This window comes from Tachyglossus aculeatus, unplaced genomic scaffold (genome assembly GCF_015852505.1).
Source record: "Tachyglossus aculeatus isolate mTacAcu1 unplaced genomic scaffold, mTacAcu1.pri scaffold_12_arrow_ctg1, whole genome shotgun sequence".
Lineage (NCBI taxonomy): Eukaryota > Metazoa > Chordata > Mammalia > Monotremata > Tachyglossidae > Tachyglossus > Tachyglossus aculeatus.
In genome coordinates, this window is record NW_024044858.1 from 452,424 (window position 1) to 591,381 (window position 138,958).

Below are 138,958 nucleotides of genomic sequence, written 5' to 3' on the forward strand. Positions count from 1 at the left end.
TGTGCAGAGCGCTGTACTAAGTGCTTGGAAAGTACTGTTCTCCCTCCTAGTTGGACTGTTAGCCCCTTGTGGGGCCTGATGATCTTTTATATACCCCAGTGCTTAGTACGGTCCTTGGCACATTAGCACTTAAGAAAAACTATTATTATTATTATTATTACAAATGAATTGTGTTGTACAACTCCTGGTGAATCAGTTTTCCCTGGAGATTTTGGCCTTCTAGCTTTCTAAGGAGACACGTTGGGAGGATGCTTTGAAGAGTTGTTCATCTCGCCTGTCCTTTGGGTTGGAGAACTGTTCAAAGTCGTAACAGTTATTTTTATTCCAAGCAATAGCTTTTCATGTTTTATTCTAGGTTGATAAGTTACCAGCACACCTAGCTAAAAGAACAGAGTGAGGAGCAGCTTGGTCTACTGTCTCTAAACCTCTACATTTCATTCCAAGAGGCCTTTCTCAGTAACTTTGTGTAGACTTACATCTTCTATCTACTTTCCTTGTTGTGTGGAGTAGGGCTTGTCTCACCACCAGAGACCACTATCTGGCAAGTTGCACCGATTGAAACATCTCCCGAATCTGAAGTGAACATACCCTCTGGATGAAAATTCCAATTTCAAGAACTTCTAAATGAATTCTAAATAATTCAAAATAAGTAAATTCTAAATAATTTATATAAATAAATAAATTCTAAAAAATAAATTAGGGAAGCAGCGTGGCTCAGTGGAAAGAGCATGGATTTTGGAGTCAGAGGCCATAGGTTCAAATCCAGGCTCTGCCACTTGTCAGCTGTGTGACTTTGGGCAAGTCAAGTCACTTCACTTCTCTGTGCCTCAGTTACCTCATCTGTAAAATGGGGATGAAGAGTGTGAGCCCCCCCGTGGGACAACCTGATCACCTTGTAACCTCCCCAGCGCTTAGAACAGTGCTTTGCACCTAGTAAGTGCATAATAAATGCCATTTAAAAAAAAAATAAGAAACACAATGGATAGAGCAAGGGCCCGGGAGTCAGAAGGACCTGGGTTCTAGTCCCAGCTCCACCACATGTCTGCTGTGTGACCTTGGGCAAGTCATTTAACTTCACTGTGCCTCAGTTCCCTCATCTGTAAAAAATGGGGATTAAGACTGTGATCCCCTTGTGGGATATGGACCGTGTCCAACCTGATTACCTTGTAACTACTCCAGAGCTTAGAACAGTGTCTGGCACATAGTATGCGCTTAACAAATACCATAAAAAAGGTACACTGATCAATTACTTATATTGTATACCTCCTACAGTTCATGGAGCTGCATACACTAACCCTCTACCTGCATGAGAACCCTGCTAAGATGAACATTTTCACTGGATGCCTAGTGGAAACTAGGCAATTAGAACCTAGTTTAATTTGGCAGTGAGATCAAGAAACAAGTTTGAAGAGACTTTCTTATTCTCCCTGCATGTACTTCCATCAGTTGGAGAACTGTTAAGATTTTTCCAAGTTGTTGCAATGTGAAGTCTATGGCTTCTGTGAGGATTAAGTCTAGATTTCTTCTTGTCCAGGATCTCCATAGAAGCAGCTTTGTCCTGGGCTCCTGACTTTCTACACTTAATTCAAAGGGAGTGTGCTCAATAACTGTGAGAGTTAATTCCAAGTTCCTTCTTGGCCAGGATCTCCATAAAAGCAGCTTTGATGATAATGATGGTATTTGTTAAGCGCTTACTATGTGCCAAGCACTGTTCTAAGTGCTGGGGAAGATACAAGGTAATTAGGTTGTCCCACGTGGGGCTCACAGTCTTCAAATCCCGGCTCCGCCACTTGTCAGCTGCGTGACTTTAGGCAAGTCACTTCACTTCTCTGGCCCTCAGTTACCTCATCTGTAAAATGGAGATGAACTGGACCATGTTGGCACGCAAGAAGCAGATGCACTGTTTTTAGCAGGCCAGAAAGGCAAACCAGTAGGATCCAAAAGGAAGTGCTCTGTCAATCTGAAAGGAAGTCCAAGGAGCAAGCAGTCCTCCAGACCAAGAGGAACATGCGCCCTGATCATGGAACTCCCAGGCTGGGGATCTGCAGTCCATACCTGCTGACCCCACTGGATCCTGGTCCAGAGATGCCCTGCAAGCCCGGGAGCACATTGCCCCCTCCCCACCTCCATTTGGCACAGGGGCTGGGCACAGGAGGGGACGGCATGGGCCAGGCTGCAATGCACCAACAATGTCAGTGGTCCTGCAACCGAGTCTGCATGGCTCCAGAGGGCCACCCTGGGGTGGGAAAAGCAGAAAACTGCCCCCTGCTACTCTAGTCCTTTAGCTCGGGGCCTGCAAACTGATGCCCACTGCCAGAACCCCTCCTGTCACTGATGCTGGGAGCGAGAGTATGTTGTGCAGAAAGTGGCAAGGTGGGAAGGGAGACAGGGTGCATGGGGATGTCTCTGCCCCTATGAAAGGGGCTGGATGAACCCCACTACCCACTGCTCACTGTTAGACGGTGGCAGTGGCAAATGTTTGACATGCCTGGGCTACTCTAACCCCTGACAATCGCTCCACATCACCACTCTGGTAAACCCTTCCTGGTAGATGGCTGCAAAGGCCTCCTTACTGGGCTCCCTGCCCCCAGTCTGTCCCAGCTTCAATCAGTCAATCAATCGTATTTATTGAGCGCTTACTGTGTGCAGAGCACTGTACTAAGCGCTTGGGAAGTACAAGTTGGCAACATGTAGAGACGGTCCCTACCCAACAGTGGGCTCGCAGTCTAGAAGGGGGAGACAGAGAACAAAACAAAACATATTAACAAAATAAAATAAATAGAATAGATATGTACAAGTAAAATAAATAAATAGGGTAATAAATACGTACAAACATATATACATATATACAGGTGCTGTGGGGAAGGGAAGGAGGTTAAGGCGGGGGGGTGGAGAAAGGGGAGGGGGGAGAGGAAGGAGGGGGCTCAGTCTGGGAAGGCCTCCTGGAGGAGGTGAGCTCTCAGTAGGGCCTTGAAGGGAGGGAGAGAGCTAGCTTGGTGGATGTGGGGAGGATGTGGGGATGTGGGGCGGATGTGGGGAGGGAGGGCATTCCAGGCCAGGGGGATGATGTGGGCCGGGGGTCGATGGCGGGCCAGGCGAGAACGAGGCACGGTGAGGAGGTTAGCGGCAGAGGAGCGGAGGGTGCGGGCCGGGCTGTAGAAGGAGAGAAGGGAGGGGAGGTAGGAGGGGGCGAGGTGATGGACAGCCTTGAAGCCGAGGGTGAGGACCACAGACATACAACAGACAACAGACCACAGACATACAAACATACATACACTGACGTACCTAAAGAGAGCACCCCTGACCCAGGCATCTCTCCTTTTACCTGCTCATTAAACTCCCTTTGGCGTTCATTACTCCCTTCCTCAAACCCCTTTAATGGCCTCCATTGCTCAGACCATCGTCTCTTCAGCCGTCTCCTTCTTACCCATCTGCCCACCAGTCCCATGTCCCAGCTCCCACTCACCCTCCCCGAGTGAATCTTCCAATTATCCCTCTCTCGACTCTCCCGTCCCTGCCCCCTCCCACTGATCCCAGACAAAACCAGTCTCTTGCTCCATTCCTAGCCTACCTCGGGCTTTAAGCCCGCTTTAACCTGAACTTTAGCTCAGTCGACCCCGAAACTGAAACTGAAACAGAGGCAGCTGGGGCTCTGGGATGGGCGGGATCTCGAGACAGGGGGCAGACTCCCTAGCAAGTAGGGGCAGGAGAGGGTGCAAAAGCGTAGGGAAGAGCAGGCTCAGGCAAGGACCAGAGGGGAGCAGGCTCTGACGGCGGTGGGCTTGGGAAAGCAGCGGCTCGGTCCAGGGATCAGGCTCGGATGAGGCCCAGGCTCGGACGGGGCCCAGGCTCGGACAAGGACCAGGCTGGGACAGGGACCAGTCTCAGACAAGGACCAGGCTCAGACGGGGCCCAGGCTCAGGGAGGGACGAGGCTCTGATGAGAACCAGGCTCCTACGAGGACCAGACTCGGACAGGGACCAGGCTCGGACAAGGACCAGGCTCGGACAAGGACCAGGCTCGGACAGGGCCCAGACTCGGACAGAGACCAAGCTCAGACAGGGACCAGTCTCAGACAAGGACCAGGCTCGGACAGGGACCAGACTCGGACGGGGACCAAGCTCGGACAGGCACCAGTCTCACACAAGGACCAGGCTCGGACGGGGACCAGACTTGGACAGGGACCAGACTCGGACAGGGACCAGTCTCAGAGAAGGACCAGGCTCGGGTGAGGCCCAGGCTTGGACGGGGCCCAGGCTCAGACAAGGTCCAGGCTGGGACAAGGACCAGTCTCAGACAAGGACCAGACTCGGACAGGGACCAGGCTCGGACGAAGACCAGGCTCGGACAAGGACTGGGCTCGTACAGGGCCCAGACTCGGACAGGGACCAAGCTCTGACAGGGACCAGTCTCAGACAAGGACCAGGCACGGACGAGGACCAGGCTGGGACAAGGACCAGTCTCAGACAAGGACCAGGCTCGGACAGGGACCAGACTCGGACAGGGATCAGGCTTGGACAGGGACCAGGCTGGGACAGGGACCAGGCTCAGACGGAGACCAGGCTCGGATGGGGACCAGACTCGGACGGGGACCAGACTCGGACAGGGACCAGACTCGGACAGCGACCAGGCTGGGACAGGGACCAGGCTCAGACGGAGACCAGGCTCTGACGGGGACCAGACTCGGACAAGGACCAGGCTCGGACGAAGACCAGGCTCGGGTCTCCTCCCCATCCCGCGCTCCCTACCTGCATTTATGTTTGTACAGATTTATTACTCTATTTATTTCACTTATACATATTTTCTATTCTATTTATTTTGTTAAAGACGTGCATTGAGCTTCATTTCTATTTATTCTGCTGACACCTGTCCACGTTTTATTGTCTGTCTCCCCCTTCTAGACTGTGAGCCCGTTTTTGGGTGGGGACCGTCTGTATATGTTGCCGACTTGTACTTCCCAAGCGTGCTCAGCACACAGTAAGCGCTCAATAAATACGATTGAATGGATGAGTGACGAGGACCAGGCTGGGACAGGGGCCGGGAGCCGGGGTCAGGGCGGAGGCCCGGCGTGGAGGAGCGCGGATAAAGTGTCAGGGGCGGAACCGGGAGCCAGGACTAGGGCGGGGCAGGCTCTCCGGGGCTCTCGGGGCGTCATGAACTCAAAGGTGGAAGGCCCCTCCGGGGTCCCGCGGGCCTTGCGGTACCAGCAACTGCTGCTGGCCGAGTCCGGGTCGGAGGGTGAGGAGGACACGGCGGCCCCCCTCTGCTCCGTCCCGCCCCGCCGGCGGAGGCCCCCCAGGTGAGTCCCATCGGAGGAGGGCAAGGAGCCGGCAAGAGTTAACCGCAACCGGGCCCTCGCTCCCTCCCGGGGGTCTCTGCCCCGCCCCGCGACTCCGTGGCACGCCCCCTGAACTCGGTGGTTCTGTCCTCCCCGGAAAATAATAATAACAATAATGGTATTTGTTAAGCGCTTACTATGTGCCAAGCGCTGGGGGAGATACAGGTTGTCCCCACGCGGGGCTCCCAGTCTTCATCCCCATTTTCCAGATGAGGCCCAGAGAAGGCTTGCCCAAAGTCCCACAGTGGCGGAGCCGGGTTTAGAACCCACAACCCTCTGACCCCCCCAAGCCCAGGCTCTTGCGACTGAACCACGGTAAAAAATAAGCAATCAATCAATCAATCAATCGTATTTATTGAGCGCTTACTGAGTGCAGAGCACTGGACTAAGCGCTTGGGAAGTACAAGTTGGCAACATGTAGAGACAGTCCCTACCCAACAGTGAGCTCACAGTCTAGAAGGGGGAGACAGAGAACAAAACAAAACATATTAACAAAATAAAATAAATAGAATAGATATGTACAAGTAAAATAAATAAATAGAGTAATAAATATGTACAAACATATATACATATATACAGGTGCTGTAGGGAAGGAGGTAAGACAGGGGGATGGAGAGGGGGAGAGGAAGGAGGGGGCTTAGTCTGGGAAGGTCTCCTGGAGGAGGTGAGCTCTCAGTAGGGCCTTGAAGGGAGGAAGAGAGCTAGTTTGGCGGATGGGCAGAGGGAGGGCATTCCAGGCCAGGGGGATGATGTGGGCCGGGGGTCGACGGCGGGACAGGCGAGAACGAGGCACGGTGAGGAGATTAGCGGCGGAGGAGCGGAGGGTGCGGGCTGGGCTGGAGAAGGAGAGAAGGGAGGTGAGGTAGGAGGGGGCGAGGTGATGGACAGCCTTGAAGCTGAGGGTGAGGATTTTCTGCCTGATGCGCAGATTGACTGGCAGCCACTGGAGATTTTTGAGGAGGGGAATAACAGGGGAGTAATAAGGCCACCTGGGGCCTCCCCAACCTGAGCCGGAGTCCAGCCGGGCCTGCGGAACAGGCCCCCCCCAACCCCTGAGCCGCCCGTCTCCGCAGGGTCCTGGCCTGGGCCTCGGAGAGGGGCCGGGGGCATTCGTTGGCCCGGCTGCTGGCCGCCCTCGTGCTCCTGGCGCTCGCTGTCTCCCTGGCACTGCGGCAGCTCCGGGCACAGGCCTCGGGAAAGCAGGATCAGAGGGGCCGGACCAGGCCCTGGCACCATCACGAAGCCGGGGTGTATCCCCGCGGCGCCGTCATCAGTCAGGCAGGTCAGTCTGCCCCGCGGAAGGGGCGGGGGGCCGGGCCCCAGGCGTCCCCGTCCCCCTAACGCCACCTCTCCCACACGCAGACACGTGCTCCCGCCTGGGCCGAGGCCTGCTGGTGGCCGGCGGAAACGTGGTGGACGCGGGGATCGGGACGGCGCTGTGCCTGGGCCTTGTGCACCCCCACGTCACGGGGCTCGGTCAGTTCCACCCCCACCCTCTCAGCACTCCACCATCCCCCTCCGACCCTCCCGGACCGGCTGGGACTCCTTCCCCTCTCCCGCGCAACCCACACCGACCACGGGGCCCCAGCGGGGCGGGATGGGGACCATCCACCCAGCGGCATGGCTCGGTGGAAAGAGCCCGGGCTTGGGAGTCAGAGGTCATGGTTCTAATCCCGGCTGGGTGACTCTGGGCAAGTCACTTCACTTCTCTGGGCCTCAGTTCCCTCATCTGTAAAATGGGGATGAAGGCTGTGTGCTCCACGTGGGACAACCTGATCACCTTGTATCCCCCTAGCGCTTAGAACAGTGCTTGGCACATAGTAAGCACTTAACAAATGCCATCATCATCATTATTATTATTATTATTATTATTAATGCCCTGGCCCCAGAGATGCCCCTTTGTTCCTCTGGGCCCGATGTGGTTCCCCCAATCTCCCCCCGACTAGTTGGGATCCTTTCTTCTGCCCAGCCCAGCCGTCACCCCTCTTAATTCCTCTTGCCCAGCTACGGTCCATCCCCCCTCGGGTTTTAGACCACCTCCCACTGGTGACCGGGCCCCTTTGCCTCCAGGTGCTGCTTTCTGGGGTCTCTTCCACAACGGCAGCTCCGGCCTCACCGTCGCTCTCACTCCGCCCCTGGCCTTGGCCCTGGCCCCCGGACTTGGCCGGCCCACCGCGCTGCCCGCTCTGCGCCTGCTGCATCGGAGGCTGGGCCACCTGCCTTGGGCCCGTGTGCTTGCAGATCCCATTGCCATGGCACAAAACGGGGTCTCCGTGGATGCCGCACTGGCGGGGGCACTAGAGCAGTACGTGGCTAGTGGTCGGGGTGAGGGACTCTGCCCTCTGCTCTGCCACCCAGATGGGACTCCGCTGGGCCCTGGCACCCGCCTGGTCAACCCGCAGCTTGGGGCCGTGTTGCAGAGGGCTGCTGGAGCCCCCGAGGAAGACGACCAGTTCCAGGACGCGCTGCTCCGTCCCTTGGCGAGAGACCTACCTCTGGCTGGCAGGTCTCCGTTCGCGACCTCGCCCGACGCCCTGCCCAGCCTACAGCCTGCTCTGAGCTTGCCACTGCGCCAGGGTTGGCTGTTCACCACCCCGGTGCCAGTCACTGGGGCGCCTCTACTGAACCTGCTGAGTGGGCTGAGGGAGGCAGGGCCCGATGCCGACCCTTGCCCTCAAGCCTTGGAGGCCGCCCAGCTCGCCTACGCCTCCGCCCCCTCCGCAGCCCCCGCGGGGAGCTCCCTGGCCGCCATGGACAGCAGCGGCTCTGTGCTGCTCCTCTCCTCCTCCCTCAACAGCTCCTTCGGCTCCGGGCTCCTGTCTCCGGCCACCGGGCTCGTGCTCAGTGATTTTGAGGGGGAGGCAGCTACACATTCATGGACCTCTCCCGCGCTGCTCTGCTGTGGGCCCGAGGAGGACGTGCTGGGGGTCGTGGCTACGGCGGGACCCGCTGCTCCCTTGGCCGTGGCCCAGACCCTGCTCAGTCACCTGGTGTTGCAGCAGCCCGCCCAGGATGCTGTTGCCAGCCCCCTGCTCCGACTCCAGCTGGGCTCCGGAGGGTTTCCCAGCACCTGTACCGTCGGCGCTCCTCTCTCCGGTGACGTCGTCCCCCCGGCCGGGCAAGCTCTGCTCCTGGTGACCTCCCGAGCGGAGCACGTCCGAACCACGGCTGTACCCGCCCACTGCTGCCCTTCAGAAGGGTATTAAAATTCTGGGGTTTGGGGTACGGCCCAGCGGCAGCTTGGAGACTGTCCAGAGCAGAGAAGGGCTAGAAGGAGACAGGACAGGGGGCTCAGTTGGCTCTCCCGAGGAACTCCCGCTCCTGGGGCTTGGCGGACCGTCTGCGCTCCTCTGCCAGCCCGTCACAGGATGAGGCTAGAGGAGCCAAGAGGGCGAAGCCGAGGGCCCTTGGGGAGGGTGGTCCATCTCAGGCCTAAGGTCGAGCCGCCATATTCAGGATCTCTGGCTCCAAGTCGGGGAGAGGGGTGCTGGAGCAGGGATGGGAGATCTTCTGCCATGCGCCCCGCCAGGGACAGCAGCTCTCTGTGGGTCTCGGGCCTTCTGGAAAATAAGGCATCTGAGGGGAAAGAAGGGAGGCCTCGGGCGATCGGCCAGCCTCCTCTCCAAATCCTCGGTGTTGCGGTCTCAATACCAACCTCTTCAGGAGGCTTGGTCTGTGTCTGTCTGACGGTCTCCACGAGCTGAATTAAACTGAGTGTGTGGATGTATGTGGGGTGGCTGCCGGTTTAAGGGTGATCATGTGTTCCACCACGGGTCAGTGGCTGGGGAGCGAATAGAAGGGAAAGGATATTTGGGTGCTAGCAGGAATGAGCTCTGCATGGTGGACAGCTGCCTGCTATCAGAACACACAGGAGGGAGAGAGGCAGAAAGACGTGAACAGGTGGGTGGGTAGTGTAGCCGCCGAATGGGATCAGCAGCTGTGACATCTTGAGTCCACATCCAGCCCTCCTTCAACAACACTTGATTTATGCCAGGCCCGAGCTTAGGGACCTACCGACCAAGTCTGTGGTGAACCAGGAGTGGGGCAAGCCAAGCCGGAGTCTTCAAGCCAGTTAGAAACTGTGTGAGAGCAAAGCTAGTCTGCTCCTCGAGTTTCCTGGCCCACCCTCAAGTTTCTCGAGGGGTGAATTCTCCATCATCGGGGGAGGGCCGTTTTGGGTGCCGGGATCCCTGCTCCGCGACAGATGCTCCCCAGAAAACGAGGGTAGCTAGATTTCCCCTGATTCCGACTTTGTCTTCCCCAACTCCCAGCCCAAGAGGCCAAGAAGAGGCCGGCGCCCGAGAGTGCCCCAGAGGTGCACCTGGAAAGAAGCTGACCATGGCACACAGTACATTCTGAAAAGTTTTTCCTTTTTTTTTTTTAATAATATTTGTTAAGCGCTTACTCCGTGACAGGCACTGTACTAAGCGCTGGGATAGATGCAAGCCGATCGGGGTGGACGCAGTCCGTGTCCCAAATGGGGTTCACGGTCTTCATCCCCGCTTTTGCAGATGAGGTCACTGAGGCACAGAGAAGTTAAGTGACCTGCCCAAGGTCACACAGCGGACAAGTAGGGGAGCTGGTATTAGAACCCAGGTCCTTCTGGCTTCCGGGCCCGTGCTGTGTCCACTAGGGCCATGCTGCTTCTCTGGTTGACAGCAGCACCCAAATACACACTCAGAGAGATTGATAGTGGCACACAGACGCAGAGAGGCACACAATACGCACCCAGCCTCTCTAGGAGTACGTAATGGGCAAACACACACACACTCATTAGTGGCAAATACCATTCATCGGGGCTGGCGCCCAGGGACGTTCCCCTTTTTGTCACTGACCCTGACTCCGGAGACCTGTCTACCCCAAACCGGGTCTCTCCCACCTCTGCCCTTGCGGTCCGTGACCCACCAGCCCCTCTCCCTTAACGGTGGAGGAAGGGGACGGGAAAGGGAGCCACTCCCCCGGACACAACCGCCTGAAGCGCAGACCTATACTCCAGGCGGTGTGGGGTGGGGGCGTCCTCCGAGACCCAATGAGATCCAAGATCCCAGGCTTCTGACATCCAGTCCTCTGGGAAATCCGAGAATTCCGTATCCCTGGGCTTCTGAAATTTATGGCGGTGAGCATTTGAGGCCCGTGCCCTTGGGTGGCTGTGACGCCGGTGTCCCCAAGAGTCCAGTGCGTTTTCCCGACTGCCTGAAGTCCCCACCCGGTGGCTGTCAGCTAGCACAAATACTATTGATGGAAACAGTGCTCGGGTCCACCAGGCCAAGTTCCTCCTGCTCATTGATGCAGACCTGGTACCCACAGCCCCGGGTTCGGGTCAGAGGGGGTACTTTGCCCTCTGGCTTAGCCCGGGGTGGCAGCAGAAAGCCCACGCTGCCTGCGATCAACATGTGCCAGATGCTGTGAATGTAAAAATAGTTCTCCTCCGTCTCCACAAAGGCATAGAGTAGCACGGCGGCCCCGGCGATGAGGCTGCCTGGGCACAAGTAGAAGACCCAGCGCTGCCACGTGGGTGGGTAGCAGTGCCGGCGATGGACGCTGCGCACCGTCTGGGAAGAAGAGAAGACATGCTGTTGAGTTCTCGCGGAGCAGGAGGCAACGTGGAGTCCGGAGGGGAAAATGGGACCACGGGGAAGACGGGGGAAACTGGAGCTGGGGAGGGGAGAGGAAACAGCGTGGCCTCGTGGAAAGGGCACGGGCCTGGGAATCAGAGGACCTGGGTCCTGATCCCAGATTCACCACTTGCCTGCTGTGTGACCTCGGGAGAGTCACGTCACTTCCCTGGGCCTCAGTTGTCTCATCTCTAAAATGGGGGTGAAGACTGTGAGCCCCAAGTGGAACACGAACCGTGACCAACCTGATTAGCTTCAGCAGTGCCCGTACGGCTCTTGTACCGCACTTAGTACAGTGTCTGGCACATACACAGTAAGCGCTTAGCAGATACCATTTAAGAAAGCAAACAAACAAAACAAGAAACCAGGCCGGAAGACCAGGCAGAAGCCGTACGGGGACGAGGCCACGGGGCAGAGCTTTGGAGCTCCAAGTCAGGGGAATGGATCCCAGCTGGAAGCTAGCAGAGAGACTGGGATTTGGCAGAGCGGAGAAGGGGTGAAACAAGATCAAGTCTCTACCCATTCAAGTTCCCTACAGCTCTGAGGGGAGAATTTAGAATAAGCCCTCTAGAGAAGTAGAACAGCCTAGGAGGCCGAGGAGGGACTTGATAGGTGGCTCATCCTCACCTGCTCCACTCGGCCCAGTCCCGTCCCTATGTCAAAACCACCCTTGTCTGATGTCATAAGATGGCTGCTTGGCTCAGAACCGCGAAATATGGCTTCTCAGCTCTGCCCTGGCCGGTTCCCGACAAGCCGGTAGAGTCACCTTAGGTCTTCCTGGCCCAGAGGCCGGCTACCAGAGGGACTCACACTCGGTGGCTTCAATTCTCACTTGGAACCAAACCAAGAAGCGAAGAGATCAGAACAGGATAATGCATCCAAGAGTAGGCCACCACCAGACCTCCCCTACGGAGTCCAGATCGGGGAGAGAGACATGGGGGCAGGGCTGGGGGGAGGAAATAGAACCCGACAGGGGGTAGGTAAGATGAGGGGCTGGTGGCGCCCGCAGCAGTAGCACCCGTCTTCCCCAGGCCTTACCCAAGCTGAGGCAAGGATCCCCAAGGCAAAGAGGCTCGGGCCCAGCAGGTTCCAGAGTCCATGGCGGTCCAGCTGCAGTGCCATAGAAAGCAGCATCGCACCCAGGAGGTACAGCATCTGGAAAAAGAGGGACTGAGCAACCGGGGCGCGAGGGGAGGCAGGAGGGTACAGAATGATGCCTCAACACAGACCACCAATTCAATCCCTAGGCCTCACCCACCCCCACCCTCAAACTCCAGCAGAGCCCCCACACTCCACCACTTTGGAGAGGTCTCGGTCCTCGTCGGGAAAAGAAGGGATACACAGTCGGTCCTGGGAGAGTGAGCATGGGGAACAGGTAGCAAAAGGGGCCCTTCCAGGAAATCTGGAGGAACTCAGGAAAAGGGTGGATAGGGGCTGGGGACTGAGGAGCCCGCTGACCACTAGCAAGACACTGGGGCGCACAAGTCAGCCCAGCTCACGACTCACCTGCTTGACCACAGGTTGCAGCCGAGCCATGGCGATAACTGTGACCCAAACGGACATGAGGGAGCCAAGGAAGTCACAGAACTGCAGCACGTCATACTCCATGATGCAGAACACTACAATGCCCGGCTGGTCACAAGCGTGGTAGAACTGGGGGCGAGAGATCAAAAGTCTACCAAGTGCATCGCGTCCAGCGGCAGCTTGATAAATGCCATTGTTACTAAGGATGGGGGATCACAGGGATGGGAGGACTGATGGTTTAGCAAATCTACAGTTCCAAATCTTACCCCATAGTGCCCCAGATTTCAAGGTGAAAGCGAGAGAGATAGCAAAGTCAGGCAGATATATACACAAAACAGGTGTCTGTTTTGGTACATTGCAGTGGGTTCCCGTGTACCAATGCGTGTGTCCCTCTTTGTGAGCATATATCCTTGCCTGAGCGTCTAGGTGTGTCTCAAAGCCTGTTTGTAAGTTCCAAGGGCCCAGATTTCCCCTGCCTTTTCCAAAGTAGGCTCAGTAGGGCATATCAACTGTCAGGCTCTAACCTTGCAAAGCAAGGCAACAGAAAACTCCCAACCGCAGGAAAATGCCCAATTCAGTACAAGCCATTCAGACATGGAAAGCAGCAGCATCCAGAAAGGAGCATGGTAGAGCTAACTCTGTGAGCTAGTCGGACATGGGGTAGCCCTCCTGGCCCTGAGGATGAGCTTTCCCTCTTCCCAGCATTGGCTCACAGGTGTTAGCTCCACAACCAAGCAGTCGCCAGGTTTCCCCGTAGGTAACAGTGAAGTACCCATCACAGTACCAAAAACTTTCCCCCTACCATCAGCACACAGGCCCCACCTGATACAAATGAGGAGGAAGAAAGTTGCCCTGAAACCCAGACAGACGCATAGTAATAGCACACCATCTGACAAACTGATCATCATGGAATTTTAGGCACAAAGAGGCAGTGATGCCAAAACATTACAGCAGCCTTGAGGGCGGGGAAAGATCAGACACGCCAACCTCCTTCTTAGTGGTGTGCCAGAATGCTTGGTTTTCCCCAGTGCTAGAGAAGAGACAATACTAAACAGTGCCTCATCATTCCAGGATCAGGGGCGACCACAGCATTGGAAACAGGAGTAGGGTTCCCAGCTTCCCAGTTTATGCTTTTTCGGGTGGTTAGTACTAGTCTAACTAGTCTACGCATCAGGCAAAAACTCCTCACTCTCGGCTTCAAGGCTCTCCATCACCTCACCTCCCTTCTTTCCTTCTCCAGCCCAGCCTGCACCCTCCACTCCTCTGCGCTAATCTCCTCACTGTGCCTCGTTCACACCTGTCCTGCTGTCGACCCCCGGCCCACGTCCTCCCCCTGGCCTGGAATGCCCTCCCTCTGCCCATCCGCCAAGCTAGCTCTCTTCCTCCCTTCAAAGCCCTACTGAGAGCTCACCTTCTTCAGGAGGCCTTCCCAGACTGAGCCCCCTCCTTCCTCTCCCCCTCCTCCCCCTTCTCATCCCCCCCGCCTTACCTCCTTCCCCTACCCACAGCACCTGTATATATGTATATATGTTTGTACATATTTATTACTCTATTTATTTATTTTACTTGTACATATTTATTCTATTTATTTTGTTTTGTTAATATGTTTTGTTTTGTTGTCTGTCTTCCCCCTTCTAGACTGTGAGCCCGCTGTTGGGTAGGGACCATCTCTATACGTTGCCAACTTGTACTTCCCAAGTGCTTAGTACAGTGCTCTCCACACAGTAAGCGCTCAATAAATACGATTGAATGAATGAATAGTCTAGCAGCAGCCCCAAAAGCTTGCCCCAGTTACCTCATCTGTAAAATGGGAATTAAGATTGCAAAGCCCCACATGGGAACTTGATTAGCTTGTATCTACCCCAGCACTTAGAATAGTGCCTGGAGCATAGTAAGCACTTAACAAATACCATTAAAACAAAAAAATCAAAACCCGGGGCTCCCTCACACCTTCCCAAACACAGGAAAATTCGGGAACCCATTCCAATTGCCAGGGCTGCATTAACCATCATAACAGTCAGTACTTCTCTCTCAGCACCAGACCAACCCAGATCAAAGGAAAAGGCAGCATGGGTGAACCCATGGATGGATGAGTGATTCCCGAGCCCTGAACCAACCTTGGCTTGTTCCACTCGTCTCTAGCTAGCTGTGCACTCAGAGTTTCAGAAAGGAGAATCCGACCCCTTAGATATCTGAACGCAGGCCTCTGCCATGATCCAATTCTGTCAGCCCACTCCCTTGAGGAATTCCATGGGTCCAAGTATCCAGCAGGGTATCCAGCAGGCTCTCCCCAAGACTGGGGGCCCAGTTAGCAGCATCACTCAACTGGTTCAGTGAAAATACCTCAGATCCCAGAACTCCTTTCCATAAAGGGGACACTAAGACGTCATCCCCTTGCAGTTCCCTAAGGTCCTACGGAAAGCTGCCTACAAATCAACAAATGAGAAGTCAAGGCTACGGAGATCCAGATCTATGCTGATCACTGCCAAACCAAGGACTTCTATACATCCCTGAAGAATCTCTGTACTTCCATACACTATTAGAGCACCACTGACTGACTGACTGAAGAGGGTAGTTAGCTCCACCCTGAACCCAGACAAGGAAACACATTTTTTCAGGAAGAGCAATAATATTTCAATAGTCCTTCTACCATTGAAAATAAGGCTCCCTGGTGCCTAGTGAACCTGCCAAGATGTGAGGACATGGTCTTCACTCCAACTGTGGAGGAGATCACCCCTGCAATAAGAGCATGAAGAATGGCAAAACCCCCCAAGCTGATGGTATACTTGCCAGGCTTTATAAGCAGGGAGGGGATGTCCTGCTCAGAGGTCTGCACAGGTTTTTCCTCAATATATGGAGGTGACAGATGAGCAAATGTTTCTTTAAAACCTATGGCACAGATAAGTGCTTTCTTTAAAACCTATGCTGAAGAGAATGATCTTTCTTAAAAGTAACATTGGGTCTAGGTTTTTTTTAGTGACCTAGGAGTAGGTTGTCTGGGGGGGGCGGGGGGGGGGAGGAAGACTGGGAGGGGCATGGGGCTAACAAGGCGTGGATGGGGCTCTGAGAAATCCCAGAAAAAAATGCCAACCAAAGGAGGGGCTTGGGCAACTGGCCACCCACTGGGCCGATATTTTGTCTGTAAGATGCCCACCCAGATGACCCCAGGGATTTGAGACCAAGTCACTGAGAGCAGACACTAGGACTAGGGGAAAGTGTGAAGCAGTGGTCCATGCGAGATGCCTTGGTTGCGCCGGCAAATGCTGAGGAAAGCAACTGCTCACGGTAGCCCCCAGGTAGGCCAGCCGAGGGCTCAGACTGAAAACTGCAGGATGCCCCGCACTGGCTGAATGACATGTGCACTGATCCTAAAATCTGTTGAAATTTTAGTTTAGGAGAAGTTTAAAGGAAGGAAAACTTGGCATTTTTACTTTGGACTTTGTTTTTTATGCTCATTGGACCTGATGCCAAATTTTGTAGAACTGCGCCAGCTGCGTAGTTAGCACCAATTTCTTTTGTTGTGGAGCTCTGGGGTTGAACTATCACTCTGAACTTAGATTGGTACCCTGCACCGCTAGTGAAGGCAGGAAGTAGAGTGGTCCAGTTCATGAGCACATTCTGTCTGGGGGGCTGCAGGAGGTCAAACCTTGAAAGAGAAGGCCAGGTGAGAAAATCAAAAGTGGGAAGTTTGTTACAAGGCTAACACTGAGAGTATAAGGTAGAGGCTGGAAAACACAGAGAACCCAGCTGCCCCAGTGGTCAGGTGCAGGGTGTAGGGCTGCGCAAGACAGCTCTAGAGTGAGGCTTTATTAACCGGTAACCGGATTTAGGACGATTTATGAGGAGGGTGCATTCCAGTTCTTCATGTACACTAAGGCCAGACAAGAGAAAATGAATTTAAACTAATGAAGCAGGAGAAATTTCAGTTGGACATATGAAGGGACTATTAGGAGAGAAACCACTGGTCAAGGGGCTGAGGAAAGGTGTGGAAAGCCTCTAAGGAAAGACTTAGAAGCCTGCCTCCAAGGGCCTGGACCAGCTGTGCAGGGGTCTCTTAGTTCTGGGAGTCCAGGATTCTCTCCCAAGGGTATACAGAGTTTTGGGAACCTTGACTAATAAAGCATTCAGTAAAACATTTAAAATAAATAACTCCCCCACCAACTGCCCTCCCAAAAACAAATCCAAGCAAGCCCAGGAATGTCCCTTGTTGAACAGTTTGGAAATGTCCAGAACTCAGCTTGACTGTGACATCCCTAATACACCTTTTATTCTTGGTCAAGTACTTTTAAAACCTTTTAAAAGTAAGGCCTGCGTACCTATTGCATTTCTACTGATCTTGTGGTTTAATATGTTCCTTGCTACCGAATATTAAAAAAACATAAGACCACACACAAATTCATTACTGGGTCAGACCCAAGGTCTGCTCAAACCAGGTTTTGATCTCTGACAGTGGCATCAAGCTGCTTGGAGGACGAATAGAGGAACAAAGTGTTGGCTGTTGGCTGATGGCTAGATAAGAATATCTAGCCATCTAATTCGTAATGTAGTAATAATAATGATGATAGTTGTGGAATTTATTAAGTGCTTACTATATGCCAGGCACTGTACTAAACCCTGGGGTAGATACAAGTTAACGAGATTGGACACAGTCCCTGTCCCACCTAGGGCTCACAGTCTTAATCCCCATTTCACAGATGGGGTAACTGAGGAACAGAGAAGTTAAGTGACTTGCCCAAGAGCACACAGCAGACAAGTGGCAGAGCCGGGATTAGAACCCGGGTCCTTCTGATTCCCAGGCCTGTGCTCTATCCACTAGGCCACACTGGCTGCTTCTCACCAGGCGGCACTGCTTCTCGTCTGGTTCTCATGCGCGCTTACTGTGTGCAGAGCACTGTACTAAGCACTTGGGAAGTACAAGTTGGCAACATATAGAGACGGTCCCTACCCAACAGTGGGCTCACAGTCTAGAAAGTCTCAGACACAGTCTGAGTCCTTGTCAGGGAGGGGGATGTCCATCACTCACCAGACGACATCAGCAGCCAAATACAGGGAAGGGTTTGGGCAAGAAGATGGTGAACCCTTTTAACCTACTGGTTATCTGGTTAACCAAAGAAAGTGCCTGAGTGAACTTGAAATATTCCAATTCCAACTGTAAGATTCTTATCACACGTGGCAAAGGGACTGTGTCTCACTTGATTGTCTCGTATCACCCACAATTATTATTATTATAATTGTCTATTACTATCACAGGAGGGAGTGGGACATTTGGCATTACTCCAAATCTCAGTAGCCAGCCCTTAAGGTTCTGGACTGCCAACTGAACCCTGAATTCTTCCAGCTGAACACTGAATGCTTCATGGAATGGTGGCAGTAAACAAACTGGGCAATCCTGGGGTGCACTAGTGTGAAGTCCCCAAAGAAACCCTACCCCAAATTGCAGTGGGCACTTTGATCTAGGTGCTGCAACTGGACATCCAGCCTCAAAAGTGTTGGTACGTCAAAGGCCAGTGAAAGTGGACTGTGGAAATCTGTGGCAAATCCCTGCTGCCCATTTCTCACAAGATCCTGGTCAAAGTCCTTCTGCCACAGTCACTAAAAAAAACCTGGAAACACGTGTTCCCGGAGTTACAGTGTGACTTGAGATGGCAACAAGCTACAGCATCTGCACATCAGATAGAGGAGAAGCATAGGAGAAGCAAGGTGACTTCAATACTTCATTTATAGAGATTCAAAAGCTCTTAAATCTCATCAGCTGACCTAGGCTCTGCCAGCTACAAAACAAGTTTGGCTGCCCTGAGGAATTCAGGTTACTCCATGGTGGTGTGACTGCCAGCCAAATCAGAATTGAAGATGCTTATTTGATCTTTCCCAATACCAACGGAGAAAATCAGGACTAGCCGGTTTTATCCTATTCCAAACAGGTATGGAACAAGAGACCTGCACTGTGCTGTTCAGAAAATAATTCCAGTCATCCGAGGAAAATCTTCCAACTCAACAGGCCAAGAGAAGCCTGGAAAATCCTGACATCCTGGGCCTCCTTGGGGGCTGAAGTACCCACAAGACATGCCAATGTCTAATGAAGACCTAATGAAAAAGAAGAAAACCCTGACCCTGACAACAGCCAAATATTTTCTATGCCCCACTGTCCAATACTGTACTACTAGATAAAGAAATAGAAAACTAAATCTAGAGGACTAGTGTGTCCTTTGAGAAACTGACAGAGGTAGTGATGATGTGGCATCAAGTTTCAGCCTAAACTGAATGCTTCAGTGGTGACGATCTTTACGGTTGCCAGACCAGGACCTACCAGTCACTACATCAAGTTCATCGACATCATCCATGAACTGCACTCATTATTATATAGATCATCAGCAAAATGGTCTTGGAAAGCAAGTCAGCTCCACACTGCAACCTCGCTTGAAACACTGGGAGCAGTTCTGGTCTATATATATTATGAAGGACAGTCTAGAGCTGGTAAAGGTCCAGAAAGGAGCAACCAAGGTGATTGGGGGTGGAGAAGATTCTGGAATGAGGGCAAACTGGAAAGGCCAAGAGTCTTAACTCTGGACAAACGAGGAGAGGAGATAAGATTGAAAGTGACAAGATCGTGAATGGTGTGGCCAGGGTGAACCTGGAGTTGTTGCCCACCAAATCCCATACCCAGGATAAGGGACCCCTGTGAAGCTTGGTGGTACGTCCTAAATAAACTAATGGAAGCATTTCTTCCCACTAGAAGTTGTGAAGAGCAAAAACAGCAGCAGGTTCTGGAGGAATTTGGATATATTTGTGGACAAGAGGTCCTTAATGGGTTATATTAATACAACTCTTATATTGTACTCTCCCAAGTGCTTAGGCTAGAGCTCTGCACACAGTAAGCACACGGTTGTACCACTGACTGCCAGAGGGTAAATTAGAAATGGTGAGGGAAAGGTTAGGGGCTTTAAATGACCTATCCCTAACCATGAGCAGGATCGTCCAGGTGGGCAACTGAAAAATGATCCCTCCGAGGATCCAACTGTGATGGTCAGGGACAGAATACTAGGCTGGATGGCCTATTGACCTGATCCAGTAATCTGATGCAATAGATCACTCACGATTGATCATGATTTTCTGACCTATGAGGAGAATGAAAGCCTGTGGGAAAACAAATTACCTGCTGTGAAGTCTGGTAGTGAGACATTTATTTTGAAAATACAATGAAGCATGACTTCAAATGATTTGGGCCTAGTAATCGATTGCCGAGAGCCCACAGAGACAGACAGACCAGCCTGGCATGAGCCTCTCTTACTACAGATAGGGGCTTCAGGAAGATTGGGATACTAGGAGAGAGAATCAAAATTAGTGCCGATGCTGAACATGCAAATGCAACAGCACGACAGAGGATGATCTTCAGACACGAAGCGGAGAAAGAAACTGTCAACCTGTATTGACCTCCTCGGCCAGACAGACCTGAACCCACGGGTAAAATTCACTCTCACTGGAATCACCTTCTCACATGAAGGGCAAATGCAGACAGAATTACGGTCATAAGGGTATGACAGCACTGGAGGAGGAACACCTGGCACAGGAAGAAGGGGCAGCTGGGCATGGAGGGAGAGTGAAGGAAAGGAAGAAAAGGGAAGTGAGGGAAGCCTGCAATGAAACATCCCCATTTTATAGCCAGGACAAGCTCTTCCTGGGTCCATAGTCCTTCAATTCTACAGCCTGCCCCCAACCCCAGGCCAGCCTCTCCCACCCCCACCCCAATCAATACTCAGCTCTCATTACCGTGGAAAAGAACATGGTAAAGATGTACACAGCAGCTTCAAGGAGATAGCGGCTCCGTAGAGCCACAGCCACAGGGGGCACAAACATAAGGTTGCTTAGGCAGAGCAGCAGTGTGGAGAGCAACTGGAAGCCATAGCTGAAGGCCTCAGCGTTGTCTGTGCAGCCCCATCCACTCCAACCTGTGGAGAGAGGGACAATTTGGGGGAGGGAAAGAATACAGGTAAGGAATAGGGCACAAGATGGCAGGCAACCGGGCATAGAGAAAAGGTCTTGGGGACAACCCTGCCGTAAGGGTAGAGCTGCTAGGACCACACCCACCTGGGACACAGCCTGTCGCAGGGTACCATCAGGGTACAGACTCTGGAGAACTCATAATAATAACGATGGTGTTTATTAAGCGCTTACTAGGTGCAAAGCACTGTTCTAAGCACTGGGGAGGTTGCCCAACGGGGGGCTCACAGTCTTAATCCCCATTTCACAGATGAGGGAACTGAGGCACAGAGAAGTGAAGTGACTTGCCCAAAGTCACACAGCTGACAAGTGGTGGAGCAGGGATTCGAACCCATTAGCTCTGACTCCAGAGCCCGTGCTCTTTCCACTGAGCCATGCTGCTTAGAGTCATATATTCCGATGTCCATCCCTGAGTTTTCCTGTCTTTTTCCCCTCTCCACTCTAGTCCTCCATCTCATCCTTTAACCTAGGACCCCAGCTCGGCAAGTCTCCTGTCCCAATCACTCAATCAATGGAATTTATTGGGCGCTTACGGAATGCACCGCACTGTACTAAGCACTTGGGAGACTACGATACAACAGAGTTGGTAGACATAGTCCCTGCCCACAACGGGCTTACAGCATTCTACAACTCCCAGACCCCATCTCTACGCTTCTTCACCCTCTTGATCCAATACATCCCCACCTCTCTGCCCTATGAATTCCACCACCCCTCATGGCCCTCCCCTACTCACCAGCCTTGCACTCGCAGGCTGCATAAAGGTAGTTGTTTGTCCGCAGAAGCTTGCACTGGCCATAGGAGCCACAGTCATTGATGCAGGGGGATAGGAAGGACCGGAGATGGACCTCAGCAGTGACATTCTGACAGCGTTCAAACCTGTTGGGTGGCCTGATCATTAACCATATGTTCCGAAGGACTCCCCGGGGCCCCCAGCAGACCTTACTCTTTCCATCTGCTCTCTTCTTGCACCCAGCTCCCTCTCTTCCCTTCAGGTCTCTGCTACCAAACTCCCCAGTCCCCATCCTCCCCATCAATCCATCATCTATTCTCCCCTACCACTTCGCCCAGCCACCACCCCACATCTGCTCTTCCCTCCCGCTTTTCAGTCTCCAAATCCCTGCTCCCCTCCCCGACCATCTCGTGCTCCTTCCCACCCTCCTTCCCCCACACTGCCCCTTCAGCTCTCTCACCTGGGTCCAGAAGCACAGAGGGAGCGTAGACTCAGGTACCAGCTGCCTGTCTGGGGGAATGGGAGCCGCAGCTGGGCCACGTTGGAGGAGGCATTGACTGACAGCAGGAAGCCAGACAGCAAGTCTAGGAGCAGAAAAGTTCAGGGCCTGGACACCAGACAGCTAAGTGTCCCCCAGCCTAGATTCCCCAGATGTGTTCCCCCCCGCTGACTCTCACCTGTCGAACAGGTGACTGAGGTGTTGTCTCCTGAGGTCAGAGGCACCTCGTGGTGCAGACAGCCAAACACAGTGATGTTCTCTCCCTGAAGTGAGCTCTGGGGACACAGCAAAGAAGAAAGGGTGGAGAAGGGCAGAGAAAAGGGAAAAGGGGAAAGGAAGATAGAAGGGAGGGAGATTAAGGCGATGGGGCAGAAAGAAAAAGAGGGAAGTTGGGGGAGAGATGGGGATAGGAATGAGAAGGAGAGAAAGAGAAGGGGAGAGATGGATAGGGAGGAGGGGGAGTACAGAATATTGGAGAGGAGGAGAAAGGAGTCAAATCTAGGATAGAAGACGCTCCATGGCCCTAAGACTCTCACTCCTCATCAAGCTGAGAAGCCATAGCCTCGCTGCTGTTCAGATTCCCCTCTCCCCACTGTGTGCAGACCCCTAATCCGGGTGTTTATGGTGATGGAGAAAAGGCCTTCCAGAGAAGGAGGAAAGATGCAGCCCTTGCCCTTGGACAAATACAGAATCAGGTTTTACAGGAACCCACATTCTCAATATTTTCATCTGAAACCCAAATAGGTTTAATTAGGCGGTTGGGCCACGTTGGAGGAGGCATTGAACTGGCAACAGGAAGCCAGACAGCGAGTCTAGGAGCAGAGAAGGTCAGAGCCTGGACACCAGACAGCTAATTGCCCCCCAGCCATAGATTCCCCAGATGTGTTCCCCCACTGACTCTCACCTGTTTGACCTGTTAGTCCTGCAGGGACAACAATTTGAAATACAAGAGCATCATGTGGGCAGGGAACATATCTACCAACTCTTTTACAGTGTACTCTCCCAAGCACTCAGTACAGTGCTCTGCACACAGTAAGCTCTCAATAAATATGATTGATTGATGAGACAATGAACCTTACTATCCTGAATTAGATTTGCATTTCATGCAGCTCAAGACTTTGTCTTGGACTGCGGAATCAGGTTACTGGGAAGAACCATGCAACAGCATTCCCACAGTTAGGGATGGCCCATGCAGCACCCCACCTAACTTTCCTCACTCTGTCCCTAACTGTTGTTTCAGTAACCCATCATGGATTTCCCCTTACCTTTCTTGAAACTGTTGAGGATTTGATTGTACAACTTCCTGAGGAAAAGAATTCCAAGGAACATTTCCCTTCTAGTTATTCTGACTGCACCACCAAATTTGCCCCAGAGGACCACTTGGCTAGGAAAAAAAATTGACTTGCTGTCCTTCCTATTGGAGGGTCATGCCACACTGCCATTGGTCATTGTGGAGGGTCTCTGGGTGTAGCCGAGGCTCTGCCTCTCATGCCTGGCCTGGCCTGAGCCCCCAAATTTCCAATTGTTACACACCAAGCTGGACGGGCCTGCCTGCCACTGTGATCTCTGACAGTCCCTGGGGTTGTTCCTCATAGATCCTTAAAACAACCCTTGTTCTTTGCCTTTTGGTGGTCCCTCCACACAGCAGCTGTTTGGGCTCCTCCTGTCTCCCATCCTCCTCACATTTACCCACCCAGTAAAGTTGGCTGGGATTAGCAGTGCCCCTTTGGCTGGTGAACTCATCGAGTTTCAGGCCTCATGATTGGTATTAGTAACAGCAATTATCGTGCACCTATTATGTGTAGAATACTGTATCGATTGTCTGCTGTGTGCAACGCACTACTGTACCACAGGCTGACTGGATATGGAGTGCTGTACGGACACTTGGAAACATACAACAAAATATGCAGTCCTTGACCTTCAGGAGTTTATAATCTAGTGATGGGCCCATATTGCCAAATACTTTCAAAAGACTAAGTGCACAGGCACAAATGATAAAAACAAAAGGCAATTCGATAAATCATATGTGACAAAACAGGGGGGAAAGATGGAGAGGTGAGAAGAGAAGGGATAAGGAAAATAGGAGGAGGAAAGAGGAATAGGGGAGAGAGAGGGAAGAGAGGGCTCATCCTCTGTAGCCGTACCACCAGCCAACCAGCAGCGGCTTCAGCATTAGTTCAGGACAGCTGCAACGTATTGGTGAGGGGGTGGTGGGGCACAGGAGTGGTATGGCAGCCATGCACATCAACCCCTCATAGCTTAGATAGTCACCACAGCAACCCATACCGAGCCTCAGAGTACCCAGGAGGCGTTCTGGGCAGGTCAGGGCAAAAACGAACATATGACTTCTCCCCCATCCCCAGCCCCGCAACCAACTTGGCTCTGGGACTGGGGATGAGAGGAGCCTCCAGTCTGGCCCCAGAGCTCTATGGGTGCAAGAGAAGCTCTGGAGGTTCTACAGCTGGACCGGGGATCATGGTTTCCTCGTACGAGGCAAAAAGTAGGGCCGCTAAAGGCTCCCCAGGCCTCCCCAGGGCCAATTCCATGGGAGAGATGGTCTCCATAACACCTATGGAGCTGGCACAACTAAAGGTAGCTGAAACCATGTGAGTGGATGAGCTTCTTGAGAGAACAAGTGTAGTGCAAGATGAGTAAATGATTCAGAACTGAACCTTTCTGGACACTCATAGCTAAAGTAGAAGAGGGAAACACAGAGCCTGAAAAGAAGCCTTAGAGGGGGCATGTCCTAGTGGTTGGAGCCCTTCTGACCTGGGGGTCAGAAGGGCAGAAGGGAATCTGCTGTGTGACTTTGGTCAAGTCACTTAATCGCTCTGTACCTCAATTACCTTATCTGTAAAATGGGGATTAAGACTGTGAGCCCTATGAGGGACAGGGATTAGTTTATGTTTACCCCTGCTCTTAGTACACTGCCTGTCACAGAGTAAGCTCTTAACAAACTTAAAGAAGGGAGCAGTCAGAGAGGTAGAAAGAGAACTTAGGTCAGTGAAATGAAAGCCACAGAGAGTTTCCAGGAGGAAGGAGATGACAACACCATTAAAACCAATTTAGATTGAGGAAGATTAGGACGGATTAAAGTCCATTAGATTGAACCCAGAAGAGGTTACTGAAGATATTGATGAATATCATTTTGATGGAATGAGGAGAGCAAAATCCAGGTTGTAGGAGGTCAAGGAAAGAGTTAGTGAGAGCAGCAGGTGAATAATGTCCATTTAAAGAGTTTGAACAGGAATAGGAACTAAGAGAAGCTGGAGGGTGTGATGGGGTTGAGCACTGGATTTTTCTGTATACAGGAGACTTGGTCTTGTCTAAAGGCAGAAGGGACAGAGCCAGAGGAAAGTAAGATGCTGAAGACAGTAAAAAGAGAGAGGTGGGCAGGAATGAGATTTTAAAGAAGTTGGGAAGGTTTCAAGGCAGAGGTGAAAGGTGAAAAACTCCTCTTGGGAAGCACCTGGAAAGGAGGAGAGTGTGGGAGAATATTAAGAAAGTAAAGGGGACCCTTGAAGAAATTTGTATCTGATGGTCTCAAACAACAAAGCTACCAAGGGCATTGGAAGTAGAGAGGAAGGGGATTGGGTCCCTGGGCATTTCAGGGAGGAGTTAAAGGCTTAGTAGTCAATGGGAGCTGGGTGCTGGGTTCAATGGGGCAGAATGTTTGATGTGCAGTCTGGCTTGCAGGTGGTGCCAACAGGGTATCTGAAGAAGCAGGGCAGAACATCTTGCAGCTGGCCCAGATTTCAGCATCGGAGAGAAGATTGGTCAGAAACACAAATTTGGATGAGTCTTAGCTGAAACCTGAGGCTGCAATGCTGATGATTTGCTTTGCCCGTCTTGCCCAAGCCCTGTTGAAGGCTCCTGGCCAACCCGCCCAGCCCTGATCCCTTGGGTTTTAGCTCTGGGAATGGTCCCTGAGTCCTGGGCTGGTGTCGACCCTCAATAGGAAGTAGCCGAAGCACGTGCTGTCTCGAGAGTTGAGCTTTGTTTCCAATGGGCCAGCTTCTGGGAAAGGTTATTATTAAAGAACCTAAATCTAGTTCTCTAAACACGGATAACAACTTGTCCTTGTGAAATCAGAACCATCATCTAAACCAAAGAACTCAATCGAAGACTGATAATCAAAGACTGAAAACCTCTTCCTTCCAGCTAGAGACAGTGCTTCTACTCCTCTGACCCCTTCACCTGGATCGATCAATCAAGGGAATTTATTAAGCGCTTACTGGGTGCAAAGCACCGTACTAACTAAGGGCTTGGGAGAGTACAATGCAACAGAGTTAGTTGGCATGTTCCCTGCCCACAGAGAGCTTACAATCTAGAGGGCTCCCCATACCCACACTCCTCTCCCTGCTGGAGTCTTCCCCTGGCCCTGGATTACACCTTGGGTGGTAACAACTGCTTTAAGCCTAAAGGAGCCAAAAGGAAGCCGAAAGCCACACTCCAGTCTGAGCTGGCAACTCCACCCCAGGTCTTCCCTCCCCAGCTCCACACTTTCTCCAGCCCCAACCACCTCCAACTCTACTGCCTGTGAAATGAGCTTCCAGCAGATCCAACCCTCCAACCTGTGGTCCTCCAACCTCCACGCTGCCCTTCTCGGTCCTCCTGCTCCTCCCTCTCCCTCCTTCCCTCCAGCCCCCGGGCCCCAGCCTCCCCCACCCCCCTTCCGGTCCTCTCACCACATTGAGTCGTAGCTCTAGACTGAGAACGGCCCCACTGTCCAGCACGGGGAGCAGGCGCAGAGCAAACACAGCTGGGCGCTCTGGGGGCAAGGAGACACTGGGGCCGAAGAAGATGTAGAAGTGGACGGAGAAGGTATCCAATTCGTTGCGTAGCGTTGGCCTCACTGGCCAGCAGAGATCCGGTGGCCTCGTTAAGCTCCCTGTCTCGGGGCCCCCTGACGGCAGTGGCTCAGATGGGGGCAGGCGAGCCGCCGCTGACTGTGGCATGTTCATGGCAGCGCCAGCGGGCAGAGCCCGGGCCAGACCTTGCTGGGAACACTCTGCAGGGAGTGAGAAGGAAGCTCAACTGGAGGCCCTGACACCCCCATCTCTCTACCCCACTCCCAGTCCCCGCCACGCAAGTCCCCGTCCCCTCCACCTCAGCCTCAGACCCCTCCACCTTTCCTGGGCCCCCAGACCCTGCCACACCCAACCCCCTCTGAACCCCAGTATTAGGGAGATGAGAGGTGCACGGTGAGAGAGAAGGGTCGGGAATGAGGCTTGGGGGCGGGGGGATCCACAATGAGAGGGGCCAAATCAAAGCTCACCTTCCAGTCGGACGGTCACCTGGAAGCGGACGGGGCCGGACAGAGGCAGCTGGGTCTCCACCATCACGTAATGCCAGTGATCCCAGAGTGGTAGGGTGAACTCCAGGTGGCATGGTGTCCGCGATTGGCAGTCCAAGGAGCTAGAGTTGTGGAGTGGGGGGGCCTTGGGGCGCAGGCGCAGGGACAGGGGACAGCGCCCCCGCAGACCCCCCCAGCAGTTCACCAACCACACTGATACCTTGGAGGTGAAATTGGGAATGAAGATCCTGCAGGGAGGGAGGGAGAGAGGGAGGGGGGCACAGAGGTGTAAGAGTCTGGAGGTGGAGTGGGGGGGCATAGAGGAGTGAGAGACGGGCACGGCACCGGGAAGGGGCAGAGGAGTGAGTCAGGGGGATGGTTTTGGGGTCAAGACCAGCAACGGGATTAACAATGGGGTCAGGCCTGGCCTAAGGGGTCAGGGTCAGGCTGGGCTCAAAGTTAAGCACTCACTTGTAAAGAGCAGAGCGGTTGTGAGGGGAGATACTTTGCTCCACCAGGAGCCCGGGCACCAACACTGCCACACCCAGAAGGCGCTGGACAATCAGTTGGGGCTGGAACAGGTACTGGCACTCATCGTGGAGACCCTGACAATGGCACAGGGGAGACACTGGGATCCAAAGTCCCCAACCAATCGGAAATCTGAACCAACCCAGGAAACCTGACTTGAACCCGAACCCCAAATTCTAACCCTGAACCCTAAACTGCACCTCCTGTCCCTCACGCTAAAGGAACCCCTGGAAGCTTCGTCCTTTCACGGAGGGATTTTGAGGATTTGATCCATTTAAAGCCCATCTGTGCCTGGCAACCTCCGCCTGGATGTTGAAAACAAGTAGTTTCATAACTCTGAGGTGAAGCCACATTCACATGCCCTGTGGAACAGACCTGAGGCACTGTGAAAGCAAGCCCTGACTAGCCTCCAGTGAGATCATTAAAACTCTACTCCTTCAGACTACTATTATCAAGGTACAGGCAGGAATTTTTTTTTTAGCTTCTGTCAGGCCCAGAGGCCCCAGCCCCTTCCTTCCTTCCTTCTGCCTGCACTGACCTAGGCTGGGCACTGAGGCAGGCCAATCCTTGCCCAGCTAGCAGGGATTTCAACTCTGGAGTCAGAAGAACAGGCTAGCTAGGAGCTCATGCTAGGAAGAGATGGCTATTAGGCGGCATGGTGTCCGTGACTGGCAGTCCAAGGAGCTAGAATTGTGGAGTGGGGGGGCCTTGGGGCACAGGCACAGGGACAGGGGACAGCTTGAACGAGTCCCTTGAACGAGTCCCTTGTAGACGACTCCTTGAACGAGTCGTCTACACCCGCTGCCTCGAATTCCTCAATGCCAACTCTCTCCTCAGCCCCCTCCAATCCGGCTACCATCCCCTACGTTCCACCGAAACTGCCCTCTCAAAGGTCACCAATGACCTCCTGCTTGCCAAATCCAACGGCTCCTACTCTATCCTAATCCTCCTCGACCTCTCAGCTGTCTTCGACACTGTGGACCACCCCCTTCTCCTCAACATGCTAACCAACCTTGGCTTCACAGACTCTGTCCTCTCCTGGTTCTCCTCTTATCTCTCCGGCCGTTCATTCTCAGTCTCTTTTGCAGGTTACTCCTTCCCCTCCCATCCCCTTACTGTAGGGGTTCCCCAAAGGTCAGTTCTTGGTCCCCTTCTGTTCTCTATCTACACTCACTCCCTTGGTGACCTCATTCGCTCCCACGGCTTCAACTATCATCTCTACACTGATGACACCCAAATCTACATCTCTGCCCCTGCTCTCTCTCCCCACCTTCAGGCTCGGGTCTCCTCCTGCCTTCAAGACATCTCCATCTGGATGTCTGCCCACCATCTAAAACTCAATATGTCCAAGACTGAACTCCTTACCTTGCCTTCCAAACCCTGCCCTTTCCCTGACATTCCCATCACTGTTGACGGCACTACCATCCTTCCCGTCTCACAAGCCCGCAACCTTGGTGTCATCCTCGACTCCGCCCTCCCGTTCACCCCTCACATCCAATCCGTCACCAAAAACTGCCGGTCTCACCTCCACAACATCGCCAAGATCCGTCATCCAAACCGCTACTCTGCTGGTTCAATCTCTTATCCTATCCCGACTGGATTACTGCATCAGCCTTCTCTCTGACCTCCCATCCTCCTGTCTCTCTCCACTGCAATCTATACTTCACGCTGCTGCCTGGATCATCTTTGTGCGGAAACACTCTGGGCATGTTACTTCCCTCCTCAAAAATCTCCAGTGGCTTCTCACTCTTGGCTTCAAGGCTGTCCATCACCTCGCCCCCTCCTACCTCACCTCCCTTCTTTCCTTCTCCAGCCCACCCGCACCCTCCGCTCCTCTGCCGCTCACCTCCTCACCGTGCCTCGTTCTCGCCCGTCCCGCCGTCGACCCCCGGCCCACGTCCTCCCCCTGGCCTGGAATGCCCTCCCTCTGCCCATCCGCCAAACTAGCTCTCTTCCTCCCTTCAAAGCCCTACTGAGAGCTCACCTCCTCCAAGAGGCCTTCCCAGACTGAGCCCCCTCCTTCCTCTCCCCCTCCCCCCAACCCTACCTCCTTCCCCTCCCCACAGCGCCTGTATATATATTTGTACGGATTTATTACTCTATTTATTTTACTTGTACATATTTACTATTCTATTTATTTTATTTTGTTAATATGTTTTGTTTGGTTGTCTGTCTCCCCCTTCTAGACCGTGAGCCCGCTGTTGGGTAGGGACCGTCTCTATATCTTGCCAACTTGTACTTCCCAAGCACTTAGTACAGTGCTCTGCACACAGTAAGCGCTCAATAAATACTATTGAATGAATGAATATTAGAATTCTGGGTTTTGAGAGGAAGTGAGTCTCTCCAGGAGAGACTCCCATCCTCATGTGGGGTTAGACCCTTTTGCCTCCCTCTCTATACTGGAAGCTAATTGTGGGCAGGCAACATGTCATGTCTACCAACTCTGTTTACTCTCCCAAGCATTTAGTATAGTGGTCTGCATACAGTTAAGCGTTCAGTAAATATGACTGATTGATTGATTCCCTTTCTGCTTTTTTATGGATCTGGGGCTAGTGGGGAGGAAATATGTGGTGAGAGATGTGGCGTGTGCACGGGTCTGGGTTTGCAAAGGATAGGGGAAATGGGGTGAGAGAGAAGATGTCTTGGGTTGGGGGGGAGTATGTGTGGGAAAGTAAGAAAAAAGATGCGTGTGTGTGTGGATATGAAGGGTGAGATAGAGAAGATTGGGAAAAGTGATCTCATCTTTTTCCTGGAGTAAAGTCTCTGTCGCTAATCACCCAGCTGTCCAGCATCATCCCTACTGGGGCTGGATGAAGTCAGAGCCCTGGTACCATCAGAGGTATATGTATCATCCCCAGTCCCATCAGGCCATGGAAAGGAGGGGAAGGGAGGGAAAGGAGAGAAAAGGAAGTGAGGGAAACTAGAGTGGGAAGGGAGAGAATGGAAAGGGCAGGAGGAAAAGGAGGGAGTCATCTGGCTCACCTTAACTGAAATCCGACCCTGGTCCTTGGGTAAGTGGGCGGCCAAAAACCAGTCTCCGGGCAGCGGACTGCTAATGTTGAAGACTCCAGTGGTCCGGTTGGGAAATGTCCAAGACAGAGTCAATGCGAAGGTCCCAGGCACAGCCGTGTCCCGAGGAAAATGGGTCTGGAGAGGGTTGATGACAGGGGGTGCCCCCGAGCGGAAGTATCTGCCAAAGAGCAGGGGATAAAGGTGGGAGTTGTGTGTAGGGGGAGGAGGAGCCTAAGGGCTCAGCAACGCAGAGAAGTATGGGGGTGGGAACTGGGGAGCATGGGAATGAATACAGGAGCACAAGAGGGAGGAAAATGGGAGGTGGCAGAAGGCCAAAAGGGTTGAGGGAAACCAATAACCCTGCAAGAACCCACAAGGACTGAAAATTGGTAACCCAGCTCACCATAATTTCCACCCAAGATTGAGTGGGGCCTAGCAAGGCCAGGAGAAGCACTGGGCTTCCCTTCCTAAGGCTATTAGACCTTGTTGGATAGGGGATTTCCCCCAGGAGCGGCCAGGTCCCACGACTGCTGGGTTTTTTAATCCCTGGAATTCACGGGGCTCGGCATACCTGTGCAGAGCGCCTTGACCACCAGCTAACACCCTTTTCCCCACCTCCCCGTTCTCCCCACATGAGCCCAAAGCAACCTAAACCAGGAAAGACGTGGGAAGGCAGCACTGTGAGGATGGGTGTGAGAAAGGTCCCATTCCGGCTGGGGTCCGGCTTTGCTTTAGCTTGGTTCAACCTGAATGGCCCCAAGCCTCTGGCCTGGGACCCGCAAGTCTGACCAAAGCCTGGTCAGGATTTATGGGAACGCAGGGGGGGGGGAGCAAAGCGAGATCAGAGCCCCTCTCCCCCCCCCCCCCCCCCACCAGATGGGGTCTGGCAGGGGTCACTCACACGGTGACACTGCGGTCTGGGCAGTGATCTCCGAAGGTGCCCCCCTGCTCTTTGAAGGTGATGAGGTTCCAGACGGCCAAGACGGTGTCCTCCGGGACGTGAAAGTGGAAGAGCTCGGTGCTGGCGAAGGAGCGGAAGGGACTGAGCTTGCGGGGGGTGCGAGTGGAGTAGTCCGTCACCAAGAGCCCCCCTGGGAGGGGGGGGAAGAGACAGAGTGGTCGGAGGGGGAACGGGTGGGAGTGGAGTCGAGGCCTTCGGGCCCCAACACCCCCATGCCCCTGGTAGCTCCTGGATCCCCCAGCCCGTACTCACCTGCCCCCCGCCCCAGAAGGATGAGCAGCAGCAGCAGGACGGGGGGCATCCGCGGCTGTCCCCGGTGCTGCAGTCGGGGAAGGCTGCTGCCAGGCCCCATGACCGAGGCCCGGGCCGGGGCGGGAGGCCCCACGCAACCGGTCCCGCCGGCGGGGTCCGCCTGACGTCACACCCCGGCCCCCCATTTGTCCCCACGAAGCGCGGCCTGACCGGGGGGCCCGATGCCATTGGCCATCACCTTCATGCTATTGGTCGGACGCAAGCAAGCCCCGCCCCCGGCCCCACCCCATTGGCTGCGAGAAGGGCCGGTCCATTGCCATGGAGACGGCGCGGCCCTTGCTGCTGCCATAGCAACGGAGCCGCCTGGGTCAGACCGAGGCCGCCGCCTGCCCTCCTCCCGCCCCCCGCCCCGAGCCGGCCCGGCGGGATGCGTCCCTCCTTCCTCCCGAAAGCCTTCCCTCCGTCTCGTTTCTGCGGGCCCTCTCTTCCCCATCATTAGTGGATCCCACTCGGAACCCAGTGAATTCTCATTCATTCGGCCCCGCCAACCATAAGTCGAAGGTAGGTAGGGAGCCTCACCCCACCCCCCACCCCCAGGCTTCACCCCGACCCATCCGGCTCTCCATCCTTCTACCTTTCCTCCCCAAGCCTGCTGCCTTGAACCCAATGCCCTCCCACTCATACCCACGGCTCTAGAGGTTGGAAATCAGGCCCAGGGGGAAGGGGGGAATCCTTGCTCCAGCGGACAAGGAGGTAGAAGGGGGAAATGAGGCAGAGATCATCATCGTGAACGTCACCAAAAATGGCTTGCTGAGCTCCTGCAGTACACAGACCACTGTCCCGGGCACTTTGGGAGATGCTGCCATTACAGTCAATGACAGTCTTGGTTAGCAAAGGCCGTCTAAGAAACAAGGAACAGATCAACGACATTCGGTCAAATTGCCACCATTAGAAAAACACGGCCGTCCGGATCTCTCAGAGCAATGCAGGGAATATACATTTATATTAATAACCGTCTCCCCTTCTGGACTGTTAAGCCCGTGGGCCGGGAAGGTGTCTACTGACTCTGTTGTATTGTATTCTCCCAAGCGATTACAGGAAGAGCTCAAAAATGCGATTGATAGATTAATTGATTGATTAAGTTGGTAGCAGGCTTCATCACCCAGTCAATAGTATTTATTAAGCAACTTCTGTAGACAGAGCACTACCCTGGGGATGGCCCCCCAGGGATCCCAGAGATTGGGTTGGCCCCCGGGGATTTTTTGGCAAAAATCACCACCCCAAAGAGTTCACCTTGCACTATGCCAATGCTTGTGACTGCCTGCAACAGCTAGGGATTTTCTCCAGCCTGAACTGTTAGAGTTTATTGTCATCTTGAGGTCTTCAGCCTTCCATATTGCCACCGGAATGCTTCCCGGCTAGAGACCCCCAAGATAACTAAGGCAAAGTCCCAATACCATTCTATGACATAGTAACGTCCATCTGGGGTTCTGCTACCCAATCCTGCTGTAACATAGGGCCAGTAGCTGTGATTTTTATTTCAGGTACGTAACAGTGACAAGCACCGTACTGAGATAACTTAGTACTAATTGTGTGCTAAAAGTAATTTTAATACAAGTTAATCAGGTTGGGCACAGTCCCAGTCCCACATGGGGCTCACATCGAAATAGGAGGGAGGATTTAATCTCTGCTTTACAGATGATATAACTGAGGCACGGAAAAGTTAAATTACTTTCCCTAAGGTCACACGGCTGTCAAGTGGCAGAACTAGGATTAGAACCCAGGTCCTCTAACTTCCAGGCCCCCCTGGCTCTTTCCGCTAGGCCTCACTGTTCCTTGTAAGCACTTTGAAGGCAGGGATCATATGTACCAACTCTACTATATCGTACTCTCCCTAGTACAGTGCTCAGCACCCAGTAAGTGCCCAATAAATACCACTGATTAATTCATTGGAGGGAGGTTCTCTATCCTAAACCCTCCCTAGTGTTACTGTGTGGTCTCGGTACGGGTTTCACGAATACACACTTTTTATTAGAAATAAAAAGTATTTTACTAAAGCTAATGATAACCCCACCCCTCCACTCTACATCAAACAGAAGGTGCTTACCATTGGCTTTAAAGCATTCAATCGCCTTGTTCCTCCTACTTCACCTCGCTGTTCTCCTACTACAACCCAGCTCGCACATTTCACTCCTCTAATGCCAACCTTCTCACTGTACCTCAATCTCCTCCATCTCGCTGCTGACCTCTTGCCCATGTCCTGCCTCTGGCCTGGGACACCCTCCCTCTTCATGTGCAAAAGACAATTACCATCCCCTCCTTCAAAGCCTCAGTGAAGACACATCTCCTCCAAAAGGGCTTCCCTAAGTCCTCTTTTCCTTTTCTTCAACTCCTTTCTATGTCACCCTGACTTGCTCCCTTTGTTCAAACCCCCTTCCGTTCCCACAGTACTTATGTACATAGCCATAATTTATTTATATTAATGTCTGTCTCCGTTTCTAGAATGTAAGCTTGTTGTGGACAGGGAATGTGACTGTTATGGTATTATATTGTACTCTCCCAAGCGTTTAGTAAAGTGTTCTGCACACGGTAAGCACTTAACTCGGTTGATTGATTGATTGAAAGGTAGTACCAGTATTAAAGTACAATCATAAACAACCATTACAGTTGTACAATGTTTAACTGTAGATTACAAGATTGTATCAGTACAAGCAAGATCAAAGGAACATAAAAACAAATCCTGTTACAAAACACAAACCTCTCTTTGGTTCTCTTTCCCTGAGCCAGGATTCCCCAAAACTTTCAGAAATGATTTATCTCCCCCCAGATTCCTTCAGCACTTCCAAAGCTGATATCCTTGTTCATATTTGTGGTCAAAAGCCTTTCATTTCCTTGGCTCAGGGGCCAGGGTCCAAATTATCCAGAAGATTATACATTCTATTCCTGTGTCAATATCACCCAGTTTCATATTTCATAATCTCTGCACCCACCATCTCAGAGAAAAAAATCCAGATTATTCCAATTCCGTGAGTTTCGACTTTACCCCAGATGAATCAATGCCCAAATATCTAAGGGTGTCAAAGAATGTGATATAGTTTCTACTTATCTGCCCCAAATTACGAGACTGCTAATATCATTGCTCCTTCAGGTCTTATCAAATTTGTCATATCTTATTTGGAAGATTTCACAATCCTCACTAAACTTCTGGCCTCCCATATTGTTTACAACATGCTATATCCCCACATTATGTCATTATTCCAAAATCATCATTATGGACAATGTAGAAAGTCACGAAAACATCTCCCTTCCCATAGAAAATAGTGACAAGACCTTATAAAAAAAGAAACACATTCAACTTACAAAGTCACAACAATGGGAAGGACACCAGGTTTGTGAAAACACATCATAAAGATAAAGCAGACACCCATACTTTTCCCATTTGATCAATCACTTCTTTTCACCCCAAATAAATCAGAAATTCCTCCATCGCTTTGGTCAGTTTAGCACTTAGGAACATCAGTTTTACTTTGGCTTGCAGTAAAAATGATTTGCTCCAAATTTAATTTATTCTCTACCAAACCTAACTGGTTTTAATACAAGCTAACCAAATTTGCATTAGTTAATCAAATGGATTTGAAATTCTGCATTCACCATTCTAATAACTGATTAGAGTTCTTGATGTCAGAATATTCCTATCACTGATTCCCAGGATTTCTGGCTTCACAAAATTCCAAATCTATCATTTCTTTTCTCTGGTAAACTCTTAATAAACTAACATGAAATCATATACATCTTGAAACACTACACTTAATGGTAAAGGACTGCTTGAACTAAAGATTATGTTGATTTCCTAAACAACAAAATGTCACTTATGATAGAGGGGCTGGTAACCCCCAAATAATACTCTGAAAGGAAACCCATCTGCTTCTGTATTTTCAGCATAATAATGTGATAATTTGCCAAACAACCAGCTCCCTGAAATTTGGTCACCCAGAAACCTGCTTCTATACTGAGGGATGATCCTAAATTCTGAAAGAGAAATGTGCCCATCCTCCCTTCCACCAGCATGGCTTAATGGAAAGAAAGCAGGCTTGGGAGTCAGAGGTCATGGGTTCAAATCTCGACTCCACCACTTATCAGCTGTATGACTTTGGGCAAGTCACTTAATTTCTCTGTGCCTCAGTTACCTCATCTGCAAAATGGGGATTAAGATTGTGAGCCCCACGTGGGACAACCTAATTACACTGTATCTACCCCAGCGCTTAGAACAGTGCTTGGCACATAGTAAGTGCTTAAAAATACCATTTTTATAATTATTATTATTAAGACTACATTCCTTATCTTGCAGAATTTGGAAGGTAATGTGCAAATTATGGGACCAATGCAGGATCCCCAGATGCCCCCGATGGGCCCTGAAAGCTAGGTGGGATCACTAGAGCCTACCTGGAAGACCATGATTTTTCTTTTGGATCGCATCTACTGGGAAGTCCCAGGTCCTGGGATGATCGATGTCCTCACACCTCCAGCCCAGGGAAGATAAGATGGGTTTATCCCACTGTCTCAATACGTCAAAAACTAAACTCCTTATCTTCCTTCCCAAATCTTTCTCATCACAGTTGACAACAACTCTAGTGCCAGTCCCTCTTTTTATGGTAACTGAGGCACAGAGAAGTTAAGTGACTTGCCCAGGGTCACCCAACAGGCAAGTGGTGGGGTCAGGATTAGAACCCAGGTCCTTCTGAATTCCAGGCCCATGCTCTACTCACTAGCTCTTACTGCTTCTCTTGAAGTCCACAGCCTTGGTGTTAATAATAATAATAATGTTGGTATTTTTTTAAGTGCTTACTTAAGTGCCAGGCACTGTTCTAAGCTCTGGGATAGATACAAGGTAATCAGGTTGTCCCACATGGGTCTCACAGTCTTCATCCCCATTTTACAGATGAGCTGAGGCCCAGAGAGGTGAAGTAACTTGCCCAAAGTCACACAGCTGACAAGTGGCAGAGCTGGGATTAGAGCCCATGACCTCTGACTCCCAAGCCCGGGCTCCTTCCACTGAGCCACGCTGCTTCACACGCTGCTTATCCTTGACTCTTCTCTGTTTTTGGCAACACTCACATTCTGTTGTTAAATACTGTTCTGGTCTTTCTCCATAACATTTCCTTGAGTCATCCTTTCCTCTCCATCCAAAGATGGAGGAATCTTTGGCCTGGCTCCAGGCTAGATTTACTAATTCCAGACTGCTAATACTAATTCTAGACTACTAATACTAGATTTACTAATTCAGCCTGTCTCCTCTCCAGTCCATTCTCCACTCTCCTACAAAGATCATCTTTCAAAATCTTCTTTCTGCTTGCATTTCTCCACTTGCCCAAGCAAGTCACACAGCAGGCACCTGAGAAAACTGGAATTTGAACCTAGGACCCAGGTTCAAACAGGAGGTAAGTGGCAGAGCTGGGATGAGGTCCCTCTGACTTTAAGGCCCATGCTTTTTCCGCTAGGCCACACTGCTTCTACCAGTAAATTATTTTGTTTCTGTCTCCCCTGTTAGAAGCCTAGTGGACACGGGCCTGGAAGAAAAAGGTTCTAATCCCAGCTCTGCCACATACCTAATATGCCACATACCGACAGAGAAGCAGTATGGCTCAGTGGAAAGAGCACGGGCTTGGGAGTCAGAGGTCATGGGTGCAAATCCCAGCGCTGCCAATTGTCAGCTGTGTGGGGCAAGTCACTTCACTTCTCTGGGCCTCAGTTCCCTCATCTGTAAAATGGGGATGAAGACGGCGAGCCCCCCGAGGGACAACCCGATCACCTTGTAACCTCCCCAGCACTTAGAACAGTGCTTTGCACATAGTAAGCGCTTAATAAATGCCACCATTATTATTATTATTACTATGTGACCTTGGGCAAATCACTTACCTTCTCTGTGCCTCAGTTCCCCCATCTGAAAAATGGGGTTTCAAAACCTGTTCTCCTCTCCTACCTAGACTGGGCGCCAAATGTGGGATGTGATGATCTTGTATCTACCCAGGTTCTTACAATGCTAGGCACATAGGAAGTGCTTAACAAATATCACAATTATTATTATTATTGAAACCCCTAAATGAAGCTTCTCTATCAGATGTTGTCCTTCTGACAGCGTTGCTCAGTGGAAAGAGCCCGGGCTTTGGAGTCAGAGGTCATGGGTTCAAATCCCGGCTCCACCAATTGTCAGCTGTGTGACTTTGGGCAAGTCACTTAACTTCTCCGGGCCTCAGTTACCTCATCTGTAAAATGGGGATGAAGACTGTGAGCCCCCGTGGGACAACCTGATCACCTTGTATCCTCCCCAGTGCTTAGAACAGTGCTTTGCACATAGTAAGCGCTTAATAAATGCCATTATTATTATTATTATTATTATTATTATTATTATTATCATGTTACCAGCAGCTCTGCACCCTGACCACCAAAGCCTTCAATAGGGGCTCTTTTTTCCCCACCTCAGCCTAACCCCACATTTCCAGTCAAGACCCCATAAGATCCTGATATGGTCCATCCCACTTCCAAAGGGCCAGACCTCCAGAAAGTTCCCCAGGCTCACCCCCTCTGGAGTCTGAAGTGATCAGTCTCAAGTTCGGCAAATGCCACAGCCTCTGATTTGGCCTCTGGATCTGATTGCTTCATGTGTCAGGTGTTGAATGATGCAAATAATGTGAAGGGGACACAGTGAGGCCAGTTGGAATTCCTTTATTCCCACTTCATCCACTTCACAGTACTGATCTTGAACCAAACGAGAGATACATAAGACAGGAGAGTCAAAATGCTCTGGGCATGACCCCCCCCTCCCCACCTCAAAAATCTCCAGTGGTTGCCTATCAACCTTCTTTTCAAGCAAAAACTCCTCACTATTGACTTCAAAGCTCTCCATCACCTTGCCTCCTCCTACCTCACCTCCCTTCTCTCCTCCTACAGCCCAGCCCACATCCTCTGCTCCTCTGGTGCTAACCTCCTCACTGTGCCTTGTTCTCGTCTGTCCCGCCATCGACCCCTGGCCCACGTCCTACCTCTGGCCTGGAAAGCCCTCTCTCCTCACATCTGCCAAACTAGCACACTTCCCCCCTTCAAAGCCCTACTGAAAGCTCACCTCCTCCAGGAGGCCTTCCCAGACTGAGAGCCCCTTTTCCTCTAACCCTCCCCCCCATCACCCCTACTCCCTCCCTCTGCTCTACCCTTCTCCCCACTCCATAGCACTTGTGTAGATATGTATATATTTATTATTCCATTTATTTTATTAATGAGATATATATATATATATATATATATATATATATATATACTACAGTTCTATTTATTTTGATGTTATTGATGCCTGTCTACTTGTTTTTTTGTTTTGTTGTCTGTCCCCCCACCTTCTAGACTGTCCCATTGTTGGGTAGGGACTGTCTCTATTTGCTGCCAAATTGTACTTTCCAAGTGCTTGATACAGTAAGCGCTCAATAAATATGACTGAATAAATGAGTGAAGGTTAGGTTAACTTGGGAGGAATGAAGAGGGAGAGCTGGGGCGTTGCAGGAGAGGGGGACAGAAAGTACACAAAAGACGGTAGGGAGCCTTGAAGCCAATATTTAGGCACTTCTGTTTGATGAGAAGAGAAATGAAGAGCCATTTTGAGGTTCTTGAGAGAAGTGATGCTTTCTGAACAGTGTTTTGGGAAAAATCAGTCACTCAATAATGTTGCTACTGTATGATGAGCACTGTACTAAAGCATTCGAGTGAGTACAATAGAGATAAAAGGCCTGGCTCCTGCCTTGAATTACCTTACAGATGCTTAGTTTAGGGAGCACAATATATATATGAGTGTGTTTGGATTTGCACCCTTTATTCACCCCTTCCTCAGCCCCAGAGCACTTATGTACATATCCATAATTTATTTATATTAATGTCTGTCTCCCCCTCTAGACTGTAAGCTCAAGGGCAGGGAGTGTGTCTATCAACTCCATTACATTGTACTCTCCCACACGCTTAGTACAGTGCTTTGCACACAGTATGAGCTCAATAAATACACTGAATGAATGAATGAACGAACTATTGGGACAGACCTCACCTCACCTTTCTACTGATTCCTCCCACTATATCCGTTTATTCCCTTTAAACTATTTAATGATATTTGATAAGCACTTACTCTGTGCCAGTCACCACAGAAGCAAGATAATCAGGTTGGACACAGTCCCTGTCCCACATGGGGCTCACAGTCTTAATCCCCCTTTTACAGATGAGGTAACTGAGGCATAGAGAAGTTAAGCGACTTGCCCAAGTTCATACAGCAGATAAGTGGCAGAGCCGCAATTAGAAACCAGGTCCATGCACTTTCCACTAGTTACCCTGGTTCTCTAACTTCCGAATTGCCTCCCTCTCAGCTCCCCTTCCCCCTGCTAGGAACTCTTGAAACCTGTCTTTCCACCTCCCTTTCAAATCCTCTCTGAAAAAAACACCTCCTCGAAGGACCTGGTCATGCATATTCCTGTGTATATCTGTACATCCACTCCATTTCTTTATTCAGCTTTGTTTTTAATTAGAGGGATCTTTGCACTCTTAGTCATACTTCATATATATATATATAATTTGTGTCTGCCTGACTCCCTCATTCAATTTCCAGCTCCCTATAAGATGTTTCCTTGGAGGATGGGTGGGAATGCAGGTGGGGAAACAAGTACTGCCCATGGTCTGGCCAGAATAGGGGCGGATAGACTGAGGATGGACCCCATCAATGTGTTGAACACTCATAAAAGCCCCAGTTAACACCTGCAGAAGCCCTCACCTTTCAGGCTTGAGTGCTGGGAGGAATTAATCTCTTCTGAGAAGCAGAGCCCCCTCACCCAAACTCTGGTTATTTCCACAAGTGGAAATAAAGGGAGCCCAACTCAGGTGTACAGAGTCCTTCAGCAGTAGGCTGGGGGCAATGAGGAGTGAAGCGTGAAGCCCACCAAGAATTTTGTCTGCTGGGAGATCATGGGCGAGTCACTTCTCTGTGCCTCAGTTACCTCATCTGTAAAATGGGGATTAAGACTTGAAACTCCATGTGGGACAGGGACGGTGTCCAAACCCAATTTGCTTGTATTCACCCTAGCGCTTAGTAAAGTGCCTGGTACATAGTAAGTGCTTAACAAATGCCATTATTATTATTATTAGCTTCTCTGCCTCAGTTACCTCATCTGTAAAATGAGGATTAGGACTGAGCCCTATGTGGGACAGGGACTGCTCAACCTGATTATCCTGAGTCTACCACAGCATTTAGTACAGTGCCTGGCACGTAGTAAGCACTCAATGTTAAAAAAAAAATCTGCCTGGTCTGTGACAACATGTGAATGTCTGTCACCTGTCTACGTTTTGTTTTGTTGTCTGTCTCCCCCTTCTAGACTGTGATCCCATTGTTGGGTGGGAACCGTCTCTGTATCTTGCTGACCTGTACTTCCCAAGCGCTTAGTCCAGTGCTCTGCACACAGTAAGTGCTCAATAAATACAATTGGATGAATGAATAAATGAATGTGAAGCACGCGTGCAAGACAGAGGTGCGGGGGGGAGGCATATGAGAAGGAGGCCAAGACTGTTTCACTCTCTGTTGCACTTTCTCTTCTGTGGCTGCCTGATATCCATCCGAGAGGGCAGTCCTCATGGTAAAAGCATTGGGGGGTAGAGCATGGGGTTGGGAGTCAGAGGTCATGGGTTCTAATCACGGCTTGGCCACTTGTCTGCTGTGTGACCTTGGGCAAGTCACTTCACTTCTCTGCGCCTGTTACCTCATCTGTAAAACGGGGATTGAGACTGTGAGCCCCACTTGGGACAAGGACTGTGTCCAACCCGATTTGCTTGTATCCACCCCAGTGCTTAGTACAGTGCCTGGCACGTAGTTAAGCGCTTAACAAATACCACTGTTATTATCAATAAAACCATTTCTCTCCTAAGCGCAAGGTCCACAGCTGGCAAATAAACTCTTCTGAATCCAACTGTGACAAACTGCGTACCAAATTCGAGTGTTGAGGATTGCCACTGTAGAACCGGGATCCTTATGTTCCTTAAAGGCAGGTCTTTTATTGTATGTTCCCACATTCAGCTCACAAGAAAGTGCTCAGTGAATGAGTGAATGGATTCCACCTTGAATTCCTGAAGACTAGCCCCGCTGGGCTCTTATGTTTGCTCTTTGCAACCTCTGACTGTTATTGTTCTTGCCTCTGATTCAAGATCCTCATCAAACTTCCGCTCAAAACAAACAACAAAATAAGCTGCTCCTTTTTTGAGTTGACGATACCACCTTCCTTCTTTTCTCTGATGCCCACAACCTTGTTATTGTCTTTGAAACCTCCTTTTCAACCCCTATATTCAACCCAACAAATCCCATAAGCTCCGTGGGGAGTCCCACCTCAACTCTCTGTCCATCAAAGTGGCCAGCAAGCTGGCCTAAGCACTTGCCATCTCCCAGCTTGACTATTGCACTGACCTCCTCTTTGATCTCGTCTCACTCCCCTCTGCTGCCTGGATCGTTTTTCACAAGTGTTTTTCTACACACAGCTCCCCATTTCTCAAAAACATCCAATTTTTGTCCATTCTTTTTCACATCAAGCAGAAACTTCTGACCACTAGCTTTAAAGCATCTCAATGAGTCACCCTCCAATTTATCCACTCTTCCCCCACTACACCCCAGCTCACACTCTTTGTTCTTTTTACGGTTACCTACTCATCATGGCTCATTCTCATCTGTCCCACTACTGACCTCTTTTCCATGCCTTCCCCACCTGCCTGCATTCATTCATTTATTGAGTGCTTACTGTGTGCAGAGCACTGTACTAAACGCTTGTGTTCAACACAATAGCTTTACTCATCTTCAGTGCCCTTCTGAAATCATCTCTTTTCCAAGAGATGATTAAATGGTCATCCCAGTTTATTTCCAACTGTCACTTTAGCTCTTCCACACCACTGAAGAATTTAAATACAATATTTCAAACTCTTAAACTCTTAACTGACATACATATCCCCTTTTCCTTCTTCCTCCTGTCTGTAAATTATCTTAGTCTCTGTCTCCCTCACTAGTAGGAATAGTATTAAGTGCCTTCTGTGTGTAGAGCACTGAATTAAACACTGGGGAAATGCATCCAGGTTGGGATTAGACATGGACCCTGGGCTTTGAGGGATTCACAACCTAGATTATGAACTCCTCGAGGCCAGAGACCACATCCACTAATTTTATAATACTCTTCCCAAGCTTGTGGTGCAGTGCTCTGTATACAGGAGGTGCTCAAAAATATTATTAATTGGACTGGGGTGCACTCCAGGCTGGTCTGTCTTCAGCAGTTATCTCTTCTGCATTTGGATATCACGCCTCATTACCTGAGGCTGGCAACTCTTCTAGCCCCAGACTGCCCCCCCCCCGCTCTCCCGACCTCATCCTGGATCGCCTCCTAACCGCCTAATCCCTCCCACCATAGTTCCTGCTGCCTCTTCCCCAAGCCCCAAACCCACTGCATCGCCCCTTGTCTCCTAACCAGATGGAAACCCACGAGCCCACATCATCCAAGGTACCAGAAGACAGCATCGATGAGGAAAAGGCCGACAGGACTCTTGGAGAAGAAGGAGCCAGTGGAGTCTCTGCAGCTTTACTGGAAGAGGCAGAAGATGAAGGGGAGGGGACAAGCATTAATGACTGCAATGCCCAGATGGAATGCCAGAAACCCCAATGTGGCAAAAGGCCGGGAAAGAGACTCACCCCCCGTACTACCACTTCTCCCTCTTCCCCCAACCCAGATTTTACCCCCTTCCTCCCTCTTGGTCCCAGGACCCCTTCCCAATCCCACAAAGCCACCCCTCGCATCCTGGTTGGGGGAGGGGTGACCTGGGGCTCTCCCACCGTGTGGCACAAGACTCCGATCCCTTACCAGCTCCCCCCAAGTCCCGAGGGGGGTGGGCGGGATTCAGGCCCCAGCTCCTCTTTCTCAATATGAACAGACACTTCTTCTTAGGTTACACAGCCCAGCCTGTGGTGCCCGCAGAGCGGGCAGAGCTGGTGTCAGTAGCCCAGGCCATGCATCGGGAGCAGTTTGGGGCCCGAGTTAACGAACTTTTCCGGTGGGAGAAAGATGCAGCCCTCAAGGCCATCCAGACAGGTGAGCTCCCTCCCCAGGGAATGGAAGGGGTCAGCTGTGGGGGTTCTGGGTGACCCTTGCCTTTAACCCCCGCCCCCTTCTTCTAGGGCTCTACATAGGCTGGCGTTGTCCTCACTACCTGTGGGATTGCTTCCGAATCGGGGATGAGTCCAAGTGCTTTTGTGGACACCTGCTCAGGGAGCACCAGATCCACTCAGGTCCGTGGACGTGTGGGGAGCGCACGCTAGCTCTGGTTTCTTTACCTAGCCCTATCCTGATGGCATCCCTCTGGCCCGCACTGACCTGGATGGGTGTCCCCTTGCCAGCTCTTCGAAGGAGGCAGCCTTGCTGCTGCCAGCCCAGCACCTGACCCTGTTCTTGCAGACATCTCGGTGCCGTGCACAGCGTCTCCCTGCCGCTGCCTCATGTTCTGCTTCATCCCATCCCGCCCTGAGGAAGTGGGCGAGTTCTGGCTGCGGAAACGTGCTGGCTTTGACCCGGCAGCCTGGCGGGCTATGTGCCGCTGCAAACACAGCCACGAGGAGCACAGTGCCACGAGGGCCCACCGTTGTCAACACCGAGGTGGGCGCCAACGGAAGGTAGAGAAGGGAGGAAAGATGGAAGACATTATGGGGAAACAAGGCAGTTGGGGCCACAAACTTCCCCACCCCCAGCCTTCTGAAACGCACTGGATGAGAGCCCCAAGGAGGAATATTTAGCAATCAGAGCTCCAGAGTCTTATCTGCTCCCTCCCCAAGGCTGCCGCTGCAACTTCTTCGAGTCCAGTTTTCTATGTGCAGCTTGTGACCGGCGCTGGGAAGAGCATGATACCTTCTTTGAAACAGAGGAGAACCGGCGTCATGGCGGCCGGCCCTATGGTGAGAGGGGCAGGGGCGGATGGGACACGGGCCCCTTTTGGGTCCTGGGGCCTTCAAGGAAGGAGAAACCCCATTCCTGCCCCCATGCTTGCATTTGTTTTGTCATCAGGAGCTGACTACCTGCCTTTTGTGGAGATGCCCAATCTGAGGAATGCTGTTCTCACTGGCCATGAGGGAGACAGCAGGGCCTATATGGCCCTACTGGGGCAGCTGCCCAACCACCACTCTGCTCCTCACAGCACCCCTTAGCCCTTACCCCTCATCTCTCTCCACTCTCTTCAGCAGCTCTGCCTCTTTCCTTGCCAGGGACCCACAACACCACCACCACGCAAAGAAGGGTGGGAGGAAGAGGGAATAAAGGAGTCACCGACTTGGCCCCAGCTAGACTGATGGCGATTCTACACTGATTGAGCAAAGGGGCCCCAGGGACGGACGGGCTGAGGCCAACAGGTGCAAAATCTCCGCTGAATGACAACCATTTCCCTTCCCCCTGGCTTATTTGGCTTGCAATAAGACTGATATGAAACCAGTAATGGCCTCTCCAACACCTCTTCTTACTTCTGCCACTCTTTTCTCTGACTCCCTCTGTTTGACTGGGAGGTTTCAAGAAGCTAGACTCCTACATTACTCCCCTGTTGGCCGGGGTGTGGGCGAGGGGGCGAGTGATCGCTTCCACATCTTCCAACTTCTTAAAACTTAAGCCTAAAGATGTGGGCAAATGCTCCGGCTCCCACAGTTCCCTGCCTCCCTAAGTACAGGCAGTCCTCAGACTAATAGCACAATTGGTTCCTGAGAGCCACATTTTAAGACTAAAGGCGGAATCGGTTTTCTCAGTGGAACAATGTTATAGATGGAGGGTCAGTTGATGAACCAAAGCCAGATACCCTGTTTGCTTCTCATACCCAGGATCCTATATTTATCAGTAATATACCTATATTCATGTATTTCTAATGAATTGAAGAGGTACCAGCATAGGGGAGCTGATTTCCTTCAATTGAAGTGGACATGTTGACCCTTTTAGGGACCAAACCTGGAGGCCATGTAGCGCTCTCACCACCCCACCTCCCAGCCTCTCTCCTTAAAAATTTCCCTCCTAGTCCCCCCTTCAATCAACCCCAAGTTTTAAAATGGTTTTGTTGCCCCAAGACCTCTGTTGGGTCCCCATCCCCATGATGTTCCACTTTCCTTCCAACCTGGCAGTCCTTTTTTAATTTTTTTTTTAAAACTTGCTTCCCAGTCATTCTGACCTCTCCCCCTCCTCAGGGCTATCACAACCTGGGCTGGGCTGAGGCAGGATGCCTGCGTGGGGACAGGCTGCTGCTTTTCCCTGGCCCCACCCTATTCCCATTCAATCTCAAGTCATGGGACATGCAAGCAGTGAAGTAGCAGGGGCGGTGGTAGTCTCCTCTCAGGCTTCATTCCTTATCCCAGCCAGCCTGGCCCCAAACCCCCAGCCGTGGCTGTTCGGGAGACTGATTACCTGATTACCAAGACGAGCAGCCATGTCCATCTTGCCTTCAGTGAAGCACTAGACTGTAAGCAGTAAAACTGCTAGTGCCATAAAGAAAGCCAGTGTTAAAGTCAAAACTGGTATGTGGTAAAGCTGAAACATTATCAGTCCAGAAAGGTCCAAAGTGCGGATCACAGGAACTCAAAGACTGCCCGTACTTGGTGCTGGCACGAATAGGAACAAGGAGGGAAATCACAGTCCCTTTCCTTGGAGGACTCAACCCCTTTACCCTTTGGGCTCCCAGAAGGAGTGGAGAACTCTAAAACTCTAGGGTTTAGCACCTCCTGCATCTAGGGATCGCATGCCTCTCCCCGCCACCCCCGCCCCAGACCAGGACCCGATTTCTCTGCTACCTGCTTACCCTTCTTATTCCAGTCAGCCACCTTAGTCCCCAAGTCACCTTCCATTTATTGGTCCACATTCTCTTATTTGCACACCTCTTACCAGCTACCTGGGAGAGGCAGAGGATCAGACGCCCCGCAACTCAGAAGCCCATACGGGATCTCTTCTTCTGGGGCTGTGAGGAGAGGGAGGAAGGAGCCTGGGTTCTGATGCTCGGGTCCTGGGAAAGGACTGAGCTGGGCTCCAGGCTGGGGTTGGGAGAAGGAGAGACGGAAAGCGGGGCCTGGGACTCTGGTAGGGCAGCCAGATATTTCCGGAGCACTCGTAAGCGCTCCCGGGGGAGGCCCGGGACTTGGCGCACTGAGAAGGGCAGAGAAGAGGAGGGTTTAGAGGCCTTGGGGAGGTCACTGGAGGCCTGCAGAGGGGCACTGCCAGCGGGGCTGCTGAGGCCAGTATGGGTAGGGCTGCTGTGGGCCACGCGGGCGGGGCTGTGGGGGGGACTGGGGCAGTCTGAGAGGTCAGAGCGGGCACTGAAGGAGCAGACAGAGAAAGAGGAGAAAGAGGAGAAAGAGCTGGAGAGCTGGGGCCGGGGTTGCCTGCGCTTTGCTTGCTGGCGCCTCTCCCGCAGCCGCTGAGCCCTCTCCTTGCGGGCCCCAACCTGCCGAGCTTCCCACCATGCTCGGCCCTGGCCCCCCCAGGCTGCTCCCAGACGTTCGTTCAGGTCATTGCTGCAACTGCCGGGCAGGGGGCCGGGGGCCGGGGAGGGCTGAGTGGGAGCCAGGCCCAGGTCCTTTGGGTGCAGCAGCTGCCCCTCAGCCATGGCCACGAGGAGCCCGCTGCGGGCCGCCGCCGCCACTGAGCTCGAGGCTCCCTGCTGCCCCAGGGAAAGAAGCTTTCGTCGAGCAAAAGTTGGGGGGGCCCAGGGGGACTGAGGAGGGTGAGAGGCGCCTTGAAGGAGGGTGCTCAGCCAACCCTGCCAGCAGTCGGCGGCCTGCGAGTCCCCACCAGCAGAGAAGGGGGCCTGCCTGGAACCTGCAGAGGGGTTGGAAGCAGCAGTCGTCTCGGTGTCAGGGTCAGTCCCCGGGCTTGGGTCATGATCAACGGCACGGGTTCCAGAGGAGTCATCATTTGGCCCAGGGCCCACAGCCTCCCCGGTGTCCTTGCTGGGGTCGGCCTCTGACCGGTGTAGCAGACGGTGATAGAAGACATCGCCGGCAGCGGACAGCTGGAAGATCAGCAAAGAGCACGGAGGCCCAGGGAGGCCAGAGGCAGCAGCGAGGCCTGGGAAATGGGGGATAGAGACTGTAAGCCATCAAATTCCAAGATGTCCCCCAAACCTCACTCCCTTAAGCTCCAAATCTTACCCCCTCAATCCTCCCAGGAGCCCTGAACCCCACTCCACTCTAGCAGGAGGGGGACAACCTCTGCGGCTCCAAACCCCACGTCCCCAACTCCTCAGTCTCCACCCATCTCTTCAGCGGCACAGGGCAGAGAACACCTAATCTCCCCCTCACCACAGTCCCCTCTCCATGCCCTCCCTCAACTCAACCTGGTCCTCCTCCCTGCCCACCTCTACCTGTAGCTGGAGCACGCAATCTCTCCTTCAGCAAATGGTGACTGCGAGGTTCGGCTGGTGGGAAGTCAGGGAGGGCATCAGCCAGTGATGGGAGGGCCAGTGGGGGCCCGGTGAACTGAGGGGGAGAACCACTTTTGCCTAGGACAGAGAGGAAGTGAGTGAGGGAAGACAGACACCTGTTCCCCAGTTCCTTCCGGCCACGCTTTCAACCTAGTCTTCCTGCACTGCCCCCCGTCCCTCCCCCGATACCTTGCCAAGCTCACCTGAGATCTGCAGCAGCCGCAGTTCCCCTCCAGACCCTCCAAGAAGGAGAGGATGTTGGCACTTGGAGTTCTGAGGAGGCAGTAGCTGGGCCAGGCGGGGCAGAGAAGGGAGCCCGTGGTCCCATTTAACCATCGGCACTAAGGGCAGACGTTCATCGAGCAGGTACAGTGAGAACTGGGGAAGACAGGGAGGGGTCAGCTGCTTGCCCAGAAAGATAGGAGGAAGTGGAGTGAGACAGACAGGGTGACCTCGTCCAGGTGAGGACTAAGTAGGGGGGTGGAGGGAGTGGCAAGGGTCACTGGGGGAGGGATGGTGGTGGTGGGGTGGTGGTGGGGGATTTGTTCCCCATCTGCTGAGGCTGAAAGGCAGCCAGGAGCCCAGCTCAGATCTTGGCATCAGAACCCAGCCTCCCAAGGTGGCAAAGATCCACATTTTTACATTTTTATTATCAACCACCGCCTGCTTCACACAACTCAGCCCCAGTTTTCCCCTACCTTCACACCGACCCAGCCCTAGTTTTCTCTTAAACATTGGACTCTTCACTCTCAAGGACCTGCATACAATCCAATCATCTTCTCAGGGTATCACCAGACTAAGTATTTACTGCAATCAATAACCCCACTACAAGGCTTAAACTTCAATGACTCCCACCATGACCACTCAATCCCGCCCCCCTCCACCCCGTCGGCCCATCCCAGTCCTCCCCATCCACCACACCTCCCCCTCCACCCTTGCGCTGTCCCCTCCCCACTCCCCCGCCCCATCCGTCATCCCGTCCCAGTGCCACCCCTCATCCCCCTCCACCAGCACCAGTCCCCCACCCCTCGTGCCGTCTCCGTCCCCAGAACACTCCCGCCACAGCCTCAACCAAGTGCGTCTTGTGGAACCCCTGCTTCATCGTGGGGAAGCTTCCCTTCATCCTTGACCTGTTCCTGCCCAGTTACACCTCCTCCTTGCCATCACTGAAACCTGGCTCTCTCCAGACGACAACAGTCTCCCCTGCTGCTCTCTCCGGAGGGGGCCTCATCTTCTCCCCTCTCCCAGACTTCCTTCAAAGTCCACATCATCCACCTCTACCACCCATTCCAGATCCTAGTAACTGTCATCCAATTCCCCCACCAGGTCCCACCTCCAACTTCTCTAACCATTTTGATCCTTTTCTCACATTCCTACATTGATCCTTGGGGACTTCAATATCCACATAGATGTTCCTGATTTCTGCTGCCTGTTTCTATCACTTCTCAACTCCACAGACCTCCTGCTCCATCCCAACTCACCCACTCATCAGCTTGGACATACATTTGATCTCATCATCTCCAGCCCCTACACAATCTCTACCCTCACCAACTCTGAAATCCCTCTATCGGACCGCACCTCCTCACCTGCCTTCTCTCCCACACATCTCCTCCCCGCAAATCTGTGCTGTTCCCCTACAGAGACCTCCAAACTTTTGACCCCATCTAATCTTCTCAAGTCATCATGCCCCATTTAGCCTCCACGCCCAAACTACCTTCCTTTTGATGACCAAATTGATGTGCTCAACACCATCCTCTCTACGGAACTCAACTCACGTGATCCCCTGCTCCTTTGCTGATCTCAGTAGCACTACCCCACAGCTCTGGATCACCTCCACAGTCTGCCTCTTTCGCTCTTGGGCCCAAGCTGTGGAGCGCTCTGGCGGAAATCTAAAGATCAGGCCGACTTTGTCCACTTCACGTTTATCCATGCGTGCTTTAACTCTGCCCTCTCCTCTGCTCGGCAAAATTATTTCTCCATCCTTACTGACACACATGCCCACTGCCTTCACAAATTGTTCCAGACGTTTAACTACCCCTTAAACCCCTGTTCCCCGGTCTTACCCATCTCGTCTCTTATGACCTGGCCACCAACTTTATGGAGAAAATTTACAATATTAGGTGTGATCTCTCTAAAATCTCCCCTGCCCCTCCCCCGTCCTCCCTCTTCTTCAACACCCCTATCTTTCCCAGAAGTATCTCTAGAGATCTTCCTTTTCTAAAATCCACCCCCTCCACCTGTGCATCCGACCCCATTGCTCGCAACTTAACATAACACTTGCCCCCTCCCTAACTGGCCATCTTCAACTGTTCAGTCTCCACTGGCTTCTTCCCCACTCCTTTAAAACATGCCCTTGTCTTCTCCCCTGTCCTAAAAAACCCTCCCCGATCCCACAGCTCCCTCCAGTTCCTGCCCCATCTCCTCTCCAAACTCCTTGAGTGAGTTATCTACATCCACTGTCTCAAGTTCCATTCCTCCAATACTCTCCTTCACCTCCAACCTGGCTTCCGTTCCCTTCACTCCACAGAAACCACCCTCTCAAAGCTCACCAATGATCTCCTTCTTGCCAAATCCAACAGCCTCTACTCCATCCTAATCCTCCTCGGCCCCTCTGCTGGCTTCAACACTGCTGACCACCCCCTTCTCCTGGAAGCATTATCCAACCTCAGATTCACTGACACTGTCCTCTCCTGGTTCTCCTCCTATCTCTCTGGCTGTTCAGTCTCACTCTCTTTCACAGATTCCTCCTCTACCTCCCACCTCCTAACTGTGGGTGTCTGTCAGGGGGCAGTTCTGGGTCCTCTTCTACTCTTTACCTACACCCTCACCCTTGGGAGAACTCGCTTGCTCCCATGGCTTCAACTATCACCTCTAGGCAGACAATTCCCAAATCTACATCTCCAGTCCTGATCTCTCTCCTTCCGCAGTCTCGCATCTCCTTCTGTCTTCAAGACATCTCAAACCTCAACATGTCTAAAACAGAACTCCTTATCTTCCCACCCAAACCCCGTCCTCCCCTATTTTCCCATCGCTGTAAATGGCACCACCATCCTTCCTGTCTCAATCCCACAACCTTGGAGTTAATCCTCGACTCCTCTCATTCAACCCACAAATTCAATCCATCACTAAGTCCTGTCAGTTCCACCTTCAAAACATCACTAAAGTCCACCCTTTCCTCCCTATCCAAAATCCTACCACATTAATAAAATCACTTATACTTGATTATTGTATCAGCCCCGTCTCTCCCGACTCCAGTCCATACTTCACTCTGCCGACCGGATCACTTATCTACAAAAACGTACAGGCCGCGTTTTCCCACCCAAGAGACTCCAGTGACTGCCCATCTACCTCAACATAAAACAAAAACTCCTCACCATTGGCTTTAAAAACCTTAATCACCTTGACGCCTCCTACCTCACCTTGCTACTCTCCTACAACAACCCAGTCTGCACGCTTCACTCCTCTAATGCTAAACTTCTCCCTGTACCTCGATGTTGTCTATTTCGCCACCACCCTCTCACCCACATCCTGCCTCTGGCCTGGAACATCCAGCGTGGCTCAGTGGAAAGAGCACGGGCTCTGGAGTCAGAGGTCATGGGTTCAAATCCCGACTCCGCGAACTGTCAGCTGTGTGACTTTGGGCAAGTCACTTAATTTCTCTGTGCCTTAGTTCCCTCATCTGTAAAATGGGGATTAAGACTGTGAGCCCCACGTGGGACAAGCTGATCACCTTGTATTCCCCCCAGCGCTTAGAACAGTGCTTTGTACATAGTAAGCGCTTAACAAGTACCATCATTATTATTATTATCTGACAATTACTCTCCTCACCTTCAAAAGCTTATTGAAGGCACATCTCCTCCAAGAGGCCTCCCTGCTGCGTCGCCGTCACCTGCTGCCTTTATTCATGCCCCATAGCACTTATCTACAGATCTGTAACTTATTTATATTAACATCTGTCTCCCTCTCTGTACCGTAAGCTCGCTGTGAACAGGAAATGCGTCTGTTATAGCGTACTCTCCCAAGAGCTTAGTACAGTGGTCTCCACATAGTAAGCGCTTAATAATACGACTTGCTGACTTGGGACCATTTAGTGCCACCGAGGGGAGGGGGAACTCACCTGCGTGAGGACAAGGTGCAGCGTGGGGAGGTGGGGAGCAAGGTGCCGCAGCAGCAATACCCTCTCTCCTTGCTGGCATGCAGCCTCTGCGCCCACACGGAACAGGTGTTGGCCACAACTCAGGGAGACCTGGGGTCAGAAAGCACAGATATAGACACTCAACCTGGTGCGGTCAAGCCGGCCTGATCCCACGGTCACCCCGACGGCTCCACAGGGGCTTGGATGGTTGCATCCAAGGGGAACCGGGATAGGCCTGGACCTCATTATGGCAAGGACAAGGGGATTGCTGCTACACATATGCACTTGCTCCCTCGGGACGAGTCACATATGCACAACGGCCACAACCGTTCAGCAAGCCCCTCTGCAACTGAGGTCCGGGGTCTTCTGCTTTGGGCCAGCACTCCCAGCTACTCTGCCAAAGTCTTCCGAGCTGGCCCACGGTCAGCCAAGTTAGCACCGGGCCTCGCTGGCCTGAGACCCACAGCTCAAGAGGCAACACCAAACCCAGGAAGAACGCTACCGGCTGACCGGTCACGCCACCCCCTTCCAGCAGTCCGAGGGGGGTTCACCCTACCCTGGTGTCCGCAGTGTCCACTCCGGTGCGGTCAGCAATGGTCAACACCCGGGGGTGGGCAGTGAAGTCTGCCCAGCGCCAGGGTGATGGATCGTGAAAAGCCAAGGTCTCAGTGTTTCTGCGGACCCGCTGGAGCCTGAGGAGCGGGGAGAAGGGAGGAAGTTAGAGGAATCTACATGGGGAGTAATCTAGATCGTAAGTTTGTTGTGGGCGGGGACTATGTCTACTGTTATCCTGTACTCTCCCAAGCGCTTAGTACAGTGTTCTGCCCACAGCTAGCGCTCAATAAATATGACCGATCAGTGGGGAAGGACCAGTGACCAGACTGTCTGGAAAATCTGGAGATTACCCATTCTGCAGGCTCCACAGGTAGACGGCTCCCGCACCGGTGCAGACGGTCAGTTCGCCAGGAAGGTGAGGGCTGTAGGGACCCAGAGCGAACAAATGTCAAAGACACGAGGAGTGACCGGCCTGGGACTCGTAGCTGCTGGCTGCACTACCTACTCAGCCCCAGCCCAGCTCACCCTCAGGTTTGCTCCCTCTGACCTTCTCCTATAGCTCGAGGCTCTGTTGCTCTCCCGTCCGTCCCACTCCCCCTCATCAGCCTCTCACCTGAGGGCCAGAGACGTGGCTCCCGTCTCTGTAGCCAGCACCTGCAGAGGCGTTGGCTTCCCCGTCCTGCGAAGCCTCCATACAGCACAGTGGTGATCGGACCGCACGGCTGCCAGGGCTAAGGGGGCAATCAATCAATCAATCAATCAATCGTATTTATTGAGCGCTTACTATGTGCAGAGCACTGTACTAAGCACTTGGGAAGTACAAATTGGCAACACATAGAGACAGTCCCTACCCAACAGTGGGCTCACAGTCTAAAAGGGGGAGACAGAGAACAGAACCAAACATACCAACAAAATAAAATAAATAGGATAGAAATGTACAAGTAAAATAAATAAATAAATAAATAAACAGAGTAATAAATATGTACAACCATATATACATATATACAGGTTCTGTGGGGAAGGGAAGGAGGTAAGATGGGGGGATGGAGAGGGGGACGAGGGGGAGAGGAGGGAAGGGGCTCAGTCTGGGAAGGCCTCCTGGAGGAGGTGAGCTCTCAGCAGGGCCTTGAAGGGAGGAAGAGAGCTAGCTTGGCGGATGGGCAGAGGGAGGGCATTCCAGGCCCGGGGGATGACATGGGCCGGGGGTCGACGGCGGGACAGGCGAGAACGAGGTACAGTGAGGAGATTAGCGGTGGAGGAGCGGAGGGTGCGGGCTGGGCAGTAGAAGGAGAGAAGGGAGGTGAGGTAGGAGGGGGCGAGGTGATGGGGAGCCTTGAAGCCCAGGGTGAGGAGTTTCTGCCTGATGCGCAGATTGATTGGTAGCCACTGGAGATTTTTGAGGAGGGGAGTAATATGCCCAGAGCGTTTCTGGACAAAGATAATCCAGGCAGCAGCATGAAGTATGGATTGAAGTGGAGAGAGACATGAGGATGGGAGATCAGAGAGAAGGCTGGTGCAGTAGCCCAGACGCGAGAGCTTGAATGAGCAGGGTAGCGGTTTGGATGGAGAGGAAAGGGCGGATCTTGGCAATGTGGCGGAGCTGAGACCGGCAGGTTTTGGTGACGGCTTGGATGTGAGGGGTGAATGAGAGAGCGGAGTCGAGGATGACACCCAGGTTGCGGGCTTGTGAGACGGGAAGGATGGTAGTGCCGTCAACAGAGATGGGAAAGTCAGGGAGAGGACAAGGTTTGGGAGGGAAGACAAGGAGCTCAGTCTTCGACATGTTGAGCTTTAGGTGGCGGGCGGACATCCAGATGGAGATGTCCTGAAGGCAGGAGGAGATGCGAGCCTGGAGGGAGGGGGAGAGAGCAGGGGCAGAGATGTAGATCTGGGTGTCATCAGCGTAGAGATGATAGTTGAAGCCGTGGGAGCGAATGAGTTCACCAAGGGAGTGAGTGTAGATTGAGAACAGAAGGGGACCAAGCACTGAACCTTGGGGAACCCCCACAGTAAGAGGATGGGAGGGGGAGGAGGAGCCTGCAAAAGAGACTGAGAAAGAACGACCGGAGAGATAAGAGGAGAACCAGGAGAGGACGGAGTCTGTGAAGCCAAGGTCAGATAGCGTGTTGAGGAGAAGGGGGTGGTCCACAGTGTCAAAGGCAGCTGAGAGGTCGAGGAGGATTAGGACAGAATATGAGCCGTTGGATTTGGCAAGCAGGAGGTCATTGGTGACCTTTGAGAGGGCAGTTTCCGTGGAATGAAGGGGACGGAAGCCAGACTGGAGGGGGTCGAGGAGAGAGTTGTTGTTGAGGAATTCTAGGCAGCGCGTGTAGACAACTCGTTCAAGGAGTTTGGAAAGGAATGGTAGGAGGGATATGGGACGATAACTAGAAGGTGAGGTGGGGTCAAGAGAGGGTTTTTTTAGGATGGGAGAGACGTGGGCATGTTTGAAGGCAGAGGGGAAGGAACCAGTGGAGAGTGAGCGGTTGAAGATGGTAGTTAAGGAGGGGAGAAGGGATGGAGCGAGAGATTTCATAAGATGAGAGGGAATGGGGTCAGAAGCACAGGTGGCCGGAGTAGCACTTGAGAGGAGGGAGGAGAGTTCCTCTGAGGATACCGCTGGGAAGGATGGGAGAGTAGCAGAGAGTGTTGAGAGCCGGGGGGATGGAGAAAGGGGGGAAGAGACTTTGGGGAGGTCGGACCTGATGGATTTAATTTTGTTAATGAAGTAGGAGGCCAGATCGTTGCGGGTGAGGGAAGGAGGAGGGGGAGGAACCGGGGGCCTGAGAAGGGAGTTGAATGTACGGAAGAGCTGGCGGGGGTGATGGGCATGAGTGTCAATAAGGGAGGAGAAATAGTTTTGTCTGGCAGAAGAGAGGGCTATCGAAATCGAAAACGAGTCGGGCAATATGGGGAAAGAGGGCAACCAGAAAGCTGCTGGGGGCACGGGGATTAACGGGAGATCCGAGGGGACCCCAGGGAAGGAGGAAGAGAGCCAGGTCTCACCTTCCCCCTGGACGGTCCCCGTCACCACCTGCCGGACGGGCCCACGGAGTCGAACGCGGGTCGGCGCTCCGTGAGCCTGGGGGGCTCCGGCCGAAGACAGCGCGATGTCCTGGAAATCTAAGAACCCGGTTAAGGTGAGAGGTCACTTCTAACCTGTGACCGCACAGCCACTGCCCCGGTGCTCAGTATCACCCCGTTGTCTCCTCCGGACCCACCACACCCTTCCAGGTTACTTCTCAAAGAGTCCCAGAGCTAGTTGACGGTTGAAAAAGGCACCCCGTCTGGTCAGGTGCAACAGCCAGCTCCGCCCCAGCCCCAGTTCCCAACTCGAAGGAAGGATACACAGTTCCTCGGCAGCGCTGCCTGCAGGGTAGACCAGCTGGCCCCCACAAGGTCCCGGAAACCAGCCAAGTGACCCCCCAGTGGGAGCTTCATCAAAGAGCAATCGCCGCCAGCATCCCCCTAGCTCCTCCTGCAGCAGATTTCCCACCAGGTCCCCAGCCAGGTCGGCCTCCAGCACCGGCCTCAGCATGCGGGAGAATCGACGTTGCCGGTGGGTCACGTGGGCCCAGGGACACCTAGGCGTGGAGGCGGAGGGGGTGGATTAGCGTACCGCTCCTTCCGGGCACCTACATCACCGACACTAGCCCCTGAACCTCCCCCCTCCTAGTCCCTTTCCCTCATTGCCCCCAGACTTGTAGCCACTTACCCCCAAGGCTGGTGATCACTCAGATCTTGGAGCAGTGGCCACACTCTGGCTGTTGTCTTTTCCCTCGATCGTCCTCTCCTCTGCAGAGAGCACGCCGGTCAGTCAATCAACGGCATTTACTGAGCACTCACTGTCCGTAGAGTACCGTACTAAATGCTTGGGAGGGTACAATAGGAGTACGAAATACAACGCTCAGTCTCATCACACCAGTACTGCCCCCGTGACTCCAATCTGGTCACTCACCAGTTGTACCAGCTTGAAGTCATCCCGCATCAGCTTCCCATAGGGCCCGAAGACCACATCACCATGATCCCAGAAAAATTTGTCCAGCTGCGGAAGAGTGAAAGTGAACCGGACGTGGACTGCACGTGTCCACACCTCCCTCCTCACATCCCTAAACGTTCACCCGCTTCCTGAACTTATCCCCACCCACTCACCTGCTCTGTAAAGTCCACCGCAACCGTGGACCCAGCTCCGATCCCTGCCTGGCGCTTCAGAGGCCGCCGGAAAAGGAGATCTTGGGGTGCCAGACCGGGATCCCAGCCTGAAGGGGAGGGGAACTGGAGTTTCAGGGTATCGCGGGTGAGACGGAAGGGGGCTGGGGCTGGGAGACTAATCGGGGAGTTACGGACGCGGGCGAAGAGCACGGGATGTGTCAGAGAGGAGACTCGGCCCTCCCGCCGACGTTGACAGGTCCTCACAAATGTCTACACCCATCTCTGCCCAAAATGGTTTCTCATCCTCCCTCAACCTGGGACACGGCGAGTGGGTCCAGAGCTGTAGTCCTCACAAGAACGCTACACAATCAAGCTACGTGGCAAGAGGTTGAAGGGGACGGAAGAAATGGAGAGGGACTCTACGCCGGCCTCCCTGCCGCCTGTCTCTACCCACTCCAGGGGTTACTTTTTCACATACCCCGTCGGCGTATGTTTCCTCACTCCTCAGAACCACCCACATCAAATGGTAACTGTTACCATTGGCTTTAAAGCACTCCATCACCTCGCCTCCTCCTCTCTTGCCTTACTTCCTTCCCCCTACCACAACCCAGAGTGTTCACTTTGCTCCTTTTACACCAGCCTACTCGCTGTACCTCCATCTCATCTAGCTTGCGGCTGATCCCTTGCCCGTGTCCCGCTTCTGACCTGGAACTGCCTTCCCTGTCATATCCGACAGATCATCACATTCCCTACCTTCCAAACCTTATTAAAATCACATCTCTAAGAGGAGTTCCCCGACTAAGCCCTCATTTCTACTCCCTCTCCCTTCTGCATCGCCCTTGTACTTGGATCTGTCTCTTTCATTCACCCCACCTTCAGTCCCCTAGTACTCACGTTTCATAACCATAATATAGTTTAACATCCGATTCCTCCTCTAGACGGTAAGCTCGTTGTGGGCAGGAACGTATCCACTAACTCTGTTGCATGGTACTCTACGAAGCTCTGCACACAGTGAGCGCTCATTCATTAATTCAATTGTATTTGTTGAGCACTCACTGTGTGCAGAGAGCACTGTACTAAGCGCTTGGGGAGTACAAATCGGCAACCTACAGAGACGGTCCCTACCCAACAATGGGCTCACGGTCTAGAAGAGGGAGACAGACAACAAAACTAGTGGACAAGTGTCAATACAATAACGCTCAATAATGTAGCTCAGCGGAAAGAGCAAGGGCTTGGGAGTCAGAGGTCGTGGGATCTAATCCCAGCTCAGCCACTTGTCAGCTGTGTGACTTTGGGCGAGTCGCTTCACTTCTCTGGGCCTCAGTCCCCTCAGCTGTAAAACGGGGATGAAGACTGCAAGCCCCACATGGGACAACCTGATCACCTTGTATCTCCCCCAGTGCTTAGCACATAGTAAACGCTTAACAAATAACATCATCATCAATACGTGGCTCAGTGGAAAGAGCCTGGGCTTGGGAGTCAGAGGTCACGGGTTCTAATCCCGGCTCCACCACCTGTCAGCTGTGTGGCTTTGGGCGAGTCACTTCACTTCTCTGGGCCTCAGTCCCCCCAGTTGTAAAATGGGGATGAAGACTGTGAGCCCTACATGGGACAACCTGATTACCCTGTATCTCTCCCAGGGCTTAGAACAGTGATTTGCACACAATAAGCGCTTAACAACTACCATCATCATCATCAACACGTGGCTCAGTGGAAAGAGCCCGGGCTTGGGAGTCGGAGGTCGTGGGTTCTAATCCCGACTCCGCCACTTGTCAGCTGTGTGGCTTTGGGCAAGTCACTTGGCTTCTCTGTGCCTCAGTTCCCTCATCTGTAAAACGGGGATGAGGACTGTGAGCCCCACGTGAGACAACCGGATCACCTTGTATCCCGCCCAGCGATTAGAACGGTGCTCGGCACGTGGGAAGCGCTTAACAGATTCCATCATCATTATTATTATCCAGACTGTGGGCACGTTGTTGGATAGGGACCATCTCTATATGTTGCCGACTTGTACTTCCCACGCTGTTAGTACGGTGCTCTGCACTCAGTAGGAGCTCAATAAATACGATTGAATGAATTATTATTATCAATACAATCGACCCTACCTGAGCCAGGCAGCAGAAGGGGAAGAGGGTTAGGGGTCTCTGCCTCCCACGTGTCCCCCGCCGTTGTGTGCGATGCCACGAACTGGGGGTCGGCCTGGGGGAGGAGGGCCTGTTATTAACACAAGAACAGTTCTTCCCCTACGCCCCCGCTGCGACACTGTACGCGACACACTCACCCCCGGGCCCGGCCTCCCCGCGGGCTGCAGTCGGATGCAGTCCGCACGGCTGGGGATGGGGGGCGGGACGGGGGGCTCGGCCGGGATGGGCGGCCCGGGGGTCACGAACGTCGGGAAGAGGCTGGGCGGGAAATCCATGGCAAGGCCGCGTGGCTCAGTGGAAAGGGCCCGGGCTTGGGAGTCGGAGGTCGTGGGTTCGAATCCCAGCTCTGCCTCTCGTCTGCTGTGTGACTTTGGGCGAGTCGCTTCACTTCACTTGCTGTAGAGAAGCAGCGTGGCTCAGTGGAAACAGCACGGGCTTTGGAGTCAGAGGTCATGGGTTCAAATCCCGGCTCCGCCAACTGTCAGCTGGGTGTCGTTGGGCAAGTCTGTGTGCCTCAGTTCCCTCATCTGTAAAATGGGGATTAAAACCGTGAGCCCCCCGGGGGACAACCCGATCACCTTGTCACCTCCCCAGCGCTTAGAACAGTGCTTTGCACATAGTAAGCGCTTAATACCATTATTATTATTATTCTCTGGGCCTCGGTTACCTCATCTGGAAAATGGGGATGAAGACTGTGAGCCCCCCGTGGGACCACCTGATCACCTTGGAACCTCCCCGGCGCTTAGAACAGTGCTTTGCACATAGTAAGCGCTTAATAAACGCCAGTATTATTATTATTATGGCGAAGGGGCGGCGGGACCACTTGTACTTCCCAAGCGCTTAGTCCAGTGCTCTGCACACAGTAAGCGCTCAATAAATACGATTGATTGATTGATTGGGTTCCGCAGGTCAGAGGTCAGCGAGACGGAGCCCACGTGGAGCATGCGCGCGCTTCGCCCACCCCTCGTCGTCCGGGCAACCAATCCCGCGGGCCCCGGAACCGGAAGTAAATCCGGTGACGTCACGGCTCTTCTCCCTTCCTCCACCTACCCCCTCCGCCCGCTAGGGAAATCAGCGCGCGGGGCGCGGTGACGTCGCGGCTCTTCTCCCTTCCTTTCCCTACTCCCTCCGCCCCGCGCCTCCTCCCCCTCCCCGCAGCACTTGTGTATTCATTCAGTCGTATTTATTGAGCGCTTACGGTGTGCAGAGCACTGTACTAAGCGCTTGGGAAGCACAAGTTGTGTATATTTGTACGTATTTATTACTCTATTAATAGCAATAATATTTGTTATGTGGTTACTATGAAGCAGCGTGGCACAGTGGAAAAAGCCCGGGCTTTGGAGTCAGAGGTCGTGGGTTCAAATCCCAGCTCCGCCACTTGTCAGCTGTGTGACTTTGGGCAAGTCACTTAACTTCTCTGCGCCTCAGTTCCCTCATCTGTAAAATGGGGATGAAGACTGTGAGCCCCAAGTGGGACAACCTGATTACTTTGTATCTACCCCAGCGCTTAGAACAGTGCTTTGCACATAGTAAATGCTTAAATACCAACATTATTATTATTATTATTATTCATCCAATCGTATTTATTGAGCGCTTACTGTGTGCAGAGCACTGGACTAGGCGCTTGGTTAGTACAAGCTGGCAACATATAGAAGCGTGGCTTAGTGGAAAGGGCATGGGCTTGGGAGTCAGAGGTCATGGGTTCTAATCCCGGCTCTGCCACTTGTCAGCTGTGTGACTTTGGGCAAGTCACTTCACTTCTCTGTGCCTCAGGTCCCTCATCGGTAAATTCGGGATTTAGACTGTGAGCCCCACATGGGACAACCTTAATTACCTTGTATCCCCCCCCCCCACTACTTAGAACAGTGCTTGGCACATAGTAAGCGCTTAACAAATATCATCATCATATAGAGACGGTCCCTACCCAACAGTGGGCTCACAGTCTAGAGGATGTACAAAGCACTGTTCTAAGCGCTGGGGAGGATAAAAGGTGATCAGGTTGTCCCCCGTGGGGCTCACGGTCTTAATCCCCATTTTACAGATGAGGTAACTGAGGCACAGAGCAGTGAAGTGCTTGCCCAAAGTCACACAGCTGACAATTGGCGGAGCCGGTATTAGAACCCACAACCTCTGACTCCCAAGCCCGGGCTCTTTCCACTGAGCTACGTTGCTTCCCATTCTTTTAGACTGTGAGCCCACTGTTGGGTAGGGACTGTCAACTTGTACTTCCCAAGCGCTTAGTACAGTGCTCTGCACACAGTAAGCGCTCAATAAATACGATTGATTGATTAACGATGTGTGTATCTCTATAACTCTATTTACCTGATGGCATTGACACTTGCCTGTTTTGTTGTCTGTCTCCTCCTTCTAGACTGTGAGCCCGTTACTGGGTAGGGACCATCTCTATATGTTGCTGACTTGTAATAATAATAATAATAATGATGGCATTTATTAAGCGCTTTCTATGTGCAAAGCACTGTTCTAAGCACTGGGGAGGTTACAAGGTGACCAGGTTGTCCCACGTGGGGCTCACAGTCTTAATCCCCATTTTACAGATGAGGTAACTGAGGCCTGGAGAATAATAATAATGATGGCATTTGTTAAGCGCTTACTATGTGCAAAGCACTGTTCTAAGCGCTGGGGGGGATACAATGTGATCAAGTTGTCCCACGGGGGGCTCACGGTCTTAATCCCCATTTTACAGATGAGGTAACTGAGGCCTGGAGAAGTGAAGTGACTTGCCCAAAGTCACACAGCTGACAAGTGGCGGAGGCGGGATTTGAACCCGCGACCTCTGACTCCAAAACCCGGGCTCTTTTCCACTGAGCCAGCTGCTTCCCGCTGCTTGTACTTCCCAAGCGCTTAGTACAGTGCTCTGCACACAGTAAGCGCTCAGTAAATACGATTGAATGAATGAATGTTCCCTAATTGTACTTTCCAGGCGCTTAGTATGGTGCTCTCTACCCAGCGGTCAGTAACTATGAATGAATGAATGCAGCTCTTCTCCCTTTCTTCCCCTACTCCCTCCACTCCTCACCTCCGCCCGTTCAGGTAAGTCAGCGCGAGAACGTTACGGCTCTTCTCCCTTCCTTCTCCTACTCCCTCCGCCCTCTAGGGAAATCAGCGCGCGGGGCGCGGTGACGTCACGGCTCTTCCCCCTTCCTTCTCCTACTCCCTCCGCCCGCTAGGGAAATCAGCGCGCGGGGCGCGGTGACGTCACGGCTCTTCCCCCTTCCTTCCCCTACTCCCTCCGTCCGGACGGCGAAGGAGTGTAGCGCCCGGAAGTGGCTCTGCCCCGGCTCGGGAGCCCCGGCGGATTGACAGTTCTCTGAGCCAATTAGGAGCTGCGCCCCGCCCCTCCCCGCCCCGGTGCGGAGCCAATGGCGGGGCGAGACACGGTGGGCGGGGCAATGGCGGCCGCGCGGGCGCTGTGGCGCGCGGGGCCGGCGGCCCTCAGGGGGCAGGTGAGGGGGGCGGTGATGGCGGTCTTGGAGAGATGAGGAGCAGTGTGGCTCCGTGGAAAAAGCCCGGGCTTTGGAGTCAGAGGTCATGGGTTCGAATCCCCGCCCCGCCACTTGGCAGCTGTGCGACTTTGGGCAAGTCACTTCTCTGGGCCTCAGTTCCCTCATCTGGAAAATGGGGATGAAGACCTGTGACCCCCCCCGTGGGACCACCTGATCGCCTTGTAACCTCCCCAGCGCTTAGAACAGTGCTTCGCACCTAGTAAGCGCTTAATAAATGCCGTCATTATTATTATCTTTTAGACTGTGGGCCCCTTTATAATAATAATAATAATAATAATGGCATTTATTAAGTGCTTATTAGGTGCAAAGCCTAATAAGGTGATCAGGTTGTCCCACATGGGGCTCACAGTCTTCATCCCCATTTTACAGATGAGGTAACTGAGGCCCAGAGAAGTGAAGTGACTTGCCCAAAGTCAATTGGAGCCGGGATTCGAACCCATGACCTCTGACTCCAAAGCCCGGGCCCTTTCCACTGAGGTAGGGACTGTCTCTATACGTTGCCAACTTGTATTTCCCAAGCGCTTAGTACAGTGCTCTGCACACAGTAAGCGCTCAATAAATATGAGCCCGGGCTTTGAAATCAGAGGTCATGGGTTCAAATCCCGGCTCTGCCACCGGTCAGCTGTGTGACTTTGGGCAAGTCACTTCACTTCTCTGGGCCTCAGTTACCTCCTCTGTAAAATGGGGATTAAGATTGTGAGCCCCACGTGGGACAACCTGATCACCTTGTAAATTCCCCAGCGCTTAGAACAGTGCTTTGCACATAGTAAGCGCTTAATAAATGCCATTATTATTATTATTATTATTATTATGTGCCCCGGCGGGAGCACGGTGCCAACCCAGTCACGGACCGGCTTCCTTAGCGGGACCAGAGTCAGCGCGGGGGCCTGATAATGATGGCATTTATTAAGCGCCTACAAGGTGCCAAGCACTGTTCCAAGCGCTGGGGAGGTTACAAGGGGTTCAGGTTGTCCCACGGGGGGCTCACAGTCTTCACCCCCATTTTCCTGATGAGGTCACTGAGTCCCAGGAAAGTCTTTTAGACTGTGAGCCCACTGTTGGGTAGGGACTGTCTCTATATGTTGCCAACTTGTACTTCCCAAGCGCTTAGTACAGTGCTCTGCACACAGTAAGCGCTCAATAAATACGATTGATTGATTGAAGGGACTTGCCCAAAGGTACCCAGCTGACAATTGGCAGAGCGGGGATTTGAACCCATGACCTCTGAGTCCCTCGCTGCTTCTCTGTGGCATTTGTTAAACGCTTAAGAGGTGCGAAGTACTGTACTAAGCGCTGGGGAGGAGACGAGGTAATTAGGTTGTCCCACGTGGGGCGCACAGTGTTCATCCCCATTTTCCAGATGAGGTCACTGAGGGCCAGGGAAGTGACTTGCCCAAAGTCATCCAGCTGACAATTGGCGGAACCGGAATTTGAACCCATGACTTCTGACTCCAAAGCCCAGGCTCTTTCCACTGAGCCACACTGCTTCTCTATGGCATTTGTTAAGCGCTCACTAGGTGCGAAGCACTGTTCTAAGAGCTGGGGAGGAGACAAGATAATCAGGTTGTCCCACGTGGGGCTCACGGTCTTCATCCCCATTTTACAGATGAGGTCACTGAGGCCCAGAGAAGGGAAGTGACTTGCCCAAAGTCACACAGCTGACAGTTGGCGGAGCAGGGATTTGAACCCATGATCTCTGACTCCAAAGCCCGGGCTCTGTCCACTGAGCCACACTGCATCTCCATGGGAAAGAGCCATGTACAGTGGAGAAGCAGTGTGGCTCAGTGGACAGAACCCGGGCTTGGGAGTCAGAGGGTGTGGGTTCTATTCACGGCTCTGCCGCTTGTCTGCCGTGTGACCTCCCTTCTCTGGGCCTCAGTCCCCTCAGCTGTAAAATGGGGATGAAGGCTGTGAGCCCCACCTGATTACCTTGTATCTGCCCCAGCGCTTAGAACACTGCTCGGCACATAGTAAGCACTTAAGTACCATCGTTATTAATTTTTATTGTTATATCCCCTCCCCGACCCCCCCAGATCCGCGACCTCACAGGGGGGCCCAGCGAGGATGAGGTATCCAGGGCTCAGCGTGCGGCCCCGGGGCGAACGACGACCACCACCATCTTTTCCCGAATCATCGACCGCAGCGTCCCAGCCCAGATCCTCTATGAAGATGAGCAGGTCAGGAGACCCTTTCCATTCTCCCCTCCCTCTTCCCCCACCTTTGGACCCAGCATCCCCCCATCCATCGCCTCAGCACCCTTCCTGCCGTAGTTGCCCCTGTGTGGTTTAGTGGCAAGAGCCCGGGCTTGGGAGTCCGAGGTCGTGGGTTCTAATTCCGGCCCCGCCGCTTGTCAGCTGGTGACTTTGGGCAAGTCGCTTCACTTCTCTGGGCCTCAGGTACTTCATCTGTAAAATGGGGATTAAGTCTGTGAGTCCCAGGTGGGACAACCTGAGTACCTTGTTATCTACCCCGGCGTTCAGAACAGTGCTTAGCACATAGTAAGCACTTAACAAGTATCATCATCATTATTATTGTTTGTGGAAGGAACTTGACTCAGAGGCATAAGAGGTCTTCCCCGATTAAGCTTTCATTTCCCCCAGTCAATCAATCGTACTTATTGAGCGCTTACTCTGTGCAGAGCACTCTACTCTTCCTTAGTCTTGGGAGAGTACAACAGAGGAGGTAGCCATGTTCCCTGCTCACAAATTTGCCCCTGGCTTATATTTGCTCTTCCACCTGTACACTTTAAGCACTTGATATTCATTCCACCACCACAGAACTGAGACCATTTCCCCAATCTATAATTATTTTCATGTCTGTCTCCCCCTTTGACTCCAAGTTCCTTGTGGGCAAAGGTTATGTCTGCCAACGCTATTGTATTGTACTCTCCCAAATGCTTGTTACAGTGCTCCGTCCACAGTAAGTGCTCAATAAAAACCATTGGAGGAGACTAGTTCAAGGAAGTGCTCACGAGTGGTCCAGGGGCCCAGAAGGAAGCTGGGCTCCCACCTATCAGTCAATCAGTGGCATTTATTGAGCACTTACTGTGTGCAGAGTGTACTGTGTGCTTTCTTTCACCTGCGATGGCTTATGACCATTTTGTAGCCATCTGTAGCCCACTGCTTTACATCATTGTATCTTGGAGAGTTTATGTCCGGCTCCTGGCTGGGATATATTTAGTCTCCACCATCAACTCTCTGGTACTGCATCAGCCTCCTCTCCGATCTCCCATCCTCCTGTCTCTCCCCACTTCAATCCATGCTTCACGCCGCTGCCCGGATCGTCTTTGTGCAGAAACGCTCTGGGCATGTTACTCCCCTCCTCAAAAATCTCCAGTGGCTACCAATCAACCTACGCATCAGGCAAAAACTCCTCACCCTCAGCTTCAAGGCTGTCCATCACCTCGCCCCCTCCTACCTCAGCTCCCTTCTCTCCTTCTCCAGCCCAGCCCGCACCCTCCCCTCCTCTGCCGCTAATCTCCTCACCGTGCCTCGTTCTCGCCTGTCCCGCCGTCGACCCCCAGCCCACGTCCTCCCCCGGGCCTGGACTGCCCTCCCTCCACACATCTGCCAAGCTAGCTCTCTTCCTCCCTTCAAAGCCCTACTAAGAGCTCACCTCCTCCAGGAGGCCTTCCCAGACTGAGTCCCCTCCTTCCTCTCCCCCTGCTCTCCCTCCCCATCCCCCCGCCTTACCTCCTTCCCCTCCCCACAGCAGCCGTATATATGTTTGTACGTATTTATTACTCTATTTTATTTGTGCATATTTATTCTATTTATTTTATTTTGTTAATATGTTTTGTTTTGTTGTCTGTCTCCCCCTTCTAGACTGTGAGCCTGCTGTTGGGTAGGGACCATCTCTATATGTTGCCAACTTGTACTTTCCAAGAGCTTAGTACAGTGCTCTGCACATAGTAAGTGCTCAATAAATACGATTGAATGAGCACTCTACTAAGCGACTAGAATACAGTAGGGTTGGTAGACTTACCCTGCCCACAACTAGCTTATTACAGGGAGAGAGACATTGATATAAATAGTTTACAGATATGTACATAAAGGTGGGAATGAGTACCGAGTCCCGAAAGAGTATGGATCTAAGATCATAGCCGACCAAGCAGGGAGAGTGAGTCGGGGGAAAGATGGCTCATTCAGGGAAGGCCTCCTGGAGGAGATATGACCTTAATAATGCTTTGAAGGAGGGTAGAGTGGTGTTCTGGCATATTTGGATGGGGAAGGAGTTCCGGGCCAGCGGGAGGACATGGCAAAGGGTTCGGCGACAAGATAGATTAGGGCACAGTGATCGTGGTGACATTAGAGGAGGAAGCGTGTGGACTGGCCTGTAGTAGATCAGTGAGGTAAGGTAGGAGGGGGCAAGGTGATTGAGTGCTTTAAAGCCCATCCTAAGGAGTTTCTGTTTTTGCCCCATTTGCATTTTTCCCAGGGTCACAACTCAGCCTTCCTCCAGAACGATTTTAGAAAAACTTTAGGAACTCCTCACCCCACTCAATCTCTGTCCCAGAGACCACAACCACTAGTCAGGCCCAGATTTAGGCCTCAGCCTGCCAAAAGACCCAGGGGAGTGGGAATCAATCCTATGTATGGAGCACCTACTGTGTGCAAAGCACTGTTCTTAGGAGAGTACCGTAGAGTTAGAAGACACAATCTCTGCCCTCCAGGAAGCTTACAATGCAGTGGGGAGACAGACACAAAGGAAGAGATTGGAAAGCTGGAGACTTGATAAAGTGCCTAATAGTAGACTAAGTTGTTTAGAGGTGCTGTGGATGATTGAGTGCTTTGTGGAGGTGGCAAACAGAAATGCTGAGGAATTGTTAGGAGGAGAAGAAAAATTCATCAGGAGAGACTTAGAGGAGGTGGAATTTCAGAAGTTCTCCGAAAATGGAGAGAGCTGTGGTTTGGTGGATTTTAAGAGGAAGGGGAGTTCCGGGTAGGAGAGAAGGGTTGGAGGTAGGGAAGATTAGAACAAGGCACAGTGAGTAGGTAAGATTGAGAGGAAAGAAGAATGTGAGTTGAGTTGTAGTGGGAGAAGAGAGTGGATAAGTGGGAGAGAACTGATGGGAATGTTTTAAAGCCAACAGTCGAAGCACTGGAGACTTCTGAGGAGTGGGATTGGGTGGACATCTAAGAGAAATGGAAATGTCTAGAGACTAGAAGGGAGGGTTGGTCAGAAGTGAGAAAGCCAATCAGGCAGGCTGACCTATCTGTCTGAAGTTGCATTTTTCCATAGTAATTATCATAGTTATTGTAGTACTTTTTTTACTTTTTTGTTTTTTCACCACTTGCTAGTAATAATTATGGTATTAAGTGCTTACTATGCCAAGCACAGTTCTAAGCACTGGGGTAGATACGAAGGTAATCAGGTTGGACACCGTCCCTGTCCCACGTTCATTCATTCAGTCGTATTTATTGAGCGCTTACTGTGAGCAGAGCACTGTATTAAGCACTTGGGAAGAACAAGTTGGCAACACATAGAGACGGTCCCCACCCAACAACGGGCTCACAGTCTAGAAGGGTGAGACAGAAAACAAAACAAAACATATTAACAAAATAAAATAACTAGAATAGTAAACATGTACAAGTAAAATAAATAGAGTAATAAATCAGTACAAACATATATGAAGGTGCTGTGGGGAGGGGAAGGAGGTAGGGTGGGGGGATGGGGAGGGGGAGAGGAAGGAGTGGGCTCAGTCTGGAAAGGCCTCCTGGAGGAGGTGAGTTCTCAATAGGGCTTTGAAGGGAGGAAGAGAGCTAGCTTGGCAGATATGCAGAGGTAGGGCATTCCAGGCCAGGGGGAGGACGTGGGCCGGGGGTCGATGGGGGGACAGGCAAGACCGAGGCACTGTGAGGCGGTTAGCGGCAGAGGAGCGGAGGGTGCGGGCTGGGCTGGAGAAGGAAAGAAGGGAGGTGAGGTAGGAGGGGGGCAAGGTGATGGAGAGCCTTGAAGCCAAGAGTGAGGAGTTTTTGCCTGATGCATAGGTTAACTGGTAGCCACTGGAGATTTTTGAGGAGGGGAGTAACATGCCCAGAACGTTTCTGCACACAGATGATCTGGGCAGCAGCGTGAAGTATAGATTGCAGTGGGGAGAGACAGGAGGATGGGAGATCAGAGAGAAGGCTGATGCAGTAATCCAGTCGGGATAAGATGAGAGATTGAACCGGCAGGGTAGTGGTCTGGATGGAGAGGAAAGGGCGGATCTTGGCGATGTTGCGGAGGTGAGACCGGTAGTTTTTGGTGACGGATTGGATGTGAGGGGTGAACGAGAGAGCAGAGTCGAGGATGACACCAAGGTTGCGGGCTTGTGAGGCGGGAAGGATGGTAGTGCCATTAACAGTGATGGGAAAGTCAAGGAGAGGGCAGGGTTTGGGAGGGAAGATAAGGAGTTCAGTCTTTGACATATTGAGTTTTAGATGGTGGGCAGACATCCAGATGGAGATGTCTTGAAGGCAGGAGGAGACCTGAGCCTGAAGGGAGGGAGAAAGAGCAGGGGCAGAGATGTAGATTTGGGTGTCATCAGCGTAGAGATGATAGTTGAAGCCGTGGGAGCGAATGAGTTCACCAAGGGAGTGAGTGTAGATCGAGAACAGAAGGGGACCAAGAACTGACCCTTGGGGAACCCCTACAGTAAGGGGATGGGAGGGGGAGGAGGAGCCCACAAAAGAGACTGAGAATGAACGGCTGGAGAGATAAGAGGAGAACCAGAGGACAGAGTCTGTAAAGCCGAGGTTGTATAGCGTGTTGAGGAGAAGGGGGTGGTCCACAGTGTCAAAGGCAGCTGAGAGGTCGAGGAGGATTAGGATAGAGTAGGAGCCATTGGATTTGGCAAGCAGGAGGTCATTGGTGACCTTTGTGAGGGCAGTTTCGGTGGAATGTAGGGGACGGAAGCCAGATTGGAGGGGATCGAGGAGAGAGCCCCAAGTGGGGCTCACGGTCATAATCCCCATTTTACGGATGAGGTAACTGAGGCACAGAGAAGTGAATTGACTTCTTCAAGGCCACAAAGCAGACAAATGGCGGAGATAGTATTAGAACCCAGATCCTCTGACTTCTAGGCCAGTGTTCTTTCCACTAGGCCATGCTGCTTCCCAAGGCTGTTCACCCTTCCTCTTTGACCGTGAGCCCTGTAAGGAACAAACTGGTTATCTTTTATCTACTCCTTTGCATAGCATAGAGCTTGGCATATAGTAAATGTTTAATAAGTACTGTTAATTGTTAATAATGTATCTGTTTTGTTGTCTGTCTCCCCCTTCTAGACTGTGAGCCCGTTGTTGGGTAGGGACCGTCTCTATGTGTTGCCGGCTTGTACTTCCCAAGCGCTTAGTACAGTGCTGTGCGCACAGTAAGTGCTCAATAAATACGATTGAATGAATGAATGAATGAGTAATGGTACTTATTCAGCAATCACTGAGCGTGATGCACTTTACTAAATTCTCTCAGATTATGAGCCCCTCAAGGGCCAGGGACCGTGTCTAACTCCCAACTGTGTATTCTCTCCCAGAGTTTAGTACCCTGCTCTTCACACAGTAAGTGCTTAAATACTCCTACTATTACTACTACTACTACTTCATGGTAAAGTACAAGTGAGTCATTGCCTCCAAGGAACTTGCACATAAACAAGAGAGGCAGACATAGAAATACTTACAAATTGAGTAATCAAAATAAATAGTAGACAGTACAATTGATTATGCTTATAAACCCAAGTCTGCCGAAGAAGGGTATAATTATGTGCTTAGGCTTCTGGGCTGTTGGCATTCAAGGTATCAGGAAAGACTCGGAGGAGGTAGGATTTGGGGAGAGCTACTATCTGTTCAACATGGAGAAGGCGCTCCAGACTGTGGAAATAGAGTGAGCGAGGGGTCAGCGACGGGATTTGAGAGCAATGTACAATTTGCTCACTTTGGGAGGAGCGAAGAGAGTGAGCTGGAGGGTAGTGAGAGAAGGTAGCTGATATGTGGATGGGGAGAGTTGATGGAGAACCTTGAAACTGATCATGGGGAATCTTTTGGTGAGGCAAAGGGCAATGAGAAGTCAATGGAGATTTCAGAAGAGAAAGGGAGACATGAAGGTGGGAGTAAATAGGAGGGAAGAACAAGGAAAAAACTCCCTCGACTCTTACTAAGTCACTCCAAGATGACTTTTGCGCATAGTGGTCTCTGCTGTCATTGAGATCTCAGAGAGATCCTATTCCTCTGTCCTATGTGCCTCTGTCCTGCTAGTGTCCTGCTAGTTACAGGGGGACCAGCTAAGATTGTGGATGGCTCAGGACAAACCATCCACCCTGGAGAGGCAGCAGGGCCTCGTGGAAAGAGCACAGGCCTGGGAGAGAGTACCTGAGTTCCGACTGACCTGAGATCTGCCACATGTCTGCTGTGTGACCTTGGGCGAGTCACTTCACTTCTCCGTGCCTCAGTTACTTATCTGTAAAACGGGGATTAAAGCTGTGAGCCCCATGTGGGACATAGACTGTGTCCAACCTGATGATCTTGTATCTACCCCGACCCTTGGTACAGTGCCTGGCACATCGTAAGCGCTTAACAAATACTATATGAAGAAAAAACCCCAAAACAAACCCTTCACCACTACTATACTGCAAAAACAACTGTCTTGTTGGGGGAAGGACATGCCACTTCCTCTCTTAACCAGTGGTATCTGAGCAGTTGTCTCCACAGAAGGCTCCCGGCTCCGCCACTTGTCAGCCATGTGGCCTTGGACAAGTCACTTAACTTCTCTGGACCACAGTTACCTCATCTGTAAAATGGGGATTAAGACTGTGAGCCCCGTATGGGACAGGGGTTGTGTCCAACTTGATTACCTCGGATCTACCCCGGTGTTTAGAACAGTGCCTGGCACGTAATAAGTGCTTCACAGAAAAAAAAGCTCCCTGGCTGGGAATATTGGAGGGAAGGACTGCTCTACCCAAGGCAAGGTGATGGGCAGAATGATCTGTGCTTGTCCCCTTTCACACCTCCCTTAGCTTTCTGTGAAGTGCCCCCTTCTCATCTCTCCTCTAGTGTCTGGCCTTCCGGGATGTGGCTCCTCAAGCTCCAGTTCACTTTCTGGTGATTCCCAAGAAGAACATTCCCAGGATCAGCGAGGCCCAGGTCGAAGACAAACAGGTGAGAGGAGCACGTTGGGAAAGTCTGGGTGTGAACGGCTAGAGGGTCCGAGAGTGATGGCCAAGGGGAAGGGTCAGCATGGCTGATAGTGGTTCTGAATCTCCTCTTCCTTCCTCTAAGCTCTTGGGTCACCTGCTCCTTGTAGCTACGCAGACAGCAAAAGCCGAGGGCCTGGGGGACGGATACCGCCTGGGTGAGTGACTTCTCCGCCTTCTCCCAACCGCCCTTCCGTTCCCTGGGGATTCCACTTGTGGGGGGGAAGGGGAAAAGGGTATGCATAGTTTGGGATTCTCTGGGCAACCCCAATCCATCACCCAGGCCTTAACCTAACCATGCCTACACCCACATCCTGCCTCAGGCCTGGAACTCCCTTCCGCTTCAGGTCTGACAGACCATCGCTTTCCCTATCTTCAAAATCCCATCTCCTCCAAGCGGCCTTCCCCGACTAAGCCCTTATTTCCCCTTCTGTGAAGCCCTTGCATTTGGATTTGACCTTTTTATTCACCCTACCCTCAGCCCCACAGCACTTATGTACATGCCTCTAATTTACTTTATTGTCTGTCTCTCTATCTAGACTGTAAGCCCCTCATGGGCAAGAAACATGTCTACCAACTCTGGTGTACTGGTATATTGCTCCCTGCCTCCCCTCCCTCTCTGACCAGTTTCCCCATCCTTCCTTTCTTCCAGTGATCAATGATGGGAAGCTCGGTGCCCAGTCCGTATACCACCTTCATCTCCATGTACTTGGTGGCCGACAACTTGGGTGGCCCCCGGGGTGAGACCGTACCAGAAGACCCAAGCCACCTTGGTTGAATCCAGCCGCGGAGATTGGGCAGAGAAACCTGAAGAAACTTACAGCCACAAATAAACCCCCAACCCCCACTATAATAATAACGATAATGATAATAATGATGGCATTTGCTAAGTGCTTACTATGTGCAACGCACTGTTCTAAGCGCTGGAAGTCGCGATTTACCAGATCGGGACCCTTCTATTTCCGTGGCCCATTACTGACCTCTTCCCCTCAAACCTGGGGGAGGGGGTGGGTCGGAGCCAGGGAGCAGGATTACAGGGAACGACGGAGGATGGGAAGGTTGCTGTAGAGTTGTTGGGATGATCATCAGCTATAGGAGGTTAGATTACCGGAGCTAGATGGTGGGGGCAGAAGGGAGAGGGGCGGCAGGATGAGGGTTGATCTGTCAGGATCTCTCTCCCCAAGAAAGGGCTGCGTGGTTACCAACTGGTTTTGCAGGTGAGATTGGAGGGGAGAAAGGATTGGAAGGACCCAGCCAAATCCAGAGTGAGAAGAGGGGTATCCAGAGCACATGAAATAAACCACACCATCCATCCCAGCCTAGGATTCTGCCTCCATCTAGCAGGAGCATCAGAACACTCGAAGGGACTGTGTGCTGGTTGCCCTCCTGAACATCCATTCTCATCTAGCGCCCTGCTTTGCCCTCTGTGCCATCAGAACAACGTCATGTCTGTAGTCCCCTTTGAAAACCAAGGGCAGCTTAGCTGCAGGTCTGAGGCCCAGTTGCCACCTGGGTGAGCTGACCATTTTTTGAAGCTGACCCTAGAGATCCTAATCGGGCCTGTTGGCCATTCCTTTCTGCACTCTGCACACTCATGTGTTGGTCCCACAGAGAGCCTAGCTCCCATTTTCAGGCCTTTCTCAGGGATAGCAGAATCTCACCTGACTGCTGCACCTCAGGCCAATCTGTTTACTGCAGTGGTCTGCTCCTAGGGTCCATCACTTGAGACTGTGCTTCTCGATGTCTTTAAACTGCTTATTTTGCACCCCCTTCCCCTGAGTTTTCAGGTACCCCTTTAAGTTTACCAGGTTGAGTAATTGATTGGCCATGCTTGAGTTTCCTGCTGTCCTCCGTAGTCTTCGCTTGCCGTACGCCACGGACCTGTGTGGCCGTGAGCTTTGCTTCAGGGCTGGTGAGTTGACTGAGTTCCTGGATCTTGCTAGTAATCCTGTCCTGAGATTTGATTTTGAATATGGTTGGTAGGTGTTGCTAATTAAAGGGCTCAAGGAGCTGTATGTGTCTTCTGTAGCAGGTTCAGTTGCTATTAACCTGGAAAAAATTCACTAGACCCTGTGGAAGCAGAAAGCTAAGCAGGCAAAATTTGGCCCTGCTCTGGATATGTATCAAACATCAGTTTGCCGTCCTAGTGAAATCTTTCACCTCCCCAGAAAGAGAAAGACTTTCCCAAGAAAGTTGTACCCCAGTTCTAAACTGATAGATTATGCCATCAGCCATTAAAACCATTCAAAACATCCAGATCACGGCAGCACTGAGAGGGGCTGACTGCTGAACTGACCATCAGCTCTTCTGCTCCAAACTTGAGCTCTCAATATTATTATTAATATTATTATTATGGTATTTGTTGAGCACTTACTATGTGCCAGGCACTCTACTAAGCGCTGGGGTGGGTACAAGCAAATTGGATTGGACACAGTCCCTGTCCCACATGGGTCTCATAGTCTCAATCCCCATTTTACAGATGAGGTACTGAGGCACAGAGAATTGAAGTCACTTGCCCAAGGCCACACAGCAGACAAGTGGCGGAGCCGGAATTAGAAACCATGACCTTGTGATTCCCAGGCCCATGCTCTATCCACTACGCCATCCTGCCTCCCAACTGATGCATCAGAAAACCACTGCCTCCAAACCATCAAGAAGGCTAAATGTCCTCTAGGAGACGGCTTTAAGGCTCCCTGTGAAAACATCACAGCAGTCCTATTGGAGGTAGATCCAAGCAATTTTACCCATCACTAAATGGTTTTATGGGACCTGTGCTAACTCCTATGACATTTACATAGAGTACATAAAGACGGACCCACCCTCATAAGTGGTATTTATTGAGCACTTACTAGGTGTTAGGCTCTGGGATAGATGTAAGATAATCACCGCAGACAAAAAAGGGATTCTTAGGTGACAAAACACTCCAATAAACTAACCGTATCTTCCACTGAAGGAGTCCTTTAAGGCCTAAAAACTGACCAAAACGTGAAGGCATGAACACAGTTCCCACTTATTTGAGAAAGTCATCTCTGTAAGCAACCATGAGAAGATGGAAAAGCACTGTCATCTGTTGGCAATCAATGGTTTTTATTGAGCGCTTACTGTGTGTGGAGCACTGTACTAAGCGTTTGGGAAAGTACAGTATAATAGAGTTGGTAGAGGTGATCTCTGCCCTCAAGGAGCTTACAATCTACAGGGGAGACAGTCATTAAAAGAAACCTCAGATTGGGGAAATAGTAAATAAAAGGATGTGTACAAAGGTACTGTGGGGTCGGGGGTGAGTATCAAAGTGCTTAAGGGTAAACAAGTTTATAGTCAGTGCAGAGGGAGGGCGAATAGGGGAAATGAGGGCTTAGGGAAGGTCTCTTGGAGAATGTAATTTTAGGAGGGTTTTGAAGATGGGGGCCCGTCAGGTATGGAGGAGGAGGGAATTCTGGGCCCAAGAGAGGATGCAGACAAAGAATCAGTGATGAGAGATGAGAATGAGGTACAGTGAGTAAGTTGTCATTAGAGAAGTAGAGTGTGCAGGTTAGGTTATAGTAGTAAAGTAGGAGGGGGAGAGCTGATTGCCTCAAAACCAGTGGTAAGGAGTCTCTGGTGTGGAATTGTATGGGCAACCATTGGAAGTTTCTGAAGTGTGGCGAGACATGGATGGAACTTTTTCTTTTCCCAGGAAAATGATTTGGGTAGCAGGATGAAGTATGGACTGGATTATGGAGAGACAGGATGCGGGGAGGCCAACAAGGAGGCTGATTCAGGGAACTGGCATGACCTAGTGGAAAGAGCAAGAGGGTGGGAATCAAAGGACCTAGGTTTTAATCCCAGTTCTGCCACTTGTCTGCTGTGTGACCCTAAGTCATTTAACTTCTCTGTGCCTCAGTTACTTTATCTGTTAAATGGGGATTAAGACCATGAGCCCCATGTATGGGACATGGACCGTGTCCATCCTGATTATGTTGTATCTACCCCAGCATTCAAAACAGTGCCTGCTACATAGTAAGTGCTTAAATACCATTGAGGAAAAAAAAAACCAATGACTGGATATGAGAAGTGCTTGGATTAGCATGGTGGCAGTTTGGGCCGAGAGGAAAGGGTAGACTCTAGAGCTATTGTGAAGGTAGAACCCATGGAATCGCATGTCAGATTGAATGTGCTGGGTGAATGAGAGGTGAGTCGAGAATAATGCCAAGGTTATGGCCTAGTGAGACGGAGGTGGTGCTGTTGTCTACGGTGATAGGAAAGTCAGGAGGAGGGCAGGGTTTGGGTGGGAAGATGAGAAGTTCCGCTTTGGACAAATTAAGTTTGAGTCATTGGCCAGACATCCAAGCAGAGATATCCTGAAGGCAGGGTGAAATGCAGTGCAGAGGAGGAGGGAGGTCAAGGGCTGGAGATTTAGATTTGGCTGTCATCCACATAGAGGTGGTAGTTGAAGCCATGGGAGTGAGCCCGCTGTTGAGTAGGGACCGCCTCTATATGTTGCCAACTTGTATTTCCCGAGCGCTTAGTACGGTGCTCTGCACACAGTAAGCGCTCAATAAATACGATTGAATGAATGAATGAAAGAGTTCTCCAAAGGAGTGGGAGTAGCTGGACTTCTCTGTGACTCCTACCTAGACTATGAGCCCCATGATAAACGGCTGTTAGGTCTGACCTGATGATCTTCTGTCTGTCTCAGAGCTCAGTACAGTGCCTGGCACAGATAAACACTTAACAGATACCACAATTTATTTTCCTTTTCTGGTTCTTGCTGGAGCTTGGTGCAGGCAGGGTGGCTCCGTGGAAGCAGTAAAGTGACTTATTCTATCCCCTCTTCCCAATCCCAGCGGCTTGGGGATCCAGAGCTGTGGAGACTGATCCACAGGACGCTTCTACAGCAGCCATAACTGAACTTGTGTTGCTCCATGGGGAATGGACACTGGGACAGCTCCCCCCAGGCCTCCAGTGGATATAGAGCCCCTCTTAGTTGGGAATTTGGAATAAGAGCTCAAAAATAGGTTGCTTTTAGCTGGGTGCTTCCCATGTCTCCGGCAAAAACCCAAAAGCAGCAGTGATGTAGATGTAGGACAAAAATTATCACTCAGAACCTTTCAACACCAACAGATCGCTTTCAACACCACCTTGATCACTGTGTTGGCCTCCATTCTGAACTCCCAGCCATCAGTCTTTCCCTGCTCCAGCCTATACTTCACTCATTCATTCATTCATTCAATCGTATTTATTGAGCGCTTACTGTGTGCAGACCACTGTACTAAGGGCTTGGGAAGTACAACATATAAAGATGGTCCCTACCAAACAGTGCGCTCACAGTCTAGAAGTGGGCTCACAGTCCTCCCCAGAACTTAGAACAGTGCTTTGAACATAGCAAGTGCTCAACAAATACCATCATTATTATTATTATTCTGAAGTCGGTTGGAGGTCAGAGGTCATTGTCGGGGGGGTCAGCCGGTGATCCTGATGGGGTGGTGGGTGGGGTTGGCGGTCAGAGGTTGTTGGAGGGGGTCAGCCGGTGATCCTGACGTTGGTTGGAGGTCAGAAGTCGTGAAGGGGTCAGCAGGTGATCCTGACGTCAGGGTTGGAGGTCGGAGGTAATTGTGGGGGAGGTCAGCCAGTGATCCTGACATCGGGGTGGTGGGCAGGGTTGGAGGTTGGAGGTCAGAGGTCGCTGTGTGGGGGTGTAAGCCGGTGATTCTGATGTAGGGCAGTGGGGTCGGAGGCCAGAGGTCATGGGGGGGTCAGCTGGTGATCCTGATGTTGGTGTGGCGGGCGGGGTAGGAAGTTAGAGGTCACCGTGGGGGGGGTCAGCCAGTGATCCTGATGTCGGGTGGCGGGGTCGGGGGTCAAAAGTCATGGGGAGGGGGTGTCAGCCGGTGACCCTGACGCCGGGGTCGGAGGTCATTGTGGGGGGGGTGGTCAGCCGGTGATCCTGGCATCGGTTGGAGATCAGAGCTCATTGCGGGGGAGGTCAGCCGGTGATCCTGATGTCGGGCGGAGGAGTCGAGGGTCGGAGGTCAGAAGTCGTTGTGGGGGGTGTCAGACGGTCTCCCGCCTGGATCATTTTTCTACAAAAATGCTCAGGACGTGTTTCCCTGCTCCACAAGAAACTCCAACGGTTGCCCATCCACCTCCACATCAAACAAAAACTCATCACCATCGGAGTCACCTTACCCCCTCCTACCTCACCTCGCTACTCTCCTGCTACAACCCAGCCCGCACACTTTGCTCTTCTACTGCCAACCCTCTCACTGTACCTCGAGCTCGTCTATCTTGCCAGTGACCCCTTGCCAATGTCCTGCCACTGGCCTGGAACGCCCTCCCTCCTCAAATCCGACAGACAATTACTCTCCCCGCCTTTCAAAGCTTATTGAAGAGGACTTCCCTGACTAAGCTCTCCTTTTCTCCCACTCCCTGCTGCATCTCCCTGGCTTGCTCTTATTCATCCTCCCTCCCAGCCCCACAGCCCTTATATGCGTTCCTGTAATGTATTTATTTATATTAATGTCTCCACCCTAGACTGCAAGCACTTTGTGGGCAGAGAATGTGTTGGTTTATTGTCATATTGTACTCGCTCAAGTGCTTAATACAGTGCTCTGCAAACAGTAAGCACTCAAGTGGCAGAGCTGAGATTAGACCCCAGGTCCTCTGGCTCCCGGATCTGTGCTCTTTCCACCAGGGTACACGGCCTCCTCTGTCACTGCTGCTCCTTAGTTCATCCAGGCCAAACTGGAGCCCTGTCCCCTCACCAGAGTGCTGCCCACCCATGGGGGCTCCAGGTTAGCTGACTTGCTGTCGACACTTGCTTGTCGCTGGCAACCTGTTCCCACGGGAGCAGCAAAGTGGATGGCTCACCCCCACAGAGTGCTGGGCTGGAGACTCATCTTCCTGGAAAAAGGCAAGGAGTTGAGCCTCAAGGTTGCCTCATCTCTGGCTTTTTTCCGCTTTTAAGAAGTGAGGACAAGCTGACTTTAAAAAAGCAGTGGGGGGGCAAATACAGGAGCTTTGTCCCCCACGGCTCTGAATCCCCAAGGCCAAGGCCCCAGTTCCTCCCTCAGAGTGGACACCTAAGCACAGTGTTGTGGACTGATAATAAATCTGAAGAAAACCCAAGTTATGTTCTATTTGACACCTGGAGAACTACACAACCTCTGTGGTTCATTCATTCATTCCATTGTATTTATTGAGCTCTTACTGTGTGCAGAGCACTGTACTAAGCGCGTAGTTACCTCATCTGTAAAAGGGGGATAAAGATAGGAAGTCCCATATGGGACATGATCTAATAATAATAGTACATGTCAAGCACTGTTCTAAGCTCAGGGGGAGCTACAAGATAATAAGGTTGGACACAGTCCAAGAAGCTTGTATCTATCCTTGTGTTTAGTGGAGAGCCTGACACACAGGAAATCTTGAACAGGTACTGTAAAAAAACAACAACCCAGAACTCAAAATGGTGGTGGATGCCCCTACCATGGCTGCGGTATTGGGCTCTCCTCCCTTCAAAGCCCTACTGAGAGCTCACCTCCTCCAGGAGGCCTTCCCACACTGAACCTCCTCCTTCCTCTCCCACTCCTCCCCCTCCCCATCCCCCCGCCTTACCTCCTTCCCCTCCCCACAGCACCTGTATATATTATTCTATTTACAGAGTAAATGAATAGTAAATACGTAAAACTCTACGTATTTATTACTCTATTTATACATATTTATTCCATTTATTTTATTTTGTTAATATGTCTTGTTTTGTTGTCTGTCTAGACTGTGATCCCGCTGTTGGGTAGGGACCGTCTCTTTATGTTGCCAACTTGTACTTCCCAAGAGCTTAGTACAGTGCTCTGCACACAGTAAGTGCTCAATAAATGCAATTGAATGAATGAATGAGCCCCCTCCTTCCTCTCTGCCTTACCTCCCTCCCCTCCCCACAGCACCTGTATATATGTATAGATGTTTGTATGGATTTATTACTCTATTTCTTATACATATTTGTTCTATTGATTTTATTTTGTTAATATGTCTTGTTTTGTTGTCTGTCTACCCCTTCTAGACTGTGAGCCCGCTGTTGGGTAGGGACCGTCTCTATATGTTGCCAACTTGTACTTCCCCAGCGCTTAGTACAGAGCTCTGCACACAGTAAGTGCTCAATAAATGCGAATGAATGAATGACTGAGCCCCCTCCTTCCTCTCCCTCCCCACCACACCTGTATATATGCTTGTACGTATTTATTATTCTATTTATTTTATTTGTACATATTTATTCTATTTTATTTTGTTAATATGTCTTTTTGTCTGTCTCCCCCTTCTAGACTGTGATCCCGCTGTTGGGTAGGGACTGTCTCTATATGTTGCCAACCTGTACTTCCCAAGCGCTTAGTACAGTGCTCTGCACACAGTAAGGGCTCAATAAATACGATTGAATGAATGAATCTCCCCTCCTCCTTTCTTTGTCCCCAAGGGTCTATCATTCAGTGGCCAATCAGCAGTATTTATTGTTTCCTGAGTACTAAGCACTTAAGAGAGTGTTATTCAACAGAGTGGTACACACTGTCCCTGCCCATGATTACCTTCTGTTGGTCAGCCAGGTACCTTGATTTTTATTGTCCTCCCTGGTATTAGTTACTGACTGGAATCTCCAGCACTTAGGACAATGCTTCGCACATAGTAAGCGCTTAACAAATACCATCATTATTATTATTATTCAGTGGGGTGGGGAGGGGGTGGGAGTTGGGGGCAGAGGGAGAGGGCTTCCTACCTCTAGGGATTTGTGAATGAGTGAGGTGGCGAGGGGGAGTACAGAGCGTTGCTGGGGGGGAGAAGAGGCCTGAAAACTGAAAGGGAGGATTTCTAGTTTACGAGTACCATGGGGAAGCAACGTGACACACTAGCCTGGGAGTCTGAAGGTCTTGGGTTCTAATCCTGGCTCCACCACTTGTCTGCCGTGAGGCCTTGTGCAAGTCACTTTACTTCTCTATGCCTCAGTTAACTCATCTGTAAAACGGATTGAGGCTGTGAGCCCCACACTGAGTCCAACTCGATTTGCCTTTAACCGCCCCAGCTCTCAGTACAGTGACTGGCACATAGTAAGTGATTAACAAACGCTACAGTTATTATCATTATTATTATAACTCCTTCATTTAGCCTCCTTCTCCTCCTCCCCGGCCCCCGTGCAGCTGCAGGAAGGCAATCCCAGAGCCGGGATCTTTCCGTTTGGCTAGCAGAGGTGGTGATCTGGGTCTGCCCGACTTTCCCCCTCCTCAACCTTCTTCTTCATCCCTGAAGGAACCAAGTGCTTGTGCCAGGGAGCAGGGGTGGTGGTGTCCGTGGCACAGTGGCACTAACTCGGTGACAGCTACCGAGGCGTGATTCTCCGGAGAGTCGGGGGCCCTGAGCTGAGCTGCAACCGTGACCCCCGACGAAGGTGGCCATGGAGGTCGCGTTAGTCCTCCTCCATTCCCTCCTGCTACCTTCCCACCCACTTCGTCCACCCGGGCGCCCTGAGGCTTTTTTCATGGCCCCACTGGGCAGCCCGACCCACCCATCGGCTCCCCACCACGCTCTTCCCCTAATAATGATGGTATTTGTTAATAATAATAATAATGATGGCATTTGTTAAGCGCTTACTATGTGCCAAGCACTGTTCTAAACGCTGGGGTAATCAATCGTATTTATTGAGCGCTTGCTTTATGCAGAGCACTGTACTAAGCGCTTGGGAAGTAAAGGTTGGCAACATATAGAGACAGTCCCTACCCAACAGTGGGCTCACAGTCTAAAAGATAATAATAATAATAATGACGGCATTTATTAAGCGCTTACTAGGTGCGAAGCACTGTGGTAGATACAAGGGCATCAGGTTGTCCCACAAGGGGCTCACAGTCTTCATCTCCATTTTACAGATGGGGTAACTGAGGCCCAGAGAAGTAAAGTGACTTGCCCCAAATCACACAGCTGAAAAGTGGCGGAGCTGGGATTAGGACCCACGATCTCTGACTCCCAAGCCCATGCTCTTTCCACTGAGCCACGCTTTTAAGTGCTTACTATCTGCTTACTATGTGCTAAGTGCTTACTGTGGTTGTGGGTTCGAATCCTGCTCAACACTTGTCAGCTGTGTGACTTTTGGCAAGCCACTTAATTTCTCTGGGCCTCAGTTACCTCATCTGTAAAATGGGGATGAAGACTATGAGCCCCATGTGGGACAACCTTATCACCTTGTCTTCCCCCCCCCCCCCCAGTGCTTAGAACGGTGCTTCGCACATAGTAAGTGCTTAACAAATACCATCATTATTATTATGTGCCAAGCATCGTTCTAAGCGCTGGGGGGGGAGACAAGGTCATCATCCCCCCCCCAGCCTTACCTCCTTCCCCTCCCCACAGCACCTGTATATATATATATATGTTTGTACATATTTATTACTCTATTTTGCTTGTACATATTTATTCTATTTATTTTATTTTGTTAATATGTTTTGTTTTGTTGTCTGTCTCCCCCTTCTAGACTGAGCCCGCTGTTGGGTAGGGACCGTCTCTATATGTTGCCAACTTGTACTTTCCAAGCGCTTAGTACAGTGCTCTGCACACAGTAAGCGCTCAATAAATACGATTGAATGAATGAATTGAGTGAATTTGCTCCCACGGCTTCAACTATCATCTCTACGCTGATGATACCCAAATCTACATCTCTGCCCCTGCTCTCTCTCCCTCCCTTCAGGCTCAGGTCTCCTCCTGCCTTCAAGACATCACCATCTGGATGTCTGCCCGCCATCTAAAACTCAATATGTCGAAGACTGAACTCCTTATCTTCCCTCCCAAACCCTGCCCCCTCCCTGACTTTCCCATCACTGTAGACAGCACTACCATCCTTCCTGTCTCACAAGCCCACAACCTTGGTGTCATCCTCGACTCCGCTCTCTCGTTCACCCCTCACATCTGGTCCGTCACCAAAACCTGCCAGTCTCAGCTCTGCAACATCACCAAGATCCGCCCTTTCCTCTCCATCCAAACCGCTACCCTGCTGGTTCAATCTCTCATCCTATCCCGACTGGATTACTGCATCAGCCTCCTCTCTGATCTCCCATCCTCCTGTCTCTCCCCACTTCAATCTATACGTCACACTGCTGCCCGGATCATCTCTGTGCAGAAACGCTCTGGGCATGTTACTCCCCTCCTCAAAAATCTCTAGTGGCTACTAATCAACCTACGCATCAGGCAAAAACTCCTCACTCTCGGCTTCAAGACTGTCCATCACCTCGCCCCCTCCTACCTCACCTCCCTTCTCTCCTTCTACAGCCCAGCCCACACCCTCCGCTCCTCTGCCGCTAATCTCCTCACTGGGCCTCGTTCTCGCCCATCCCGCCGTCGACCACCGGTTGACATCCTCCCCCTGGCCTGGAATGCCCTCCCTCCGCACATCCGCCAAGCTAGCTCTCTTCCTCCCTTCAAAGCCCTATTGAGAGCTCACCTCCTCCAGGAGGCCTTCCCAGACTGAGCCCCCTTCTTCCTCTCCCCCTCCTCCCCCTCCCCATCCCCCCCCACCCTACCTCCTTCCCCTCCCCACAGCACCTGTATATATGTTTGTACATATTTATTACTCTATTTTACTTGTACATATTTACTATTCTATTTATTTTGTTTTGTTTTGTTGCCTGTCTCCCCCTTCTAGACTGTGAGCCCGCTGTTGGGTCGGGACTGTCCCTATATGTTGCCAACTTGTACTTCCCAAGCGCTTAGTACAGTGCTCTGCACACAGTAAGAGCTCAATAAATACGATTGAATGAATGAATCAATCAGGTTGTCCCATGTGGGGCTCACAGTCTTCATCCCCATCTTACAGGCCCAGAGGAGCCCGTCATTGGGTCAGGACTGTCTATGTTTCTGACTTGTACTTCTCAAGTGCTTAGTCCGGTGCTCTGCACACAGTCAGCGCTCAGTAAGTTCATTCATTCATTCAATCGTATTTATTGAGCGCTGACTGTGTGCAGAGCACCGGACTAAGCGCTTGGGAAGTACAAATCGGCAACATAGAGAGACGGTCCCTACCCAACAATGGGCTCACAGTCACGGTCTTTTTCCCCTAGGCCACGCTGCTTTACTAGACACTGCTTCTCTAGACTGTCAGCTTGTTGTGGGCAGGGAGCGTTTCTGCTAATTCATTCATTCACTCAATCGTATTTATTGAGCGTTGCCTGTGTGCAGACCACTGTACTAAGCACTTGTGAAGTACAAGTTGGCAACAGATAGAGACGGTCCCTACCCACCAATGGGTTCCCAGTCTAGAAGTGGGGGGGACAGACAACAAAACAAAACATGGAGACAGGGATCAAAATCGTCAGAACAGATAGAATTATAATAATGATGGCATTTATTAAGTGCTTACTATGTGCCAAGCATTCATTCATTCATTCATTCAATCGTATTTAATAATAATAATAATAATGGCATTTATTAAGCGCTTACTATGTGCAAAGCACTGTTCTAAGCGCTGGGGAGGTTATAAGGTGATCAGGTTGCCCCACGGGGGGCTCGCAGTCTTCATCCCCATTTTACAGATGAGGGAACTGAGGCACAGAGAAGTAAAGTGACTTTCCCAAGATCACACAGCTGACAAGTGGTGAAGCCAGGATTTGAACCCATGACCTCTGACTCCAAAGCCCGGGCTCTCTTCCACTGAGCCCCACTGCTTCTCTAATTTATTTAGTGCTTACTGTGTGCAGAGCACTTTACTAACCGCTTGGAAAGTACAAGTTGGCAACATATAGAGACAGTCCCTACCCAACAGCAGGCTCACAGTCTAGAAGGGGGAGACAGACAACAAAACAAAACATATTAACAAAATAAAATAAATAGAATAAATATGTACAAGTAAAATAAATAGAGTAATAAATATGTACAAACATATATATATATATATATATATATATGGCCCCCCGTGGGACCACCTGATCACCTTGTAACCTCCCCAGTGCTTAGATGATGACCTTGTCTCACTGTTCTAAGCACTGGTTATGCATATCCTCACCCCCCCCAGCCTTACCTCCATCCCCTCCCCACAGCACCTGTATATATGTATATATATGTGTATATATATATATATATATATATATATATATATGTTTGTACATATTTATAACTCTATTTATTTTACTTGTGCATATTCTATTTATTTTGTTAATATGTTTTGTTTTCTTGTCTGTCTCCCCCTTCTAGAGAAGCAGCATGGCTCAGTGGAAAGAGCACGGCCTCTGGAGTCAGTGGTCGTGGGTTCAAATCCTGCCTCAGCCAATTGTCAGCTGTGTGACCTTGGGCAAGTCACTTCACTTCTCTGGGCCTCAGTTACCTCATCTGTAAAATGGGGGTTGACTGTGAGCCTCCCCCGTGGGACAACCTGATCACCTTGTGTCCCCCCCAGCACTTAGAACAGTGCTTTGCACATAGTAAGCGCTTAATAAATGCCATTATTATTATTATTATTATTCTAGACTGAGCCTGCTGTTGGGTAGGGACCGTCTCTATATGTTGCCAACTTGTACTTTCCAAGCGCTTAGTACAGTGCTCTGCACACAGTAAGCGCTCAATAAATACGATTGAATGAATCATTAACAAAATAAATAGAATGCAATTGCTTGGCCAGTCCATTCATTCATTCATTCAATCGTATTTATTGAGCGCTGATGGTGTGCAGAACACTGTACTGAGCACTTGGGAAGGGCAAGTCGGCAACCTATAGAGATGGTCCCTACCCAACAGCGGGCTCCCAGTCTAGAAGTGGGAGACGGACAACAAAACATGGAGACGGGGGTCAAAACTGTCAGAACCAGCAGAACTATGGCTGTATGCACATCATTAACGCTTAGCACATAGTAAGCGCTTAACAAATACCATGATCAATCAATCGATCAATCAATCGTATTTATTGAGCGCTTACTGTGTGCAGAACACTGGACTAAGCGCTTGGGAAGTACAAGTCGGCAACATATAGAGACAGTCATCATCATCATCAATCGTATTTATTGAGCGCTTACTGTGTGCAGAGCACTGCACTAAGCGCTTGGGAAGTCCAAGTTGGCAACATATAGAGACAGTCCCTACCCAATAGTGGGCTCACAGTCTAAAAGGGGGAGACAGAGAACAAAACCAAACATACTAACAAAATAAAATAGAATAGATATGTACAAGTAAAATAAATAGAGTAATAAATATGTACAAACATATATACATATAATACATGAAGCAGCGTGGCTCGGTGGAAAGAGCCCGGGCTTTGGAGTCAGAGGTCATGGGTTCGAATCCCACCTCCGCCACTTGTCAGCTGTGTGACTTTGGGCAAGTCACTTCCCTTCTCTGGGCCTCAGTTCCCTCAACTGTAAAATGGGGATAAAGACTGTGAGCCCCCCGTGGGACCACCTGATCACCTTGTAACCTCCCCAGCGCTTAGAACAGTGCTTTGCACATAGTAAGCGCTTAATAAATGTCATTATTATTATTATTATTATATTATTAACAAAATAGAATGCGACTGACTGAATTGAAGGCCACCCAGCCAGCAAGTGGCAGAGGCGGGATTCGAACCCACGCCCTCGGGCCCCCCAAGCCCGGCTCCCCGGAGCTCGGGGCGGGCCTCCAACGGTCACCGCGCGTCCGGGGCAACGGGGGAGGGGGGCGCGGAGCATGGAGGCCGGCTGGGAGGAGGAGGGCAGCCGGGGCCCCGGGGAGCGGCTCCGCCTGCGGCCCGGCCCGGACACCACGCTTCCCGAGCTCCAGCGGCGGGGACGATGCCTGATCTCTAACTGGCAGGAGGAGGTGACTGCCCCAACCCTCCCTCTTCTTCCCCCTCCTCCTCCTCATTCATTCAATCGTATTTATTGAGCGCTTACTAAGCGCCGCTGCTCCTCCACCCTCCTCCCCTTCCTCGGTCATTCAATCGTATTTTCCTTTAATGGCACTGATTAAGCGCTTACTATGTGCAAAGCACTGTTCTAAGCGCCGGGGAGGTTACAAGGTGATCAGGTTGTCCCACTGGGGGCTCACAGTCTTCATCCCCATTTTACAGATGAGGGAACTGAGGCGCAGGGAAGTGAGCCCACTGTTGGGTAGGGACTGTCTCTATGTGTTGCCAATTTGTACTTCCCAAGCGCTTAGTACAGTGCTCTGCACATAGTAAGCGCTCAATAAATACGATTGATGATGATGATGATGATGAAGTGACTTACCCAAAGTCACACAGCTGACAAGTGGAGGAGCCGGGATTCGAACCCATTACTTCTGACTCCAAAGCCCGGGCTCTTTCCACTGAGCCCCGCCTCTTCTCTAATTTATTTATTGAATGCTTACTAAAGCACTGTACTAAGCCCCTTCCTTCCTCTCCCCCTCGTCCCCCTCTCCATCCCCCCATCTTACCTCCTTCCCTTCTCCACGGCACCTGTATATATGTATATATGTTTGTGCATATTTATTACTCTATATTCAATCGTATATTCACATATACGTATATTCGTATACGTATATTCAATCGTATATTCATTCAATCGTATTTATTGAATGCTTACTAAAGCACTGTACTAAGCCCCTTCCTTCCTCTCCCCCTCGTCCCACTCTCCATCCCCCTCATCTTACCTCCTTCCTTTCCCCACGGCACCTGTATATATGTTTGTGCATATTTATTACTCTATTTATTTTACTTGTACATATCTATACTATTTATTTTATTTTGTTAGTATGTTTGGTTTTAGTTCTCTGTCTCCCCCTTTTAGACTGTGAGCCCACTGTTGGGTAGGGACTGTCTCTATATGTTGCCAACTTGGACTTCCCAAGCGCTTAGTACAGTGCTCTGCACACAGTAAGCGCTCAATAAATGCGATTGATTGATTGAGCGCTTACTGTGTGCAGAGTACTGTACTAAGCGCCGCTGCTCCTCCTTCTCGTCCACCCTCCTCCCCCTCCTTTCCTTCCTCGGTCATTCAATCGTATTTATTGAATGCTTACTAAAGCACTGTACTAAGCCCCTTCCTTCCTCTCCCCCTCGTCCCCCTCTCCATCCCCCCCATCTTACCTCCTTCCCTTCCCCACGGCACCTGTATATATGTATATATGTTTGTACATATTTATTACTCTATTTATTTATTTATTTTACTTGTACATATCTATTCTATTTATTTTGTTAGTATGTTTGGTTTTGTTCTCTGTCTCCCCCTTCTAGACTGTGAGCCCACTGTTGGGTAGGGACTGTCTCTATATGTTGCCAACTTGTACTTCCCAAGTGCTTAGTACAGTGCTCTGCACACAGTAAGCGCTCAATAAATACGGTTGACTGATTGATTGAGCGCTTACTGTGTGCAGAGTACTGTACCAAGCGCCGCTGCTCCTTCTTCTCGTCCACCCTCCTCCCCCTCCTTCCTCGTTTATTCAATCGTATTTATTGAACTAAGCCCCTTCCTTCCTCTCCCCCTCGTCCCCCCTCCATCCCCCTCCTCTTACCTCCTTCCCTTCTCCACGGCACCTGTATATATGTATATATGTTTGTGCATATTTATTACTCTATTTTATTTGTACATATCTATTCTATTTATTTTATTTTGTTAGTATGTTTGGTTTTGTTCTCTGTCTCCCCCTTCTAGACTGTGAGCCCACTGTTGGGTAGGGACTGTCTCTATATGTTGCCAACTTGTACTTCCCAAGTGCTTAGTACAGTGCTCTGCACACAGTAAGTGCTCAATAAATACGATTGATTGAGCGCTTACTGTGTGCAGAGTACTGTACTAAGCGCCGCTGCTCCTCCTTCTCGTCCACCCCCTTCTTTCCCTCCTCCCTCTCCTTTCCTTCCTCCTTCATTCAATCGTATTTATTGAATGCTTACTAAAGCACTGTACTAAGCGCTGCTCCTCCTCCTCCTTCTCATCCACCCTCTCCTTTCCCTCCTTCTCTCCTTCCCCCTCCTTTTCTTCATCCTCCCCCTGCTCCTCCTTCTCATCCAGGAGAAGCTGCTTCTTGAGAGAAACAGCGTGGCTCAGTGGAAAGAGCGCGGGCTTGGGAGTCACAGGCCATGGGTTTGAGTCCCGCCTCCCCCACATGTCTGCTGTGTGACCTTGGGCAAGGCACTTCACTTCTCTGTGCCTCAATTCCCTCATCTGTAAAACGGGGATTGGGACAACCTCATCTCCTTGTATTCCCCCCAGCGCTTAGAACAGTGCTTTGCACATAGTAAGCACTTAACAAATACCAACATTATTATTATTATTATCCATCCCCTTTTCCCTCTTCCCCCTCCTCGCCCTGTTCCTCCTCCTCCTTCTAGTCCAACCCCTGCTTTTCCCTCTCCTCTCCCTCTTCCCCCTCCTTTCTTTCCTCTTCCTCCTGATCCTCCTCCCCGTTTCTCCTTCTCATCTGCTCCTTCCTTTCCCTCCCTCCTCGTCCCCCTCCATTCCTCTCTCCGCCCCCCCATAAACACTCCCCCCCCCCCCCCAATGTGCAGGAGAGGTGGAGGATCTCACCTCAGGTGATGGGGGTGGGTGGTGGGGGCGAATGGGGTCCCTGACAGAGAGCGACCAGTGAACTAGACGGCGTTCCGAGCCCCCAAAATGGGAGCGAAGGCTTCTACTTCCGACACGGCCACCCTGGGCTCCTGACCCTGCAACTTCCTTGCCCCATGTCCTCCAGTACCACTCACCGTGACTCCTTTCAGCCCCCGCGGCAGGACTGCAGGCCCATGCGTGGTGAGCAACACCCCTTCTCTCCCCCTCTCCAGGGCCACAAGGGTTGGGGTGGATGCTTAGAACCGGGGCCACCCGGCAAGAGAAGCAGACGAAGGGGACATTTCACGTTCCTTCCTTCGTGGGACAAGAAGGGGACATTTCACGTTCCTTCCTTCGTGGTACAAACCCCAGTGACCTGAAGGCCTGGCAAGCTCCGGCCCTGACCCTTCCTTTTTCCATTTCCACCAGGCCAGCGAGAAGCGATGCTGGGACTCCTCTTCTATCACCAGTTCCAGTGAGGATGGGTCAAACTGGGCTGGAATAGAGGGGGTAGCCTTAGGAATGGGGAGGGCGTGGAGGGAGACCGAGGCTGAGGGGGGTTCTCTTGGGATTACGCAGAAAGAAAGCTGAGGATGAACTGTACCAAGCACCAGAGCCCCCGGAATACAGGTCGGTTACTCACCGGGACTATCGGCAGGCTGGCACCCTGCTAGGGTCCCCCACTCCCTCACAGGTGAGATTTTTTTCCACCCCTCCAACAGGGATACACACCTCTGGGAGAGTAATGGGGAGGCTTGGGGCTAATGGGGTTCACTTGGCTTTGGATTTTTCTCCAGCCCCACGATTATCGGCTGGAGGAGCCAGAGACCTACTGGTTTCAACGAGCCAAGGACGTCAGGGTGGGTATAGGGCTGCAGAGGGGCGCAGCCATCACAGGGCCTCTCTCCTGCCCTGGGGGAGGTCAGGGGGAGTGGAGAATAATAATAATATTGGCATTTATTAAGCGCTTACTAGTGCAACGCACTGTTCTAAGCGCTGGGGAGGTTACAAGGTGATCAGGTTGTCCCATGGGGGCTCACAGTCAATCCCCATTTTACAGATGAGGGAACTGAGGCCCAGAGAAGTTAAGTGACTTGCTCAATTGTCACACAGCTGACAATTAGCGGGGCTGGAATTTGAACCCACGACCAAGCCCGTGCTCTTTCCACTGAGCCTTGTGCAAATTCCTTTGTCCTAATCTCCGTGGGGTGAAGGTGGTGGGAGAGCACACTCTGCTTCAGGGACCGCTATCCTGAACCTGTTGGGGTTTCCTTTAGGGAGTCGGGGCCGTCCAGGGGTTGAAACCCTCATTCCGGAGGAACAGCAGCTTCACCACTCCTGTGCCCCTGGCTCTGAGTCACCACTTACCCTAGATCCCCAAGAATTTATCTCCCTGTGACAGACACACACACACACAACCCCCCCCCCCCGTCCCTCCCCCCCCCCCCCCAGGACTTGGGGGAGCAGAGCAAATTGAGAAAAAGGGAAAGAGTTGGATCAAAATAAACATTTTCCCCCGCAGCAGATTGAGACTCTCTTGGTGTGACTCGAGTCCAACAAAAACGCCGAGATCCGTTGGGTGTGCGGGGTGACCTCAGTAGGTCAGGACTGCGGGAGGGGGCCATACTGGCTGACAAACTAGACAGCCAGCTATTTTCCTAGCCTCCAGGAAGCCACCAGCAGATGAGGAAGAGACTCTTCCCTTCCCTTTCCCAGAGAAAAACACCTGTCACCCCCTCCTTTTGTCCAACTCCAGCCCCATTCCAGGGGCTCTAGCTGTACATGAGCTAGGTCATGGAGTCTGACCTTCCACCCACCTCGAATTTAGCATCTTCCCTGATTCCTTATTCCACCACTTGCTCTCTCCCACCCCTGCCCTGTCTGGGCCCCAGCTCCTCGCCCTGCTTGCAGCACCTCTGACCCCCACCTCTCTTAGCATCGGATTGCTAGGTGCTGCTCTCGTGGAAGGACAGACGAGGGAGAGAGCTCTGCCGCCAGCTGCCCTTCAACTGCCCCCCTTGGCCCCCACCCATTCTGCAATCCTCCTGAGCCAGAGACACCACACCCACTACCCAACAGAGCTGCTTTTATCGTTTTATATTTGAACAAAATATTCTGGGTTTAGATACAGATATTTACAGCCATCAAGCATTGGGGCTGGTGGGAGAGCAAAGGGAGCGGGCTGGTAAGTGTCAGCCCAATGGGGACACAGCCCAAAACAGGGAGGTAGGTCCCCACCCAGGAGAGAAAGCGTTGGGTCTGCCCCTGTATATCTGTGGTATTGGCCAGGGGTCTGTGTCCCTGGATTGGCAGGTTGGTCTGTCCACGCCCCCGGGTTCCGCAGAGGGGAATGGATGGCAGAGGCAGTAGCTGCTCTATGCCCAGGGTGCTGGCAGGTTCGGGAAGGGGGTGGGGTGGGGGGAACCTGGAGGGAGAATCACAGAAGGCCAGGGAGACCTTTCCGCTCTCCAAGGAGCCAATACGTCCGCATCTTCCCCTTTCCCTGAAACAGAAAAGGAGGGGCAGGTTAGCTCAACATCACCAGTCTCCGGGATCTCTCTGACCGGTGACGAAGCTGGGTGATCCTTTCCAGCCGTCAAACAGAGAGAGAGAGAGAGAGACGGACTCTCAGTCCTCCCACTCCCCCAACTCGGGCCACACCTTCATTTCCACATCGCCACGCAGTGCTAACTGGAAGCAGCCAAAATCATCCAAGGCATCTTTGGTGGTGGAGGAGACATGGATCTTCAGGGCTGGTGGAGAAGGGCACGGGTAAGATTAGAAGAGAAAGAGCAGCATCCAAGTTCCCATGGGCTGGAGGGGGCGGGGAGGGGAAGCGTAAGGGTCCCCTCTGAGAAGCTGGAGATCATCAACCTCCTTGGTTGGAAAGAGCCCAAGATCCCTGGAGAATGATAATAATAATAATAATACTATAGTGAAGTGCTGACTAGATAGTGCTGGGATAGATCCAAGATAATCAGGTCCTATATGGGGCTTCAAGTTGAAGTAGGAGGGCGAACGGGTATTGAATCCCCATTTGGCAGATGAGGGAACCGAGGCACCAAGAAGTTAAGCGACTCGTTCAAGGTCACACAGCAGGTAAGTGGAGGAGCTGGGATTAGAACCCATGTCCCCTGACTCCCAGTCCTGGGCTCTTTCCACTGGGCTTCACTACTTCCCTAAGCTGCCATTTTGCCACCCGACGGTCCCAAGACCTGGCCGGTCCACAGGAGCGATGCCCCGGGGCCCCCCCCACACCCAGGAGCGGCCCATGCTCTGCCAAAGCAGAACTGACCCCTCCTGGGACCAGAGGAGATGATGGCACTTCACAGGCACTTGCTATGTGCCAAGCTCTCTGCTAAGTGCTTGGGGTAGATTTGAGAGAATCAGATCAAACACAGTCCCTGTCCCTCATAAGGCTCACAACCTAGAGCGGGTCTAGGCCTCCCAGGCAGAATTTTCACCCACTGTTCCTGAGATCATCAGCAATATTCCCGATTTAACTTCCTGTGGGCAGAGCGCTGGACTGGGCAACCAAGTCCGGGTCCCTGCCCTCAAGAAGTGAACGGTCTACTGGAGGACAGAAGCACAAATAACATAAAAGATGACAGCTAATGTGAGCAAAGACAAAAAGAACAATCATGAGTGGCTATGCAGCTAACAGATCCGTACAAAAAGTGACCTAGGCGTGCTGAGAAAGCGGAGAGAATGGCATGACCAGGGAAATGTGGGGTTGCGGGGGGGATGCTTCCTGCAAGAGGTGCCTTTTTAGGAGACTCCGAAGGAGGGGAGGGAAGTGTTTTGGTGAAGCTGAGGTGGGAGGGTGTTCCAGGCAAGGAAAAAAAATTGTGCTCAATGAGTCGGAGAAGGGAGAGTAATGAGGTCTGCCTGGGAAGAAGGGAGAGTGTGGGTTGGGGGTGGGGTGTAGCAGGAGAGCAGATGGATAAGAAGGAGCCAGCTCGTGGAGATTTTCGAAGCCGATGGTCAGGAGTTCGTGCAGAGCGAATTGGGGAGCCACCGGAGGGGGGTTCGAACGGGTTAAGAAGATGATATGAACAGCTAGTTGAACGTAGTACAAAACGAAAAGAGGTGAGGCTGTGGAGTGAGGTGTTGAGGGGAACACTAGCAAGGAGACCAGCACAGGAATCCAGCCAGGAGGTGATAAGAGCATGTACCAGGACGGTGGCGGTAAGGATGGCGAGGATCTGTGAAATACCGTAGATGAAGAACCAGCAGGATTTAGAGTGACAATGTGAGAAGGGATGGGAAACAAAACACGAGGTGGAGTTTCGCCACTAAAACCATGGTACATCCGCACCTGGAACACTGTGTGCAGTCTGGTCTCCGCATCTTAGGAAGGACACAAGAGAGCTGGCGGAGGGACAGAGAAGGGTAACCAAGACGATCAGGGGACGGAGCAGCTTCTGGTTGAGGACAGGCTAAAAGAGACAGGCTCCTCAGCCTAGAAAAAACGCAGGCTGAGAGAGGATAGAATTGGAGTTTACAAAATCGCGAAGTGGGTGGGCAGGGCGAAACTAGAATTGTAGTACCCCAAGACCCACAGCGGCAAGAGAGAGGGTACCCACTGGGGAGCGAAGGTGGTCGGTTCAAAACAAACCAAAAGCAACCTTCGTTTACCCAGGAGCTGGGAAAGTATGGAATTTGTTGCCAAAGGAACCGGGCAACCCAAAATAAAGGAAGATCCAAGAGGGGTTTGGATGCATTTGGGGACAAGCAGTTCTCACTGGGTTTATGAGAGGGAAAGTCAGGAAGGTAAAGGGGAAATTTAAGGAGGTCTAGGCGGACAGCTGAGGGTACAACTCCAAGAATACTGCTGCCTCTGAAGGAAACAGCATCTCGGGCCGGATGGGCCACTGGTCTACCCCAATCACGGCTTCGTGCTTGGCCTTCGCCTCTTAGCTGTCAGTGAGGCAGGAATCCAAGACGTCAGCAAAGCAGCAGACTTGGGAGTTGGGGGATGTTGTCGATAATGACGGGAAAGTCAGGAAGAGAAGAGGATTTGGAAGGGAAGACAGGGCAAGGGAGCCGCTTGCTGCGGCTCTACACTGTTACAAAAAGAAGGACTACGTGGGTTGCCAACCCTGGCCCAAGCCTGATTGACCTTGGTTTTGAATTTCCTGTCTCCGTGGGTTGGGCAGTGGGGAGTGGGGGAGACCAGACAATCAGTTGCAAGATGGGCTTGGACCTATGGCTCTTCCCGATCCCTTTTCCTCCTTCCCTCCCCACTACCCTCTCCCTTCACCCACCCGCCCCGCCACGCACCCACACCCTTCAGCACACCTCCCGGGTTGCCCTTGGACCAGGCTACCCACTAGAAGAGACCACGGCTCTACGGAAGCACATGCAAACGGTCTGGAGGGCTGGAGAATGAGGAAAGAAGAAAGGACCTCGCCTTGAGGTTTGGGGGAAGGGATCTGACTTTGGGGCAGTGAGCTGGGGGGGAAAGATCTCACCCTGCCCGTTGGACTCCATGCGGGATGCAGTGTTCACTGTGTCCCCAAACAGACAGTACCGTGGCATCTTCAGGCCGACAACCCCAGCACACACGGGTCCTGCCAAAGGGGGAACAAGACTAGATGGAGAGGAAGTGGGTACGGGCAGGGCGGGGCCGGGGCTGAACCGTGACTCGGGCCGGGTCAGGAGAGGGCCACGGATTCAGAATGGGCTTAGCCCGGGAGAGGGCAGAGACCTCACCCGTGTGGACACCCTCACCCGTGTGGACACCAATGCGCAGCCGCAGCTGGTCATTGGGCCGGTGTCGGATCCGGAATGAAGCCACGGCTTCCAGCAGGGCCAGGGCCATGCGAGCGATCTCAGGTGCGTGCCGTTTCCCATTGCGTCCAGGCAACCCTGACACCACCATGTAGGCATCGCCGATTGTCTCCACCTGAAGAGGGGGTAGAGGTGGGGTAGAGGGGGCCGGGTACAGGCTTGGAGAATTGGTCTCAGAGGAACAGGGGAAATGGGAGAGGTGGGTGTCACAGGGACCGTCTGGAGGGCAGGAAGAGGTCCGGAGGGTCCGGGTGGCACTCTGAGGGAGGGGCTTGAGGGAAGGGTCGTCAGGAGGCAGGACTTGTCCCACCTTGTACACATCGAAGTTGTCGATGATGGCATCAAAGCAGGTGTACAGGTCATTCAACAGTGTCACCACCTGTCCCAGAGAGAGTCCTTTGTTTCAGGATCTCCTTACCTCTGCCAAGTCCAAGTCTCTGCGGCCCGTTTCCCTGCCCCCTCCCAGTGTAATTAGACATAATTAGACCTTCCGAGCCCTCCAAGCCTTCCGCCCAGGCCTTCCCATCCCGACACGCTCCCTTTCTTGACCACCCGCTCCCCGGCCCTCCCCCACACCCTGCCTCACCTGCATGGGGGTACTCTCCGCAGACAGGGCAGTGAAGCCCACGATGTCACTGAAGTAGATGGTGACGCTATCAAAAGCCTCAGCCCGCACCGTCTCCCCCCGCTTCAGCTGCTCAGCCACGGAGCTGGGACAGAGCAGAGGGTCAGCCGTACGTAGGGAGGGAAATTCCGGACGGGGGGCGGAAGGGGAGTCCGAGTCAGCTGCCCACAAGAGAAAGGCCCGGGTCCCAGCAGCCTCGGGTGAGAGGGCTTAGGGATAAGAGGAGCACGATGAGGGGGACTCACTGGGGCAGAATCTGGTAGAGCAGGGCTTCAGCTTTGCGTTTCTCCTCCAAGTAGGCCTGCGTCCTCTCCTCTACCAACTTCTCTAGGTTATTGGCGTACTGCTCCATGCGTAACAGCAGGTTGTCCAGGATGCTGGTGCCCCCCTCCCTGCCCAGAGACGGACAGAGAGACGCTGAGCCGCCTGACCCGACCATCTCCCCAGCCCCGGACTGGCCCATCCCAGCCCCGGACTAGCCCATCCCAGCCCCAGCCCCGGACTAGTCCATCCCAGCTCTTCAGTCCCGGAAGCAACCCCCCTCACTTGTTGAAGCGGCGGATGAAGCCCTTGATCTGGCTAAAGTCGGGCCGTTCGGCAGGGTCCTGGGCCCAGCAGCGCTCCATCAGCATAGCCAGCTCCTCGCTCAGTTGCCCCCGGTCGATGCTGGGCCGGAAGTACGGACGCTGGCCGTGTCGCACTTTCTGCACAATCTCTGGCCGGGGGGAGCGGGGTGGGCGGAACGACGGAGGGAGGAGAAGGGGGAGATGGAGAAGGGGCAGGAGTGCCGGGTGTAGAGGGGACAGGGAGAGAGGAGGGGGAAGCAAATGGGAAGGGGAAAGATGTGGGGATGACAGGAGTAGGACAGGAAAGTGGGAGAAGGGGGAGTACGTCAGTCAATCGTATTTATTGAGCGCTTACTGTGTGCTCAGCACGGTACTAAGTGCTTGGGAGAGTACGGTATAACACTATAACGTGGGAAGAGAGCTGTTAGGCCCTGGGCAGGCTGGGAAGGGCTCTGAACCCAGCTCCAGCAGAAGAGTGGTTTCCCTTCTTTGCCGCCTCAGTTAGGGAGAGGGCAAAATACTGTGGTGGGTGGAGGGGAGGGAAGAAGAATGGGCTACTGGGGAGAAGAGGGCAGAGCAGCCTACAGGGAACAATGCCGGGCGGGCAGGAGATGTGGGACGGGAGGGTGAGGCGGCAGAACGCAGAAAGAAGCAGCTGGTGTGGAGGGGGCCGCTATGGGAGAAACGGGAGATGAGCAATCTCCTCTTGTCTCCCCACAAACCATTGCTCTCTCCCTTCGGGCCACGGGCTTCTTCTCTAGCTGGGGGAGGGGGCAGGAGGACCGACTCAGCCATCTGGGGAAGGGTCAGGGAGGGAGGCGCCGGTGGAGGCCTCTGGATCCAATTACACTGGAGCAGCTGGTGGGCCATATTTGGGCCTGGAGCCCCATGAAATGTGAGGGGAACCAGGAGGGGCAGGCTCGCTGGGGGATGTCAACAACTGGAGGAGGGGGCAGGGCAAGGCTGGGAGGGGTCGGGGAAGCCACACGGCGACTCTTCTCAACTGTCTTCCCAGCCATCTGGCCGGGTCCGCAAAACAGTTGAGGCCCCAGGGTGGGACTGGTGGCAGTGGCCAGAGGAAGCAGAGGGGGATAAGTGCAGGAAAGGAGCTGGAGAGGCGGGGGGGAACGGAAAAAGCGCGAGAGTGGGAGCCATCAGCTGACTCAAAGGGCAGGTGATGGGCTGAAGGGCCTCTTCCCAGTTCAGTCAGTCAGTCAATTGTACTTATTGAGCGCTTACTGGGTGTAGAGCATTGTACCCAGCACTGGGGAGAGTACGATAATGCAATGTAACAGACACATTCCATGCCCACGACGAACTTACAGTCTCGAGGGCGAGAAAGACGTTAATATAAATAAATTAAATTACCAATAGGTACACAAGGGCTGTGGGGCTCAGGACACCCCTAGACCCAGCAGCAGAGAGGAGGGGTGGCAGGGAGCAGAAGGGACTGGTTATCCCGGAGAGTGGAAGGGCGGGGTTGGATATGGGGTGGGGCAGGGGCAGCAGGGATATACTCCTGACTGACTGATCCCGTTGTTGGGTAGGGACCGTCTCTATATGCTGCCGATTGGTACTTCCCAAGCGCTCTGCACGCAGTAAGCGCTCAATAAATACGATTGAATGAATGAATGAAAGTATGCACTCAATTAATGAGTGAATGATTGATTAATCGATAATCGATCACGACCCTGGCAGCATATGGCTCCAAGCCCCCACTGCCCGCAGGACAAAGGAAACCCACAGTGGCACGTCCCCTGAGGAGTTTGTCCGGGGACAATAAGGCCCGTGTGGAGGTCTCTGTGAGGAGAGGGAAGAAAGAGGGCCCATCCCTGCCCTATCATGCCTGCTGGTGGGAGAAGGGGCCGGGATCCTGCCTGGGGGGCCAGAAAAGGGGGTCTCACCCTTGGGACTCAGGTCCATGCCTTCCACGTAGAAGGGGCCATTGCGTAGCGCGATCTCTTGAAGGATGATCCCAAAGCTGTACACGTCTCCCTTCTGCATGCCCATGGTCGGCAAGCGGCCCGGGCACAGAAGCTCTGGGGCAGTCCACAGCTTTTCTGCAGAAACAGGATATTGGGGAGCCTGGGCCCTGGACTGCACTCTCTACGTCGTAACGGAAGCCCACGTGCTCTCACTTATATTGGGCCCCAAGTCACGTGCCCCGTCATAAACGCCTCCCTGCCCCTGAACGAGGGACAGGCTGTCAGGGGGTGGGGGGTGTGCGGACACAAAGGACAGGACAGGCTCTGGGGGGAAGAAGGTGGAAAGGGAGGTGATTTCGGAGCCTCAGAGGTTGGGCTATCCTCGGGCCAGGGGGAGGGCAGTCTCCCGGGTACAGAAGGCAGGCTGTCCAAGGGGGCTCACTGGCATAGAGAGCATGGCTGTCCTCAGGCTCCCCTGCTGAGCGGAAGCTGGCCAACCCGTAGTCGGTGATCTTTAGCACGAAGCGGCTGTCCACCACACAGTTGGAGGACTTAAGGCTGCCGTGGTGGCCAATGATGCTGTTGTGGAGAAAAGCCATGCCCTGCGCGGACACAGGTCTGGTCACCACGGGCTCCCGGCCCAACCCCAGAGGCCACCGCCCCTAGCTCCCTAAAGACGATGGTGACGTGGCTAGGCTCCTCGCTAGATCCTCGGCTCCTGGAGAGTAGGGATCACGCCCACCAACTCCATCGTACTCTCCCTGACGCTGAGTACAGTGCTCCGCACATACATACCACTGGTTGACTGACTGAGCTTCCTCGTGGGCAGCCGCTCTGGGGCTGGGTTGGTCCCAGACTTCCAAAAGTCCAACTGGAATTGGTCCCAGACTTCCTGGGGGTCCAATTCCACCGGCTTCTCTAGGGCCCCCAAAGGCCCCCTGTGGGGTTCAGGGCCCCTACGGAGACACTCTGCCAGGAACTCTGTCGGGGGCCCCAGGAAAGGTCTCTTTCTTTTTCACTTCCCAACTCTATCCCCAAAATTATGGGGAGAAGGGGAAGGCGGGGGAGGCCTCGTCGATGGATTAATCGACTGACTGATCGGGAGGAATCCCGCTGGCTAAGTTTTGGAGCCGCTTTGGGGATGGGTTTGGGCTGCTCTCGGCCTAGACACTGGGCGTCTAGGGCCGATCATCTCCACCTCTTTCCTGCATATAGCTTCCAACTTCCCCAGATCCTTCAGAGATGGGGTAGCCTGGCCCAGTGGAATGAGCCTGGGGTCTCAGAGTCAGAGGACTTTGGTTCGAATCCCAGCTCGACTACCTGCCTGCTGCGGGGCCTGGTGAGAGTCATTTCACTTCACTCCTCAGCGCGGGTTACAGTCCCAGAGCAGCGGGCGACACTGAGAAGCCTGAGTCAGGGAAATGCTCACCTTGACGAGGTCATTGATGAGGGAGTAGCGGAACATCCAGTCCAAATTGATGCTGTCATTCTCCAGGATGTCCTGCAAAAGGACACACAGCCCAGCCCGACCCAGAGTGAGGAAGCCACCGAGTCCTAGGGTCCCAGCGGTCTTGCTGGGCAGAACCTCTTTTCCCTCCCCCTCTCACCTGCAGGCTTCCTCGGGGACAATACTCCGTAACGATGCAGATGTTGGGCGGGTCGATGCAGGCCCCGATGAAGCGGGTCAGATGGTTGAACTGGACATCCCGCATCTGGGGGAAAGGAGCAAGGGAAGGGGGCCCAGTCCTTTGCCTCTTCACTCCTTTCTCAGACCCCTTCCCAGATACCTCTGCTTCCCCGTCAGCCACCCTGCCTTCCCCCATCCCCTTCCTCAAACACCCTCGCCTCTTCTCAACCTCTTTTTCTCTCCTTGCTCCCAAGTCAGCCCACCCCTAACCCCCACCACCTTTCCCTCCAACCTCATCCCCTTCCTCTTGTCACATACATGCTTGAGCTCAAATAGAACCTGTCTGGTCAGCTCAATCCGCTTCTTATTTACATGTTTGATGGCCACCACATTTCCCTGGGGGGGGTGGAGAATCGGGGGTCAAGGGAGACGGCGGGAAGAGGCCACCCCTCCCCAGGGCGGATGGGTGCACGACAGGGGAAAGGGATCTGAAGGCAAAGTTCTTTGTTGGGGGGGGCAGGTGGGGGCCCGGGGGTCGGGGCGGGGGGGAGTGTCCCAGGCCACAGGACTCACAAGGAACACTAGAAGGGGGACTAGTGGCTTCTGGGAGGGAAGAGGCAGTACCCAAGAGGGAAATGGGGCTGCTAGGGTACTCCTAGGAGCCGGGTGGGAGAAAGGGGAGCAGAGGTGGGGAGCTCAGAGAGGAAAGGGGCCAAACGGAGAGGCCTGGGCCCTCCGTTTTATGCCTTCTAGTGAGGGGAAGAAGGGGAGGGGCCCCAGGGACTGGGATGAGAGCTCAGGACAGATGAGACGTTCACCTTGAAGTGACCGGTGTTGGCAAAGATCTGGTATTTCCCATGAGCTGTCATAAGTGAGCCGTAACTGGATCCCCGCTACAGCAGAGAGGGAGGGAAAGCCGGCAGGAAAGGTCAGAGCTGCAGCAGCAGGGGCGGCACAAGTAGAGCCGGGGCTGGAAGCGGTGCTCCCACAGGGGCGGAGAAAAGGAGCAGGAGAGGGACCGGGGCTCAGTTTGGAGGCGAGGCGGAGGGCTGCGCTGGGAGCACAGATTCACGGTTTCGGAGGAGCAGCTGTGCTGGCGCCTGCTGAAGTGCCCCGGGGGATAGGAGGCTAAGAGGATGCAGGAGAGATGAGGCCTGGCCAGCACTCAACGATCCTCTCCGGAGGCAGGCCTCCTCCCTATACGTGGCTGCCCAACTGGCTGGCGAGTAGATCAGGCCAGTTCGCAGGGCCGCTCACTCACCAGGGAGAGGGTGATCCGGCTCCCGGCACTCTTATGGTAGCGCTCGGCATTGCCAAACTGCAGCTCCTCCCAGCGGATCCGCCACAGCATGCTGGCCAACTCCTTCTCCAGCATCAGCTTCCTGCAGCGAGAGAAGCATTTGCGGGGGAGATTTCCACCCAGCTGGAAAGCCGGGAAACGGCTATAGGAGCAGGGCAGCCCCTGCCTGGCCCTGGGAGGTGTACCTGTCTGCTTTGGCCCCAGTCACCCTGCATATAATTACCGTCAGCCCCCCGTGGGACAATCTGATCACCTTGTAACCTCCCCAGCACATAGAACAGTGCTTTGCACATAGTAAGCGCTTAACAAATACCATCATTATTATGATTATATAATTGTGATCTCATCCACAGCCCGGAGCCTGGTCTGGCACTGAGCCATCGGCTATGCCCTTGCCAACAGATGCAAAACCCTGAGAGACTCAAAACCAAACCCATTTGTCAGAGCTCCTCCTGCCCCCTCCAACTTGGATCAACTGAAAACCAGGCCAGATCCCCCCAAGGAGAGCTCTGGGACAGACAGGCCTCTATCCCGATCCTTTCCACTCCTACCCCAAGATCTCCGAAGCTAACCGGGCTCAGGGGCCTGATGGGTTGGTCAACGAGAGGTCTGGTGGTCAGGAACGAACAATGCAGAGACCTAACGCCAGGCAGGCAAGAGGGACAACAGGCTGCCAGCCCAAAGCATCTGGAGAAATCAATGGAGTTTAAGGGAGAGGCTTCTCGAAAGTTGGGAATTGCCAGTGTTTCCAGAGAGAGACTTGACATCTGGAATTGAGACAAACATCTCCTTGTCTGGGGAGAAGGACTGTAATTCTTTCAAGCTAGCGACAGACTGACCATTTAACCGATCAAGAGAGGAGACGGTATGTACTGTGGGATGGAGGGCTTTGAGTCACTGTATCTCCTGGCTGAGGCAAAGGGAAGACTCCCTTTACCCCGGAGACATGAACATCCAGAGAAAGTCCGTGGAAGCCAGGGAATGTGAGGAAGTTAGATGACCAGAGTGAGTGCCAGTTAGAGAAGATGAAAGTATAATTTCCTGAATGTGAAAACTAGGCCCGATACAATTTGAGGGGTAGGGGGAGTTGGAGTTATTGAGGATGCTGAGAGAGAAGACCTAGGCCTGGGCTGAACAGGCTTGGCCAGCTGGAGCGAAGGTCGCTAGGATTGGCTGGCCACCCCACCTCCCCACGATGGTGGGAAATCTGAAGTTTTGGCACTTGAGTGATGCCCCCGGTCCGACCCCCGGCACTCTGTTGCTGTGGAGGTAAAATGCAGGAGGAAGAATAAGAAAGGTGGAGGAAGGTCTAACAGATAAACTTCCAAGACAAGTTCAGAGTGTGGCAACGGAAAAATCACCAAGGCAAGAGCCAGGTTGAAATGGGGTTGCCTCGTCCCCACTTCCAAGGCAAAATGAGGAGCTGCAGCAGTGCCCATGGCTCCTAGGAACTGTGGGGGACAGCCTTGCAGGTGGCCAGGGACTCCAAGAAAGGACAGCAGTCCATGCTGTGGTTGATAGGATCTCCCTCCCATGGAATCATTTCCAATGGCTGGGACGGAGTCCACAGATTCCCCCAACCCCACCTCTTCTAGGGACACCTCAGAAGAATGGTGGGGATTCTCCCCAACTGCCACTCTCAAGGATCTCTGCTGGCAATTGCTCCAAGAGCTTTAGGCATTAGTCCAGGCTGGTGAATGTGAATGGATTCTTGTTGTCTTGCCTCAAGTTGGTTCCTCTGAAGGGGATTTGGAGACCATGCTAGTGGGTCTCAGTCTAGTCGAGACACTTCTGCCCAATCTTCACGGCCTCACCCCTGACTTTCTGGCAGCACAGGGAGAATGGCAGAGGATCAGGGAAGGGTAGGGTTGAGCTGGTCCTTTTCACCCACGCTACCCCATCTTCCTGCCCTCTCCACTTCCGTTTAAGTCCACTTCCCTGTCTTCCAGTCTTGGAGAAGTGCAAGGGAGCAGGAGGCTGGCAAGGGAGTAGAAAAGGAGGTTAAGGTAAGGGCTCAGAGGACTCAGCTTGTAGGGTTCTCGCCAATGATTTCCCTTTTCTGGATCCTTTGTGTGGCCCATCTCTTTCCTCTGCTGCCCAAGAACAGTTAACTCGGAATTATTCCAAGTTCCTGAGACTCAACTCTTCTCTGGGAGCCTTGGCTGTTGGCTACAGAAGCAAGATGACCTAGTGGGAAGAGCACGGGCTTGGGAGTCAAAGGACCTGGGTTCTAAGCCTGAGCCCACCACGTGTCTACTTTGCCATTTTGGGCAAGTCACTTCACCTTTCTGTGCCTCAATTTCCAATGGGGATTAAGTACCTTGTTCTTCCTCATACTTAAGACTGTGAGTCCCAAGTAGGACAGGGATTTTACCCAGCCTGATTATCTTGTATCTACCCCAGTGCTTAGAGCAGTGCAGTGAGTCCATAACAAGTACCACATTTTAATAGTAATAACAATAACAATAATAATAAAGAACTCTGTCTAAAGAGACCAAGTCTCCAGGACCTACCTATAAACTCCCCATCTAACATTTCAAATTGAACCCACTGGTAGAATTTAGCTTTCTGTCTGTATCAAGTTCACTGCACTGTTAGTCTCCAAACTATACAGTAGATGCTCAGCATCTCCTGATGCCCTTCATTACTGAACCAGCTGTTTTGGCTCGGTACCCATTGTGCATGGGTATCCCTCCCAGGCAAGGACCATGCTTTACCGCAAAGTTGCACGGGCCACTGGAGGTTAAGAAGGAGAATTTACTCAATAGACAAAAATGAAGAATATATAAGAAGAGAAGAGGGTAAAAGCAAGAGAAGGAGAAGAAGAGAAACAGTGTGGCTTAATGGACAGGGTTCTAATCCCAGCTTTGCCACTTGTCTGTTGTGTGACCCTTGGGAAGTCACTTAACTTCTCTGTGCCTCAGTTACCTCATCTATAAAATGAGGATTAAAACTGTGAGGCCCCCTGTGGGACTTGGAGTGTGTCCCATCTGATCAGCTTGTATCTATCCCAGTATTTAGTACAGTGCAAACGACACATTGTAAGCACTTGAAAAATACCATAAAAACAAGCCAAAAAAAATGATGAAAACTGAGCTGGGATAGACCCACCCAGGGTGAGTTGTTCATCAGTCCAGGAGAGGAAGGAAGGAAGCTTCAATTTACCGTACCTGACAGGCCGTAAGACTCTCTAGCACACAGTACAGATGGCCCAAGATTTTGAATTGGAAAAAATTAGGCAAAAAGTATTTTAGTGAATGCATTTTTCACGAGTTTTCAATTTCAAGTTTAAATTGCATGATGACAGCGGGCAATCCGCTGAAGCCACGGCACTGGGGTCATGTGCCTGGTCTGCCCTATCCTCAACACTGTGGTTGTGGAGACAGATTGCTGGGTGGAGGTGTTTGTCTTACAGGTGGGGCCGGGGGGATGGTGTGAGGCTTCTGACAAACAGGGATGATGTGGGGTTAGGGCACGGAGCCCTCAGTCAAGGTGCGTCAAAGCAGCAAATCAACGTACCACGTGACAAAGAGAAGTTCTAGGCTAACCGATGGCTGAAAAAAATGGATCCTGTGACCTAAAAAATTATCTGGTCCCATCTGGTCCCAGATAAGACCAGATGAGAACCAAAGCGTTCTCTGCGGAAGGTTCCCTAGAAGCTCTGGTGTCCTGAAAGCCACGACAGGGACTGGGACGACGATAGGAAAGAGTAATCACTCACCGGAAAATGAGGAAGCTGGAGACGCCAAACATGATGAAGGTAAGTCCAGCGCCCAAAGCCACGATGGCCAGAGTGGAGAAAGGGGCTGAGGAGGAGAAAGGCAGAGAGTTGAGTCAGGTGGGAGAATGACAGACAGAAGGGCTGAGGGGAAGGGAGAGGAGGCTATGACCAAGATCTGCAGGTGGGGTAGTTTTTACATTAGAGGGGAAAGAGACTTTGATTGGGGCTGGGGGCAGTGGAGGAAGAGGAGGGAGTAGGAGATGCTCCCATCCTTGCCTGGCCCCCCCACACACACCCACTTTTATCACAGGAGGGGTCGTCCAAGTCGAAGGCACAGGGAGGGTTGTCGGAAGGGGGTGCCCCCTTCACCCATGGAATGGGCTGCCCGGTCCACCAGATCTGCTTCTCAGCCCCGGAATAGTGAGCGGCTGGCTGTAGGAGAGAAGCGGCATTGGTCCCGCCCCCCGTCCCTTCCCAGATTCCTGCAAGCTCTTCTCAGAATTCTCCTCCTCTTCTGCCCCTAGCATTCTCATAGTACCATTCTCATAGAACCCTACTACTACCACTTCCCAAAGCTCTTCCACGGGACACGGATACGAAAGAAGTGTGGCACAGTGGATACAGCATGGGCCCGGGGGTCAAAAGGATCCAGGTTCTAATCCCGGCTCTGCCACTTGTCTGCCGTGTGACCTTGGACAAGTCATTTCACTTCCTCTGTGCCTCAGTTACCCCATCCGTAAAATGGGAATTAAGACTATGAGCCCCAGGTGGGTCAGGGACTATGTCCAACCTGATTACCTTGTATCTACCCAGAGTTTAGTACGGTGCCTAGCACATAGTAAGGGCTTAACAAATACCATAAAAAAACCCCAACAAACTTCTCCAGTTGCCCCCATCCCATATTCAACCCTGACTGACCTCTCCTTGAGCCCTAGACAATGAGCCGCCCGAGTTGACCTAGAGGGAAAAAGGTTCCCGTGCCCAGCCTTAGACCTTCAATGCATCTAGGTCTCTGGTGGATCCTCCTCACCTGGAAATCCCCGGAATCAAGGTTACCCATGGCCCACAAGACAAAGTCTGTCTCCCGATCATTGTTCTTGTCCATGACAACCACTCCCGTCACTCCTGCGCCAGGGAGAGAGGGGGCAGGAAGACAAGAGGTGGGGAAGAAGAGAGGGGAAATTGTAAAGTGGAGGACATAGAGAAGTGAGATCGGGGACAAGACAGTAAAGGGGCGGATGCCAGGAGATGGAAATCATAGTGAGTGGAGGGGGAGAAAGAAGCAGGAGAGGAGAAGGGACAGGCGGTAGAAGGGCAAGAAAAGGAGTGTGGATGGGAACGGGGGGACAGGGGAAGAGTTAGGGACTGCAGGCAGATGACCTCCCCTGGTCCCCACGGCCCCATTCTTCCTAGAAACCTTTTCAAAAATGGGCCACCCGCCCTCTCAGAGTTCCCAACTCCCCTCCACCTTTCTTGGACTCGTTACCCTGATATCTGCGGCCCTGCATCTTCTCCACTATGCGGAGCCCGTCTTCTCGCGTGCCACCTTCCTGCAGCGTTTCGTTCAGGACCTCCGCGTAGAGCAGGATCCCATCGTAGAAGCAGCCCGCAATCAGGTTCATCTGAGGAGATCCTGTTCTCACCAGGGAGGCCCCCCCCAGACCTCTCCTCTGAGGGCCCTGCCATCCTGAAACCCAGCCCCAATCTTGGACCAAGGAGGTTTCAGGAAGCCAGAGGGCCTGCCAATTCTCCGTCACAGACGGTGTTTGAAGTCAAATGAGAGCCTAGGGCCACTGTGCCTTCCCTGGTGGGAGGCGGCAGGGGGGCGGGAGGGGAAGGTGAAGAGCAGAAAGGCAGAATCTGATGGCCAGTTAGGGGGTAGGAGCAGATAGAGAGGATTAGAAGGGATCTGGAGCAAGCAGATCTGGGCTCGGGACCGGCGGAGGGAGTTGTGGTGGGGGGGGCGGGCGGTCACTTGAGGGGAAGCGTTTCTGCAGCCTGAACTCTCGGTCGAAGGGGCCTCCCGAAAGCTGGTTTTGCTCCTTACCAGGGAAGGGGTGAGCTCCACACCAAAGTCAGTCCGGGCTCGTAGCAGTAGACGGCGCTGGAACTCCTGGTACTCCGGATTCGGGGGTTCTCGGTAGGTGATCACCAACACCGTCTGCAAAAACCAGCTCCTCGCATCAGGGGGAAGGGAGAGGGAAGGGGGAGGAGACCCCTCTGGCAGACGGGAGGGGAGGATGTGGAGGGCCGGGGGGGAAGAGTCCAGCCAACAACCAAGAGTCCGGCAAGCAATACCGGGAGGACACACCTGGTTGGGTTATAAAAGAAGGGACAGGGGCCTGGGACTGCCTTGTTTTAGCAAGAAAACCTATAACTGGTCCTCCTAACCCCCAGAGTAGCAACAGGGCTTAACTCAACCAACGTGTGAACATACCTCACAGTCTTCTAGACTGTGAGCCCGTTGTTGGGTAGGGACCGTCTCTATATGTTGCCAACTTGTACTTCCCAAGCGCTTAGTACAGTGCTCTGCACACAGTAAGTTCTCAATAAATACGACAATGAATGAATACCTGTTGATCTACTTGCTTTCTTCTCACTCCTCAATTCTGCAAACCTCCTGCCCCAACCCTCCTCACCCATTTGCTAACTAGGACACGCAGTGGATCTCATCATCAGTAGTTATCATGACAGCCCTAATCTCACCAACTCTGAATTACCGCTCTTTGAGCACAACCTATTCACCTGCCTGCTCTATTCTCTCCTTACGCTCCCCCATGAAAAACTGTTCTCTCCCCCAACAGCCACCTCCTGATCGCTAGACTCCCCCCACACCACTTATCCTGGGCCAACATGCCCCATCTGGTTTCAATCTATCAATGGTGGTTATGGAGCACTTCATGCGGGCAAAGCACTGTACTAATACCATAGTTGGTAGACATGATCCCTGCCCTGGAGTAGCTACCCAACCTCCCTTCTCTTGACACACAGATCCATGCCCTCAACTCCACCCTTTCCAGGAAACCCAACTTCTTCTCACCGTTGATCTCCACTGATCTCACACAGCCAAGCTCCAGCCCTGTGTCACCTCCACAGTCTGCTTCTGAAGCTCACATGCAGCATAGTGCCGTGGAGCATTGTTGACGGAAATCCAGGCACAGGGCCGACTTTGACCTCTTCAAATTCATTCTTACTTGCTATATATAGCTCTGGGTTCTCTTCTGCTTTCCTACCTCACTGACTCCCATGGTCATCGACCCCAATAACTATTCCATACCTTTAACTCCTTCCTAAAACTCCTAGTGGCCCTTCCTCTTCACTCCAAAAACCTCACCAATTTCTTTGCTGACAAAATGGAAACTCTTAGGCATGAGTTTCCCAGACTTCCCCCCAACCGCCAAACTCCCTCCCTCTCCTAAGTCGCCTCTCTCATCTCCTCTTTCCCAGCCATCTCACAACAGAGCTCCCACCTGCTTTCAAAAAATCAACCTCCTGAAGCTCTGCTAACTCCACATCCCTTTCTAAAAACATTGCTTCCCTCTGTAACCGTCATCTTCAACAGCTCATTCTCTGATGACTGTTTTCTCTGCTTTCAAAATTGCCCATGCCTCCCCATTGTACTCTCTTGCTATTTTCCACCTCCCTGCTCCCATTTCTTTCCAAACTCCTCAAATGGATCGTATATAGTCACTGTTCCAATTCCCTTCTTGACGTCCTGCAATCCAGTTTAATGGCCTCCTTCTTGCCCCATCTCACAGACTATGACTATAGTCCACTCCAGTCCATATTCCACTCTGATGTTGGTTCATTTTTCTAAATAAAGTTCAGTCAGCGTCGCCCCACTCCTCAAAAACCTCCAGCATTTGCCTACCAACCTCCATAGCCAACAGAAACTCCTTAGCATAGGCTTTGAAACACTCAATCAGAAGTGTTTTAAAACAGTTAGAAGCAGAATGGCCTAGTGGAGACAGCGTGGACCTTATAGTCAGAGGACCTGGGTTCTAATCCTTGCTCCGCCATTTGTCCGCTCTGTGACCTTGGGCAAGTCGCTTAACTTTGTTGTGCCTCAGTTGCCTATCTGTAAAATGGGGATTAAGACTGTGAGCCCTATGTGGGACAGGGACTGGGTATCTACCCCAGGGCTTAGTACGGTGCCTGGTACATAGTAGGTACTTAATATCTTTTAAAAAACCTCACAAAAATAAGCTTCTCCCCTCTTTACCTCATTGATTTCCTACTATAACCCAGCCCACACGCTTTGCTCCTCTAGCACTAGTTCAGTGCTCTGCACATAGTAAGCACTCAATAAATACCACATTTATGCTCCCTGTGCCTCAATCTCACCAAAACTCCCTTGCCCACGCCCTCTCTCTGGCCTGGAATTCCCTCCCCCTCCATATATGATGAGAAGCAGCATGGCGTAGTGGATAGAGCACGGGCATGGGAATCTGCCACTTGTCTACTGTGTGACCTCGGGCATGTCACTTCACTTCTCTGGGCCTCAGGTACCTCATCTGTAAAATGGGGATCGAGACCGTGTGCCTCACGTGGGACAGAGACTGCGTCCAATCCGATTTGATTGTATCCACCCCAACGCTTAGTACCGTGCCTGGCACATAATAATAATAATGATAATAATGATGGCATTTATTAAGCACTTACTACGTGCAAAGCACTGTTCTAAGCGCTGGGGAGGTTACAAGGTGATCAGGTTGTCCCACGGGGGGGCTCACAGTCTAAATCCCCATTTGACAGATGAGGTAACTGAGGCCCAGAGAAGTGAAGTGACTTGCCCAAAGTCACACAGCTGACAAGTGGCGGAGCCGGGATTTGAACCCATGACCTCCTACTACAAAGCCCGAGCTCTTTCCACTGAGCCACGCTGCTTCCCCAAATACCATAATTATTATTATGTGTCAGACCGCCACTGTCCCCACCTTCAAAGCCTTAAGAGAACAGTAGGATCTGGTGACACAAACCCCATACCCTGTATAAGAAGCATCAGAAATTCCAAGAGTTAATATCGGCTCGGAGAGGTCCAAGGAACTTTACTTACCACCAACAACACCCACATCATAATCCAAATCAACTCCAGATTAGGGAGCAACAGTAATACCCCACTATCCACTCACCTCAGCCCTAGTTCCGAGAACCTCTTATTCTCTGATGCTTCCCCACCGTCTCTTTAATCTCGGTTCCAGAAAGCAGTCAGGAAATCCCACCCCATCCTCCCACAGGGAGTGGATTGAGTCCCCTAGCACTGGGTCAGCCTCAGGACCCCAGGTAGCATCATCATCATCATCAATCGTATTTATTGAGCACTTACTATGTGCAGAGCACTGTACTAAGCACTTGGGAAGTACAAATTGGCAACATGGATCGCAGGGGTCAGTGACCCGACCCAGCCCAGCCCAGCCGAGGTAGTGAGAGGATGGGAGAATCTCGTGGTTGACTGAGTTGAGAAGTCAGTTTTGAATCCGTCTTTCACGGGTTTACTTGCCTACACCCTTACTGGCTATAACACAGCCTTCTCTTCTGCACATCATCAACTTCCGTGCCCACTGCCCTCACCGGTTATTCCATACCTTTAACTCCCTCCTGGAACACCAATACTCCAACCTTCCCCTTCTCTCTCCCCCGATGACCTCATCTTCTTTGTTAACAAAGAAGTCTCTCCCTCGCTTCCCCAACACCCTGCCGCCCCCACCTCCACTGTCATCATTCTTGGACTCCTCTCAAAAGCTCTGTTGCCTGTTTGGAAATTCACCCCCTCCACCTATGCCACTGACCAAATCCCTCCTTGTCTTCTGAAAATCCTTGCACCCACTCTTTTTCCTTCTCCAACTGCCACCTTCAACCCCTCTGTCCTCAAACACACCTAAGTTTCCCCTACCTTAAAAAAACACAAAAAACTTGCTCTGGATCCCACAGCTCCGTACCACCTCCATGCTCCCATTCCTGTCCAAACTCCTCAACTGGGCCAAAACACTTGCTGCCTCTCCTGCCCGCGTCTCCCCACTTCTCAAAAACCTCCAAAAGTTACCCATTCCCTCCAGACATCAAGCAGAACCTTCTGTCCCTTGGCTCTAAGGCACTTAAATCAGCTCTCTCCCCTCCGATTTATTCCCTCTCTTCTCCCTAGATTGCAGCCTTCCTTCCTCTGAAGTCAGCCTGTTTAATGACATCTCGTCTCCTGTACCTGGGCTCTCGTTCACGCTCTCCCCACAGTCTGAAACTCTCTCTCCCTTCAAATTTGGATTACCTCTCCCCAACTCCAGAGCCCTTCTGAAATCCTATCCATCTCCTCCAGGAGGCCTCTCCCGATTAATCTCCCATCTCTTTAGGTTCAATTCCAACAACCACTTCAGCGCTTCTGGGCCACCTTCATTCTTAAGTACTCACAAACTTCTGTAGCACTTCTGTACATTTCTCATACACCACACTACTTACTAGCTTGGGAACATATTCCGTTTTCCGTCTTCCTCCCGTTTGCAATTCATTTTAGAGTCTTTCTCTCCCATTAGACTGTAAACTCCTTGGAGGCAGGGATCACATTTAACTCATTCTCTTTGACTCTCAAGTTCCCTGCACACCGTGGATGCTCAATAAACACTACCGATCGATGGATCTTTCCTGACAGGCGACAAGAGAAGAAGCAATGAGGAGAAGAACAAGGAGTAGAGCAGCAGCCTTAGAATGGGGGAGCCAAACCACGGAAAGGAAAGCATAGCTAGCAGAACAGAACTGATCAAGACTCCAGGGTATGGTGGAGTGGGACTGGGGGAGAAATGAGTAGTGGGAATGGAAGGAACTCTGGAAGTATACAGACTTCTCCTACTGAACGACTCCAGTAACGACTTTCCCCTCTAGTCTGTCAGGCCAACTTACACTTCCAAAACCAGCTCCTCTCCATCTTCCTCCATCCCCCTTTCCAATCCTCCTCCAGTCCCCCTCTCCTCCTGCAAGTTTAACTCCTTGGCCCTTGCCTTCGCAAGGGTTTATACCCCACCTGGAGGCTGCCCTCCCTCTTCTCAGTTGTGCTCTGGCTGACCCTGCCTTTTCCCCATATCCTCCTATGTGCAGGCTCCTTCCCTCAGAGAACTCTCTGAACCCTCAGAGAACTCCCTCAAGAGAAGCAGCCGGACCCGGTGGAAAGAGCACGGGCTTTGGAGTCTGGGGTCATGGGCTCTGCCGCTTGTCAGCTGCGTGACTTTGGGCAAGTCACTTCACTTCTCTGTGCGTCAGTTCCCTCCTCTGTAAAATGGGGATTAAGACCATGAGCCCCACTGTGGGACAACCTGATCACCTTGTAACCTCCCCAGCGCTTAAAACAGTGCTTTGCACATAGTAAGTGCTTAATAAATGCCATCATCGACTCTAAGGAATCTGATCATCTGTCTCCTTCATTCCCTTCTTTCTCACCACAATGCTGCATTCTCCTGCCAGGATGCAAGCCTTAGAACAGTCAATCAATCAATCAATCAATCACATTTATTGAGCGCTTACCGTGTGCAGAGCACTGTACTAAGCGCTTGGGAAGTACAAGTTGGCAACATATGGAGACAGTCCCTACCCAACAGTGGGCTCACAGTCTAAAAGGGGGAGACAGAGAACAAAACCAAACATACTAACAAAATAAAATAAATAGAAAACAGTCCCTGCTGCTGGCCTGTCAGAAGTGTCCCTGCAAGGCCAGTGTTCCAATCGACTTCACTGGATTCCCCCGTTGCAAGAACTGGTCAAGTTTCAGTCTTCTGCATGATACCATCCCCGCTTTCTCTGGGGTGTGTCTTCCCACTCCCCTTCAGTCTGCTCTTCTCTACCCCCCCACCATAGGAGTTAGGATCCCCTACGGCAGAGCAGGGATTGGCTCTGGTGCTGGATGAATGAAGCAACCCAGTCCAACAGTAACAGTATCAAATCTTTAAAAACAGAAATCAGGGTAGGAGAGAGACAGGTAAGAGAGAAGAGGGGATAACAGAGAGAAAAAGGCCGATATGCTCTCAGGGCGGTGGAGGAGAAGACGGAAGACAAAGACGATGGGAGAGATTCAGTGACGGACAAAGAGACGGATGTAGCAAGAGACGGGGAATGAGAGTCAGCGAGGGAGGGAATAACAGAAAAACAAGTGTCCGTCTAGAACCAGAGAAAGATCACAGAACAAGGGAGGAAAGAGTGGAGCTTGAGAGAAGCTACGATCAGTGACCCTCCAGACCAAAACCTTTAAAATGGGCCTGGACGGAGCCTTCGGCTGGTGGCAGTCCTACTCTGGGGAAGCAGATAGGGTCCGGAGCAGGGGAAATTGGACAAATCTAAAGTTAAGGGAGCCTACCAGCCCTCTCTGCCCACAGAAGCCTCAACATCCTGGAAATGTGGGGTATAGCCCCAGATGTGGACTTCAGCATCCAGGCCCCAAGCTGTACCAGCAGAGGGTTATGGTTGAGTCAGGGGCAGAAACGAGGCTAGGCTGGGTCCCTTCTGGTTTGGCCCTGAGCTCACCTCCAGGTCTCTGGTTCCTTCCCAATTCGGCAGCAACAACAGCCTGAGCCTAGCCGGACATAAGGGTGATGGCCGGAGCGGGCTGTGGACATTTTGGGGCATCCCCCTGCCCCCCACCGTCCTGCTCCCCGCCATCCAACTTCCCAGCCTGGCTGGGTTTGTGCAGGTTCATAAGCCCGTTTTGGAGGAGAGGTTCCCCAACCACCCTCAGGGACAGGTTACCTGGAAGGCTTCTCTGAGGGCCTGGGCCTGCTCCCAGGTACGATTGTCCTGCCAAGGCCGGCCAGGGGGGCGAGTGGGACTGGCCCGCAGGCTCTCCCCGAAAACATCCAAGTAGAAGAAGACGTAGTCTCCATTGGTCAGGTTCTCCCTCTGGGCCTGGAGCAGGATGTCATGCAGCATCTCCAGGGGCCCGCAGATGTACACGACTGAGGATGAGGCACAGACAGGGGAGCCCTTCATCCCACAGAACTGGCCCTCCTGCTCCATGGAGCCTCTCCCACCCCTCCCATCCCCGGGTCGGGCTAAAGCAGGTTCGGCCACTGCTGGGGATAGGGGAGTCCGTCACCTCACCCTCCTCCCCTGCCAAATATCATAATAATAATAATAATAATGATGGTATCTGTTAAGCGCTTACTATGTGCAAAGCACTGTTCCGAGTGCTGGAGCACTAAATCCTCCCCGGGGCCTGGGGACCGGAATTCCAGGCTTCTCATCTGGGCCACAACCACTCTCAGAGGGAAGGAGCGGACTGCCCAGCATCCCTTGGGCCTCGCGCAGAGGCTCCAGCCTTTCGCTGCCATCATCTCCTCTTCAAAGTCTCCCCAACACCTCACAGCCCCAAACACTCATCTGCTGCGAATGAGGGCCCATCTCTGCTCCCGGAGGGGCTGGGCTCGGGGGCTGCCTTTCCTCCAGTCCCTCCCCTACTGTCTGGGTCCCCCCTGCCCCTCCGCTACCCCCATCGTGCACAACCCTTCTCCAAACTCAGGCCCTTTCCTGAGAGTGGGCCGTCTCCACCTTCCCCAGCCAACCTAGTCCTTGAGATGCACCAACCCACCAGGCTTCCAGAGCCCCTCCGCCGTGACACGAGGCGAGCGAGCCATTCTCTTCCCGACGCTCTACCTCCCCTGCCCCCCGGCTCACTCCCACTACCCGCACGGCCAACGGGCGCTCCTCACGTTCGGACTGCCTTACGTTGCACCCGATTCGGAGGTCCCTCCCGGTAGCCGCCTCTCTCCAGGCCGCATTCCCACCGTGGCCCGGGCTGATGCCCTGTTCCCGCAACAGCCCGCCCTGCCCACGTCGCCTGGGCCTCTTCCCGCCCAATCTCCACGACCTCCTCTGATGCCCTGATCTCCCCTGAAGCTCTTGCCTCCGTGCCAAACCTGCCTTCGAGGCCCCAGGCCCCCTCCGACGACGCCCCTTGGGCTCTCACCCCTTCGAGATGCCCCTTCGAGAGGTCTCCACCCCGCCCCGACACCTAGGCTCCTCATCGTGCCCATTCTCCCTCTCCTGCTCACATATTCCTTGGCCCAGAGGCCCGGAGGCCCAGAGGCCCAGGGCTGCACTCACTGCGCCCGTTGGCCCGGATGAAGTGGGTGGCCTGCTCAGGGCCACCTGGCTCTCGGGCGTACACCTGGTGCTGCACGCTGAGGTTGCTGCCCTGCAGGGCCTCAAAGACCCCTTCGATGGTGAAGTAGTGAGGTCGATCATCAGTGCGGGCATCCAGGTAGAGCAGGGCAGCTCGGGCACTCCAGTTGAAGTGTCCGTGCAGCATCACCACAAATTCCCCCAGTTTGGGGGCCGAGGGGCCGGTGCGCACCAGCGTGCGGTAGTGTTCGCTCTTGGCCGTGAAGCCCGAGGCCACGGCTCCTGCGGTCAGCAGCGGCAGCCGCCAGTGAGAGGCGAAGCGGGCCACCGAGGCGGCCGGGTAAACGCAGCCGGGGCCCAGCAGCAGATCGGGGTCGTGGTACAGCTTCAGGTCCACGGCACCCAGGGGCGCCAAGTATTCGGAGCAGGCCCCATCCAGTTCGGAGCTGACAAAGCGCAGGTCCACGGGCAGCGCGCGGCCCAGGGCCTCCACCGCCAGAGCCACCGCTGGGCCCACCCGGGGCCAGGCCCAGGCGTAACTCAGGTTGTGCTGGGGCAACACCACTGCCAGGGTCAGATTCCGGGTCCCAGCGGGCCGCCCTCCCCCGACCACCACGACCACCACCAGCAGCAGCGGCAGTGGGGTCAGCGCCATGGGGAAAGGCCGGCCTCCCCACGGCCCCTCGGGCACCCTGGGGCCCCGGGCCCTGAGGGACGGGGGGAGAGGGGTTCCCTCGGCCGGCTCGGGTGGACAAACGGGGAGATCGGGGAGATCTGGAGTGGAGGGGGGGAGGAGGAGAGGGCAGGAAAGGCCGGGCAGCGGAAAGATGGCTCAGAGTTGGGCATGGGGCTCGGGGCACTTACCACACAGAGGGGGAAGGGGGCTGGGAGCGGGCCGCCTGGGTCTGGAGGAGGGGGGCGGGGAAAGGTGTCTTGCAAGGGTGGTGCGGGGTGGGGGGGGAGGTGTGGGCAGAAGGCCCAAAGATGGGGCCAGGGGCGAGGGCCCGGAGCTGCGGCGGGCCCGGCCTCCTTGGCCAGCCAGGCGGCGGGGGCTCCGGGGTTCCCGGCCCCCGGCGGCGCGGCCCTCCCTGGGGTCGAGGCGGCTCCTCCCCGGCCGGGCAGCGGACGAACGGACAGACAGACGGACGGACGGACGGACGGACAGGCCGCCCGCCCCCTTCTCCTCCTCCTCCTCCTCCAGCCGGCGCCTCCCTTCTCCGGCCCCTCTTCCCCGGGCCGCCCCTCCCCTTCCAGCAGGCCCCCTCCTCTTCCTCCCTCCTCTCCCCCCCACCCCCCCCCTCCCTCAGAGTGGCGCCGGCCGGCCCTCTCCCCCCCCCCCCCCTCGACCCCCGACCCCTTTACCTCCCTGGGGCCCAAGCCAGCGACTCGGATTTCTCCCTCTCCGGATCCAAGCAGGGAGCCCCAAGATAGACTCCGGCTTTTCCTTTCGAGGCCGGGGGGCAAATATATTTAATATAAAATATATAAGATATAATATATATATATATGTATTAGCTGGGATGGAAACTGGCGGGGGCAGGCATCAAAGAGCCATTGGGTCGGAAAACCACCATTTTGGGGCTTGGAAGCCCGGAGTCAAAACTTGCAGGGCAGAGCTTCGCTGGGAGGCCGGCCCCAAAAGCAGCGGGGACAACTGCCCTCGTGGATTTGGCATCTGGGCCCTCTCACTCCCACACTACCGCCTGCCCCGCCCTGGAACTTCTAAGTCTTTTGTCTCTCTAGAGCCCCAGGTTCCCCATTTTCCCTCCTTCCCCACCAGGCCCCTAAGGAACCCCCTTACATCGGATTCCCCAAGGCGCTTTCACAGAGCCTTGTCTCATCCCCTTATCCCTACTCCTAACCCTGAAACAACCGCCCCACTACTTTTTGTTTCCCAAGATTCTCCCTACCCTACACACTCAAAATTCCCCTCTCCAAATGTTCTGCTGCTCCACAAGTCCTCCACAGTCCTGTTTGCCCAAGAGCCCCCAATCCTTGTGTTTCCTCAAAAGTTCCAGCAAGGGCCGCCCCCCAAAGCCCCTCATCTGCAAACCCACCCACCCCAAGTTCCTCAGATGTCTGTTTCCCTCAGAATCCCTCACGGTTTTCTGTTTCTCCAAGCACACCCCATCCAACCTTCCTACAGACAGATGCCCAGTTCTCCCCCCAAGAATCCTCATGTCTCTCTCTAGAGGCCTTATGCATCCCTTCCTCTCCCCAAAGTCTCTTCCTGATCCCCAGTCTCCCCAAGAGTTCTCACATCACTGCTCTATCTTTCCCAAGAGTTCCCAAATCCACCACATCTCCAAGAGTTAAAACTATATCTGCCTCCCCAGGAGCCCTGGTAGATGAGTCTCTTCAGAAATCCTGGCCACTGCCCCGACTCCCCCTCCAAAGCCCCTCCTCATAACCTCTCTCTTCCCACGTATAGCATTGCCCTTCGGTCTGAAGACCATACTGCCAACAAGGAGTTTTTGAAAGAGATTTTCTTGCACACATCTGTGAAAATATTTTGTCCATAAAAATACAGAAGTACACCTTTTCTGGCCCCTTGGCTTTCTGGATGAGCATTGCTCAGGCTCAGATAGTTAAGAGAGGATGTGTGCTGGGTGCTTTTACAGTGGTAGTAATGGTTTGCTCTGAGATGTCCTCACTCTCTTGTCTGGTCCATGCTCTTGTCCGGTCCCTCGGTGCCCAGTGGCACACATTGTAACATGACTGGTAGGGGGAAAGGGTGCAGTCTGTGGTAACAGAACAGAATACCAACAGCCACCACTGGCCATAGGGCACTGGAGAAGTTACTTATCCTACTATTTGCCTCTAGAATCTCACTCCTGGAGCCCGTATAGCCTGTCTTCCCAAGACCCTGCCCCTGACGTCCTATGATTTTCACATATATATCTCTCATCTCCAAGGAGCTCCCACCCACGCCTTTGCCATTCCAAACCCTTCATAGCCACCCCAAATTCCAGCAAGTCACCCAAAGCTTTCTGCCTCACCCAAAGTCCCTGGGACCTGCATCCCTGCCACCACTCCAATCTCCCTCTTCTGTCCTTCTCCTAACATCCTCCTGATTTTCCAACTTCCCTATCCTCCCCATACCCCCAGACCTACTCATTATCCACTGGCTTTCTATCGGTACCCTCCTCATCCCTAGTGAGACTTTTTTTTTTAACCATCCAACTCTCTTCACTTCTGTTACTGGAAATCCCAATATAGGACTTGGGACCCATAGAGCAGAAAAGTACCTATTGGCAAGTCTGGGTAGACCAATACTTCATATGGCTCCCCACATGCATGAGAGCCTTTATTCCCACTGTTCACTATGCCCAGGACTTCAGAATCACCACACCAGCAGCTACTGTAAACACCAAGAACTCCCACCTTCCTTCCCCAAGTTTTGCCTCTACCTACAGTTTCCTTCTAAGCCCTCTACCTCTCTTGTGTAGTCACGGCCACATCTACCCCATCCCTCACTCTTATCCTTTTCCCCATTTTAAAAACCCCACTTTATGAGCAATCCCTCCCCAGTTGCCCCCTTGAGCTCCAGGTCTGGGGCTTCAGACCAAGAGAGTAAAGTTTGCCCAGCAACATCATTCGTTACACAAGACATACCTCCAAAGGATAAAATGTGTCCAGTGACATTCTCTCATTTTACTTCGTCTTGAAGTAGAAGGCGATTTCAATTTCCTGATCCCAGACTGGTTTTTGAAATCAATTCATTCATTTAATCGTATCTGTTGAGCACTTACTGTGTGCACAACACTGTACTAAACGCTTGGAGAGTACAATTCAGCAACCAAGAGAGACAATCCCTGCCCACAATGGGCTCACAGTCTAGAAGGGGGGAGACAGACATCAAAACAAGTAAACAGGCGTCAGTAGCATCAATATAAATAAATAGAATTATAGATAGATATATACACATGAAAACAAGTAAACAGGCATTAATATAAATAAATGGAATTATAGATATGTGCATATACACACAAGTGTTGTGGAGTGGGGAGGGGGGTAGAGCAAAGGGAGCGAGTTGGGGTGATGGATAGGGGGAGGCAGAGGAAAAATGAGGCTTTCCAACCTGAAACAACAGCACTTCATCAACGTCCCATCTTCCTATTAAATTATTAGTACACCCTAATATTAGTAATCATGTCAATTATTAATGTCGTGTTCCCTCAACGGTACAATCCATCACTGTACAATCTCTAACTTCACTAACTCTGAAATCCCACTTTCCCATCACAACCTCCTCACCTGCTTGCTCTTCCAATGTACCTGCTTCCCACAACACTGTCCCGTTCCCCGACAAACACTTCCTATCTTTTTACCTCCTCCGCTTATCGCAGGCCACCGTGCCCCATTTAGACTCCCTACCCAACCTACCTCTTTTAACGGACAAATTGCTGTCCTCAACTCTGCTCTCACCACTGAACTCAACTCCCTTGAGCCCCTGCATACCACCAACCTGCAGCCCCAGGTCACCTCCGCAGTACACTTTCTCCATTCTTGAGCTCATGCCGAGGAGCGTGCTGGAGGAAATCCAGGCATCAGGCTGACCTCGTCCATCTCAAACTCACCCTCGCTTGCTATAAATCTGCCTTCTCCTCTACCAACAACAATGCTTCTCCTCCCTTATTGATTTCCATGCCCACTGTCCACCCCAATTGTTTTCTCTCCTCCAACTCTGTCCTTGGACCCTGCAATCTGACTTCCAACCCCTCCACTCCACTGAATCCCTCCAAAGCCACCGATAACCATCTCGTCAAATCCAGCGGCCCCCACTCCAGCCTTATCTTTTCAGACATCTCAGCTCCTTCAACAGTGTGGATTCCCTTCTCTTGGAATCACTGACACTGCCCTCCTGGTTCTCCTTCTGTCTCTCTGGACGCTCCTCCCCAGTCTCTTTCACCTGCTCCTCCTTTCCCGTTCACCTTCTAACTGTGGGAGTCCCTCAAGGCTCGGTTCTAGGTCGCCTTCTGTTCTCCATCTACACCCACTCTCTTGAAGAACTCATTCACCCACATGGCCTCAACTTACCACCTCTACTTGGATGACTCCCAAATCTACCTCCAGCCCCTTCTCCCGTCCTCTGCAGTGAGTCCGCGACCAAACTGTGATTTGTATAAGAGGCATCTCGTTGGCTTATAAATTTGTCTGGACGGTCTATCAGTTCCACCAATCCTGAGGCGAAAGGTTGAACTACAGTCCAACATGGCACCACCTCCCCTCACCACAGTTGTATCGTGCAATCTGTCACCAGTTTATGCCGACTCCTGGTGTGCAGCCCTGCTGGGCCAGGCAATGGCCACAACACTCCCACTGCCCCTTCCTCAGACCACTGCTGGCCCTGGGGCATTTATTTTTTGTCATATTTTTAAGTAAAACGAAAACAAGCCAAGGCTTCTTGTTCCTTCTCTTCCACCTACCCTGTGGGGAAGACTGACTTTGGGCAAAAAAACCTTCCCAAGCTTTTTGCGCCCCGCCAGGGAAGTCCAGCCTGGCTCCCTCCCCTCCGGCAGTCCCGAGCATGACAGTAGTGGTGAGGCAGCGGCAACGGCACCGCCACCAGGATCAGCACGAGGAAATGAGCCAGGACAGCAGAGGGAAATGTCTTTCCTGCTTCCCCGGCTGAAGTCACCTCTTTGGAGCCCCGGAAAATGAGCCAGTATAGCAGAAGAAAATGCCTGTCCGCTCTGGAGCGTGGATAATCGATCCATCGATCATATTCATTGAGTGCTTACTGTGTGCAGAGCACTGTACTAAGCACTTGGGAGTGTAGGATATAACAGTATAACAGACACATTCCCTGCCCACAGTGAGCTTACGGTCTGGAGGGTAAGAAGCAGGTTGAGAAGCTATGTGGCCTAGTGGAAAGACTCTGGGCCCGGGAGTCAGAAGACCTAGGTTGTAATCCAAGCTCTGCCAGTTGTCTGCTGTGTGACCTTGAACAAGTCACTTAACTTCTCTCTGCCTCAATTGCATCATCTGTAAAATGGGGATTAAGACTGTGAGCCCCTCGTGGGACTGGGACTGTGTCTATCCTGATGATCTTGTAGCTACCCCAGCACTTAGTGCCTGGCACTTGGCAAACACCATTAATTTTTTTTTTAATGAGCTGGGGTGGTGGAGGGAAATGTGTTTAAGAATTAGCATAGCCTATTGGAAAGAGCATGGGCTTGGGAGTCAGAAGACCTGGGTTCCAATCCCACTTCCTCCACTTTTTTGTTTTTAACGGTATTTGTTAAGCACTCACTCTGTGCCAGGCGCTGTACTAAGTGTTGGGGTAGATATAAGCTGATTAGGTTAGATACACTCCCTGTCCCACATAGGGATCACAATCTTAAGCCACTTGCCTGCTGTGTGAACTTGGGCAAGTCATTTAACTCCTCTATGCCTCAGTTCCCTCATCTTCAAAATGGGGATTCAAAACCCATTCTCCCTCCTACTTTAACTGTGAGTCCCGTGTGGGACCTGATTATCTTCTACCTACCCCAGTGTTAGTACAGTGCTTGACACATAGCAAGTGCTTAACAAAATACATTAATAATCATTATTACTGTTATTATCATCATCATCATTATTATTATTCCTGCTGCCCCTGCTGCAGCTGCTGCTCCAGAGCCTGGGAAAATGAGCTGGGACCGCAGAGGAAAATATGTTTTTCTGCTCACTCTGAAGTCTAAAAAGCAGGATTTGACAAGTGGATGGCGGTGAGGGGGAAAGCCTGGAGGTAGAGAAGTCAGCAAGGAGGCTGATGCAGTAATTGAGGAAGGATATAAGTGCCTGGACCAGTGCAGTGGCGATGGATGGAGGAGAAAACCTGGAGGTGTAGGGAAGGCAGTAAAGGGGCTGATGCAATATTTGCGGCAGGATATGACAAGGGCATGGACCAGTGCTGTGGCCTTTTGGATGGAGGGGAAAACCTGTAAGTAGGAAAGCCAGCAAGGAGACCAGTATAGTGAAGGGAAAGACATTTTCCTCCTTCTGTGGCTGCAGCCACCCTTCATAATCCCAAGAAAATGAGCCAGGACAGTGGAGGAAAACATATTTTACTGCTTGTTCCAGAGCTCCTTGTGGGTTGGGAACATGTCTTCCACTTTGTACCCACCGAAGCACTTAATACAGAGCTCTGCACACAGTAGCATTCAATAAACACGATTGGTTGATGGACTGAGTCCGGGAAAATGAGCCGGGACAGAAGAGGAAACTGCACGTGTGACTGAGGTTGTCCTGGGTCCCTTCCTCCCGAGCTTCATGGAAAGTCCCGTCTCCCTCTTCCCTGGCACTGGCCCCTGCTCGGAAGGTACGGTGACTTTGTAATGTAAACTATGTAGTGAGCTGGCCAAGAGGCTTTATAAAGCGCTGCTTTATGGGATCCTTTTGAAGGATTTCGCCTAATTAACATTTCACAGGGCAAATTCTCCAAACTGTCCTGGAATCTCTGCAAGCTCACATTTCCTCCTGCCTTCAGAACATCTCTCCTTGGATGTCTCACCAACACTTCAAACTCAACGTGTCCAAAACAACTCCTTATCTTCACACCCAATCCCTCTGCTCTCCCCTGACTTTCCATCATCGTCAAGAACGCCCCCAACTTCCCTGTCTCACAGGTCCACAACCTTAGTATTATCCTTAACATCTCTCCCTTTCAACCAGCATATTCAGTCAGTCACCAAATCCCACTGGTTCTACCTCTCCAACATCTCTAGATTCCGCCCCTTCCTCTCCATCCAAACTGCCACTGCACTGGTCCAAGCATTTGTCATATCCCATACCTTGACTTTTGCATCCCCCTCCTCCAGGCTTTTCCCTCCATCCAAACTGCCACTGTTCTTGTCCAAGTACTTTGTCGTAGCCCACCAAAGCTACCGCATCAGCCTCCTTGTTGACTTCCCTACCTCCAGACTTTCCCATCTCCAGTTTATGTTGCACTCTGCTGCTCTGATCATTTTTCTGAGAAATCATTCTGCACACATCTCCCCACTCCTCAAAAGCCTCTCACTCTGCTGCTCTGCTCATTTTTCTGAGAAATCATTCTGCACCCATCTTCCCATTCCTCAAAAACCTCCAATGGATGACCTCCCTCTTTCATATCCTACAGGCCACCACTCTCCCTCTCTTCAAAGCCCTACTAAAACCATATCTCCACCAGGAAGACTTCCCTGACTTCTCATTGCTCTATCCCGCTGTTGGGTAGGGGCCGTCTCTATATGTTGCCAACTTGTACTTCCCAAGCGCTTAGTACAGTGCTCTGCACACAGTAAGTGCTCAATAAATACGATTGAATGAATGAATGAATTCTCCCATCTGCATTGCCTATGCAATGGAAAGAGCCCGGGTTTGGGAGTTAGAGGTCGTGGGTTCTAATCCCAGCTCTGCCACTTGTCAGCTGTGTGACTTTGGGCAAGTCACTTAACTTCTCTGTGCCTGTTACCTCATCTGTAAAATGGGGACTAAAACTGTGAGCCCCACGTGGGACGACCTGATTACCCTGCATCTACCCCAGTGCTTAGAACAGTGCTTGGCACATAGTAAGCACTTAACAAATGCCATCATCATCACGATCACCACCATCCCGAGAGCACTCATGGACATATTCTTATACTCTGTGGTTTCCCCCAATTCTAATTCATTTTATTGCCGGCCTCCACCATAAGACTACAAGCTCATGGTGGGCAGGGATTGTGTCTAGTAACATTATAGTACTCTCCCAAGTACTTAGTACAGTGCAAGCACTAAATTGTTTAACTCTACATCACTGGTAAGTTTTCCCACGACTTTATCCCTTGTCCACGCTTCCTCCACCTGGCAAGTTCAATTTATTCTGCTAGCAGTCCAAGAGTAGCCTTCCTCTCAATACCTGAGGAATGGTCACATAGGTGGTGTTTTCAGAGTTCAGAACGCACCTGCGTCTGACTGGAATCCCACGAAGTCCATTCTGGCTAGCCCATCGCTATCAAGCCAACACCAACATCAGTGGTCTTATATCCTATAAGAATCAACATAAGAAGTCCCTGAAAGCAATACCCTTCTAAAATGTTTCCTTCCCTTACACCTCTCCTATGAACTCAGTCCTCCCCACACTTCCAAGGACTCCACTCTATGTATCCACTTTCCCTAACTCAGGCTATCACCTGACTCCTCTCTGCCAACCCTCTTTACCTTGACCAATCAATCAATGATATTTATTTAGTGCTTACTACGTGCAAAGCACTTTACTAAGTTCATTCATTCAGTCGTGTTTATTGAGCACTTACTGTGTGCAGAGCACTGTACTACGCGCTTGGAAAGTACAATTCTGCAACAGGTGGAGACAATCCCTACCCAACAGCGGGCTCACAGTCTAGAAGGGGGAGACAGACAACAAAACAAGTAGACAGGCATCAGAAGTCTTTGGGAGAGTACAACAGAATTAGCAGAAACATTCCCTGCCCATAATGAGCTTATAGTCATGGTGCAAAAATTCCTACCTTCAAGTCTCCACTCTCCACCATTCTCAACACCCTCAGTCAACTCTTGCAGCCCTGGATCCCCCCCACAGCCTCTGTCCCATGTAGTTGAACACAGCTGGTGGAAATCCAGGGCCTGGGCTGACCTGCAATTACAGATTCACTCTATCCTGCTGTGACTCAGCTCTTTCATCCACTCAACAAATATTCTAGTCCACCCTCACTGATTGCCATGCCCACAGCCCCTGACCTAATTTTCCAAACCTTTAACTTCCTCTTGGAGCCCTTAGTGCCGCCGCCACCACCTCTCTCCCTCGCCCCTCACCAGCTACAGACATATTCCAGGGTACAGCCACTCCATGACACTTGAGGATGCAACCTGTATTGCTTGAAGCCTAACAACCCAGCGCTGAAGTCCCACGTGCTGCTGATGAGTAAATCCTTCCCCAGCTCCTTCCTACTTGAGCTGACCTTAAGCAGTCACTTTTCTGCATGGATCTTGGAAAAAATTCTAATCCTAGCTCTGCCACTTGTCTGCTGGGTGGCTTTGGGCAAGTCAGTTCACTTCTCTGTGCCTCAGTTACCTCATCTGTAAAATGGGGATTAGGACGCACCGGTGAAAAAAGCCACCCCCAAACCAAACCATTTTCACCTTCCCATTAAACCGAAGGTAAAAATATCAAGTCCTCTAGGCTGTAAGCTCGTTGTGGGCAGGGAACATGTCTGTTAATTCTGTTGTATTATATGCTCCTAAGTGCTTCATACAGTGCTCTGCACAAAGTAAGTGCTCAATAAATACTGATTGATTGACTGTGAGCCCCACATGGGACACAAACTTTTAGACTGTGAGCCCCCTGTTGGGTAGGGACTGTCTCTATATGTTGCCAATTTGTACTTCCCAAGCGCTTAGTGCAGTGCTCTGCACATAGTAAGCGCTCAATAAATACGATTGATGATGATGATGATGATCAACCTGATTAGCTCGTATCTAGCCCAGCGCTTAGTACAGTACCTGCCGCAAGGTAATCACTTTTCAAATACCATAAAAAAATCCCACTTCGTCAGTTGTTCAAGGGAAAGAGAGATTCCTGAGATGATAACCCAAGAAAATATCGAATCAGTAAGGCAACTTCACTTAGAAATAGATGAGGCAGGTGTCAGTGAGTTAACTGCATCTCATTCAGTGGAATCATTGTCCAAGGAGGGCCTCAGGGACCTTTGACCACGCAATGTATTTTGGAAAGACGACAAAATAAAGACATAGTTATGGTCTCTCCACCACCAGCTAAAGTTGGGAGGTTTAAGGAGTCTTGCATCCAGTTCTAAGGAAGCAGATTAATTTATAAAAATGACTGAAGAAGGGGTGCAGAGGAGCCCAGAAGGAATTAGCCTGCTACACAACATGTTGCGTTGAAAAGAAGGCTGCTGTTCAAACTAAAGTGGGTAATTTCTTTGCAGAAATGGAAAAATCACCACCAAAGTCAGCAGAACAAGCTTTAACTTCTAAAGGTCAGACCCTAACTCTGTGGGGGCTCTGAGTCACTGGTTAATCAATCAATCGTATTTATTGAGAGCTTACTGTGTGCAGAGCACTGTACTAAGCGCTTGGGAAGTACAAGTTGGCAACATATAGAGACAGTCTCTACCCAACAGTGGGCTCACAGTCTAGAAGTTAAGTGACTTGCTCAAAGTCACCCAGCTGACAAGTGGCGGAATGCTCTTTCCACTAAGCCACGATGCTTCCCCTACGGACCCAAGTGCTGAGGATGGGTTTCTCAGGGCTTCTCCCTTAATAACAATAATAATGGTGACGACGATGACGGTACTTGTTAAGCACTTACCGAGTGCTGTTCTAAACACTGGGACAGATACAAGGTAATCAGGTTGGACACAGTCCCTGTCCCACATGGGGCTCAAAGTCTAAATCCCCATTCTACAGGTGAGGTAACAGGCACAGAGAAGTTAACTGACTTTCTCAAGGTCACAAAGCAGACAAGGGGAGGAGTCAAATTCGAACCCATGACCTTCTGACCCCCATGCCTGAGCTCTATTCACTAGCTGGAGGGAGAGGCTGCACAAACCAGTCTCTCACCCCTGTCCTGGCCTCAGACAGGTCTTGCCTACCCTCTTGGCTCTATCCTGTCTCTGTCAGGGTGGGATCCTCTAGTGCCCACAGCAAGGTGGCTTGGCGTTCCTGTGCCACTCGAGGAAGCGGCTTGCGTGGCACAATGGAGCATCCAGGGTGACCCTTCTCTTCCCCAGTGCTTAAATTCCATCGTTATTATTGTCACTTCCCCTTCTGCAGGAAACTCTCCAACCTCCCTCAACTTGAAACCGCCCCTTACACCCCAACGCCCCCAACACCCAGACCCTTGCTGTGCCCACTGCAGGAACAGATGGTCCGTTCCTGTGCCCCCACAAAGCTGCCTTCCTGGGCAGGGGATTTCCACCGCTGTGCTTTGTGCTCCCCTCCCAGGTCAGTGGGAAGTCTGGATCACTGGATCAAGAGCCGCAGCAGAGCAAAGCTTGAGCTTTCAAATAATTCACATCCATTCTGATGCCAACAATCTCCTTGCTGGTCCCCCTGCCTCCAGCCTCACCCTATTACAGTCTACTGACTCCATGCTGCTGTGCAGATCGTAACCCCTTCTCCTTCAAACCCTCCATTTTCCCCAACATCAAGCAAAGACTCCTTTCCAGGAGCCTCAAGACTCAAGCATCACCGCCGCCCTCCACCTTACTTATTGGCTCTTCTCACCCACAACTTCCCAGCTGTTACTCTCCACTCCTCCCCAGTCCCTGTCCTAACTGTACCTCACTCTCATCTTGCCCACCTCAGATCCCACGCTCAACCTGTTCCCTCCTCCTATCAATCCTTGCTCCTGCAAATCTTCCAGACCTCAGCCCTCTCCACCTTCAGAACCTTCCTAAAAATCCCACCTCCTTTAACGGGCCTTTCCTAGTCATCCACATTCTAAGCCATATCAACTCAGCTACCACCTCTTGCACGTACGTATTTATTTATACCCATCCTCAGCACTGGGGTCCATAGGGGAAGCAGCGTGGCTTCATGGAAAGAGCGCAGGCTTGGGAGTCAGAAGTCGTGGGTTCTAATCCCGGCTCCACCACACGTCAGCTGAGTGACTTTGGGCGAGTCATTTCATTCATTCATTCAATCGTATTTATTGAGTGCTTACTGTGTGCAGAGCACTGTACTAAGCTCTTGGGAAGTACAAGTTGGCAACATATAGAGGTGGTCCGTACCCAACAGTGGGCTCACAGTCTAGAAGGGGGAGACAGACAACAAAACAAAACATATTAACAAATAAAAATAAATAGAATAAATATGTACAAGTAAAATAAATAGAGTAATAAATATGTACAAACATATTCACATATATACAGGTGCTGTGGGGAGGGGAAGGAGGTAGGGCGGGGAGGATGGGGAGGGGGAAGAGGAAGGAGGGGGCTCAGTCTGGGAAGGCCTCCTGGAGGAGGTGAGCTCTCAGTAGGGTTTGAAGGGAGGAAGAGAGCCAGCTTGGCGGATGTGCGGAGGGAGGGCATTCCAGACCAGGGGGAGGACGTGGGGGGTCGATGGCGGGACGGGCAAGAACGAGGCACAGTGAGGAGGCTAGCGGCAGAGGAGTGGAGGGTGCGGCTGGGCTGGAGAAGGAAAGAAGGGAGGTGAGGTAGGAGGGGGCAAGGTGATGGACAGCCTTGAAGCCGAGAGTGAGGAGTTTTTGCCTGATGCGTAGGTTGATTGGTAGCCACTGGAGATTTTTGAGGAGGGGAGTAACATGCCCAGAGCGTTTCTGCACAAAGACGATCCGGGCAGCAGCGTGAAGTATAGAGTCAGTCAGGACCGGACCGGGAAGGGGGGGATGAGGGGCACTTTAAGGAAGGTCGCCTAAGTGTGTGGCGGGGAGGGGGGTGGAAGCAGGGGGGGGCGTCCGTGGGGGCGCTGCGATGGCAGGCGGGTGGGCGGGCCTCTCGGGAACGGAGTCCCGGGCGTCAATGGCGGCACTCTGAGGAGAGGAGCCTTCCGGGAGCAGCAAGGCCGCGCGGTGTGATGGCGGGCGGGCGGGCGGGCGGGTGGGCCTCTCGGGAACGGAGTCCCGGGCGTCCCTGGCGGCACTCTGAGGGGAGAATCCTTCCGGGAGCAGCAAGGCCGCGCGATGTGATGGCAGGCGGGCGGGCCTCTCGGGAACGGAGTCCCGGGCGTCTATGGCGGCGCTCTGAGGAGACGATCCTTCCGGGAGCAGCAAGGCCGCGCGGTGTGATGGCGGGCGGGTCTCTCGGGAATGGAGTCTCTCCCCACTTCAATACTTCACACCGCTGTCTGGATTGTCTTTGTCCAGAAACGCTCTGGGCATGTTACTCCCCTCCTCAAAAATCTCCAGTGGCTACCAATCAACCTACGCACCAGGCAGAAACTCCTCACCCTTGGCTTCAAGGCTCTCCATCATCTCGCCCCCTCCTACCTCACCTCCCTTCTCTTTTTCTACAGCCCAGCCCGCACCCTCCGCTCCTCTTCCTCCCTTCAAGACCCTACTGAGAGCTCACCTTCTCCAGGAGGCCTTCCCAGACTGAGCCCCCTCCTTCCTCTCCCCCTCATTCCCCTCTCTATCCCCCCTGCCTTACCTCCTTCCCTTCCCCACAGCACCTGTATATATGTATATATGTTTATACATATTTATTACTCTATGTATTTATTTATTTTACTTGTACATATCTATTCTATTTATTTTATTTTGTTAATATGTTTGGTTTTGTTCTCTGTCTCCCCCTTCTAGACTGTGAGCCCACTGTTGGGTAGGGACCATCTCTATATGTTGCCAACTTGTACTTCCCAAGTGCTTAGTACAGTGTTCTGCACACAGTAAGCGCTCAATAAATATGATTGATTAATTGATTGAATGAGTTCTCCAAGGGAGTGGGTGTAGATGGAAAATAGAAGGGACCAGAACCTTGAGGTACCCCCACAGTTAGGGGGTTGGAGGCAGAAGAGGATTCCATGAAGGAGACTGAGCAGCCAGAGAGATAAGAGGAGAACCAGGAGGGGATGGTGTGAGTGATGCCTAGGTTGGATAATGTTTCCAGGATAAGGGGTGGTTGACAGTGTTGGTGGTATTTGAGAGGTCGAAGAGGATTAGGATGGAGTAGAGGCCACTGAATTTAGCAAGAAGGAGATCAACTGGTGACCTTTGAGAGGGTGGTTTCTGCGGAGTGAAAGGGATGGAAGCCAGTTTGGAGGGGGTCAAGAAGGGAATTGGAGGAGAGGAAGTTGAGAAAACGGGTGTAGGCAACTCACTCAAGGAGTCTGGAGAGGAATGGTAGGAGGGAGGTGGGGTGTTAACTGGAGGGAGCCGTAGGGTCAAGGTAGGGATTTTTCAGGATAGGGGAGACATGGGCATGAAAACAGTGGGGAAGAAGCCATTGGAGTTCAAAGACTTGAAGATGGCTGTTAGGGAAGGAAGAAGGAGGGGGGCAAGTGTTTTGATAACGCGCAAAGGAATGGGGTAGGACGCACAGGTGGAAGGAGTTGATTTTGAGAGGAGGAAGGAGATCTCCTCTACTGGGAAAGTGGGAGAATTGAAGAGGTGGTAGGAGGGGGGAGGGATTGAAAAGGGACAAGGGGGAGTTTAAAAAGATCACACCTGATAAAGTAGGTGGCCAGATCACTGGGGGCAAAGGATGGGAGGCCGGAGGGAATGGGAGGCTGAGAAGGGAGTTAAATGTCTGGAACAACTGGTGAGGGAGAGGGGTATAGGTGTCAATAAAGCTGGAGAAGTAATTTTGCTAGGCAGCAGAGAGGGCAGAGATAAAGCATGTAAGGCTAAACTTGAAGTGGACGAAGTCGGCCTGATGTTTAGATTTCTGCCAGCAGCGCTTTGTGGCTCGTGCACAAGAGCAAAGGAGGAGGATTGTGCAGGTGATCAAAGGCTGTGGGTTAGCGGTACGAGATCGACGAAAGGACAGGGGAGTGAGTGAATTGAGTTCAACAGAGAGTGTCAGTTGGTCACCAAGAGATGGTAGTTTGGGTATGGAGGCTAAGTGGGGCATGCTGAGTTGAGAAAATTGGATGGGGTCAAAAAATCAGAGGTCTCTGTGGGGGAATAGTTCAGATTTACGGGGAGAAGGTGTGTGGGAGAGCACGGGCTTCGGGGTCAGAGGACGTGGATTCTAATCCCGGCTCTGCCACTTGTCTGCTGTATGACCTTGGGTGAGCTACTTAACTTCTCTGTGCCTCAGGTACCTCATCTTCGAAATGAGGATTAAGACTGTGAGCCCCTTGTATCTATCCCAGCGCTTAGAACAGTGCTTGGCACATAGTAAGCACTTAACAAATACCATAAGTATTACTTAGAGACTCCTTGGATATTTTTACTCCTTGAACAGTCCATTAATAACATCATTTACAGACTATACTCAGCTTCGGGTGACAGAACAGGATCACAAACAATGAAGCACTAGAATGAAGTCAGCCTCCTAATATCGAAGCTACATTCACCATATCACAGCTGCAGTATCTGGGACCCATGAGGAATATTGGCGAGGACTGGATACCCAAACAACAACTGCATGATGAGCTGAAATACGGAAACTGAAAACAAGGAGAACAGAGGAAATGTCCTACAGATACTGTAAAACCAAGCCTCAGATAGTATTGCATCCCAGTAGGGAGTCAAGTGCCCCAGAGCAGCATGGCGCACTCCCAGCAAGGAAGGAGTGGCTATTTTGGAACAGAAGTTTCATAAGGACCAAGAGGCAAGAAGGCAAGGACAAGTATTGCAGAATTCTAACACGACAGCACAAGGGACAGGCTTCGTGTGGGCAATCTGCGACCAGTACCGAGGGCCCCGCAATGGCTTTTTCAGTCACAACTGAGCCAAAGGTGAATTTCACCATCAGTGGTGTCTTCTTTGAATATGAAAGATTCAAAGATATATGAGGCTGGTAGTGCTATTCAAAGATCGAATGATGATTCACGGCAAGTCTAGTATTGTTTGGTCAGTGCTAGAGGTGCTATTGACCACTGTGGGGCTGAATTTCCACCTCTTCCTGGAGCGCAGAGCAGGTAAGAGCCTGGGAACATTCAACTTCCCTGAATTTTTCCTTACTTCAGCTTATTTTTCAACCCCGAGCTATGGATGTCCCACAGGGCTCTATGGCAAGTCCACTACTCTTCTCACTCTACCTTCGCTTTCTCAGGAAGCTCATTTCTTCGTATAATTTCGGCTGTCACTTCTATATAGCAGTCTTTTAAATCTACTTTACTAGCCCCCATCTCTCATTTGCATTCTATCCTCTTACCAACCCTCTCCAAACTCCTTGAGTGAATGGTCTCACCCGCTGTTTCAAATTCCTCTCCTCCAATTCTCTCCCTGACCCCCTCCAATCTGGCTTCCTTCCCCTTCACTCCACAGAAACCGCCCTTACAAAGGTCACCAGTGATCTCCTTCTCACCAAATCCAACAGCCTCCACTCCATCCTACTCCTCCTCGGCCTGTCAGCTGCCTTTGACTCTGTGGAACACCCCTTTCTCCTGGACAGCTTCAGTGATGCTGTCCTGTCCTGGCTCTCCTTCTATCTTTCTGTTCATTCTCAGTCTCTTTCATGGGCGCCTCCTCTGCCTCCCACCCCCTAACTGTGGGGGTCCCTCAAGGTTCAGTTCTTGGTCTCCTTCTATTCTCCATCCATACCCACTCCCTTGGAAAATTCATTCGCTCCCATGGCTTCAACTACCACCTCTATGTGGATGATACCCAAATCTATATCTCCAGCCCTGATCTGTCTCCTTCTCTGCAGTCCACATTTCCTCTTGCCTTCAAGACATCTCTAATTGGATGTCCTCTCATCACCTCAAGCTTAACATATCTAAAATAGAACTCCTTATCTTCCCACCCAAACCCTGTCTTCCCGTAACTTTCCCATCACTAGACTACATCATTATCCTTCCTGGCTCACAGGCCTGTAAACTCCTTGTGGGCAAGGAACATTCTACCAACTATGTTATATTGTACTCTCCCATTCATTCATTCATTCAATCATATTTACTGAGCGCTTACTGTGTGCAGAGCACTGTACTAAGCACTTGGGAAGTACAAGTCGGCAACATATGGAGACGGTCCCTACCCAAAAACGAGCTCACAGTCTAGAAGGGGGAGACAGACAACAAAAAAAAACATGTAGACAGGTGTCAAAATTGTCAGAACAGATAGAATTAAAGCTATATGCACGTCATTAATAAAATTAATAGAATAGTAAATATGTACAAGTAAAATAGAGTAATGAATCTGTACAAATATATATACAGGTGCTGTAGGGAGGGGAAGGAGGTAGGGCGGAGGGGGAGGAGGAGAGGAAAAAGGGGGCTCAGGTTGGGAAGGCCTCCTGGAGGAGGTGAGCTCTCAGTAGGGCTATCAAGGGAAGAAGAGAGCTAGCTTGGCAGATGTGTGGAGGGAGGCCATTCCAGGACGGGGGAAGGACATGGGCCGGGGGTCGACAGTGGGACAGGTGGGAACGAAGCACAGTGAGGAGGTTAGCGGCAGAGGAGCGGAGGGTACGGGCTGGGCTGTGGAAGGAGAGAAGGGAGGTGAGGTAGGAGGGGGCGAGGTGATGGACAGCCTTGAAGACAAGGGTGAGGAGCTTTTGCTTGATTCGTAGGTTGACAGGCAGCCACTGGAGATTTTTTAAGAAGGGGAGTAACATGCCCAGAGCGTTTCTGCACAAAGATAATCCACGCAGCAGCTTGAAATATAGACTGAAGTGGGGAGAGGCAGGAGGATGGGAGATCGGAGAGGAGGCTGATGCGGTACTCCAGTCGGGATAGGAAGAGAGACTGAACCAGCAGGGTAGTGGTTTGGATGGAGAGGAAAGGGCGGATCTTGGCTATCTTGGTGAGCCCAAGAGCTTATTACAGTGCTCTGCACACCATTAGTGCTCAATAACACTACTGATTGACTGACTGATTGAAGGAGTGAGAAATATTCAAGTAATACAAATGTGAAAACAAGGGCTGCACCCTGAAAACAGGGGTGTTGCTTGAATTTAGTCAAGGCACAGTACCCAAACAATGTTGCAATGGAATATTGCAAAATATGAACCTAGTATGTTCCTTTGTAGGTTAGAAAAACAACAAAGCAAAGTTAGCCAAGGCAATGTTAGTCAAGGATGCCGGTACAGGTTAGAGGGTGTGGGGCCTACAGAGCAGATTAAGGGCTGGAAGGAAAAGGTGGTTTGAATACGTGAATAAATTGAGTGGGGTTGAACCCTTAGAGAACCATCTCTGGTCAGGAAACCCAACTTCTCCTTCCGTTGTCTTCATAACTGTGCGGGCTGAGGAAAGAACTACCTGCATTTTATGGAGCAAACGTTACTTCTCTAATCAAAAGTATTTATTGAACATCTGTTGGGTGCAGGGCATGTCTAGCAGATGCTAATGTCCTAAAACAAAGGGAAAGGAAGTAGTCTAGCCTACAGAAAAGAGCGAGAGCCTCGGTGTCAGAGGACCTGGGTTCTAATCTCAACTCTGCTCAACTCTGCTTGACCTTTGGCAAGTTGCTTAACTTTTCTGTGCCTCAGATTCCTTACCAATAAAATGGAGATTAAATCCTAATTCTTCCTATTTAGACTGTTGAGCCCCATGTGGGACAGGGACTGTGTCCAACATGATTAACTTACGTATACCCCAGTCCTTAGAAAGTGCTTAACATATAGCAAGTGCTTAACAAATACCATTAAAAAACTTCATAACGTGCTTAGAGGGTATCCGAGTGCAAGGGTGATACAAATGGGAGAGGGAGTAGGGGAAATAATGGCTTAGTCAGGGAAGGCCTCTTGGATGAGATGTGATTTTAATAAGGCTTTGAAGGTGAGGAGAGTGATGGTCTATCAGAAACAAAGGAGCAGGAAGTTCCAGGCCAGAGGCAGAATGTGGGTGAGAAGTTGGAGGCCAGAGAGAAGACATCGAGGTACAGAGAATAGATTGGCATTAGAGGAGCAAAGTGAGTGTGCTGGATTGTAGTAAAAAAATCAGTGAGGTAAAATAGAAGGGGACAAGGCACTTGAGTATTTTAAAATCAATGGCAAGGAGTTTCTGTTTGTTGCCGTTGTGTGGGCAGCCACTGGAGGTTCTTCAAGAGAGGGAAAAGATGGACTGAACCTTATTTTTTTTAAGAAAAATGATCTGGATGGTGAAGTATGGACTGGAGTGGGGAGAGACAGGAGGCAGGGAGGTCAGCGAAGAAGCTAACGCAGTAGTCAAGACAGGAGAGGATATGTGCTTGGATTAACGTAGTGGCAGTTTGGATGGAGAGGAAAGGGTGCATTTTAGAAATGTTGTGAAGGCAGAATGGACAGAATTTGGAAACAGATTGAATATGTGGGTTGAATGAGAGAGATGAGTCAAGGGCAATGCCAAGGCCGGTCCTGGAGAATCCACCTATGCACTTAAGTCTATATACCTTAGGCAAATTTGGTACTCACTTGGCTTCACTGACGCTGTCTTCTCCTGGTTCTCCTCTTATTTCTCTGGCCACTCATTCTCAGTCTCTTTCACGGGCCTCTGCCTCCTGCCCCCTAACTGTGGGTATCCCTCAAGGTTCAGTTTGGGTTCCCTTCTATTCTCCATCTACACACACTCCCTTGGAGAACTCATTTGCTCACGTGGCTTCAATTACTACCTCTATGCAGATGATACCCAAATCTACATCTCCAGTCTCTCCCTCTCTCCAGTCTCACATTTCCTCCTGTCTTCAAGACATCTCATGAATGTCCTCCCGTCACCTCAAGCTTAACATGTCCAAAACAGAACTCCTTATCTTTCCACGCAAACCCTGTCCTCCACATGATTTGCCCATCACTGTAGATAGCACCACCATCCTTCTGGTCTCATAAGCCCATAATCTAGCTGTTATCCTCAACTCCCCTCTCTCAGTCAACTCACATATTCAATCCATCACTAAATTCTGTTGTTTTGACCTTCACAACATTGCTAAAATCCACCCTTTCCTCTCCATCTAAACTGCTACCACATTTATCCAGTCACTTATCCTATCCCGCCTTGATTACTGTATCAGCCTCCTTGCTGACCTCCCAGCCTCCTGTCTCTCTCCAGTACAGTCCATACTTCTCTCTGCTGCCCGGATCATTTTTCTACAAAAAAGTTCAGTCCATTTTTCCCCTCTCCTCAAGAACCTCCAGTGGTTGCTCATCTTCCTCTGCATTAAACAAAAACTCCTCACCATTGGCTTCAGAGCGTTTAACCACCTTGCCCCCTCCTATCTCATCTCACTACTCCCCTACCACCACCCAGCCCGCTCACTTCACTCCTTTAATGCTACCTTTCTCACTGTACCTTGATCTTATCTATCTTGCCACTGATTCCTCGCCCACGTCCTGTCTCTGTCCTGGAATGCCTTCCTCAAATCAGACAGACAATTACTCTCCCCTCATTCAAAGCCTTATTGAAAGCACATCTCCTCCAAGAGGCTTTCCCTGACTAAGCCCTCCTTTCCTCTTCTCCCACTCCCTTCTGTTTCACCCTAACTTGCTCCCTTTATTCATCCCTCCACTCCCAGCCCTACAGCACTTATGTACATAGCTGTGATTTTTTTATTTGTATTAATGTCTGTCTCCCCCCCTCTAGACTGTAAGCTCATTGTGGGCAGGGAATGTATTTGTTTATTGTTATATTGTACTCTTCCAGGCGCTTAGTACAGTGCTCTGCATAGAGTAAGCACCCAGTTAATACGATGGAATGAACGAATGAATTATTGAACTCACCTCACCCCCATTGACTGTACTTGATAATAATAATGGCAATTATTAAGCGCTTACTATGTGCAAAGCACTGTTCTAAGCACTGGGGAGGTTACAAGGTGATCAGGTTGTCCCACGGGGGGCTCACAGTCTTAACCCCCATTTTACAGATGAGGGAACTGAGGCACAGAGAAGTTAAGTGACTTGCCGAAAGTCACACAGCTGACGATTGGCTGAGCTGGAATTTGAACCCGTGACCTCTGACTCCAAAGCCCAGGCTCTTTCCACTGAGCCACGCTACTTACGTGCACATCAATTAATCAATCAATCATATTTTTGAGTGCTTATTGGGTGCAGAGCACTGTACTAAGCACTTGGGAGAGTGCAACGTAACAATAAACAGACATATTCTCTGACCATAAGAAGCTTGTCTTTATTTGCTACTTGTCCTTATTCACTACTTCTTCCTCTACCTGTGTTATATTTTAATGTTTGCCTCCCCCCCTGGGTTTAAGCTCCTTGAGGGTAGGCATCACTGCTACCTATTCCTTGTACTCTCCCAAGCCTGTCTCAGTGTAGTGCTCGGGAGAATGTAAGCACTAAATAAATATCATTTATCGATAAAAGCAGATTATGAAAATAAACTTCCCTCTGCCATTTATTGGATCTAGCCTAGAGAAAGAAGAAAAGAACTTGATGATATCATGGGCACTTGAACCAACAGCAGCACATGAGTTGGGTCAGGCCGCAAAAACAATGCTGTAACTCTCTAGCCCCTCGTCTCCCTCTTCTCTCTCCACAAATCCCCCAAATTCCAGTATCTTCTGGTAACCCTGATATACCTGGTATCTTCTGGAGAAGCAGCGTGGCTCAGTGGAAAGAGCACGGGCTTTGGAGTCAGGGGTCATGGGTTCAAATTCCGGCTCCGCCAACTGTCAGCTGTATGACTTTGGGCAAGTCACTTCACTTCTCTGTGCCTCCGTTACCTCATCTGTAAAATGGGGATTAAGACTGTGAGCCCCACGTGGGACAACATAATCACCTTGTAACCTCCCCAGCGCTTAGAACTTTTAGACTGTGAGCCCACTGTTGGGTAGGGACTGTCTCTATATGTTGCCAACTTGTACTTCCCAAGCGCTTAGTACAGTGCTCTGCACACAGTAAGCACTCAATAAATACGATTGATTGATTGATTAGAACAGTGCTTTGCACATAGTAAGTGCTTAATAAATGCCATCATTATTATTATTATTCTCTGCACCTCAGTTACCTCATCTGTAAAATGGGGATGAAAACTGGGATCCCCCCGTGGGACAACCTGTTCACCTTGTAACCTCCCCAGCGCTTAGAACAGTGCTTTGCACATAGTAAGCGCTTAACAAATGTCATGCCCTCCATCCGCACATCCGCCAAGCTAGCTCTCTTCCTCCCTTCAAAGCCCTACTGAGAGCTCACCTCCTCCAGGAGGCCTTCCCAGACTGGCCCCTCACCTCCCCCTCCCCTTCCCCCCCCGCCTTTCCTCCTTCCCCTCCCCACAGCACCTGTATATATGTATATATGTTTGTATAGATTTATTACTCTATTTATTTATTTTACCTGTACATATTTATTCTATTTATTTGATTTGGTTTATATGTTTTGTTTTGCTGTCTGTCTCCCCCTTCTAGACTGTGAGCCCGCTGTGGGGTAGGGACCATCTCTATATGTTGCCAACTTGTACTTCCCAGGTGCTTAGTCCAGTACTCTGCACATAGTAAGCAGCGTGGCTCAGTGGAAAGAGCCTGGGTTTTGGAGTCACAGGTCACAGGTTCAAATCCCGGCTCTGCCAATTGTCAGCTGTGTGACTCTGGGCAAGTCACTTCACTTCTCTGTGCCTCAGTTACCTCATCTGTCAAATGGGGGTTAAGGCTGTGAGCCCCCCGTGGGACAACCTGATCACCCTACTTTGCACATAGTAAGCGCTTCATAAATGCCATAATTATTATTATTAGTAGTAGTAGTAAGCGCTCAATAAATACGACTGATTGATTGATTGATTGATTGAATGAATGAATGAATGAATGAATGAATGAATGCATTATTCTCCCCCCCTCCTCCCCAGGACAGGGCAAGGCTAAGCGAGCAGGGTCCCTGAGAAGACAGCGACACCTGCTGGGCTAAAGGTAGAAATTCAGACTCAGACTTAAGAGGCTTCAACTGGAAGCCCACAACTGGGGTAAAAAGACGAGAAAATTCGACCCTGCTTGTTATCAATCGAGACAATTTTGTCAATTTTGACAATTTTGTAAATATCTACAATTTTTCAAGGCCCTATTCAGGAAGGGGTGCTTCTTTTCTCTTTCTGCTTCTCACTTCATAACCCTTCCTCATCCTCTCCCCCTGGTCCCCCTCTCCATCCCACCGTCTTACCTCCTTCCCTTCCCCACAGCACCTGTATATATGTATCTATTACTCTATTTATTTATTTATTTGTACATATTTATTCTATTTATTTTATTTTGTTAATATGTTTTATGTTCTCTGTCTCCCCCTTCTAGACTGTGAGCCCACTGTTGGGTAGGGACCGTCTCTATATGTTGCCAACTTGTACTTCCCAAGCGCTTAGTACGGTGCTCTGCACACAGTAAGTGCTCAATAAATACGATTGATTGATTGATTGATTGATTTCCCTCTGTCAGTTGGGCCAAAATGCCTTAATAATAATAA

At 51.7% G+C, this 138,958-nt stretch overlaps 7 protein-coding genes across 16 annotated transcripts; 4 read left to right on the plus strand and 3 right to left on the minus strand.

Annotated features, from left to right (window-relative positions):
• The first annotated feature begins 5,153 nt into the window (after positions 1-5,153).
• GGT6 (gamma-glutamyltransferase 6) lies at positions 5,154-9,061 on the plus strand. The gene is made up of 4 exons (XM_038742476.1): positions 5,154-5,299; positions 6,412-6,620; positions 6,701-6,814; positions 7,409-9,061. The coding sequence occupies exons 1-4, from the start codon at positions 5,154-5,156 to the stop codon at positions 8,542-8,544; spliced, it is 1,605 nt and encodes a 534-aa protein (XP_038598404.1). The 3' UTR covers positions 8,545-9,061.
• An 856-nt stretch (positions 9,062-9,917) lies between these two features.
• TMEM8B (transmembrane protein 8B) lies at positions 9,918-31,870 on the minus strand. 3 transcript variants are annotated; one of them, XM_038742531.1, is made up of 13 exons: positions 31,754-31,870; positions 31,442-31,631; positions 30,511-30,718; positions 27,472-27,605; positions 26,983-27,248; positions 26,393-26,715; positions 21,883-21,979; positions 21,666-21,789; positions 21,209-21,351; positions 20,245-20,423; positions 12,460-12,606; positions 11,992-12,108; positions 9,918-10,890 (listed from the first exon to the last, which is right to left on the minus strand). In XM_038742531.1, exons 1-13 carry the CDS (start codon positions 31,851-31,853, stop codon positions 10,555-10,557), a joined length of 2,364 nt encoding a protein of 787 aa, XP_038598459.1. In that variant the 5' UTR covers positions 31,854-31,870; the 3' UTR covers positions 9,918-10,554. The 3 variants fall into 3 exon arrangements, with proteins under 3 accessions (XP_038598459.1, XP_038598460.1, XP_038598461.1); XM_038742532.1 differs by having other exon boundaries at positions 10,555-10,890; positions 26,983-27,122; XM_038742533.1 differs by having other exon boundaries at positions 10,555-10,890; positions 31,442-31,561; positions 31,754-31,822.
• Positions 31,871-32,113: 243 nt separating this feature from the next.
• Positions 32,114-45,139, plus strand: FAM221B (family with sequence similarity 221 member B). Its single transcript, XM_038742523.1, has 7 exons — positions 32,114-32,314; positions 43,270-43,492; positions 43,741-43,884; positions 43,971-44,081; positions 44,248-44,445; positions 44,622-44,741; positions 44,851-45,139. Exons 2-7 carry the CDS (start codon positions 43,270-43,272, stop codon positions 44,988-44,990), a joined length of 936 nt encoding a protein of 311 aa, XP_038598451.1. The 5' UTR covers positions 32,114-32,314; the 3' UTR covers positions 44,991-45,139.
• A 1,454-nt stretch (positions 45,140-46,593) lies between these two features.
• TAF1C (TATA-box binding protein associated factor, RNA polymerase I subunit C) lies at positions 46,594-59,568 on the minus strand. The gene is made up of 14 exons (XM_038742508.1): positions 59,353-59,568; positions 59,177-59,270; positions 57,072-57,178; positions 56,878-56,964; positions 56,635-56,714; positions 56,268-56,503; positions 55,926-56,042; positions 53,533-53,650; positions 53,270-53,341; positions 52,921-53,056; positions 52,347-52,475; positions 48,433-48,607; positions 48,170-48,307; positions 46,594-47,874 (listed from the first exon to the last, which is right to left on the minus strand). The coding sequence occupies exons 1-14, from the start codon at positions 59,488-59,490 to the stop codon at positions 46,736-46,738; spliced, it is 2,766 nt and encodes a 921-aa protein (XP_038598436.1). The 5' UTR covers positions 59,491-59,568; the 3' UTR covers positions 46,594-46,735.
• A 3,012-nt stretch (positions 59,569-62,580) lies between these two features.
• HINT2 (histidine triad nucleotide binding protein 2) lies at positions 62,581-73,923 on the plus strand. Of its 2 annotated transcripts, none has more exons than XM_038742539.1 (5): positions 62,581-62,613; positions 64,773-64,916; positions 71,763-71,867; positions 71,988-72,060; positions 72,555-73,923. In XM_038742539.1, exons 1-5 carry the CDS (start codon positions 62,596-62,598, stop codon positions 72,644-72,646), a joined length of 432 nt encoding a protein of 143 aa, XP_038598467.1. In that variant the 5' UTR covers positions 62,581-62,595; the 3' UTR covers positions 72,647-73,923. The 2 variants fall into 2 exon arrangements, with proteins under 2 accessions (XP_038598467.1, XP_038598466.1); XM_038742538.1 differs by lacking the exon at positions 62,581-62,613 and adding an exon at positions 62,626-62,679.
• A 12,625-nt stretch (positions 73,924-86,548) lies between these two features.
• SPAG8 (sperm associated antigen 8) lies at positions 86,549-90,831 on the plus strand. Its single transcript, XM_038742477.1, has 6 exons — positions 86,549-86,680; positions 89,415-89,589; positions 89,818-89,863; positions 89,968-90,082; positions 90,186-90,248; positions 90,666-90,831. Exons 1-6 carry the CDS (start codon positions 86,549-86,551, stop codon positions 90,759-90,761), a joined length of 627 nt encoding a protein of 208 aa, XP_038598405.1. The 3' UTR covers positions 90,762-90,831.
• A 637-nt stretch (positions 90,832-91,468) lies between these two features.
• On the minus strand, positions 91,469-116,085 carry NPR2 (natriuretic peptide receptor 2). 7 transcript variants are annotated; one of them, XM_038742492.1, is made up of 23 exons: positions 115,020-116,085; positions 113,667-113,872; positions 106,993-107,106; positions 106,432-106,567; positions 105,976-106,070; positions 105,245-105,377; positions 104,946-105,030; positions 101,186-101,306; positions 100,743-100,817; positions 100,243-100,320; positions 99,905-100,009; positions 99,727-99,798; positions 98,740-98,899; positions 98,277-98,432; positions 96,353-96,521; positions 96,052-96,198; positions 95,768-95,891; positions 95,492-95,560; positions 95,122-95,296; positions 94,863-94,961; positions 93,707-93,866; positions 92,050-92,141; positions 91,469-91,891 (listed from the first exon to the last, which is right to left on the minus strand). In XM_038742492.1, the coding sequence occupies exons 1-22, from the start codon at positions 115,690-115,692 to the stop codon at positions 92,096-92,098; spliced, it is 3,198 nt and encodes a 1,065-aa protein (XP_038598420.1). In that variant the 5' UTR covers positions 115,693-116,085; the 3' UTR covers positions 91,469-91,891; positions 92,050-92,095. The 7 variants fall into 7 exon arrangements, with proteins under 7 accessions (XP_038598420.1, XP_038598421.1, XP_038598417.1 ...); XM_038742493.1 differs by lacking the exon at positions 93,707-93,866; XM_038742489.1 differs by having other exon boundaries at positions 93,707-93,827; positions 95,122-95,560.
• Positions 116,086-138,958: the final 22,873 nt, after the last annotated feature.

What these genes read in the sequence shown, in the direction of transcription:
- GGT6 (XM_038742476.1), top strand. Translation starts at nt 5,154, where the DNA reads ATGAACTCAAAGGTGGAAGGCCCCTCCGGGGTCCCGCGGGCCTTGCGG. An exon ending in CGCCGGCGGAGGCCCCCCAG is followed by an intron (nt 5,300 to 6,411) that starts GTGAGTCCCATC and finishes CCGTCTCCGCAG; the next exon opens with GGTCCTGGCCTGGGCCTCGG. An exon ending in CGCCGTCATCAGTCAGGCAG is followed by an intron (nt 6,621 to 6,700) that starts GTCAGTCTGCCC and finishes TCCCACACGCAG; the next exon opens with ACACGTGCTCCCGCCTGGGC.
- TMEM8B (XM_038742531.1), bottom strand. Translation starts at nt 31,853, where the DNA reads ATGGGGCCTGGCAGCAGCCTTCCCCGACTGCAGCACCGGGGACAGCCG. An exon ending in CCTTCTGGGGCGGGGGGCAG is followed by an intron (nt 31,632 to 31,753) that starts GTGAGTACGGGC and finishes CCCCCCTCCCAG; the next exon opens with GGGGGCTCTTGGTGACGGAC. An exon ending in AGGGTCGGATTTCAGTTAAG is followed by an intron (nt 27,606 to 30,510) that starts GTGAGCCAGATG and finishes TGCCATTGTCAG; the next exon opens with GGTCTCCACGATGAGTGCCA.
- FAM221B (XM_038742523.1), top strand. Translation starts at nt 43,270, where the DNA reads ATGGAAACCCACGAGCCCACATCATCCAAGGTACCAGAAGACAGCATC. An exon ending in CCTCAAGGCCATCCAGACAG is followed by an intron (nt 43,885 to 43,970) that starts GTGAGCTCCCTC and finishes CCCTTCTTCTAG; the next exon opens with GGCTCTACATAGGCTGGCGT. An exon ending in GGAGCACCAGATCCACTCAG is followed by an intron (nt 44,082 to 44,247) that starts GTCCGTGGACGT and finishes CTGTTCTTGCAG; the next exon opens with ACATCTCGGTGCCGTGCACA.
- TAF1C (XM_038742508.1), bottom strand. Translation starts at nt 59,490, where the DNA reads ATGGATTTCCCGCCCAGCCTCTTCCCGACGTTCGTGACCCCCGGGCCG. An exon ending in AGTGATCACCAGCCTTGGGG is followed by an intron (nt 56,504 to 56,634) that starts GTAAGTGGCTAC and finishes CTCCACGCCTAG; the next exon opens with GTGTCCCTGGGCCCACGTGA. An exon ending in CAGCGCTGCCGAGGAACTGT is followed by an intron (nt 56,043 to 56,267) that starts GTATCCTTCCTT and finishes CCGGGTTCTTAG; the next exon opens with ATTTCCAGGACATCGCGCTG.
- HINT2 (XM_038742538.1), top strand. Translation starts at nt 62,626, where the DNA reads ATGGCGGCCGCGCGGGCGCTGTGGCGCGCGGGGCCGGCGGCCCTCAGG. An exon ending in TCCTCTATGAAGATGAGCAG is followed by an intron (nt 64,917 to 71,762) that starts GTCAGGAGACCC and finishes TCTCTCCTCTAG; the next exon opens with TGTCTGGCCTTCCGGGATGT. An exon ending in CCCAGGTCGAAGACAAACAG is followed by an intron (nt 71,868 to 71,987) that starts GTGAGAGGAGCA and finishes CCTTCCTCTAAG; the next exon opens with CTCTTGGGTCACCTGCTCCT.
- SPAG8 (XM_038742477.1), top strand. Translation starts at nt 86,549, where the DNA reads ATGGAGGCCGGCTGGGAGGAGGAGGGCAGCCGGGGCCCCGGGGAGCGG. An exon ending in GGACTGCAGGCCCATGCGTG is followed by an intron (nt 89,590 to 89,817) that starts GTGAGCAACACC and finishes CATTTCCACCAG; the next exon opens with GCCAGCGAGAAGCGATGCTG. An exon ending in CTCTTCTATCACCAGTTCCA is followed by an intron (nt 89,864 to 89,967) that starts GTGAGGATGGGT and finishes GGGATTACGCAG; the next exon opens with AAAGAAAGCTGAGGATGAAC.
- NPR2 (XM_038742488.1), bottom strand. Translation starts at nt 115,692, where the DNA reads ATGGCGCTGACCCCACTGCCGCTGCTGCTGGTGGTGGTCGTGGTGGTC. An exon ending in CATCCGGGCCAACGGGCGCA is followed by an intron (nt 113,873 to 115,019) that starts GTGAGTGCAGCC and finishes CCTCATCCTCAG; the next exon opens with TCGTGTACATCTGCGGGCCC. An exon ending in TCATCAATGACCTCGTCAAG is followed by an intron (nt 98,900 to 99,726) that starts GTGAGCATTTCC and finishes GTGTCCGCGCAG; the next exon opens with GGCATGGCTTTTCTCCACAA.